We start from the raw sequence: 144,179 nt of genomic DNA, 5'->3' as shown, positions 1-144,179 counted from the left end.
GTCATTCTGAAGAGACTCGGCATCCCCCTCCGTATTTATAACTTTACACAAATTGGTATCGTCTGCAAAAATTGACACCATACTCCCTATATTTTCTGTTAGCTCGTTAATGAAAATGTTGAACAATAGTGGTCCTAGTACAGACCTTTGTGGCACACAACTTAGCACTTCAGTTCAATTTGAAAATGATCCATTAACCACAATGCACTGTTCCCTATTATCTAACCAATTTTTGACCCAAGGGCATATTGTGCTCCCTAGCCCTATTTCTTGTAGCTTATAGATAAGTTGCTTGTGTGGTACAGTGTCGAAAGCTTTGGCAAAGTCTAAGAAGATTACATCCACCTCCTTACCCTGATCAATACCATTGAAAAAAACTCATTTAGTTTGTCCGCTATGTCATTATCATTTTTGACTAAGACTCCCAACCTGTCTTTTAAAGGGCCTATACACTCCTTCTTTAATCTCTTGCTGTTGATGTGCAGATGTGTCCACATACATCTTTGCTATATCCCACCATGTATGGCACGGTTTTACATGCCAATGACTCAAATATTTAGCCATGCCTTGTGATTTTTCTTAATTTGCTTGTTTAATATGTTACTTTATACATATTCTGTTATGACATACAAAAATTTTAAAATCCATCCACATGCTACTCGTGAAAAACAGTTTAGCCGTGTTTTGTATGTTGTGCCAGATTGAGTAAAAAAGCAAAGATGTAGATGAATGAAATAATTTTTTGGGATTCGCTTTGCTTTCCTTTGTTACTAGTTTTTCTGTTTCTACTTTAGCCACTCTTATTTTTTTTGCATATTTTGTTACAGCCCTTATATTGCTGAAATGACTCCGCATTCCTGTCAGATTTATATTTTTTGCATGCTCACCTTTTCTTGCCCATAAATTCCTTAATCTTTTTGTTAAGCCACATTGGTTTGGGATTTTTATTACTTTTTTTGCTGCTCGTGGGAATAAATTGGAGAGTATTTTTAACTAGCAGTGATTTTAATGCATCCCATTTCTCCATAGTATTTTTGTCCTTGAAACAAAATTTCCCATTCAAAATCCCTTAAAGCTTCCCTCATCATGTCAAAGTTGGCTTTGCTAAAGTTTAGTGTCCTAGTTGAGCCATTATAGGACTGTTGATATTGAATGTGACCATATTGTGGTCGCTGTTTCCTATGGGCTCCCCTACTATAATATTTGATACCAATTCCCCATTGTTTGTTAATACCAGGTCTAAGATTGCATTGTACCTAGTAGGTTCCTCGATTAGTAGTTATCATTTAGTGTGTTTAAAAACATGTTACCCCTAGCAGTATCACATGAATCATTTTTCCAATTTTTCTCTGGGTAGTTAAAATCTCCCATTACTACTATGTCTCCTACTCCTGCTGCTCTTTCAATTTGCTTCAGTAATAATTCCTCATCAGACACATTAATACCAGGCGGCCTATAGCATAAACTCAATACTAACTTTTTTATTCCTTTACCCGCTTGCAATTTCTACCCATAATGTCTCAACAGTGTCTACAGTCCCCTCCTGAATATTTTCCCATATATCAGATTTTAAAAATGGCTTTACGTAAAGACATACCACTCCACCCCATTTATTTAATCTGTCTCTCCTGAACAGCATATAACCCTCTAGATTGACTGTCCAATCATGAGATTTATCCCACCAAGTTTCAGTAATGCCTATAATATACTGTTTGCTTGCTGCAAGTATTTAAAGTTCTCCCTTTTAACCTGTAAGGCTTCTAGCGTTTACATACATACAAATAAGATAAGTATTTCCCCTTGTGCTAGGGACATCATTATTTTTATGCAGCATCGATGACCTGTAATCGTTATTAGTTAGTGTTATGATAAAACCTTTTTTAGTACCCATGTTAATATACCCTTACTGGCTGCTCTTTCCCTCCACCCTATTCCTCCCCCATTTCGTTTACTATCGCCATCCTCTCTATTCTCACTGCATGACCCGTAGTTTCTAGCTAAACCCTCCCCCCAGGCTCCTAGTTTGCAAAGCTCATGCAAGCTGGTGCCACTGTAATCCTGCTTGCACTGAGAACTTTGTCGCAGGGCGATTGACAGGAGGTGGCCATTTGAAGGTGTTCACAACTAGTTTAAGGGAGTGTTTGGGAAAACACAGGCATGTCATGGCTATTTTAGGGGCATATATCTACAAGATGATCGTACGTGCAAATACATGGTGTCTCAATCGCTACTGCTGTGGCCAGTTTGCATAGCCATAGACAAACCCTTAGCTTTGATGTTCTCCCCTGCTAATGTGTAAGCAATTGTGAATGAGTTTGTGATGGCTCCAGTGGGCATTTCTTTTTATTTCTGGGTGGCAGCTTTACTTGCTAACATCAGCAGCTCCATAGCCTAGGGAATTGCAATTGCAACTGCATTTGGATACAAACATGAATTAGGCCCTGTATGCATGCTATCTGCTAGGTCTTGTCTGCAGAGTTAGGTCTCGTTGCCTTCCAATTCAGTGGAGTCATATGGGTGGTTTAGCTTACATTATTTACAGTTCTGTTATGCAACAATTATTAAATGTTTCATAGTGTACCTTTCCCACAGCTGGGTATTCTAGCTACCAACCGGGGCAGCTCTTACATGTCATGTCCAGGAATGATTTAAAACTTTGGTTTAATGCACTGATCTACCTTGTCAAAGCACACATATTTCTCAGTTTGTAAGGCAAATAGCCACTTATGCCAAATATTTTAACAGTCAGCTAGTGTTTCCAATATTCACACTTCAATTTATTAATTTCACATTTATTTTTCAAACACAATTGAGGATTTAAGTACTCTCCAGCTCACTTAACATAGATGTCTTTATACAAAGTAATGTTTGAAATATTCAACAAGCCTACTGTATATAATGAAAGCATATACAGTAAGAGTAAAGTCCTAAGCAGAACATTTTAACTAATAACATATATATATGTTTGCTCCCTTCTCATCGATAAAAGTATTAACTCCTTACTTCTTGCTGTCTTGAATTCAGGTGAAGGTTTTTTTGTAGCAGATAAAAAAGGTACTAAAGCATTATATGGCACAGTAGTTGTGTCTGTTGCTTAAACATCTGTTACCCATCTCCAACATCACTAAAATCAAAGTATGAAACAAAGGGAAATGTATAAATATAAAAATATTAAAACTAGTAACATAGTTGTTCAGGTTGTAAAAAGACCATTTTCCATTGAGTTTAACCTATAGTTCTATTCTACCGAGTTAAATGAGACAAGAAATTATAAGAAACAGGGGAAGAACAAGAATAATAATGAGAGCAGGAGGAGAGAGGGGGACAGAAGAGAGACAGAGTAAAGATGGAGTGAAAGAAAAGGAAAAGAAAAAGACCTGATCCACAGTGAAAGCCTATGGACAAATGTATAACAATAAGTATTATGCTCAGGCAGATGTATGTCTAAGAGGGTGTAGGATAGCTGGAGACGAGGGTGTCCCTGAAGGTTGGAGAGTCTTTAAAACTTAACCATCTAACCCATGTGTCTCTGAAGGATTTATAACCCCCATCATCAGATGTCATTATATCATCTAAACCCATGTAAAGACCCACTCTGTTCAACTAATCCCTGACTGTTGGAGGAAAGGAGGATTGCCAATGCACAGGAATCACTGATTTAGCAGCATTGTTTAGATGACATAATAAGGAATGTTTATAACTCAAGATGGATCTAGACTAGTAATGGATCAGCCAAAACAGGGGATCTGTAGGCATTCCTTCCCCATGATTTTTGGCAGAGAGAGAAAATACTTCCTTTCAGTATGGTTGAAGTATGGGACATAACCACCAAATGTAGAGTGGGTTCCCATGGCCGTTAGAGCAGCACCAACAGATATTAAGGACTCCAAGACCCATCTTAGAAAGGGTATCCGGACATCTATACCACTGAGAAACAAATTTGTATTGAGTCTCCACCACTAACACACTGGGAGAGCAGAGATGAGGTAATTTAATTATTTTCTCCCAAATGTTTTCGCTCAATTCTTCACCGAGCTCTCTATTCTATATTCTAGTGAATGGGGGGAGAGTGGGGCTGGAGTATGCTACTAAAAGATTGTAAATTGGGAAAAGGATGTGGGACGGAATAGACGGACTATCACAGAGATGTTCGAAACTCTCTGTATCCATTGTTTGGATGGATCAGCTCTGGACCACATCAGGATCCTATGTAAGAGACAGACCTGATGGTATCCTTGAAAATTAGGAAGGCTGCCTCTATCTTTCTGTCTAGCCATTATGCAGAATCTCAGCTGCCGTCTTTTCCCACACCAAACAAATTTTCAAAATAACGTTTGGAGTTCACTGAACCATTTAAGAAGGATTTTAATTGGTAAAGTCTGTAATAAATACAAGATTTACGGGAGAGAGTTCATTTTAAACATTCCTAGTCTGCCAAACCAAGAAAATGATCTAGAATTCAAGTATTGGAGATCAGCACACAACCTAGTTAATAGTGGGGTAAAATTAAGGTTGAAAAGAAGTGAAAGATATTTATAAGAGTGATCTCTAAATATTTAAATTGAGAGTTATGCCAGGCAAAGGGAAATGCAGCTTTAAGACCTGAAACTATAGTGGGTGGTGCCATAATATTTAGGTCTACTGATTTACAGTAATTTATTTTAAAATTGAAAAGGTCACCAAAGGTCTTAAACTCGCCAACTAAATTAGATAGGGAGACTATACGATTTGTGATTGTAGCCAGTAAATCATAGGCAAAAAGGGAAAGTTTATATTCATTATCCTATAATTTAATCCCAGAAATATTCGGGTTAAGCCTGATCACCCCAGAAAAAGCCTTCACACAAAGGATAAAGATTAAAGGGGATTAGGGAAACCCCTGCCTAGTTCCATTATTAATGTCAAACGAGGCTGACAGGGAACCGTTAATCAAACTTCTAGCTAAGGGAAAGCCGTAAAGGGCTAAAATGCATTGCAGGCAGGCCAGACCTAGTCCCATGTGTCTCAATATCCCAGTCATAAAACCCATGTCAATTCTGTTGAATGCTTTTTCCACATCAGAAGATAGAAGAATTTCTGGAGAGCCTGTTTAGGAAATGTATTTGATAAGAGCTATGGGGTATATTCAATTGAAGTCTGAACTTCCGTCATGTCGGAAAGATGTCAGTTTTCAACTGATTTAGGTTGGAAGGGGTTCCGGCCTATTCAATAGGGGCTGTTTTTTCGAACAAGTTGGGAATTCCCGACTTGTCGGAAAACACGTGGATCAGCGGAATAGCCGCAGATCCACGTCCTTTTGACAAAAATGCAGCCAAATCTGACAGGTTTTGGCCCCGTTTCTGACAATCTCAATCCAATTTAAAAAAGTCAGATTGAGGAGATGAGACGGGGGAGCGGGGCCTTTTTTTGAGGGGATGGGGGAGGATGTAAGAGACAGTGGGCTATAGGGGCAGCAGGGCACATGGCTGGTACCTCAGATGGGTGTCCCCCGGGTCAGGCTCCTCTCTCCCAGCAGTGATGTGTAGTGCTCCCCAACTGGCACTAGGCTGTGTGGCTGAGTGCGGGCATCTCAGACTCTCTCCAGCCCCTCCCTGTGATCTTACACATGGGGCTGGCTGAGGAGAGCTGAGAGGAGTAGTGGGTCAGCAGCAGCACAGATGGGACACTGGCAGCAGCAGCAGCATAGATGGGACGCACAGATGGGACCCCAGACAGCACGGGGTATGATCGGCGGGGCATGTGATAGTTGTCAGGAACGGCCAAATGCGACAGTCGAATTTGGCCATTCATTGAATAGTGCTTTGTCGGATTCTTTTCAACAATGCTTGTCAGAAAGGAACCGACTTGTATTGAATATACCCCATGATCTTAGAAGTATTGTCATTTGCCTCTCGGCCTGGGACAAACCCCACTTGGTCGTTAGAAGTGTGGGAAGGAGGTGTTTTAGCCTATTTGCAAGGAGATTTGCAAAGAGTTTGATGTTGACATTGAGAAGGGAAATAGGTCGATAGCTGGGACACAGGGAGGGGTCCTTACCACCTGGGATGATTGTGATATGGGCCTCGAGAGATTGCCTAGAAAAAGGGTTACCTGCATCCAGGAGAAGAGGAGTCAGTTTGTCTTTAAAAGCCTTATAGTAAGTGATCGTGAAACCATCAGGGCCAGGATTCTTTCTGGAGGGATTGGATTTTATGGCATCATCTAGCTCTAGGAGGGTAAAGGGCTTTTCTACTTTCTCACTGGCATCATCTGTGAGTTGAGGGAAGCCAATTTTCATGAGATAAGCTTTTATATCACAGAGCTTCTCACTAGTAATAGGATAGGATTCAGGTGAGGTCAGATTGTATAAAGAGGAATAATACGAACATAATGTCTGCTATTTTTTCTGCATTGTGGAAAATATGTCCTTGTTCATCCTTTATGTAGGGGATAAATGAGAATGCTCTTTGGGAACGTAGTGCCTTAGTAAGCATTTTGCCCGGTTTCTTTCCCCAGCGGTAGTATTTGTTGTGACACTTCCTAAAGGAAAATTTTGCTTTGTTCAAAAGTAATTTATTTAGTGATGAACGGGCTGCAACCAGCTCGACATAGGTGTCAGAAGAGAAAGAGGCCTTTTGGGTTTTTCCTAGCATTTGATTTAGTGTAAAAGTTCTTCAATTTTCCCCAGTCATTGTTTCTTTAGATAGGAGCTCAGTTAGATGCACTTTCCCCATATCAAACATTTATGAGCCTCCCAAATAGTCAGGTTAGAACCCTCAGGGTAGGCATTGCACTCTATGTACATATTCTATGGAATCCTCAAGCTGGGCTGTACAGTAAGGGACATTTTGTACTGATTCATTAAAATGCCTGGGATGATGCTGGGAGATGGGGGGCCCAAAAGACAGATCTAGTGAACTGGGGCATGGTCGGACCATGTCATTGGACCTTTGGATGCAGCCTGAACCAGAGGTAGGTGTCTATGGCCAAGCAAGATATAATCTAATCAAGAATAGGAATTGTGAGAGGTTGAATAATACGTAAAATATCAGTCTGATGGGTTGAGAATTCGCCAGACATCGGACAGCTGATGAGTATGGAGTAAGCATCTCACCTTCCTGGATAAACGATTAGGAAAAATCAGGGACCTAGAGGAAACGTATAGCTTGTGATCTAAAGTCCAGTTAAAATCACCTCCCACTATCAGAATCCCCTGCTTGAGTGAATCAATCTAGTCCAGAATATTCTTAAGAAATGCTGGTTGGATGTCTATTGGGGCATAGATATTAACAATTGTAAAAGTTGTATTAAAAATGGAGCATATAAGTAAAATGCACCTCCCATCTTCCAATCTATGTACCACAACATTGGTAATGTGTATGTGTTTAGCAAAAAGGATAGCCACCCCTTTAGATATCATTTGGGAATACTTACAATAATATGAAGTAGGAAAAAACTTATTCCTAATCTGAGGTCTGGAGGGGGAGTGTCAAAAGTTGGTTTCCTGAACTAGGACTATATAGTTTGGCAGATGCTCAATTAGCTTAGTGATATCATTCAGGTGCTTGAAAGGGAGGGGTATTTCTGAGCAAGATAAAAAAGGCAATTTGTTTCCCCCAGCACACTGAATGATAACAGTAACCAGATGTAAATCCCACATAATAATAGAATTCAGAGATCTTCGTTACATATATTTGCACAAATGTATGGTTAAGGTCCAAAGCCACATCAAGGTATCTCTGTATATTTGGGGTCCCTAGCACTATATCTAGGTGCAGGGTGTGGCACCCCAAAATACCAGCATAAGCCAGAAGGTCCAAGGCAGCACACCAGTGAAAAAAGTACAGTGATAATAAATTAATGTTAGGAAGCCGAAGCTATAAAGAGGGTGATACAAAAATTAGATGTAATTAAAATGGAGAAATAGTGTTAAAGTAATTAGTGTGTGAAAAGTGTTAATAGAATGTAAAGGTATGCCACACTTAAGCCATCCAGCTCAGCCAGTCCAGAGGCACCACACCTCACACTTCCATTACCCCAATGGTTACTGTTATCATTCAGTGTGCTGGGGGAAACAAAATGCCTTTTTTTCTTGCTCTGAACTAGGACTATGTCAGCCTTCTCTTCGTGAAATGAACAAAGTGCTCCTGGCCTTTTCTCAGGGACATTCAGTCCCCTGGCATTTATTGAGATAATCCTAAATGTAGAAGCCATTTGTTGAAGTAGTTAGAGAGCACCAGTAAATATATACCTTAGATCAGGTAGTAGGAGCAAAAAGAGAAAGACCGACACAGAAGAAAGGAAAGGGAAGAAAGAGATATACATGAAAGCATACATGTAACCAAGCAGCACAACAAATCAATTAGGAGAAAAGGAAACCGCATCAAGACAAGAAAGGGACCACAGGGATGCCTCTGTCTTGGGAAAAACATGGCGGTAGGGGGTACACTAGGGAGCCGCGGCCCCATCATCCTAAAAGGCAAAATTATTCTAAACACAATTTAATAAACTAAGACAATTGGTGTTGTTAGTATAGAACTGAAACAATAACAATATAAGGCTTTTCAGATCAAAAAATCAGAGGAAGAAAAGAAATTAGAGGCCTCAAGTACTTGAAATGATTAAGTAGTATGAATAAGTAGTAAGAAGGCTCTAGGTGTGAAGGCAAACTATTAGTAAGTGGTTGTACTAGAGCAGCAATACATGAGAATGAAGAAATGAAAATCATTCAATTGGTAATAAACACTACGTGAAGCTGAGTGAATTCTAACATTTAAATTAAGGGGTGTATTGCAATAATTACATGTGTAAACAATCGGGTAGACCACATGGTGGGTCAATCTGTCAACTTCAAAGGAAAAAAATTAAAAACAATACACTGACATGTAGATATAGAGAAACAGTGTGGAATTGACAAAATCTAACCCCAGACAAATATACTGCCCATATACCAATCAAGTGGTGTCTAATGTCTGAAGAGGATCTACTTGCTTGGACTTCTTATTAGGATTCTGAACCTGATGCAACCTTTCTCTTCTGGCTAGGTTATCTGGAGCCACATTAGGAAGAGTGAAAGCTTGCCAAACAGGGAGGGATATATCCGCTAGGCCAAAAGTAGAGAAGAATCCAGGCAGGTCAGTCAGGGTTTGGAGAGATAAAAGCTTCCTGGCATGTGAGACTTGTAAAGAAAACGGGAACCTCCATATGTACTTTAGATCTCGTTTGCGCATCACTTCTGTCAAAGGTTTCAGCAATCTCCTCTGTTGGAGTGTGCGCCATGAGAGATCCTGAAAGATTTGGACCTGGGCACCCTTGAAGTTGACACCTTCCAATTCACACAGAGAATCTCCTTTTTTGTGAGAAATAGTGGAGTCTACAAATAACGTCTCTCAGGCGATCAGAAGCCGGGACTTTCAGTCTAAGGGTTCTATGGGCCCGGTCGATTTCAAAAGAATTTTGGGATCCAGGCCCTAGAATCTCTTCGAATATTTTAAGAGTGTCAATGAGGCCAGATGGAGGAACCGCTTCTGGAATGCCTTGGATTATAATATTATTTTGACAGCCTCTGTTATTTAGGTCATCTAATTTATTCCGCATAATTCTCATATCCGAAGCCTGTTGAGAGACCATGTCACGGAGTAGTCGGTCTTCTACTGAATCTTTCTCTTCTTCCAGAGAGACAATTTTAGCTCCCAGATGCTTAATATCAGATTGTACAGATAAGATCTGGGTCTGAATAGAGTCTTGTAAGCAGCATTCAAGTGCTTGCATGTCTTGTTTAGAAGGGAAAGAACGGACATGTGTCAAAATTTCCCCAATCTCAAACCATAGCTGGACATTTTAGCTTGCAGATCTCCAGATGGGGAAGAATGGGCCATTTAGGGAGGACTAAATGTAGTCTCAGGTTCAGTAGGAGGAGAGTCCGCAACTTGCGGAGACTCGATTGGGAGATATTAACATGTGCTGACCAGGAGTTCTTACCCTGTAAATTTTTCTTGCCTCTGGTCATTAGAAGAGAATGGTGGAAAAGACCATTTTGAAAGACAACACCTTTGCTAAAAGGATGACAAAGGACACATTCCCCTGCTAGTGAATAGGCATAGCCAGCTGGGAGCACTCACATTATATCACCACAGGTGGGGGTTGGCCTCTCTAGCACCGTCCTTGACTGGTTTACCTCATACCTCACTAACCGCTCCTTCTCTGTGTCTGCCTCCAGAACCACCTCACACCCTTCCATCCTTCCTGTTGGTGTCCCTCAGGGTTCTGTCCTAGGCCCCCTTCTGTTCTCCCTCTACACCTCTTCCCTGGGTGCGCTCATTAACTCCTTTGGCCTTCAATACCACCTCTATGCTGATGACACACAACTCTACCTCTCCTCTCCTGATCTGTCCCCCTCTGTCCTCTCTCAGGTCTCCAGCTGCCTCTCTGCCATCTCCTCCTGGATGTCTGAGCGCTCTCTGAAGCTCAACATGGATAAAACTGAACTTATTATCTTTCCCCCAGCCAGAGCAATACCCCCTACAAATATCTCTATCACTGTTGACAACACTATCATCTCCCCCGTTCCCCAACTCCGCTGCCTGGGCGTCACTCTTGACTCCTCCCTCTCCTTTGCACCCTACATCCAAGCTCTGGTGCAATCTTGTCGGTTCCAGCTACGCAACATTGCTCGCATTAGGCCATTTCTCTCCCAGAGTGCAACTAAACTTATCATCCACTCACTGGTCATCTCACGACTCGACTACTGCAATGTGCTCCTCACTGGCCTCACTTGCTCCCACATCGCTCCCCTCCAATCTGTCCTCAACTCTGCAGCTAGGCTCATCTTCCTCTCCCGCCGCTCCACTTCTGCCACTCCCCTTCAACAAAATCTACACTGGCTCCCATTCCCCTACAGAATCCTCTTCAAACTCCTCACCCTCACATACAAGGCCATCTCTAATTCCACTGCTCCCTACATCTCCAACCTCCTCTCCCTTCATACTCCCTCCCGCCCACTACGGTCGGCTGATGACCATCGCCTCTCCTCTGCCTTGGTCACTGCTTCCCATGCACGAGTTCAGGATTTTGCCCGTGCTGCACCCCTTCAGTGGAATGCGCTCCCCCGCTCCATTAGACTCTCCCCGACCTTGCAAAGCTTCAAACGGGCATTGAAAACCCACCTATTTATCAAAGCGTACCCCTCCAATGTATAACCGAGTCCTTAGGCTGCTCCTCCATCCCCCTGCCCCATGCCTTGGACATCTCTGCTTTGCTCGCATACCACCATCAGGCTTCTACCTGCTTGCTTGCACCTCATGTCATCTGTCTGTTGCCCCTCCCCACTAGATTGTTAGCTCTTCAGAGCAGGGCCCTCTTTCCTCTTGTCTAAGCCCTCTTCTTGACACATTTCACTCAGCGACCATCTTTACCTGCTTTTTCTCCTGCTGGTAAAGGCTCATCTCTATCTATGGCCGCCAGCCCCAAGTAGTACAATAATTACTCCTTCGCTACTTACATCTAAGCTGTATTATGTTTTGAGAATTGTGTTGCTCTTTGTTACCTGCACTCCATTTTTGTTATTTATTTACTGTTATGCTAAGTTTTGTCTCCCTGTACTGTCCTTTGTACGGCGCTGCGAAACACTTGTGGTGCCCTATAAATAAAATGTAATAATAATAATAATAATAATAATAATATCTGAGCAAATGTAGGATAGTAAAATCTCAGACTGCAGGATTAGTAAACACTATTATAAAGATGGCCAGCTATTCAAAAAAAGGGTGTAACAAATATTAAGCCAGTCCTCAGAGGCTCATCACAGTGTGGAAGTGGGACATATCATGTAAGTGCATCTCGAGGTTCATATGGTGCTGGGCTGTGTGGAGCCTGCAGTACAGTAATATAGCTCAACTCCAGCTGTAACAAACCAGGGCTATGTACTCACAGGACAAAGTGGAAGTAGATCCTAGGAGTCTCCAGCAATCAGTGGCCGGGTGTGGGAATTAACCAACTCTGGTCTGGAAAAGCAGGGGCTGGCAGAAGGAGGATCCACAGACTTGTGGCAGATGAAAGACTCCCACTCACGCTGAAATCCACCATGGAGTGTGCCAGCTATTCACAGCTCCAGTGAGAAAACTGCCAGGGTGCTCACCCATGCCGCACTTAGTTATCCCCACCATCCAGGACAAGGCTGGCTGACTACACTGTCTCTGCAGTAACAGATATGGAGAGCAGCGGTGTGCAGAACTAGGTTTCTGGTGGGTGATTGGTCTCCAGGTAGGCAATAGAGCTCCGAATTCGCTGCTCCTCAAGCTCGGGACCTTGGGTAACTTGTGTCCCTGGCTCCACAGAGAGAGGTAGGCCGCAACCCACAAGGCCGCCTAGTAGCAACCCCCATGTCCGCAACCAATCCTCCCCCACCAAGGAGATACTACCCTGCTTCAGGAGTAAGTTTACCACCCCTGATGTCCCCTAAAAGCAGGGATTAACACTTTGGAAGCAGGAGCTCCGTTGAATGGCGTGCTCCCTGCTAGCCAGCTAAGCCACGCCCACGAACACCTTGTATTTTATTGTCATCTCCTGCTATTATATTATGTATATAATTAAAGTTATTAGCCAGTTATATCCTCAAAATATTTACAGTATAACCAATAAAATCGTACAAAGCTTTATCTCATAGCCAATCAAACCATGGTAATTTTTACAGTTGTGTGGAATATCTTTTCGACATTCAGAATGTTGACAACATACTGTAATGTCAACATATTCCTAATTTCAATATGTACAGAATGTCAACATTCACTATACTAATAATTACATAATTTTAACATTGCAAGAATGTCAACAGATTTGATATGTCGACCATAGGATTTCTTATCCACTTTTAGTCTGAGCATAAACGTAACCAAATGCAACACTAACTCTAAAACTGGCTGTTGACATTCTGGCTGTCGACATAATGTCAGTTTCACACTGTGAATGTTGACATGTTGAATGTCAACTAACTAAATAACTACAGTACTGTATATACTGTTTACAGCATGGCCAAACCATTTCTGGCATTGTTTACAGCATATTCAATCCATTCTCAACTCACCTACCATCTAATGATTTTCCATTCTGTGCAGTCTGTGCGTAGTCCAGGACTTACTCCTACAGCGGAATACAAACAGGCTAATCGGGGCCAGAGCTAATGTCACACACCCTCTGTGAAAACACCTGTGCATGCATACTTTTTTCCTGACACTCCCAGAAAACATCCAATTACCACCCCCAAACATCCGCTTCCTGTCAATCAACTTACGTATGCCTAGCGATTGAAATTTTAACATGATTTTCTTGCAGTTTGGCCTCATGCATGTGCATTGAGATCCATACACGTGCACAGTCATTCAATAATCGTCCGCTGTGCAATTTCGCACAACAGCGATCAGTTCTGTATTAGGCCTAAGAACACAGCTAATCAGAACAATTATAATTAATGGCAATTTAAAATGGAGTAAAACTGAGGTTCTTAGGTTCCCTACGGTTAAAGCCTAGGGACTTAACTGTTCTGATCAGCAGTGTTCTTAAGTAACCAGGGAAACATTGAATGGCAGTAATTACTTCCTAGGTATTGCACATATTATGTATCCATCTGACTAATTGGAACATTCTTTAAATTTGGTGAAACACCCTTCTAGAAGTCTGGTCCCCAAATTCAGGAGTGTCCCAAAATTTCTATGGGTGTAGACAAGTATGGTCTATCAGATAGTTTTCTTATAAAGACACTCTAAAAATACCAGTTAGCAGAAAATAGCTACCTTTTTTTTCTTGTTTTAAATTGTATAAATTGAGGAGCGTCTCTATGTTATAGGTTGTAATGATTTCACCTGTGCTGATTAATATTGGTAAATTCAAGTAATTTCTATCTGCAGACTGCAACACATGCAAGGTGAGATGTCATAAATGTATTCCTTTTTTTCTGTAGAGCAAAAAGAAGCAGTATATGTAATTCAAATTTCTACACAATCCCTGACCTTTGTAAAATATGAGTAATTCACTCTATCAAATAAAGAGGATTCTGTTTTATACCTATAGTGTTCAAGTATCTGATTCCGATTCTTACATATTGCCCATTCTCATCTCCAGGTAAAATGTTCCATTGATATATTAAGAACAATGGTGAGTACTGGATATAGATGTAAGAATCAATATAACAAATGTGCAATATGAGAGTGCTTGTTAATTCCCTTTTCAAATTCTGGAGGGTATAAGAATTAAATTGGAAAAATATCTTCACCCAGTTCTTTTATCCATCAGTACAATATACATATGGGTACAACTCTATTTTTAATATTATACAGCCATTTGTATGTATCTTTGTATTATTGAAATGTTCATCTAAAATAAAAAATAAATAAATATAGACTTAGCTATTCTGAGTATGTGCTTTATTGAAAATATTCCTCTCGCCTTTTTCTCACACAACTCTTCTTTTAATTTCACAGCACAAGCCTGGGGACTGCAAGGTAAAATTACAAAGGAACACACATTATATGGGGCAGGTGAGGAAAGCCAAATACTCAGGAGGGAAGTGAAAAACCATGTTGGGCATTTTTATTTAAAAAAAAAAGGTAAATCTAATTATTTTCATGAAGAACATACTGTAGACCAATTCTGATTGCAATATGCAGTAACACCATCTACTCTAGCTAACCCCTACATATGGTTAGTGCAGACACTGACCAACATTAAATGTAGACATTCAATCACTAACCAAGGACAAGGGTTAGACTGATAACTCATTTTTATTACAGTATCTAATAAACGGAACAATGAATAATGCCTAGGAAACACATTTTAAGGTAAAATGATGACATCACCACCCATCCCTCATCTCAGGAGAGGCTTTAAAATAAAATGACTTGAAAACCCTTTTAAAGCTTCACTCAGTAAGTAATTACAGTATACAGTTAGGTAGGTAACCCTCACCCCATCTAACTTTGGGGATATTTCAGACCTAATCACAGCAGCAAATTTGTTAGCAGTTTGGCAAAACCATGTGCACTGCAGGGGTGGGGGGCAGATATAACATTTTCAGAGAGATTTAGATTTGGGTGGGTTTTGTTTCTGTGCAGGGTAAATACTGGCACCCCACCCAAATCTAACTCTCTCTGCACATGTTATATCTGCCCCACCTGTAGTGCACATGGGGGCTGATTCAGACCTGATCAGTACTGTGCATGTTCACAGGGTAAAGACAGCTGGCACTGAGTGGGAGGGGGCAGGCCAGCGGCATTTGGCAAATGTTTAGGGGGTAAGGTCCGGGCTACGCAGGCGTGCCCGGACCATTGAGGGGGCGAGCCGCAGCGGCTGCGTGATGACACACACAGCCACTGCGACCCAAGCAGCGATGAGTAGCTCCCTGCCTGCACACAGGAGCTGCGCTGGTGAGAAGCTTTTCTTCCAGTACAAAAGCATCACCGCTGTGTGATGCTTTTATACTGGTGCGACGGGGTAGGGCCTGACATGCGCGGCGGACTAGCCCTGTGCTGGGCGTCCCCCCATATGTCAGGGAAGCTGATCGCAAATGTGCTAAATTTAGTACATCTACGATCAGGTCTGAATCACCTCCATGGTGTTGCTCAACTGCTAACAAATTTTCTGCAGCAATCAGATCTGAATTAGGCCCTTTATTAGTAGTTTAACAGGTTCCTATCACTGCAAATGTGGTGGGAGTGCAATAAGGTTTCCTCAGACCTCAATCCAGAGGCGTTATAAGAAAGGAGGGGGATCCGCGTGCAGCCTCCGTTGCGGACCCCCTCCTCTCTGGCAGCTAGTAGACTCTGGCATAATGCCAGATTCTACTGCGCATGTACAGGTGTCCGGGAACATTGTGCCGCGACAGAAATGAAAATAGATGCACATCGGAGCTATCACAACTCATTCGCAATTGCGTATACATTCACGGGCTACCGTAAAAATGAGGAACAGCAACTGCTTGAGTAGGTCTTTGGCTACACAGACTGGATGCGGCAGTAGTGACACAGGCACCATGTTTCGCGCAGCTGACAGCATATACACGCCCCGAAAATGTCCAATACATGTATGCGTTTTTTACCGCCACTTCCCGTTAACTCCCCTAAGCAGTCACTTCCTGTCAATCACTCTGCAATGATATCCTCACTGCAAGCGTACTCGCAAAGGCATGTTTACACATGCGCAATGCGATCGTGGCGCATACTCAGTTTGCCAATAGTCAGTCAATTGCAAAAACATTGGCTTTGCTTACAACTCTGAATTAGCATCATAGGGCCTTATTCAGAGATGAATGCAGATCGCTGCATATGCAGCCAGATCTGCCTCCATCTCCTCACATGCTAGGGGTTGCACAGCACAGGGCAAGGCTGTCCAGCATGTGTGAGGCCGCCTCCCAATGTGTCCTCAATTAGATTGTGGACACATCGGAACTAAGATTGACCCCCAGCTGCACTGTCATGCGGTCAGCCACCGCTTCTTTACTCGGCCACCTCCGTTCAGCCCACCCAGCCAATATCACTTCACTGACCTGTGAATGCCCACCTCGGTCAATCACATTGTGGTTGCATCCATCAAGGATGGGACCGCAATGTGTGTGGCCATGCAGTCTCGATGCTGCCACTGTGCATCCGAAGTGTAACTCAATTGGCAAACTGTGCTGCAGGCCGCATCAGCAGCGTGTCTGAATGTCCCATTTAATGTGCTTCTCGGTTGCTGGGACAACAGCCGAGCAGATGAATACCATTTGTTGCAATCACATGATTTCACTGGTATCTCTCAGTAAAGGAACTAGGACAATTACTGTATCCAATTAGTCTACTCCTTCTTCACCCACAAATACAGGTATTGGTAAATTAAGTATCAGAGCATTGTGATGCATTAGCAATTGAGAAACAGTTCTTCCTGGATTTGTCAGATGAATAAGCTAAGATACACTTTTTTGTTACATCCTATTCACTTCATTAGAAAGCAAACACCAAACACACTCCTGCATGTTTTATAGGTTCAAATGCTATTAGTGGAGATTAGTAATTGTCATTTCACCCTCCTGCACTTGCAAAGACAAGCACTGCTGTGATTGAAAAATACATTATTACTAATTGCCCCTTCCCAGTTTTACCCCCCTTTAATCTTTTTGCTTTGAATCCTTTCCAAGTCTGTGCTTCAGAATAACTAGTGAATCTTTTCTATCTGTCTGACTGCATCTTTTTGTTATCCAATAAGTGTCTTAGCCTAGGATCAATCATTGTTATTTTTATCTGGGCTTCCCTTCTCATCTTCATTTCAGTAGCTTTACAGTATGTGTCAAAATGTGATTTACAGTTTTAGTGTAAAAATCTGCCAGAAGCCTCGAGACAAAATAAAACAAAAACATAATGATAACAGCTTTAGTTATCTTCTACAGCAAACAATGTAGTCTTGTGTGATTGCACATATGAAAATCTAACTTGTCAAATTGGACCATTGTCTTTGCCAAATGTAAGAGCTATGGGGATGATTGGTGTCAGGTGTTTGGATTGGAACAGCACTGTGCAGTATAATGATAGGACTTAATTTCCCGACTCCATTCTTCGTTCGGCTATTTTTCTGCCTCTGTAGTCACAGATTATTTTATATTGCATGAGATGTTTGATTTATTGCATATTGTACTGTATAAAGATGTGTCCTGCTAGCAACTTGCTGTAGCGGAATCGAGATACAAATGCACCATGGCATGCCGCTAGCATACCCATCGCTGTCCAGCTCAATTACAGTCAATGGCCGGCGAGAGCTTGTGCACGCTGGCTCCCACTGAAGTCTATACATAGCAGGAGCGTACGCCCAGCTATGCTGCAACCAGGGTGTATCGCAGCAACACTGTACATGGACTCATCTGTAGTTCATTTGTAAATGTAAGTTACCTTCATTGACTTATCTATAATGGGAGTATGTGCGGAGCCCACTGGCCCCTTGGTCCGGGGGCCATACTGTTAAACCTGCACCAATGTTTATTATTTACCTCACTGGAATCCAGCATTGGCCCTGCAGCAGCAGCAGTAGAAATCACAGTGAAGTAGCGGTCATTTTTCCAGAGATTTGTGCATGTGTATTAGAGGCACCATGTTTCTGGAGACCTGTGAATGCACAGAAGACTGTGGCACAGTCTATTGCTGTGCAGAGAGGAGGTGGCTCATACAGAGAGTGTCTGCACATGGCCCCTTCTCGCTTAAACCTCCCCTGGTTACCTTATATTTATTTTGTGTATATAAAATGTATGAATGTATGTATGAATCTATAGTGACAAGATCACTGGAATAGTGGTGGAAGGCAGGTATATTTGACCCAGGTTTTTTATCTATGTGTTTTAAATCCCCAGGAATATTCTGTTGGTTCTGCTGAGAGCTTTTGGTAAGAACCGGATTAGGGTCCTGGGGGTGGATGTGAGAAGAGAATAGGGGTTCTTCATCCATTTAGGCCCAGTTTGGGTCTTTGGGCTTTCAGCTGTACGGGTGTGTTAGAAAGGCTGTCAGCATGATCATCGCTCTCTCACACTGCTTGGGGAAATGTAGAGATGATGGGGTCTCTGTGAGAGAAACTTGCTCTTGAAATCCAGTGAGCTGTGCCTGGTAAAAACGTCTTGTATTTTTTTTTTTTTTTTTTTTTTAGTGAGTTAGGATTATCCTGGGTATAGTTAGAGCCAGACAGCAAGGTATTTATTTTAATGTTTATTTCTATTTTTCTGCACAATAAAACTGGTTTAGGCCAGTTGCACCAAACCAACAAACTTGTGTGATCTCTCAGCTGCTGCATCCTGCCATCTACCCCAGGAGATGCTACATGTTCCCCTGACCCTGTTACAATGTGGTGAGGAATTAGCTTGCATGATCTGCACATAAGTGAAGGGAGCTGCAGCTTTGAGAGCCCTGCAGAAAGCAGGTCTTTGTCTGCCTGGACTGAAGCTAAAGATATGGCACAAAATAAAACTGCAGAGTTTTTTTCACAGTATGACATGCTGGGAGCTGTGGTGCCTCACACACAGAAGAAAGTCTGCTTTTGTGGAAACTTGTACTGTTTAAAGGCCAGACCCAGTCTTTTTGGAAACCAGTACTGATACATGTCCTACTATAGCTGAAACTGGCTACAAAATTTCTGGAAAAAACAGACAACATGGAGGACATAATTACAGTAATCTAATTTAATAAAGAGAAAAAAAGTGGTTGTGTCTGGTAGGCGCACAAAAAATGTGTTAGTTAAAACTTCACTTTTAATGGAGTATCCTCAAAACATTTTGTTCCATTATTGCTGGGTATACAGTAACAACAGTGATATATAGAGGTTAAAATCAATGAAACATACATGTATACATATAAGTCATGCTTAAAAAATAAAGACTGTGATGTAAAGACAAGGTGTCTGTCTAATGTGCCTTACTTTATTATATTAATCTTATATAGCCACATAGTGAGAATTTGTTCTCAATTCATCTCATTCATGTTTTAATCGTCAATAAGGCCAGGACGTGCAGTTCTACTGTCTTATGTAATGATGGATTAATTTGTAGGTATCTATGATATTTAAATCATGTATGAGGGTAGTAGGTTTGTGTGTTTTATAAATTTGCCCTAAAATGGCAAACAGATACATGTAAGACTCTTATAATAGCATGCTTTACATAAATAAATAGATAGGACTATCTTAATGTAATTTAAATTGGACCATATCAGCCCTAGTTGTTTTTTATTAACAATTGGTCCTGACAGAGTTGAGGTATATAACCACCTTTTAATTCATCATAGGATCAATTTATTCCGCGGCAACAGGAGTACCATAGATAGGGGGATTTAATAGGTGTGCATTCATAATGATATTGCATCTAAATTCCAAATAACTTGCTGTTCCCAATTTTCTTACTGCTTCAGTATTATTCCATCAGACTTGGAAGTGTAATTATATCTTATCATAGCCAAGGACCAGGTAAATATATGAACCCACCTTTTAATTTACCATTCCTGAACACAGAAAGGGGGTGCTTTTCCCCCCTCTACTAGAAAACTATTTGATAATAGAAATTCAGAGATATTTGTTGCATATATTTGCAAATACATGGTAAGCTGCCGAGCCCCTTTACGGCTTCTCTGATTATCGTCAATCCACACACTGCAAGATAACAGTGCCCACTTGCAGCCCTGTAATTGTATATTGTAAGGCCTCATGATAAAGGCCCATAAAGATATATATATATCCAAATTGAGGGCTAGCTTACCTAGGAGCCGCCCTGGGATCTCCAAGTAGTAACATGGCCCTAAGTAGGCACTGTTATCGATCCCACCTTTCCCTTCTCTGCTCCTAACTATACATGTTAACATCTTTTAGTTTTTCCAGGTAAGTTTTGTGATGTAGACCATGCACTACTTTAGTTGCCCTTCATTTTCTGCTCTCTAATGTATTTATATCCTTCTGGAGATATGGTTTCCAGAACTAGACACAGTATTCCAGATGAGGCTGTACCATTGACATGTACAATAGCATTATTACTGTTTTTTTCCTGCTATTGATTCTTCTCCTTATGCAACCAAGCTTCTGACTTGCCTTTCTACAGTAATTGCTTTGTTGCATTGCCTTTGCGTAACTTGAATTAGTGACTCCTAAATCCCTTTCCTCCTCAGTAGTTTCCATTCGAGTACCTTTTATACTATATAGATAGCCATAGGCTTTTTGAGACCCAAGTCCATGATTTTGCATTTTTTAGCATTAAACTGTAGTTGCCACATGCTTGACCATATCTCAAGTCTACCTACCATAGATCATTAATAATTTGTTTTACCCCTCCTGGTGTGTCTACCCTGTTGCATACCTTTGTGTCATCTGCAAAAAGGCATACTTTCCCTTCAGTACCATTTGGAATGTCACTAACAAAGATATTAAAGAGCACTGGCCAAGAACAGATGCCTGGGGTACTCCACTGGTAACATTTCCCTCCATAGAATGCACTGCCATTTACTACAACTGTCTGTTTCCTATCCTGCAACCAGGCTATTATCCATTGAACTGTTTTATAATCCAATCCCACACTATCAAGTTTACTTTGTAGTCTGCAATATGGGAAAGTGACAAATGACTTAAGAAAATCTGGATATACTACATTTATTCTCCACCCCCATCCCGCTTGATCTGTTTTCTTAGTTACAGATTCAAAAAAGTCAAAAAGATTTGCTTGGCATGGTCACCCCTCAGTAAATCAATTATGTTGGGATCCAGGAAGTTGTTTGATTTAAGTTATTCAAAGACCCTTTCTTGTTATAGTGTTTCCAATACTTACCCTACTACATATGTAGGCTTACTGGTCTGTAGTTACTTGCTTCTTCTTTTATTCCACTTTGTGCAGTGGAACTACATACGCTCTTTTCCAGTTCTCTGGAATTGCACCTGTAGCCAGTGATAGGTTGAATAATTCTGTTAATGGTGCTATCAGCACACCTTTTAGCTCTTTTAGTATCCTTTAATGCAGTGGTTCTCAAACTCGGTCCTCAGGACCCCACACAGTGCATGTTTTGCAGGTAACCCAGCAAGTGCACAGGTGTATTAATTACTCACTGACACATTTTAAAAGGTCCACAGGTGGAGCTAATTATGTCACTTGTGATTCTGTGAGGAGACCTGCAAAACATGCACCGTGTGGGGTCCTGAGGACAGAGTTTGAGAACCTGTGCTTTAATGTATCCGATTTGGCTCCATTGATTTATCCACTTTTAGTTTTGAGAGTTCTGTTAGGACCATCTCCTCTGTAAAAGTACTTTCATCTTAACTGTGTCACCTTCCCTTCTCCTTCTGTAGTGAATACTTTGCAAAAATAATTACAGTATATCTGCTATTGTCTTGTCTCCCTACACCAAATTCTCACTCTCTTTCTTAAGTCTTATTATTCCTCCATTTGTTTTTTTCCTTTTACATATATACTTAAATAAAAATTTGCCCCCTTTATCTACTGACTGTGCCATTTTCTCCTCAGCTTCTGCCTTTGCACGCCTGAACACCTTCTTAGCCTCCTTCCATCTGACAAGATACACCTCTTTATTGTTAATATTTTGAGACTGTTTATATTTCCTAAAGGCCAAAGTTTTTGCTTTCACACTAACTAAAACCTCTATTGTGAAACACACTGGCTTCCTTCTCCTGGTGCTTTTCCTAAAACTTTTGATACAAAGGTTTGTTGCCTTTAGTATGCACTTTTTAGTTTTTCCCACCTCTCCGGCATTCCTTTCAAGTTCCTCTAATCTGCCAATGATTCACTTAAACATCTCCCCAGCTTTCCTAAAATCCAACATCTTTGTTTTTGTGTGACGGAATTGGACCATGTCTTTATACTAAAACATACTGCTTAATGATCACTGGATCTGATGTTCTCACCCACATACAGATGGAGCCTCCCTTATCTTACCCCCCTAGTCACAGGCATGCACTCCCGGTGTGACTAGGCACACACCGGGACAGATACGCTCTCCATTAAAGTCAGACACTCACAGATGGAGACACTCAAGTAACAGACATGACTAGCATGGCTCCATCTGTATATGTCTGATATCCTGTCACCATTTGTGAGTATTAAATCTAATATTGAGTCTTTGCGAGAAGTCTCCCTCACCAATTTTCCTGTAAGGAGTTTAGAAATGTAACACTTATAGTTCAACTTGGAAAAGACCCCTCCCAATTAAAATCATGTAGATTAACGTCTCCCATTGGGATCAGTGTCATTTGCCAGCACACGAGATCCCGATGGTCATAATACCGATGCCGGGATCCCGCAGTTTGTGAAGCAGACATGGGTGAGTAAGGGGGTTTCTCCCCTTTACTCAACCCCCTAACCCTAACCCTCCCTACCCACAGACTAACCCTAACCTCCCCCTATGTTGCCTAACCCTAACCTCCCCCATAGGTGCCTAAACCTAACCCCCTATCCCCGCTGCCTAAATCTAATCCTCCTCCCACAGCCTAACCCTAACCCTTTGAAGGGGGCTGCATAACCCTAACCCCCCCTCCCCTTAGCCTCACCCAAACCCCCGGGGACACAGCCTAACCATAACTCTCCCCCCTGCAGCCTACACCTAACCCCCCCCCCCCCCCCCAGCAGATTACCTGTGGTGAGCTGAGGTCTGTCCTTGTTCGGGATACCATCTGTTAGTATTCCGGCGCCAGGTTAGTGCACCCATTCTGGATGCTGATGTCGGCAATCAGAAGAGTCGGCATTCTGACTGCCGGGATACCGATAGCCAGGATCCTGACTGCATCCCCTCCCAATCATTATGACATCTCCCTTTAAAGCCATTTTAGTTTTATCCAGCAATAGGTTCCTGACCAAATCCAGCCCCTGGCCTGGTGGTCTATAGATCACCCCAATCTTTTCACAGATTTTATGCATGAGATGTAGATTAGATTTTTTCAGCATGAGAAATTAATTACATACTTTTGTGCATGTATGTAGTCCATCTGTAGTTAGTGTTGCTGTGTAGTATGTTTCCCTTCAGTTTACCTCTGGTTTAATACCGGTATAATGCTAATATTATGATTACAATAACATTTTTATGTCAGCACTTTATTTAGTGAAATGTGCCATGTGAATGCACTGATTACAAACTCATCCCAATACATTACCATTTAAAAGCCCAGGCAATAAATTAGGTTACATAAACAAGCATTACATACCAACATGGCAGACAACTGAAGATTAACAAAGAATAAAAACAAACAAAAAACCTTTTCAATTTACCTATGCAACACTAAACTGCTATGTAATACAATCCTATTTTGTTTGCATCCGATGGGAGTTATTAGAGATGTTATTAGAGATGTTGACTTTTAGGGAAGTACCTCAGTCTTCTATGAGTTTCACTTCTTTTGATCTGTTGTATGGGAGACATCACACAGGGTTGCTAGATGTTGCTAAAGAGACATGGGAAGGGCAGCCCACGCCCTATAAAAGAGTAATTGAACATATATTGCAGATACAGGACAAGATTGTGGCCATGATGCCCATTGTCAAGGAACATATGGAACAGACACAACAAGCTCAACAGGGAGTATATAATCGGAATGCCTATGTATGTACATTTGCTTCTGGAAAAGAAGTTCTTGTTTTGATACCCACAGTGAAAAGCAAGTTTTGGGATAAATGGCAAGGTCCATTTGAGATCAGGGAGAAAGCTAAATGAGGTTAACTATAAAGTATACACAGCAGGCAAAAGGAAGCTTGAACAAATTTACCATGTTAGTCTATTTAAGCACTGGAAGGATAGGGTACCGCTTCAGCTGATCCTTATGCACCAGTAACTTCAATCCCCACTGTTCCCAAAGTACAGGTGTCAGAGACACTGTCGGCTACTCAAAAGAACAAAGCTAAATAATTCCTCGTGAGTAACAGGGATGCCTTTTCAGCACTGCCAAGCTGAATGGCAATAAAAAAGCATGATAGCATCACAGAACCAGGTGTCAAGGTCAACATACTGTAAAGCCATATTAAATTCCTGAAGAACAGCAAGAGGCTTTCTCTAAAGAGATTAAGAATATGCAAGAATTTGGTGACATCAAGGAGTCTAACAATGAATAGTCCAGCCCCATATTTCTAATTCTGAAAATAGATGGCATCCTATACTTCTGCAATGATTTTTGTAAGTTAAATGCAATGTCCAAGTTTGATGCGTACCCCATACCCCATCTGGATGAGTTGATAGAAAAGCTAGGAACAGATAGATATCTCACCATGCTGGACCTGACAAAGAATTACTGGCAGATCCCATTAACCGACAGGGAAAAAAAAAACAATAATAATAGCTTTCTCTGTTCTAGAAGGGCTGTTTCAGTATAGGGTGTTGCCTTTTGGGTTGTATGGGGCCCTAGCAACTTTCCAACAGGCAATGAATACAATATTGTATGTAGCTGCCTATCTGGATGATATGGTAATCCACAGTCGAGACTGGGAGACTCACGTATTGAGCATACAAGCAGTGTTGAACTCAATCAGAAAGGCAAGGCTAATAGCCAACCCAAAGAAATGCTGCTTAGCGATAGAAGAGTTAAATACTTGGAGTTTACTTTAGGTAGATATCTTATTATGCCCCATCTGAACAAAACTGTACCCCTCTGGTAAATAAAAAACAGGTGAGAGCCTTCTTGGAGATCACAGGGTATTTCTGACAATTTTTTTATTAATTTGGCCACTAATACTTGCTTCTATCAGACCTTATCAAAAGTAAACAATCAAATATGGTGAAATGGAACCTTGAGGCAGAAAAAAGCATTTCAGGCATTAAAAGTGGTATTATGTACACAACCGGTGTTGATAACACCCAACTTTTCTAATGATTTGTGGTTCAGACAAATACCTCAGAGGTAGGGGTAGGTGCAGTGTTTTCCCAAAACTGAGATGGGGAGGAGCACCCTACTACTTATTTAAGTAGAAAACTCATTGAACATGAGCAGAAGTATGCTGCATCTTTTTTACACAAATAAAACAGAGTTGCTACATTACTAGTTTGCACTGATCACTTTTATGTCCAACATTTGCATGTACTGTATGTGTGCAACTGAGTCTAAATCTGTGTAAGAAGGTCTCTGATGCAAGCAACTACATCTTTTTCTTATGCCAAATTCCAATGTGCTTCATCTGTGACTTTAAACGTGTTTAAAACAAATTCCTATAGTATGTGGTTAAAATCACAGCCCATAATCTATAGTATACTGTGGGTAGTGTTTCAGCTCATCTGCATTATGAATAAGATGCAGAATTAAAAGAAAAATATGGTATGCTACGCCTCTCAGAGCCATGCCCGTTGTCTTGTGCTGTATGGGGTATAGGCATTAGGTGTATGAGGACACATATTTAAGAAACAGTTTGTAGGCAGGATCTGCATGCCCTGTGGCAGGGAGCATGTAAAATAAGTAGAGATGTGTGGGTTCAGTTTTACTCGGATTTACTTGGGTCTCACAGATTTTTCTTTTTAGCTGTCCAAAACACGCGACATCCGTGAGCCAGTAAGATGCCGTTTTGAGACCCGAGTAAATCCGAGTAAAACCGAACCCGCTCATCTCTAAAAAGAAGTAGGATAGATATTTATGTCCTCCTGTCTATGTAGCAAGTGCACAGTAAGAGCTGCAGACAGACCACATCCTCCTTTCCCTTATAGCTTTCACTGGCTGCCTGAAAGCCTCTTTTCTTCCTCCAGCACTATGTGGATATACAGGACTGTCCCCTGTTTAACCAGTAGCCTATAACCAATGTACCCAAGCCCCCCTCCCCAACACCATGACCATTTCACAAGCAACTCAAACCGTAATCCCCAATATGGTAAGTGTGGACAGAAAGGACAGTGACAGAGAGAGGGATAGGAGTGGTGAAAGAGAAGAGAGAGAGAGTTGGAGGTAAGACAGAGCTGAGAAAGAGAGACCTATGGCTGGAGGATTGACAGCATTGGCAGATATCAGAGTGAGAAAGATGGGGGTTGGAGTGTTGTTGACACAATGAAAGAGTCAGAAGAGAACAAAGATCAGAAAGAGAGATGGGGTGGGAGAATGATGGTGACATTAATGAAAGAGAGAGAAGAAAAAAAAGGGAATGGCAGAAATAGTGGATAGAGATGAGAGGGCACAGTAATGGGAAGGTGGGGTAAGATTTGTAATAAAAATTCCTTTAAGAGAGAGGAGAGAGAAGAGATCTTTATGTGAAAGTGGCAGTGAGGTTAGTATAAAAATTGACTCTGTGTTGTACTTTATTATCACGTTTTTACTTAGGAGACACAATTTTTCATGAAGAATGTTGTGTGGCAGTCTGTTAAGAAATGTAGTCCTTTAAACTCCATAGGCACCATTAGGTATAAAAAAAATACTTACAGTATAGTCTCATTGTATCTAATATGATGACTGTGTTCCTGCTTTTAAGTGATTATCCCATTAAAGTTCTTATTATTTACTCTAAGTCAGCTGCTGCTGAGGAATCATTACAAATGGAGCTTTCAGCCACTACAGCATTGCATTAGATCCAATTATGAGATGCTGTGGAAATTATTATTTCAGGTTATAGCATATTTTTTTTCCAAAAAGGTTCAGTAAAACCTAAAGCTAGGATGGAATATTAGCTTTTAGTAGATCTCAACACATTACGATTTAAAGCATGGTAACCTATAAATATACTGTATGACGTTACTCTGAACAGTCCTGAACCCTAACAGCAGAAATTGCCATGTCTGCACATAATAACTCCTTAAACTAAAAGATGCAGTAATTAAAGTTGAAGATGAATGTAAAACTTGCAGTTTGGTTTGCTGAGAGTTATATTTTGGAGGTAAAAAAAAAAATTGCCAAAATTTTCTAAATGCTTTATTAAAATGATTTATAATTTCAGTTTTCTAAAATCAAGTGATGCATGTTTTCCAGATGACATAATGCCAGTTCACTTCCTGTGTAGACAGGAAACTGCAGACAAACACAGAGGTTTCTTTTTTTTTGTTTCTTTGTAACAATACATTTATGTTTATGGCTTTAATTGTATATTGCTTTGAAAACCATCACAACAAAACAGACATGGGTCAGATGTCAGTCTGATTCTGTACGTTGTAGGTCTGAGGCAGATTAGGAAGTAAAATTGTTATACTTTACTCAAAAGAAACATACAGTAAATGGATAAATAGCATGTTTTCACCCATATGCACAACTGTACATTCTCGAAAAGGAGCCCCATCTGTCAGGATAGCATATGTGCCTGGTTTACTAACAGTTATCAACATCAGTGTAGACTTGCACCTGCCCTGCACCACATGCAGAAGATGTTTCTCTTAATAGCCATATATGAGCATACAGCATACAGGTGGTGGTTTGGCAGAGTTAAATATATACTGTACACTGGCAAAAACTGATTGACCCAAGAACAAGTACAGTGTGCCTTAACCAGATAGTGTTGTTTATTGTGCAAGTATAGTTCAGCCATACTCATTGTTACACTAGTATAGGAGAAGCATGAAGTGGAGCTTGTAGCATTGTTGGGTCCAGACAGATCACCATTCAGTCTCTGGAAGCAGTATTGGTGCAGGTGCTGGAACAGCTAAGGAGGAGGCAACATTATCCCACTGTCACTCATACACAATAAAAAGATGGTTCACGCATGTGCATCTTGGTAAGTGAATTGAGCATTGGAGGAGCCATATTGGAGACTGCATATTAGGGCACTCCACTTCTAACACCCCCTCTCATTACAAGCTTTTCCATGTTACACAAACTCACAATTAAAGCTTCCACCTACAGTAGCAACCTGTAAGAAAGGTGAGGTTAGACACATAGAATACCATCAACATAACAGACAACTTTGGTTTGGCTTTCTTGACTGGATCCTTAGATAGACTTCTCTCACTGATAACATAGGCTTTAGCAACAGTCTCTTGACTCATAACTCTTGGACTGCTGTCACTGTAATGACTCTTGATGTCTTTTGTGTTTTGGACTAAATCTTTAAAAGACTCTTTTCCTATTTTAGATTTCCATTTACACCAATCAGTCTTTGACTTTTGAAACTCTTGAGGTACAAATGATCCAATTTTTGCAAATTTCTCATGATTTATTCTACAGTAGGTTGCTTGATGTTATTTGTTCTAGCAGATTACTTTTTCTGTGCTAGAACTTCCACACTGGTAGTGTCTGGATCAGATACTGTATATCTCCAGCTATTGGCATGTCCAGTGACACATATTTGCATAGTGTGCAGTACTCAAACGTGGATATATTCCTTTCTGCCTCAGCCAACCCGGTAACTAGGTGGCAGCACTCCTTGTGCAGCCACCGCCCTCCCCCCCTGAGTGCATACCAAGGGTGCCATGCCCAGGGCATCCTGCCCTGTATGATGGCACCAGCTGCACTGCCCTCCTGATGGCCCTGGCATTCAGCCCATATGCAATTATAACAAAAATGGAAAAGAGTAACAAAGTGCAACATTTTGGAATTTACATAGGTGACGGAGAGTAAGTTCATTGGTTAGCTTTGCTGCCTCACAACATAATGGTCATGGGTTTCGTCACAATATATATGTGTGTGGAGTTAGTTTGTTTGTTTCCCAATGTTTGCATGAGTTTTACATCCTGGTACTCTAATTTCCTCCCACATTAAAAAAAACATACTTGTAGTTTAATTGGTATAAGTCAAAATTACCCTTAGTTTGTATGTTGTACATGTGGTAGGAAACATTGGGATTTATTCAAGTGTGGTCTCTAAGGCTTACGCAGCTGTGATTTTGAAATCTATTAAACTACGACACAATGCAAGTGTAGCAGCCACCCAGAAAAGAACAGAAATGCCCACCAGAGACATCGCAACCACCATGCAATCTTGGCAACCGCCTTTCAGTGCATCGATGGTCTCACAGAATGACTGCTGGTAAAATATAACTTTTGTTTTAGTATTTCACTACGTTGCTAATTTGTGTTTGCAAATATTTCAATTGGAGGAAGACTGAGTTTTAAGACTGACTATACTAAAAGCGTTTACACCTCCCCACCTAAATAGGAAGGTGCACTCTATCTTATAGATAGAGTGCTTGATTATTTCTGTTTTTGCAATGCCTCTGGTGTCATGTTTTCTGTGTATGAGATTGCAGATGCACGCCGAGACATGCCCCAAAAATGGCCATAATACACTTGCGTTTATGCCGTCCCTCCCCATTACTTGTCCTTTCCTGTCAACTACTATTGATTAATTCCTCACTGCAAGCAGCATCACAAAAGTATCTTAGTAAGTGTGCAGTGCTATTTAGATGTGCAGTATTTTGATAATCACTCAGCTGCATACAATACAACATTGTCTGCTTGAGTCAGGTTTGTTAGCAAATCAAAAAAGCACACAACTGGGCAAAACCATGCTGCACTGCAGGTGGGGCAGATGTAACAGAGAGAGTTAGATTTGGGTGGGGTGTGTTCAAACTGAAATATAAATTGCAGTGTAAAAATAAAGCAGCCAGTATTTACTCTGCACAGAAACAATAAAACACCCAAATCTAAATCTCTCTGCACATGTTACATCTGCCCCACCTGCAGAGCAGCATGGTTTTGCCCAGTTGTGTGCTTTTCTGATTTGCTAACAAGCCTGAATCAGGCCCTCTGACCACATTTGCATCAGGCCCATTGACTGAATTACCGTGTAATATGTGTGCACTAAATAAATGACTGAAATAAATAAGTTCCCCCAATGCAAATGTATATTCCATACAGAAACACGTCACCGTCACCACGCTGCAGGGCAAATTTATTCCCCCTCAGGTGGTGGTGTGGACCATCACCCAAGTGGGGATTAGGGCCGGCAGTCAGGGTTACGGCCTCCAGAATATCACCGGGTGTCAGGATTCCGGCGTCGGTATCCTGACCGCCGGGATCCCGACAGACGGTAAACTGCCTCCTTCACTGTGTACTTACTAAAAACAGATTCTACAGTTTGATTAATGCTTATTAATATAAGATCAAACATTCAATTGGACACATTATACTATACGTCAACTTTTATTGTTTCAAAATTGTGTCTTTTTCTTTCTCTGATAGACAAGAGAATTCTTACTTTGTGTATGTTGCCTACATAGAGCTGTAAATACATGCAATATAAAAATCAAAACTTCTCCATGAGAGTAATCCTGGAAGTTTAACTCCTTATTGTACTACTTCTGACTGGTTCAGATTACTGGCTTGGCTGAACCATAGGAAGTGATTTCTTAAATGACAATAATTTTATTTGCCTAGGCTGCATCTGCTAATACATTTGTGCATATTTCCCTCACTTACAATTTGTACATATCTTGTGATTAAGGCTATTAATTTTGCACAATTTTGAATGCTATTCACAATATATAAAGATATGTAATACCATATATGCCGATGAACCCATATGGGGAATTTTCCCTGGTAATGATAAATTTCATAAGGGTCCTATTCAGAGCCGTCTTAACAGCAGTGTAGGCACCTGGGCACAGCAATGCACTGGGCCCCCTACCCATCCTCCGGCGGTAGGGGTGGGGGTGCTATCAGCGGCAGCTTTGATGTCCCGTGGGCGGTAGGGGGCGTTCTATCTTCCGCTCAGCATGTAGGACCTGGAGCAGTAATTTCTGCTAATTACTCCTTTACTGCACAGATGGAACTAAACTGTAGAAGGGGGCATTGGGCTGAATGAAGAAGCCCTTGTACATGACTTCCAGGGTGGTAGGGGGTGTTTAATACATAGGGGAGGGGTGGATAGTGGAGTGGGCTTAATATTTATCATTTTCCGGTGGGAGGGCAGCTTGCTTGACTGCAGATATCTCAAGCTCCTGAAAATATATTTCTTAGCTTTGAATGGGATAAAAAACTAGAGAGTCCCACCTTTCAGAAGGTTCTGGGGACTTTGGGATCAGAGTACAGGAGCCAGAGCAATTCACCAACGAAAATATAAAACTGCATACCAGGAGTGTGGAGCTGGAGCAGGGACCAGCTGCTTGAAGGCTGATATCTCTGGTTCTGGGCATAGTAGAGACAAGCTGCCAGTGTCCACCAAAAGGGGAGAGTTACAGCTTTTGGTTTATATCTTCAGAAATGTTCTAAGTCAGACAGAACCCGAGATATCTGGCTGGGAAGAGCAATTAACAGGCTTGGATGGGGACCACTGCTTTCAAGTCAGATATCTCCGGTTCCCCAGGGCCGATTTTCAAAAATCTGGTACCCCTGGAAAGAGGGGACCCTAAGCTATCAGCCTATGGCCCTTATACTCCTGGGGCCCTTGGGCAAGAGCCCATTGAGCCCATACGAAAAGACGGCCCTGGTCCTATTTTCTATAGCTTCACACAAAAAAACTCTGTGATTTAAAAGCTTTATTAGATGCCACACAAGGTCACATATGTCAAATATTTTCTTAAAAGGAGATGTCACAGACCAAAAGGAGATAAGGTGTCTCAAATTTTTTAATTCACTTAGACGGTAATTTACATATGCCATCAAACTTAATTTTTGTTTTTAAGCTATAACCAATTAAAATATAAGTTTTAAACAATAAATATAGTGTCGAAGAGTGCTTCTTGTCAAATACTCCCTGGTAATACTGTACAAACAAGCAAGGATCTCCATTGCTGTATTATACAAGAGAGAAGGAGAATACATTGGACAATGCTACCTTGAAGGACTGTAACTAGAGATATGCTAGTGGTGCCTCTCTTCATGCTGCATAGCCCTAGAGTTAGCATCATTGCTGCCCTGCAGCACCCAGCAGAGTTCTGTTTTGTCATGTTACCTGGAAGTATCCATTCCCTGATACTAGGGGTCACCAGGCCTTTTGTTATGTCAACTGCAGTACTGGCACTTACCAGAGTTTCTGCTCTTCTGACTCAGGGGGTAATTCTGAGTTGATCGCAGCAGGAACTTTGTTAGCAGTTGGGCAAAACCATGTGCACTGCAGGGGAGGCAGATATAACGTGCAGAGAGAGTTAGATTTGGGTGGGTTATTTTGTTTCTGTGCAGGGTAAATACTGGGTGCTTTATTTTTACACTGCAATTTAGATTGCAGATTGAACGCACCACACCCAAATCTAACTCTCTCTGCACATGTTATATCTGCCTCCCCTGCAGTGCACATGGTTTTGCCGAACTGCTAACAAAGTTCCTGCTGCGATCAACTCAGAATTACCCCCTCTGTTCTGCGCCCTGGTGTCAGGTTATTGATGACTCAATTACCAGCATGGATCACACCTGATACCTAGCTATTTAAGTCTGCGTGGTCCCAGCATTCATTTTTGGGTCTTTAATGTTTCTGTCATTCACCAATGTTATTGGAGTTGTTTCATGTTTCTTGAAGCTTACTCAGGCTGGCCATAGGATATGGACACTGGGGTCCAAGAAGTCTGTATCTGATGACGCAGACCCTGGACCCAACATTCCTTCAAAATGGGGGCAATGCACCCTAGTTTTGAAGAATGGTGCATGGTGCTGCCCCTGCTTCAACCCCAAATGCTACAGCATGTCAATCACGCTGTGGCTGACTGGGAGCTGCGAGCGACATCACAAGACCTGTTCTGCACATGCACAGAATGTGTCTTGCATCTGCACAGACCCCTAAAATTTTGTATGTGTATGCAAACCTTTCGGATTGCATACAAATATGAATCAGGTCCTCTGTTTGCTTCTGCCATTTTTATTGCAAGACTTCTGTGTAATCTGCATTCCTAGTATTCCTGCAGTTTCCAGTAACCTGCTTTCTAAGTGTAACTGCATTATCAAGCTTACCTGCTCTCCCGTGTCACTGTAGTTACCCTAAATAAAACATCATTCTGTTCTTTCTGTGACTTGTGGATCCACTGCACCCTGGAGGGTTCATAACAAGGAGCTTTCCTAGAGCTTGTCCTCTTGTATCTTTGAGGAGCTTCACCACTCAAAAGTATTGCAGAAAGATGTCCTTTGTTTCATCTATTACTAAAGAGAGATTACAATAAAATTCCAAAGATACCTGTATTATGATCTGGTGGTTAGCTACATTACTTCTGATAGGAAATTATAAGGTGACATGTAGAGATGGAGAGCACAGTGGCTTCGATATTTAAACCAGAAGTTTATCAAATCAGTTTTATTAATCATAAACACTAGCCCAGGGGGAGAATAACTCATGGTTGGCATGACATTGCCTACAGCAATCATTCAGCCTCTGTCATTTAATAGACTGTGGAAAATATACTACCAAGGTAGAAATGGCGCTGACAGGTGTTGTGTATCCTCGAGCTGCTGAATGGAAGGGCTAGTTAGACCCTTTAGTATAAACAGAAAAGGTGAAAACAATTCAGCGCTGATAACTAATTAGATATATAAAAGGTAATTTATTAAGAACATACGTCATAAATATCATTTATATTGACAAATAATTACTGTTACAACAGATATTAATAATAATAAAAATCAATATTGGTACCAAAATACAAAATTGAAGTTAAAAAATGGGGCCAAGATCAACACTGCTTAATTTTGAGAAAAATTCTTGAAATGCTGGGTATAATGCAGGAGGCCTAATCCTAGGGAAATTGATAGACGGTGTAACCAGTTCACTCCATTTTTTAACTTCAATTTTGTATTTTGGTACCAATATTGATTTTTATTATTATTAATATCTGTTGCAACAGTAATTATTTGTCAATATATATGATATTTATGACGTATGTTCTTAATTTAATAGACTGTGCTAGATAAATGATAGCAGATTTGTTGCTGTGGGCAACATCTCCACTTTAACTCTCGACGGGTTGAGACATCTCCCCTTATTTAGTACTTGATATGTTATGCAGGGTCTCACTGATGGTCGTATGAATGATGAACATGGCAAAAGTCTAGTAATATTCAATTGCTTATACCTAGGGTGCACGGAGAAACTTCCCAGCCACTTGCCTATAACTTGATTATTTACTTAGTGCCTATTTTGTTGGATCATTACCTTTCTTCTTTACCTCCCACAGCACACAGGGGCTGAATACACAAGTGTACATTCGGAGGACCCACCTATTGATTGGGAACCACCAGATCAGAAATAGAGGGTTATTCAGTACGGATTGCAGCAATCCTTTCTTTCACATTCTAGGGTGCCGCCCATCTCAGGGCAAGGCTGCCCAGCATGCAAAATGGCTTGCCAATCAGCTGTGACTGCAATTTTATTGCGGTCGCAGAAACTGTGGACGACCCGCTGCAGCCGCAGATAGGCTGCATATGCAGGTGGTCAGCAGACATTTTTTCTCAGTGGAGCAGCTGTGTGTGACATCATACAGCTGCCCAGAAAACGCTGCCGCAACACTGCGTCACCATCCCCCACCACCTAATGCCTCTGCCGGTCATTCAGGCAGAGAGTTCACACTCATTGCGTGACAAATGCATTTGGCAGCCGCACAAATGCAGGGCAGTGCTTGCACGTGCGCTGTGGCTCCCCGTACTGGGTTATTTTGGTCTCATTGCTAAGCAATGAATAACACCCATAACCATCCTACCATGTGGATGTGCTTAGCCCTTTAATAGGCTATTCTTTAACTTTGTGCTGCTTTCTCCCACCAGTCCTCGCAGATTTCAATATACAAGTTGAGTATACCTTATCCAAAATTCTAAATCCCACATGTTTGGGTCCCCTACTGAGATAATGACATATGTATTATATATTTTATCTTTAAATATATATATATATATTTAGAAATAATATATATCATATACACAGTGCCGTAACTAGACATTTTAGCGCTGTGTGCAAGAAACAGCATCGGCCCTCCCCTTATCTAAAAGAGAGCAAAGGTATAGGGGCGTGGCTTCACAGGAAAGGGGTGTGGCCACAAAATAATTCCAATTCATATTACGGTTCACTGTAGTCTCCAGTTTTCAAAGTACACCACACAGTAGCGCCACTCCACCAGGTAGAGACCCTTTTACACATTACGTCAGGTAGAGTCCCCTTTTTACACATTACAGCAGACAGGGTCCGTTTTTTTACACATTACGGCAGGTAGAGTTCTCCTTTTTACACATCATGGCAGGTAGAGTCCGCTTTTTACACATTACGGCAGGCAGGTAATGCATTCAATTATAATAATACTGCTAATAATAAAAAATGCTGCTTATAAGCAAACTTAACCAAATATGTCCAAGCAGGGACACTCTTGTCTGCTAATATTCAGATAGAGATTTTAGAAATAAAAGTACTTTAAAATGAAAAGGATCAGGACAAGAAAATAGACGTGTCATTGCATGACAGCAATGGAGTTACAAACTTTCTGCACTCTCCCTAACCACGTCCCCTGATCTATCCTCAGGCCTCATACAACGTGTGTGATGATAGTACTGTAGGGACACATTTCTGAGCCAGGACATGTTAGTTGCTGGCAGAGCAGGCTGAGAAACACAGTCCCACTGTATGTTCAAACACTGACCCCCGTTCCAGGCACAAAACAGAGTGTGTGTGTGTGTGTGTGTGTGTGTGTGTGTGTGTGTATGTGTGCGCATAGGCGTGCACAGCTTATTTTATTAGGCAGTGCACCACTGGAGGGGCATGTCTAGCACCGTCTTTTGGGTGTGTCGAGCACTATTTTACATTGTCTCTGTAAAATCTCATGGCTTAATTTAATTTCTCCCTAGTTCTTAATAATACAAGTAGATATAATACATCCCAGAGAATTAAAATGAAACATAGTGGTGCAATCACCGGCCGGTACTGACTGTCCACTACAGCATAACCCAGAATCCTAGCTGCCTCTGCACCCTATCATATCACTGCTTACACTTCCAAAACCTATCCCTGACCCAGTGGCGGAACTAGAGAGTGGTGGGCTTAGGTGCATATGCATTCCCCCCCACACACACACCCCACCACTTGCACCCCCCAGCATCTACACCCTGATTTTTAGTAGGCCACTCTGAAAAGTACGGGAAATTTACGGGGCCAAACATTTGAGTTTTAATATAACACAAGTAAAGTTTAAAATGTACACATGTGCCATCAGAGCCACATCTGCCTCTTTCTATGCCATCAGACTTTTCTGCAGGACAGCTGCATTTGTCACACATGTCCCCATGCTCACCAGCTACTGACAGTAGTGTCCCTTTTTACGCCACAGAGTATGAGCCGAAATTCACATTACCTCACACAGTATGAGCCGAAATTCACATTACCCCACACAGTATGAGCCAAAATTGTGAGAGGCTTGCATTATAAAGTGAGGCTTGGCTTATTAAGTGAGTTTGAAACAGCAGCAGGTGAGTATTCTCTGTCTATTCATATAGGGATTGTAATATTGTGGGAAAACGGAGTGAGAATTTGGCTGTGTTTGTCTCTGTGCTTTCACTTGTGCTTTCTTAGAGTGTGAAAAGAAACTAGGAGGAGGAGTGGCTGAATCTAGGTGTGAAGTGATTAGGAGGAGGGGCTGAATAGAACAGCTATCTGAGAAACTATATAAACAGTGACCAGACTCAGTGAGCATGCTCATTGTGAGAGGCTTGCATTATAAAGTGAGGCTTGGCTTATTAAGTGAGTTTGAAACAGCAGCAGGTGAGTATTCTCTTTCTATCCATATAGGTATTGTAATATTGTGGGAAAATGGAGTGAGAATTTGGCTGTGTTTGTCTCTGTGCTTTCACTTGTGCTTTATTAGAGTGTGAAAAGAAACTAGGAGGAGGAGTGGCTGAATCTAGGTGTGAAGTGATTAGGAGGAGGGGCTGAATAGAACAGCTATCTGAGAAACTATATAAACAGTGACCAGACTCAGAGAGCGTGCTCTTTGTGAGAGGCTTGCATTATAAAGTGAGGCTTGGCTTATTAAGTGAGTTTGAAACAGCAGCAGGTGAGTTAGAATACAGCAACAGGTGAGTTTTATAATACACCAAGTGACACAAAAATTTGCAATACCATTAACATCTGATACAATGTTTGGCCTTGTGCAGAGCAATGGATGTAAAGCATTTGTTTGGAAAGAGGCAGCGTGGAGACTCGGCTGCTGTCCAATCTGTGAGCAATTTTTTCTGCTGAAGGAGGAGATAGCAAAACTGCATGCTGAGATTTGTAGGATGTCTGTGTCTTTGAAGCCTCCACTGCCTCAGAGAGCCACCAGAAGACATTCTGCCTGGACTACTGTGGGCTCTCAAGGGCAGAGATTTCCAAGCGGTGACACTGCAAAACTCGTATGCCACTCTTGCAGGGCTGGAAGATACAACTAATAGAGGCACTACAGAACAGGAGGATATGGGGACTTCTACCAACTATAGGAACAGGAAATGGAACAGGAAAATTGCATCTCCAAAAAGGACTGCACTTCTCTTGGGAGATTCCATTATTAGAGGAATACATCTGGGAAATGAAAATGAAGTAGAGAAAGAAGTAAGGTGCTTACCTGGAGCCACAGCTCCAAGGGATAAAGAGCGCATGCTAAGAATTGTAAAGGCAGCAAGAAAAGATGGGGAGGTGGATGTCATTGTCCACCTAGAGACAAATGACCTGGCAAATGCTGAACTCATGGCCGTAAAAGATGAATTTAGGAAGTTAGGGACTGCTCTGAAGCAGGTGACAACCACTGTATCTTTTTCAGAAGTATTGCCAGTACACAGAGGGGAAGACAGAACTCATTGCATCAGAAACTTTAATGTTTGGCTAAGGGCATGGTGCATTGAGGAGAGATTTGGATTTATAGGCCACAGTCACACCATCTGGCAAGATAGTAGCTTATACAAAAGTGACGGCCTGCACCCATCTTCAAGGGGAACAAGAATACTAACTGAACAGTTTGGATGCTTCATCAAGAACTATTTAAACTAACAAAGGGGGGCAGTGAACCAAACAGGAATAAAGAAATCTGATGCCCCAACACAGAGGTATTGTTTCTGCAGACAAAGGGAATATGAAGCATTTCCACAGCAACAGAAGATAATTTAGATCAAAACCAAATAAAAATAGGCAGAGAGAAGAACATAGCTAGGAACAGAAAAAGCACAAACAAAACTCTAAAAGCTATGTGTGCAAATGCTAGGAGCTTAGGAAATAAAATCCCAGAACTAACTGCAATAATGACAAGGGATGATCTAGACATTGTGGCAATTACAGAGTCATGGTACAATGAAAATCATGACTGGGACATAGCTATACCGGGATATACTTTATTTAGGAAGGACAGAATTGGAAAAATCGGAGGAGGGGTAGCAATGTATGTAAAAAATACCATAAATACTACATTAATACAAAGTATTGAAGAAAAAACTGAGGCCCTTTGTGTGACCATAGAAACAGGGGAAAAGTTGATTATTCGTATTGGCGTGATATACAGGCCACCAGGTCAGGAAGAGGAACTCGACAAGAACCTATTGCAGGACATAACTAAAATGGCATGAAAAGGAGAGGTAATAATCATGGGAGACTTTAATCTTCCTGATGTAAACTGAGAGGTGTCTGTTGCTAGTTCCACTAGAAGTAGGAACATTTTAAATTCCCTTCAGGGTGCATCCCTCCACCAATTGGTGAGGGAGCCCACTCGAAAAGACGCAATATTAGACTTAATACTTACAAATGGAGACAGATTATCGGCCGTAAAAGTGGGTTAAAACCTGGGATCCAGTGATCATCAAGCAGTATGGTTCAGCATTAAGACAGAGACTGACTCGTCCCATACAAAAACAAAGGTGTTGGATTTTAGGAAGGCTGATTTTGTAGGGATGGGAAAATGTGTAAGCGATTCTTTGGCAGAGTGGAGGAACTTGGAAGCAGTGCAGGAGAGGTGGGAAACATTAAAATGTGCAATATCGAAGGCAACAGACCTTTGTATCAAAACTGTTAGGAAAAACACAAGGAAAAGGAAGCCAGTGTGGTTTGCAAAAGAAGTAGCAAATATTGTGAGAGCAAAAAAGATGGCTTTTAGGAAATATAAACAGACACAAAATAATGAAGACGAAGAAATATATCTTGTTAGACAGAAGGAGACTAAGAAGGTAATCAGATGTGCAAAGGCACAAGCTGAGGAGAAAATGTCCCAGTCAGTGGGTAAAGGAGGCAAAACTTTTTTTAGGTATATAAGCGAAAGGAGAAAAACAAAAGGCGGAATTATAAAACTAAAGACGGACACTGGGAGTTTTGTTGAAGGAGACAATTTAATAGCAGATCATCTTAATGATTATTTTTGCTCAGTATTTACTACTGAAAGAGAGGGGAAGGGGCCACAGTTAAGTTGCAGGGATATTCAGGAAAATGAAACAAGTACATTTACAGAGGAGAAGGTCCTAACAGGACTCTCAAAGCTGAAAGTGGACAAATCTATGGGGCCAGATGGGATACATCCAAGGATACTAAAAGAACTTAAAGAGGTGCTGGTAGCACCATTGACAGAATTATTCTACCAGTCATTAGCTACAGGAGTAATTCCAGAGGACTGGAAAAGAGCAAACGTAGTCCCACTGCACAAAAGTGGAAGCAAGGAAGAGGCAAACAACTACAGACCAGTGAGTCCTACATCAGTAGTAGGGAAATTGATGGAAACACTCTTAAAAGAAAGAGTTGTAGATTATCTCAAATCCGGCAATTTACAGGATCCCAAACAGCATGGATTCACTGGGGGGAGATCATGTCAAACAAATCTTATTGACTTTTTTGATTGTGTGACTAAAGTGATGGATAAAGGTGGAGCCATGGATATAGCTTATCTAGACTTTAGTAAGGCTTTTGACACTGTTCCACATCGCAGACTGCTAAATAAATTTGAAAGTTTGGGATTGGATATTAGGATTATTGAATGGATAAGATCTTGGTTGAAGGATAGAAAACAGAGAGTTGTGGTAATGGAGTGCATTCACAGGAGGGAAATGTTACCAGTGGAGTACCCCAGGGATCTGTACTTGGACCAGTGCTTTTTAATATCTTTATTGGTGACATTGCAAATGGCATTAAAGGGAAAGCATGCCTTTTTGCAGATGACACAAAGGTATGCAACAGGGTAGACACATCAGGTGGGGTAAAACAAATGATTGAGGATCTAGGTAGACTAGAGGAATGGTTAAGAGTCTGGCAATTACAGTTTAATGCCAAAAAATGCAAAATCATGCACTTGGGTCTCAAAAATCCTAAAGCTAAATATAGTATTAATGGCATTATACTGGAAACTACTGAGGAGGAAAGGGATCTAGGAGTCACTATTTCAGATGACTTAAAGGCAGGTAAGCAATGTAACAAGGCAATGAGGAAGGCTAGTCAGATGTTTGGCTGCATTGGGAGAGGAATCAGCAGCAGAAAGAAAGAAGTAATAATGCCACTGTATAGGTCATTGGTACGGCCTCATCTAGAATACTGTATTCAGTTCTGGAGGCCATATCTTCAAAAGGATATTAATACATTAGAAACTGTACAAAGGAGGGCAACTAAAATGGTGCATGGCCTACATCACAAAACATACCCAGAAAGACTAAGAAATCTCAATATGTATAGTTAGGAGCAGAGAAGGGAAAGGGGGGGCATGATAGAAACTTTCAAATATATCAAGGGTTTTAACAAAGTCCAGGAGGGAAACATTCTCCAAATGAAGAGAAGCAATAGGACACGAGGACATGCACTGAGGCAGGATGGGGGGGAGGTTCAGGGGAAATTTGCAGAAAAAATATTTCACAGAAAGGGTAGTGGACAAGTGGAATAGCCTCCCATCAGAGGTGGTAGAGGCTAAGACAGTAGAGCAATTTAAACATGCATGGGATAGACATAAGGATATCCTTACAAAGAAATAAGGATCAAATAAGGTTAGAGATAAAAATAATGTAAAAAAAAAAGGGGCAGACTAGATGTGCCAAGTGGTTCTTATCTGCCGACAAATTCTATGTTTCTATGTTTCTATGAAATTCGCAATACGCCACACATTATGAGCCAAAATTCACATTACGCCACACAGTATGAGCCAATTTCACATTACACCACACGGTATGAGCCACATACACATTACGCCACACAGTATGAGCCAAAATTCACATTACGCCACACAGTTTGAGCCAAATTCACATTACGCCACACAGTATGAGCCAAATTCACATTACACCACACAGTATGAGCCAAATTCACATTACGCCACACAGTATGAGCCGAAATTCACATTACGCCATACAGTATGAGCCAATTTCACATTACGCCACATAGTATGAGACGAAATTCACATTACACAACACGGTATGAGCCACATTCACATTACGCCACACAGTATGAGCCACATTCACATTACGCCACACGGTATGAGCCACTTTCACATTACGCCACATAGTATGAGCTGAAATTCACATTACACCACACAGTATGAGCCGAAATTCACATTACGCCACACAGTATGAGACAAAATTCACATTACGCCTCACAGTGTGAGCTGACCTGCCTGGATCCCGATCCCAACTCTATATAAATACACACTAAATGCTTTGAAGTACATTTTTTTTTTCAAGTACCCTTTATCTATCCTCCACATGCCTGGAGGTAATAAATGCAGCCATGAGAGCAGCAGAGAGGAGGGATGGAAAAAAGGAACCAGAGGCAGGGTGAATACTGGGAGGAGAAATGTGGGATAGAATAGGGAAGATAATGGGAGAGAAAATAGGAGGGGCCAGCTGGAGAGGAGCTCAGCTCTTTGGTAGCTGGTTCCAGAGGAGGGACCAGCCACTGTACAATATGTGACTCCATAATAAAACTAGAGGAACGTATACAGCAGTGTGAGGTGAGCATTGCTGAGCAGTGAGAGAGGGTACAGCATGTTGGAACCTGTGTCTTACCAGCTGCTGTCTCATCACAGCCCTTAGCACTGCAGCAAGTGCAGTATAAGAGACTTACTAGCAGTGACCGGTTGGCTCCGCCATTTCCTGAAGCTCCGCCTTCTGTGTACACACTGCTGTGTGGTGTGAGTGTGTCTTCCAGGCTGAAATCATGTACATACACATTGCGCCTTCAGACCCTGCCTTCAGCCCCTAACAGCTCTGTTTTATCAGCCTGGAGTGTATATATGCACAGCCGCCAGAGCGAGGAGAAGAGCACCTCCGTGGGCAGATGAGGAGGAGGGAGAGGGACATGGGAGCCACAGCAGCTGTCCCTCTCCTTCCACATTTGGCTGGCCACCACCACTGTGAATACTGGGATGCAGGAAGCATATCTCAGCATTTACAGCGGCAATGGTGGACAGCCAATGAGGAAGGAGAGGGACAGCTGCAGCGGCGCCGCCATCAATTACATTGCGCTGCTGCGGCTCACGCATCCCTCCGGCGGCAGTGCACAGTGCGCACAGGCAGCTTGTAATGAGACTGTCTGACTCATTACAGTGCCGCTGACTTTAGGGAATGCTGGTAGTTGCGCCTTCAGGGCAACTGCGCTGTGTTCCAGGCACCGCTGGCACACACGTAGTTACGGCCCTGCATATCTATTATATTTATGTCATTATCTCAGTAGGGGACCCAAAAATGTGGGATTTTGAATTTTGGATAAGGGATACTCAACCTGTAGTAACTGTCAACATTGTGTCGACATCAATGTCACTATTGTAAATGTCAAAATTTAACTACATCCTGCTTTCTTACTTGTCTGTTAGATAATTCACCTAACCTGTATCAAGTAAGTTTGGAAATACACTACTTTTTTGCTTTCAAAATACCCCTCCTTGATTTCTTTATAACCTGTGCAGGCAAGAACTTTTTTTTTAAAAGTTTTTTTTATTTTCTAGAATGTCCAAACTCTTTGCTAATGTATTCCATCATAAAACTCCTGTACTGCAAATGATCTTGTACTAGTTTGGACAAAAGAATAATTTAAAAATGTGTACAATAGCTTAAGCTAGTACCACTAAATACTATTAGTTTTTCTTACAATGATATGGCTTGCATGAAGTAGATAAAATGAATAAAGATTTACATGTTTATGCTTAAAACCCTTTATATAGATTTATTTTCACATTCAAATACCGTAAGCTCTTTAAAAATCATATGAAAATCCATAACACAGAAAGAAAAAATAGATGGATATATATGCACTAAAATAATTGCCATGTTTACTTAGAACAATTAGTAAGTTAATTATATAATAAGATATTGATAATACCTTGAAGTACTGTAATAAAACTCATCTAAATTACAAGAGATGACATCACTGCAGTCAGTCCCTAGAACCCTGTCTTATTAATTTAATAACATAATAATCAATGTCTATTCTTGCTCTCATTTTTTAATAAAAAGTCATTGAACTAAATTGAATTTTCAGAGAGGTTGGAGCTTTAAATTATTCTAATCCTGTATTATTCATGATGAATAGCAAATCAGAGTAATAACATTTACTAACACAGTAGCAGAATTGGGGGATGAAGATTAAACTTCCAGTTTTTTCACTTTTTAAATTGACTGATTTATATGCTAATATTTACCGTTATCAATGGAATATTAGCAGAAAGTCTATTGAGACAACAAGAGCATCTAACTTGTATGCGACAATTATTCTATAGGGCTGAGGCATAAATTTTAGTTAAGAGGTAATGTAATCTGGCACTCAGTTTTGATTGCCTCAGTTTTCACAAGTGTTCCCTGGCTTTAGAACATACAGTACTAATCAGGGGTTCACACTGTTCAGTGGCTCTATTACAGTATTACTAGATCTGTATCTGATTTATTATGTTTTCGAGTATAAACTCAAACTGTTACAGTGGATACTGTAAAGATAGGAACATGGAGCCTATCTAAGGAGAATCGCATTAGCAGGGATAATCATAATCCGTATTTATTAAAAACAACTTTATAGTCACAAATCCAGACTTCCAGTTCCACTGTGTATGTGTGTAGTGACAAAGCAGAGGCATCCTGGACTGACTGGCAAAGTGATAAGGGTACACTTACTGCTGCCAGACAGTATTTCCCACAAGTTGGCTCTTGATTATAAAGGACAAGCTGGCCATTGAGGTCCTCCTTCCCCCTTTCAAACATGTTTGAGGAATGTAAAAACGACTCCCTGATGCTACCAAACAACGATTTTCCAGTTGTTTGGCATTCCAATACAATCTGCACCCTACTCCAGATACTGCCCACTGAATTACTTATCTTTGAAATGCAACACTGTGATGAAAGCCTGCATTATTGTATGGTATGTATTGAGGAAAGAAGGGGTGGAGTGTTGGTGCACAAAAGAATGAGGTTCTCTCAGAGCACCTATAGTAGGGTGGAGTGGTGGTGCACAAAATAGTAAGGTGCTTCCAGAGGCACAGAAATTTCAGTGAAGAAAAAACACACAGAGAAGTAGACCGTAGGCTAATTGCCTTCAACCATGATTAAAACAAAAATGCCTCACTGTCAGAATGATCTGACAAAGGTAGCAGTTGTGATTGATGGTGAAATTAGTGAAAGAAAGTAAGAGGTCATAGTATACACAGTTTATATAACAGTTATAATTAGAGATGTATTATTCGGTGCAGCAGAAATCCAAATCCACTCAAATTTTGTGGATCTGAATTAACCCAAAACCTGGCCTGGATCTCCTAAGGAGATACAATCTAAATCTAATCCTGGTTCACATCTTCCCATGGTTCAGTTTTCAGATTTTAACTCTACATTTGGGGTTTTAGATTGGAAAAATGACACAATTTTAGCTGTTTTTATCAATTTGTATCAGTGATTATCAATTTTTTACTCGATTTTTAACCGAACCAAAAACTGAATCCGAACCAAAACACTTGAGGGTGGTTTTGCCAAAACACAATGATGACTTAGAACCAAAACCAAAACATGGGGTCCGGGCTCATCTCTAGTTATAATAATTATTAGCTATGTTGATTGAGCAAAGGTCAGAAAACCAGCCCTGGAAATTGTTGGATGCGGCCCTAATGGGGAAGTCTGTTGAGGGGTGGAGACTGTTGATCGGGGAAGGAAACTTGCTCCTCACAGGGCCTGATTCTGAGTTGGAGGCAGTTGCGGCATTCCTTGGGTCTTTTGTAGCAATTGTGTCTGCAACTTTACGTTAATGCAGCTACAAGGTCCTTCTTTGGTGCACATCAGTGCATCTGAATGTGCAAGGACAGAGACGCCCACTGTCAGTGTGCACAGACACTGCAATCATGCTTTGTACGTCATTAGACGCCACCATCGGTCGCAACACTGAAACGTTCATCAGCCCTATACAAAGTGCAGATCATCCATCTGATTATGGCCTCCAATGTGAGCACTATATGCAACCACTATCAGCAACACTACAATATAACACCTATACTACTTTACATCTGCATCTGATTAGCCAACTGTCAGGAACGTGCAACACATTTCTAATACATATCTATGCGTCTGACTCTGTGCTGCGGTTCTGTATGAATACCACCAGGACGCATGTGTGGTGCAGCTTATACACATACAAAGAGGAAAAACATTGCACAAGGAAAAAAAAAACACATTGGCCCCCAAATTGTTCTTCACATGAAAAAAAAACACAAATTGACCCTCACAGGAAAAATAATTCACATTGACACCAACAAGGAAAAGATACTAGTGAGCTGGAAGATTTAAAGACCTTTTTGCACTAACCTATGCACTTGACCATCCCCTAGCTATATAATCATAGGGTGTCAAGGGATAAATTACTTTTTAATTATATGTAATACTGTATTGAATATATATGTCTCCCTTAATCTCCCCACATGCACCATCTTACTCCCTCCATTCCCTATCTGCCCCTACCCATCCTCTCTCCCCGTCCTTCCCCCCCCCCCCCCCCCCCCACGCCCTCTACTTATGCAGCAGTATGAAATAAATTATTAGTATTACCATAAGCACTATAGCCAGCATGTCTGGCAGCAGCAAAAGGTTAGAAGGTGTACAATCTCCTTCAGCTTCACTTTCCCCTCTGACAGCGGCTCCATGCAGTCTGATCAGCAGCTTCATGCGTGAGGCTGTATTCCCTCCCTCCATATCTGCCCAGTGACTGCTACCAAGCCACATATATTAATCATTAATATTAATCAGCAATGGGGAGGTGGGCTGCTTTGGCCACTACGGAGAGTATCGGGCCTGGTCCAGTGGCAAACCATACCAGTGTCCCGGTGGGTCAATCCACCCAAGATATTCAGGTGAGATTGGACTCTGTTCAAAATTAGCTGAGGCTAGTAGATATTGCATGTTCATATAGATAAATATTTAAACACCACTCATCTCAAGTAATAGTGTATATCTGCAGAAGAATTCCTTGGATGAAAATAATATTCCAATAGAATATTGAAATATGTGTAGTATAGAATGATTATGCGTTCTGCTGTTACCCCTTATATCCTGGAATGGAATGAAAATAAGAGGGCAGACACAGGGGTGGGATGAAATATAACAGAGAAGTGTTAAGATTTTGAAGTCATTTCTTTACTCTATATTTGTTTGCTCATTGTCTTGTAAGTACATAAAGTTATTAATAAAATGTATACTAAATCTGTAATACACAATTTCATATTGTGTTGCCTACTGTGCTCCAACCTAGAAATGCTTGTATGTATGCAGAGGATGACGCTATACTGATTATAGAGTCCTCAGCCAGCATATTTTGTGTATGCCCTAATGACCTAGGAAAGGAGATGCAGCTTGCTGGAACAGGATTTTTTATTTTTTTATTTTTAACCCCTGGGATGCCTAGATGGACAGAAGAGGACCAATCTACAATGGGATTAGCTGAGTATTCTTTTTTTTACAAGTTACCTATGGATTAAAAAAATGAGATTATCCTCAATTATCCTTGTGTTTTACCCCACACCACTGGTTCCCACCATAGACTTCAATAGGGATTTTTCCCCATTGAAACATATTGTCTCCGTTTAGTGACAACTCAGCAGCGTTAAGACAGTCAGGAAAGCGCTAAACACATCTGCTGGATTAGGAATTTATTTATTCTTTTTTAACTCCTGGTATGCCCACATGAACAGATAACTCTACGGGGGATGGTAGGTAAGTATGTGTGAGTGTGTGTATGTACAAAAAATTATTCAGCTTTTACACATAGAGGCACTGCACGGATCTGACTGATCCATGCGGACTTCATGTTTGACAGTGTTTTGCTGCTGGCAAACCTGGCAGCAAAACACAAATGTGTGTACCATTGTAAAACATGAATTCAGCAAACACAAGAGTTTAGTAAAGTACCAGGAATTCTTTAAAAAATACACCAAAGTACATTCGTAACCTGCTAAGTTTAAACTCTGCCAAACATGAATGTTAGTTCTAACTAGCAGTTCTAAATGCCTTTTCACCTATGTCAGACACCAGGGTCTTGAACCTTGTCAATTACTGCTGTGCCACTCAGTCTGACTTTTGGTGTCCCGCAAGCAGTGTCCTGGCCAACATACTGTCTGCCTCCGTGTTAGTTGTGGCAACCCTAAATGCCACATGGACCTGCCGCAATCCTTCCCACCATCTCTCGGCGCTGGGTGCCGCCATGTTGCCACTGGTCAGCTGACTCCCACTCCACCAATTGCGGCCCTCAGTACGGTCAGTTGACTCTAGCGTCCAATGGCTGCACAGCAAGGGTGATAAATGGATTTCCAGCAGAACTTGCAAATTGCCCAGAACAACGTCACTTATCAGCTGCACCTAGGCTCCAGAAATCTGTGTGCAGTTCTCTGTTCCAGCAGCTGTTACCTTTCTCAGCGATTCACAGGTTCAACCTGTCCCTGCATCTTTCAACTGCACAGCATTATCCTGCTGCTTGTATTCAATCCAGCACTGCTGCAGTCAGTACTCATTGCTGGACTCCTATTCTTGTTTCTATCTGTTCCATTCCAGCCAGTGCAAACCAATATCCAGTCTCTGCAAGTCTGACTCCTGTTGCTGCTTCTATCAGTTCCAGTCTATCCAGTGCAAATACATAATCAAAGCTTGTGAATGAGTAGATCAGTGCGCTCGTCCAGTTTAAAAAAGTACCTTACTGTTTAGTGTGGTCACACAGCCACAGATAAAACAGTCAAATGACTAGTTCAATATATAAATTCTTCCAAATCTGGTGTTTTGGCTTAATTGCCAAATAGTCCACACTCTCCCCATTTTATCGGGTGGCTGCTCAGTTCTTCAAAAAGTACCACTAGGTATGTGTAGCCCAAAAAAAATCTGCAAGCAAAGGAAGAAACAAAAGAGCGCCTATGGTGTAGTATTTATCAAACAGTTCTGTCACACGCAAGAATAATGTTGCGTACCGGATTACGGCTTGACATAAGGCCTATCAGTCCCCCGTTCTTTAATCCAGGTCTCTGCTGGGCAGGGGTGTATTTAGGGGTCCGAGTGCCCCTGGCAAAGTAAAGGACTGGTGCCCCCCCCCGCCGCCCCATTTTGGAAATAGGAAAGGCACATGTGCCAAAAAAGGGGCGTGGCCACTCAATAGTACCCCAATTCAAATTACACCACAGTAGTGTACCCTACTCACACAGTAATGTACATTATTCACGTTATGCTACACAGTAGTACCCCTTAAACACATTATGCCACACAGTAGTGAACATATATATATATGTATATTTATATATATATATATATATGGGAAGGCGAGCACACTCCTGGGAAAGTGGGCGTGGCCTCACAATTTTATATAATTATATCAAACTATAAATATATAATCACACACCCTACACATGCGCACACACACAATTAGCAGCCTTACACACAATACCCACAGTAGTTCTCCTTACACATAATGTCCCCAGTATAGTGTCAGATGCACATAATGTCCGCCAGAATAGTGCCAGTTACACATAAGCTCCACAGTGCCAGATACACATATGCCCCCACCGAGCCAGACACTCGTATGCCCCTACAGTGCCACTCACTTGTATGCCCCCACAGTGCCACGCACTCGTATGCACCCACAATGCCAGACACTCAAATGCCCCCACAGTGCCAGATAAACGTATGCCCCCACAGTGTCAGATACACATATGCCCCCACAGTGCCAGACACACATATGCCCCATGTTGATTTTACTATTAAAGGCAGCACTTTTAGGTAGATTCACTTTTAGAGGCGACAGCTATCCCCCCACCCCCATGTAGTTCCTTAACAGCAGGGATGCCCGGTAATGATCAAAGAATGCAGCAACAGCCACTGTAATTGGCGCCGGGGTTCAGCACCGCACCACAATACAGGCAAGAAACTCTACATAAACTACACCCCCCAGCAGCCGCTGCTGCATGCTGTGATCATTACTGGGCATCCCTGCTGTTGAGGAACTACACGGGGGTGGGGGTATAGCTGCTGCCTCTAAAAGTGAATCTACCTACTGCCCGCGGGTGGCACCTCTGGATGGCGCCCCCCCCCTTGGCTGGCGCCCCTGGCGAGTGCCATCCTGGCCAATAGGAAGATACACCCCTGCTGCTGGGATCTAAATGTAATTAGGAGACACAAAAGATCGCTATGTAGCGTAGTCATTTTCCATATGTTGGGTTAAATTCAATTCTCACGCAAAATTGCATGCGTACCAGATAAATCAATATTTTTTGCGTATCAATATATGTACTGTATCCCGGTCTTTATCAGGGAATGGAGATCAAAACGGCCCTTGGGTCGTTCAATCAATCAATGCTCAATTCAATATCTTATACCTAATTTATTAAATACATAAGAAATTAATAATAAAAAAGCTTCGCTTCAATAACATGGAAAGTCAGCAATAGTGAGTCAGCAGGTCAGTTTCTCAACACGTTTCGCCCGTTTTTGGGCTTAATTTATGTCAAGCCGTAATCCGGTACGCAACATTATTCTTGCGTGTGACAGTACTGTTTGAGAAATACTACACCATAGGTGCTCTTTTGTTTCTTCCTTTGCTTGCACATACTCAAAGCTACCTCACTCCTGTTCTAGTTATCTCCAGTATCAGTCTGGTTTTGCAAGTCTACTCCAGATATCATACATCCTCTTCAGTTATGCTCTATTGGTCTCAGTTCCAGTCTGTTCCCTATGGAACTTCCAAGTGCATATTTACTGAGACTTCCCAGTATACTGTCTGAGGGGTATATTTACTAAAGCATGGGTTCATTGAAGAGGAGATGTTGCTCATAGCAACCAATCAGATTCTGCTTAGCATTTATCTACTACCTTCTAGAAAATATTAGCTAGAATCTGATTGGCTGCTATGGACAACATCTCCATTTCTATAAACCCACACATTATTAAATATACCCCTTAGTATTCTAGTGTATAACTCATTTTTTGTGTAGGAGTTATGTATGCCCAGCTTGCTTCCTGTATAAAGCACCCACTACTGAACTAGCACCAGTATCCAACTCAAGCCCACAAGAAACCACAGACCTGACACTCTATTGATATTGACCAAATGCAATGTAATTCAGTATGAGTTCAATCATTTACTTAATTCATAGTGGTACTATTGAAGTTTGGTATACAGTTTATTTCCAACATTCATAGGGGTCAATTTAATAAGGGGTGAGTTGCCGTTGTTAATGGTGAAGAAATGCTGGCAGTGGCAGCAGAATTCATCCATCTTATGACCCAGTCTAGCCCCGGAACATGGATTTTTTGTACACAGCCCTGTGGGGCTGTGAATAAAAATCCACTAGTCCGGTGGTACACTAATGGGGGAATTGAAATATTTGAAAAGTCGGTTGGGTGTCTGTTTTTTCCTGTCTATTAGATAGGAAAAAGCAGACACCTAACTGACTTTTCAAACATTTGAATATCCCTCAATGTGTGGCAAAAAGCTACACTTACTTGTTGACATTAGCTAAATTAATTAAATGGTTAAAAGCTACAAGCTGTCACTTAACTGAGAGTTATTTTGCATGACTCATCAGCCACAATAACATCACATGTTCACGTCACCAGACTTAAAGGTCAGGCTTATTAGACTGCATGTGCATGTTGTTTACTGTCTCTATAAAAGTGTCTGTGTATTCCCAGCATGTCACTGTGCTATTGGAGCATCACAGTGCTATACAGCTGTGCAGTACTTAGCCCAGGAGAGATTTATACCATATCATTTTGACTGCTGTTTATCTCCTATCACCTGTATCCTGATATTTTCAATGAAACCTACTCTGGTTTGGAGTCAACATGTGTACTAATGTATTTGCTCATATCTGCTATGCACCTATCAACTTGTAGGCATCTGCCAATATTACTCTCTAGAGCAATATAGTGGTACCTAATTGAATTGAGCCCACAGTGTCAACATTCTTTATGATGAGATGAGAATGTCGCCATGGTTGTAATGTCGACATTAAACATACTGTTTTTTGTCGTCCTCTCTATGATTCTAACCATCAAACTAAAAATAACCCTAAAGGTAACCTAACCTCTATCCATAATGATAACCCAAACACACCTGGAAATTAGGGGTGTATCTTCCTATTGGCCAGGATGGCACTCGCCAGGGGTGCCAGTCGAGGAGGAGCACCATCCAGAGGTGCCACCTGGGGGCAGCAGGCACTGTAGATTCACTTTTAGAGGCAGCAGCTATCCCCCCACCCCCGTGTAGTTCCTCACCAGCATGGATGCCTAGTAACGATCGTAGCATGCAGCAGCAGCTGCTGGGAGGTGTAGTTTACATTATGTAGAGTTTCTTGTATGTATTGTGGTGTGGTGCTGGACCCCGGCGCCAATTACAGTGGCTGTTGCTGCATTCTTTGAATATTAATGGGCATCCCTGCTGTTGAGGAACTACATGGGGGTGGGGGGATACAGTAGCTGCCACCTCTAAAAGTGAATCTGCCTAAAAGTACTGTCTGTATTAGTAAAATCAACATAGGGGAATACTGTATGTGTATCTGGCACTGTGGAGGCATAAAGTACATGTATCTGGCACTGTGGGGCCATACGTGTATCTGGTACTGTGGGGGCATACATGTATCTGGCACTGTGGGGGCATTTGAGTGTCCGGCACTGTGGGGGCATACGAGTGTCTGATACTGTGGGAGAATACTGTATGTGTATCTGGCACTGTGGGGGCATACAGTATGTGTATTTGGCACTATACTTGGAGGCATTACAGTATGTGTATCTGGCACTGCACTACTGGGGTCATTATGTGTAACTGGCACTATACTGGGGGACATTACTGTATGTGCATCTGACACTATACTCGGGACATTATGTGTAAGGATAACTACTGTGGGTATTGTGTGTAAGGCTGCTAATTGTGTGTGTGCATGTTTAAGGGGTGTGATCACTGATTATACAGTATACTGTATTTATAGTTTGATATCATAATATAAAATTCTGAGGCCATGCCCACTTTCCCAGGAGCGTGCATGCCTTCCCATATATATGGGCACTACTGTGTGGCATAATGTGTTTAAGGGGTAGTACTCAGTGGCGTATCTATAATGGGTGCAGTGTGTACACACACTGCACCCATTTCTCCTATACCTGTACTTACCTTTCCAGAGTCTATTGCTGACTGTGTGTGGGCCCCCTCCTCTCCTGTAGCCGTCACTGCCGCTGCTATTGAACTGAGCACTAGAGACTGTGGCACAGTGCCAGAGTCTACAGCGCATGCGTAAGACTTTGAAAAAATGGCACAGTGGCCATTTTTCTGAGTCCTGCGCATGCGCTGTAGACTGGCACTCAGAGCGCTAGCAGCAGCGGTGACGGCTAGGGGAGAGGAGGGGGCCCAAACATGGAGTCTGCACACGGGTCCCCTCCTCTCTAGAGATGCCCCTGGTACTACTGTGTAGCATAACGTGAATAATGCACTGTACATTACTGTGCTGTGTAATGTGAGTAAGGCACACTATTGTGGTGTACTGTAATTTGAATTGGGGTACTATTGAGTGGCCATGCCCCTTTTTTGGCACACGTGCCTTCCCTATTTCAAATATGGGGCGGAAGGGGGGGGGCACCAGTCCTTTACTTTGCCAGGGGCGCTCGGACCCCTAAATACACCCCTGCTGGAAATGTTGAGATTTTGACAATGTCGACAACTCTGACGTCAACATTCTGTCAAAGTCAACATTTTGAAGCTGTCAACATGACTGTTATTTAAAACTTGTCAACATAATAAATATTCTGATGCTGACATGTTATATGGCATCATAGTGACTGCATACTGTACTTTTGTATTTTAACTGTACTGTAGCTTTTCGTTTAGGCATGTTTCATTAACAAAATACAATCCAAAGAGACGCAAGCACACAATTACTAATTTCCTTCCAGTGAATATGCTTGCTGTATGTAAATGGCCAGATACAGTACAAAAAGCTTGCAATACCTGACACATTTTATATTTATGTTTTTCTTACATTCCTACTTGTTGCTTTGTATCTATCTTTTGTGACCCTTGTAACTTTGAATGCTGTAGCACAAACTGTATGTGTGCATGTCACTACTTGTAACTTTAATTTCATGAAGATTTTATCACAGGATAATTATTTTAGCATAAACAATATTACAACGCATTCTCCACTAGCCTGATATGGAGGACTTTAAAGGTTATTATTATTATTATTATTATTATTATTATTATTATCATATTACCATACAGTGCATTTAAAATGTAAAAATATCTATTAGTATAAACTTCCAATCTAAATTTTAGGAACTTTATTTTTAAATATGGAAAATGAGTGCCAGTAATGCAATACAAATAAGTTATTAACGAGAATCAAAGTGACATAAATTTTTGTGATATAGTTAAATAGCCACTGTTATTCTCTTATACTGTATATGTGTTATACACGCATGGCAATCATTATAGAGCTTATTTATCAGTACAATATTGACTTCTAATCTTATGTGTAAATGGGATTCTGTAGCACCTCCAAATTAGTTTTGCTGGAATTATGTTTCACACAAAGAATTTGAAAACTGGATATTACTTTTATTTTTGTGATCTGTATGACAATGGACCCTATGGTTTATTCAGTAAAACAGTGATTATACAAGATGTCTAGTCAGTTGGATATTGTATCTAAGTAAAATTTCTTTATTCGTTCAGTGGCTAACTAAAAGCGGATATTATTCCAGTTGGCATAGCGGATCTCCATGAACTCTCTCTGCACATGTTCATAATGTGAATGTCGTCCTGTGCGCATCTGACACTTAAGACTCCTTATGACCAAAGAAACAGGGATAGAAAGGTCAGTAAGGACACTAATATGCATCAGATGCACATCAACCCTTTTATAAATATGCACTAAGTTATATATTGTGCACTTGTTACATAGCATTATTATGCCACAGATAAGCTTCAGAGTTTTATTATGGTACGCAGTTTGGCACTTACTCAGCACTTGCAACTTTATAATGTAGACTACTCTCAAACCCCTCAAACCTTGAGCCAACTTGTACAGTTTTATTACACTACTGTGGTTCTCCACTTTCGTATTGGGTTACATTATACCTGAAAAAATAGGTTACATTATCCAAATGGTTCATTGACTAATAAAGAGAACATTGGAGAAGATTGTAAGCATGAAATAATGGGGCAACCAGGGAGTTCTACCAAATGTTTATGCAACTAGTAACAGAATGGAACTTGTGGATTTTTTTAATCATACAACTTAATTCATAACTACTAATGATCTTGGTTTCATAAGCCACAATAAAAAAAAAAATACAGTTGGGATTTAGTAATATCATAAGAAAGGTTGGGAACTTGAAATTTGAGAAAATGTATTTGACTGTTGAGGGATCTTATATATTTATTAAGATTTATAAATAATTCACAGTTACTGCTTGGCCTAGAACTTCAGACATACATTATACAGTATTTCTGTCTGCTGGACAGTAGGAAACTGAGGAAAGGTTGAAGATTTCTATAGTGTTTTTTTATTTTACTACTGGATGTCTCCTTTTTTTCAGGATTATTTTCACTTCCATCTCCTTACTCTATAATGTGGTACTCTCTGTTATTCCTATAGGCAAATGCAATCTTGAATGCAGAGTTTCTCTTGTTAAGGGTGTACATTGATGTTTGCATTTCTTCTCTAAAAAATGTATCCTACAGTACTGTAGGTCTACATTTAAGTGATAGTGATCTCAGAACATCTGAACGGATGTGTCCTGATACACTGTGGCTTCAGTAGTGCCAAACAGCCTCTCCCCTCCCCCACAGTGACAAAACTAGTTTGCTAGACTACACTGATCAATGTCATGTGCATAATTTGTGCATCTGTGTGTGAAAAAAAATCTGTATACAACCATGGCTTTTTCTCACGCCATCTTCTGCATAATTTGCAACTTTGAACATATTAAAACTAATTCCTGTACAGTTTATGTCACAGTCCAGCATCTCTAGTACACAATAACTGTGATTTTGCTGCATCTGTGGTGCAATTAAGACACATCATTTAAGGAAAAATTCTATGCTACATCTCTATGTGCAGCTCAGTTGCATCAGGCATCTTGCGCTATATGACAAATTGAAGCTAGGTGTAAGAGGACAGATCTGTACCTCTTTTAAAATAGGCATTTCAGAATCCAAATTGAATGAAAGTTCAGATCTAATTTTATTAGGACCTTGGGTATTCCTATAGAGATGCCTTCTTGTGGGCCATTCAGCATTGACCAATTGCTTAGTTAAATATCTTATTTCTAAATTTAGAATTATATATAGTTCTATAATGGATCTGTTTTCTATTTTGTAAAGGAGATTCTGAATGTTTGAATTATTATTATTTTTTTGTGTATGGAATTTGCTCCAAGTCTTCACTTTGTCTTGTTGCTAGACAAACCTTTCATGTTGGAACTTTGTTATTTCCTATTATTTCCTCCTCAAACTGGCCAAGTCTCATTTTCAAAACACATTGTGAATATACTATGTGCAAAATAGGTAATAAATAAGGTTCTTAATAAAAATAGTAATTTCATAGAATGAAAGCAGAACTGTTTTTAAAATATAACCTGGTCTCACTCTGTTTTAAGTTTAATATCTTCAATTATCACTGTGCAGTTCACCATCGAGAGTAATTGACTCAGTGAGACTTGAATATAGATAGACAATTTATGAAAACAACAATATAACATACAAAAACATAAGATTTAATAATTTATTTAATCACTGTATACCAAAAGCTGTTGGTTAGCAGACATAATTTAAAATATATGCAATAATTAATTTTAGCTCTCTCAGATGATAAAATAATACTCAGCAAAAACACTGGCGTCCCAGTGTGTAATGAAATAAATGTCCCACAATAGATGTCCACAATCACAATTGATGTATTAATAGTAAGACGGTGCAGTCTGTAATAGTTACCCATGTGCTGGTTCCTGTGGAGAATGCAAACAGGGTCCTTTCGGATGGTAAGTTTGCACGTGGAGTAAGTACTGTAGTATAACTGCTGCAATTCAATATCGGCCGCTCCGTTTAGGGGACACTGCACGTCTCCAATGAAGTGATAGGCCCTGGCCGCTGGTGTTAAGAAAACGTCTATATAGCCCTTTGAGATTGTCGGGTGATTGGACTTTGCTGGGGGGCTCTGGCATGAAGCACCCGGTAATGAACAAAGATGTCAAATGGCAAAGTGCTGGAATTTGTAGAGCTCCGTGAGTTATTTGGTCTTGCGGGTAACGGCACCTGGAGAGCTCAATAAGAGAGAGTGTGGGCCTCAACGCGTTTCGTCTCCTAGCAACCGGAGACTTCCTCAAGACGTGTCAAATTATGTCTGCTAACCAACAGCTTTTGGTATACAGTGATTAATTAAATTATTAAATCTTATGTTTTTTGTATGTTATATTGTATTTTTGATAAATTGTCTATCTATATTCAAGTCTCACTGAGTCAATTACTCTCGATGGTGAACTGTACAGTGATAATTTATAAGTTAACATTTAAAGTGATTTAAAGCGCAGAGTAATCCTTCCTTTCTATACTCTAAATCAGTTGCAGCTTAGCAAGCTGCTTTTTTCTCTCAGCTGTTATTAATCACTATTACACATTGGTATATTTATATTTATAAATTATAGCACCGGATTATAAATCGGTGATTAATATCCCGATTTATTTACCTCTATTTTAATATCTTCAACCCAATCCTGGATCCCTGGATCCCGGGATTGATCCTTTTTCAATCCTGATACCCAGGATTGAAATAAAGGCCCAGGATTGGCCTCCCTAGTCGACAGGCCATAGGTCGACACACTGAAAAGGTCGACATGGTCGACAGGTCGACATGGAAAAAGGTCAACATGAGTTGTTGTTTTTTGGTGTAATTTTACTCGTAGAGTGACTGGGAACCCCAGTTAGTGCACTGTGTCCCCACACATGGCTCACTTCGCTCACCATGCTTTGGGCAAGGAGCCTTGCTCCGCTACCGCTGCGCTCAGCACAGGTTACCATTCCTAATCCTAGTCCACGTGGATGTAAAGTATAAACAAATGTAAAAAATTATTTTAAAAAACTCATGTTGATCTTTTCGTGTGTCGACCTTTGCCATGTCAATGTAATGCCTATGTTGACCTTTTCCAGGTGTCGACCTAATGCATGTCGACCAATAGTGGTCCACCTAATGAGTGTTGACCTAAGTAAGGTTATCCTAAGGACCGCATCCCAATCATTTCATTGGGACACTGAATGACCAAATTTCACAGATCTCTAAAATGGCATAAATTAGCTTAGTATGTTTCTTCTATACATATACAGTATATCTTCCAATAAGGCAGTATATACAGTAATTGCACTTTGCAAAGTATTTAGTCAATTCCAAGTGTTCCTGTTCTTCTCCTAGCATCTGGTGTTCTGTTATTTTAGACTCTGCTCTGCTTTCTCCTTGCGCTACTGTCACTCTTAGGTAGCCTGCTTGGGTACATAGCCGTATTCTTGTCTCCATTGAGCATCTTGCTTCTGTAGGAGTTTTTTAGTGGTGTTAGCAGGAACTTCAAGCATACTTGGTAAACGGGCATGATTCAGGTTACGATGGATAAGCTGCCCATGCTGCAAAGTACTGATGTTTGGTACTTTGCGCAAGACCTGTACTGTGCATGTGCAGTATGGGTCTATGACAATGGATGCAGATTGGCAGCAGACTGTCAGTGATCAACAGTTTGCTGCCATTTGGGGATTTAGAGGGGCAGCAACTGCCTCTGTTTCCCAAAATTGAGGTATCTGTTTACCATTGTGGTGGAGTGACGCGAATAGGATCACCGTCAGATGATAGTGATTTCCTGGCCTCTTTGTTGAATCTGCAGCTGCCGGCTTGTGTGCAGCTGGACAAATGGTGTCACAAATGATCTGATGTGTCCTAGGACACTAGCCAGTGGTGTCACAGATGATTTGATTCTTCGTCCTAGGACAGCAAGCAGGAGGTATCTACTTATATCAGACACTTCCTGCTGATTTAAGATATTAGTGCTATCGCTGCTTCTATGTAAGCAGCAGCAATAGCACCTCCAACCACATTTGAATCAGGCCACTGGTCCACACACCCCAACCTAGTCCACACCCACAACCATAGTAGGGAGTCTGAGCAGGTACCAGTGATGATCAGTCCTCAATATAAATGCAGTGTGCAGCATATTTCTGCCATAAGTCCAGTGGTGGTGTCCTGTGAGCTTCCTCAGGGAAATCAGTTGAATATGCTGTACTGAACTGTTTGATGCACGTCTCTCCAGGTTCTTCCAGGAGTTGTTAGTTGTCTGTTAAGAGATCTGTTAATTACTGTCTGACATAATTTGGTTCCATTGTTGATTACCATCAAGGTAGTTTTTGTAAAGGCTTTTTATATTGTCAAATGTTAGCAACAAAATAGTTTCTATACAACAAAAATGCAATAAAGTTAATAAATACTGTAATAATTTTATTTATTATTATTTACATTCTAGAGTGGCTCCAATAACTATAAGACATATGAGAATAATAAATCCATTATGAAACATGTGATATTGCAGACCACTTTTTTGGGGGGACCAAGCTAACTTTGTGAAATGAGACCCACATACTGGTTAATCAGCAATTTCAGTGTTCTGCAACACTAAATATATTTTTATCACTGACTACTGAACATTCTGCTACATCTTCTATATTAAAACAGTTAAAAGGACACCACCTAATACCTGATACAGAGGGGACATAGTGCTGATGTCAGTGCAGTTGAGAGTCTTCATTGTTTATTGCAGACTTCCTGGACCCAGGGAGTCTCGATCCTACAGCCAACCTGCAAAAGCTTCAGCTTACACAGGCTGGCCGGTGCCTGTAACCATCATGAATCATGACTGATGGTCGCGATGGTCCTCAGAAGAAGCACTCAGATCCTTGCTAATGCTAACAGGAACTGTCTATCTCCTACAGGTGCCTCCTGCTGCAACAGAATTTTAATTAGATGCCTGCAGCTGTCCAATTCCAAACAAACATAAATCACGCCCTCTATATGCTGTTGCTTATGGGATTGTTGGTATTAGGAATGGGAAGACAAAATGGGCGTACCTGGGTGGTGATTGGGGGGTGGACTGAAGTGAATGCAAAAATAAAAATGTCATCTCATTTGTGTGTTATGGGAGTGTAGGGGTGAGTCATTGCAAGCAGCTGTGTTCTCAGATGCAGTACCACAGCCACAGAGGACATTTTTAGCTGGAGTTTAGTCAATAGGTCAACACCATATGGTTGACTCCATATGGTCAACATGCATTAGCTTGATATGTACAAAGGACCAATAGGTACAAAAGGTCAACATGTTAAAAAGATCAACATGATAATGGTTGACACACATATGATTGACACTTTTTTTTATTACATGTTTTCCCAACATTTGCTTCATTAACTATTGAACTATGATTGGGAATAGTAACCTGTGGCAAGCACAGCAATAGCACAGATAGCCGCCTTGCCCGAAGCGTGTTGGGAGAAATGAGCCCACAATGTTATAGATTTTTACTGATGGTGGTCACATATTTCCAAATATACAAGGTTTGGCCCAACAAACTGAACAAAAAGTGACAACCATTTGCGTGTCGACCATTATAATTAGAGATGTGCTTTGGGAACTTTTCGTGTTTTGTGTTTTGGTTTTGGTTCTGGTTCCAGTTCGTGTTTTGGATCTGGATTGGTTATGCTAAAACCACCCTTTTGTGTTTTGGTTTTGGATCTGGATGATTTTTGAAAAAAAAAACGCCACATAAAAACAGATAAAAATCACAGAATTTGGGGGTAATTTTGATCCTACGGTATTATTAACCTCAATAACATTTATTTTCACTCATTTCCAGTCTATTCTGAAAACCTTACACCTCACAATATTGTTTTTTTAGGCCAAAAGGTTGCATTGAGGTGGCTGGATGACTAAGCTAAGCAACACAATTGTGCGGCACAAACACCTGGCCCATCTAGGAGTGGCACTGCAGTGGCAGACAGGATGGCAGATTTAATAAATAGGCCCCAAACAGCACATGATGCAAAGAAGAAAAAGAGGTGCAATGAGGTAGCTGGATGGCTAAGCTAAGCAACAGAAGTATGTGATACAAACACCTGGCCCATCTAGGAGTGGCACTGCAATGGCAGAAGGATGGCACTTAGAAAAAATAGGCCCAAAACAGCACATCTTGCAAAGAAGAAAAAGAGGTGCAGTGAGGTAGCTGTATGATTAAGCTAAGCAACAAAAGTGTGCAGCACAAACAACATGAGATGTACTGGAATTTGCCATATGTAATACACACACAATCTTGGTAGCACAGGAGAGTGTACCCCTAAACCACACACACATGGCAAAGCCTATAAAATTAATTTGGATAATAATAAGCCTTTTATTTGGAGCTATTATAATAATATGCAGCACAGGTGAGCATATCCCTACACTACACAGGGCAAACCCTGTAAAAATTATTTGGATAATAATATAAGTAATGTATATAACCCTTTTATTTGGAGTTAATATTATACAGCACAAGACACCACCACTGGACTTATGGCAGCAGAAGAAACTACCACTGGACTGATGCAGCACAAGACAGCACCACTGGACTGGACTTATACGCCAGTATCCCTGGACTTATCTGGCAGTAGCCTTGGAGTTGTACGGCAGTGTCAGACAGGATGGCACTTTAAAAAACTAGTCCCCAAACAGAACATGATGCAAAGAAGAAAGAGAGGTGCAAGATGGAATTGTCCTTGGGCCTTCCCACCGACCATTTTGTTGCATAAACAGGACATGCACACTTTAACAAACCAATAATATTGGCGACAGAGTCTTCTACACAACTGTGGCTGAAATGACAGGTTTGTTTTTGCCCCCACCAAAAAAGAGGCAATCTCTCCTTGCACAAACTGTCTCTATAGAGGCAAGATGTCGACCTCATCCTCATCCTCCGATTTACACCCTTTCAGTGTGTACATCCTCCTCCTCACAGAGTATTAATTCGTCCACACTGGAATCCACCATCATAGGACCATGTGTACTTTCTGGAGGCAATTACTGATAAATATCTTCCTGGAGGAATTGATTATAATTAATTTTGATGAACATCATCTTCTCCACATTTTGTGGAAGTAACCTCCTACACCAATCGCTGACAAGGTTACCGCCTGCACTAAACACTCTTTCGGAGTACACACTGGAGGGGGGCAATTTAGGTAAAATAAAGCCAGTTTGTGCAAGGGCATCCAAATTGCCTCTTTTTCCTGCCAGTATACATACGGACTATCTGACATGCCTACTTGAATGCTGTCACTCATATAATCCTCCACCATTCTTTCAATGGTGACAGAATCATATGCAGTGACAGCTGACATGTCAGTAATCATTGGCAGGTCCTTCAGTCCGGACCAGATGTCAGCACTCGCTCCTGACTGCCCTGCATCACTGACAGCGGGTGGGCTAGGATATCTTATCCTTTGCCCTGCAGCCCCAGTTTCGGGAGAAAATGAAGGAGTAGCTGTTGACGGGTCACATTCTGCTTGAGTTGACAATTTTCTCACCAGCAGGTATTTGAACCTCTGCAGACTTGTGTCTGCTGGAATGAGATACAATGTATGCTTTAAACCTAGGATCGAGCATGGTGACCAAAATGTAGTGCTCTGATTTCAACAGATTGACCACTCTTGAATCCTCGCAAAGCAAATGAAGGACTCCATCCACAAGTCCCACATACTTAGCAGAATCTCTTCACGCTTCATATTAACTCCACCTTCAATTTCTCCAGCTACTTCTGCAAAAGCCTGATGAGGGGAATGACCTGACTCAAGCTGGCAGTGCCTGAACTGTCTTCACATGTGGAAAGTTCGAATGGTTGGAGAACCTTGCTCAAGACGGAAATCAATCTCCACTGCGCTTGAGTCAGGTGCATTCCCCCTCCTTTGCCTATATTGTAGGTGAATGTATAGGCTTTAATGGCCTTTTGCTGTTCCTCCATCCTCTGAAGCATACAGAGTGTTGAATTCCACTTCATCCGATATCACAAATCCCCAGGAGAGTCTAAGTGGGGTAAGTCATTGTGCGATGATGTTCCTCAGTTTCCATAAGAGGCTGTCAGCGGTGTGCCTCTTATGGGAAACAATGATACATAGCCTAGCCTGCCTAGGAATGAGTTGGTGTTTGCGAGATGCTGCTACTTGTGCCACTGCTGTTGTTGCTGTGGGAGACAATACATCTACCCAGTGGGCTGTCACAGTCATACAGTCCTTAGTCTGCCCTGTTCCACTTGTCCACATGTCCATGGTTAAGTAGACATTGGGTACAACTGCATTTTTTAGGACACTGAGGACACTTTTTCTAATGTTTCTGTACATTCTCGGTATCGCCTGCCTAATGAAGTGGAATCTAGATGGGATTTGGTACCGGGGACACACTAACTCCATTAATTCTCTAAGTCCCACTGAACTAATGGCGGATACCAGATGCACGTCTAACACCAACATAGCTGTCAAGGTCTCAGTTATCCACTTTGCAACAGGATGACTGCTGTCATGTTTTATCTTCCTCACAAAGGACTGTTGGACAGTCAATTGCTTAGTTGAAGTAGTACAAGTGGTCTTCCGACTTCCCCTCTGGGATGATGATCAACTCCCAGCAGCAAAACAGCAGCGGCAGCAACAGCAGCAGTAGGCGTACCACTCAAGGAACCTCCGGAGCAATCCCAGTTAGAGGAGGACTCCTCAGTCTTGCCAGTGACATTGCCTGCAGGACTACTGATGTTCCTGACTGAGGAAGAAGTTGACGTTGAGGAAGTTGGTGGGGTAGCTTCCAGGAGCTTGGGTACAGGAAGAAGAAGGGATTTAGGTGTCAGTGGACTGCTTACGCTCTTACCCAAAGTGTCTGAACTTGACAATGACTTCTGATGAATGCGCAGCAGGTGACATATAAGGGAGGATGTTCCTAGGTGGTTAATGTCCCTAACCCTTCTTATTATGGATTTACAGAGACAACACATGGCTTGACACCTGTTGTCCGGATTTGTGGAGAAATAATTCCACACGGAAGAGGTGGCTTTTTGGTATTTTGCCCAGGCATCACAATAGGCTTATTCATCCCATGGACAGCAACTGTCTCCCCCAGTGCTTGATTTAAACAAACCACATCACCATCAAAATCCACATCATCAACTTCCTCCTCAGCGCCAGCAACACCTGTATCCTCATCTTGGTGTACTTCAACAGTGACATCTTCAATTTGAATATCATAAACTAGACTGTGGGTGCTACTTCCAGCACTTGCAGAGGGCGTGCAAATGGTGAAAGGAGCCACCTCTTCCAGTCCAATGTTGGGAAGGTCAGGCATCGCAACCGCCGTCACACTTGGACTCTCCTTGTGGATTTGTGATACCATCTTAGAATGCACAGTCCTTTGTTATGCTTAACTCTTATTTTTCTAGCAGGAGGATGAGGGCTACCATTGTCATGTGAAGCTGAACCACTAGTTATGAACATAGGCCAGGGCTTTAGCCCCTCCTTGCCACTCCGTGTCGTAAATGACATATTGGCAAGTTTACCTTTCTCCTCAGACCATTTAAATTTATGTTTTTTGAGACTTTTTACTGAACTTTGGCTTTTTGAATTTTACATGCCCTCTACTATTACATTGGGCATCGGCCTTGGCAGACGACGTTGATGGCATTTCATCATCTATGTCATGACTAGTGTGGCAGCAGCTTCAGCACTAGGAGGAAGTGGTTCTTGATCTTTCACTATTTTATCCTCCAAATGTTTGTTCTCCATTATTTTTCTGGAGTTATGTAACATAATATGCAGCACAGGACAGTGTATCCCTACACCATACAGGGCAAACCCTGTAAAAAGTATTTGGATTAAATATTAATAACCTCTTTAAATAGAGTAAAAAATATACAGCACAGGACAGTACCACTGGAATTATATGGCAGTACCACTGGATTTATACAGCAGTACCACTAGATTGGATTTATATGGCAGTATCACTGGAATTATACGACAGTACCACTGGAATTATATGCAAGTACCACTGGAATTATACGGCAGTACCACTGGACTGGATTTATACAGCAGTATCACTGGACTTATACGTCAGTACCACTGGAATTATACAGCAGTATCCCTGGAATTATACGGCAGTACCACTGGACTTATACGGCAGTATCACTGGACTGGATTTATACGGCAGTATCATGACTTATACGCCAGTACCACTGGAATTACACGGCAATATCACTGGATTTATACGGCAGTAATGCTGGACATACAGTATATGGCAGTATCACTGGACTAGATTTATATGCCAGTTCCACTGGACATATACTCCAGTATCACTGGAATTATATGGCAGTACCACTGGACATATATGTCCTTACCCCTACTTATTACGGATTGACAGAGGCAACACACGGCTTGACACCTGTTGTCCGGATTTGTGAAGAAATAATTCCACACTAAAGAGGTGGCTTTTGGGGTATTTTGCCCAGGCATCACAATAGGCTTATTCATCCCACGGACAACAACTGTCTCCCCTGGTGCCTTATTTAAACAAACCACATCACCATCAGAATCCACATCATCAACTTCCTCCTCAGCGCCAGCAACTCCCATATCCACATCCTGGTGTACTTCAACAGTGACATCTTCAATTTGAATATCATAAAATAGACTGTGGGTGCTACTTCCACCACTTGCAGTACCACTGGATTTATACGACAGTACCACTGGACATATACGGCAGTATCACTGGATTTATACAGCAGTACCACTGGACATATATGGCTTTATCACTGGACTGGATTTATACACCAGTACCACTGGACATATACAACAGTTTCACTGGAATTATATGGCAGTACCACTGGACATATACGGCAGTATCACTGGTTTTATACTGCAGCATCGCTGGACACATACGGACATATACAACTGTATCACTGGAATTATATGGTAGTACCACTGGACATATACGGCAGTATCACTGGTTTTATACTGCAGCATCGCTGGACACATACGGACACATTATTTTGCCGAAAGGGTAGTGGACAAGTGGAATAGCCTCCCATCAGAGGTGGTAGAGGTTAAAACAGTAGAGCAATTTAAACATGCATGGGATAGACATAAGGATATCCTTACAAAGAAATAAGGATCAAATAAGGTTAGAGATAAAAATAATGTAAAAAAAAAAAGGGGCAGACTAGATGGGCCAAGTGGTTCTTATCTGCCGACAAATTCTATGTTTCTATTACTGGACTTACAGTATACAGCAGCACAGGGATACCACCACTGGACTGATGCAGGACAACACAGCACCACTGCAATGGACTGAACTTATACAGCAGCACTGGACATATGGCAGCAGAGGACACCACCACTGTGACTGGGCTGAAGACACCAGAAGACACCACCACTGTACTGATGCAGCACAACTCAGCACCACTGGACTGGACTTATCCAGCAGTACTGGACATATGACAGCAGAGGACACCACCACTCTGAATGGACTGATACAGCTCAAGACACTACCACTGTACTGATGCAGAACAACACAGCACCACTGCACTGGACTTATTCAGCTACACTGGATATATGGCAGCAGAGGACACCACCACTGTGACTAGACTGATGCAGCATAAGACACCACACTGGACGGAGCATCACAAGGCAGCACTGGAATCACCACACCACTTTCCCTCCCGCACAGACACTGAGGACAGAGACACATCCTCTTGTTACGCTCTCCGGGACTGGAGGGAAAATGGCGGCGATGCACAGCTCCTTATATGGAGTCCAAGACCCATGAGAATCCGACAACGGGATGATGACGTTTTGCCTCGTTCTGATTTCCGAATCAGGTGGGAAAACCCAAGCCGAGCTCAGGGAACCAAACCCGCTCATCTCTAATTATCATATAGATTTTTTTAACCTTTTGAACCTTTGCCCCAGCCATTAGCTGCTGACATTAGTCTGGCGTAGCTTATTGGGATGTCGAAATGAACCAGGAGCTTCTGTTCCTCAAAGTATACAGGAACACCCCAATGTCCCCAGTCTTGCAGAGTATGGGGGAGGTGGAACAGGTTAATATTTTGTGTGAATACTATCATTCTGTGATCCAGAGAAGAAACGTAAAATATAGTTAGGGCTCTGGTACAGAGTAATAAACTAACCAAGGTGTGACAAGATCATGACAAGTGGACACATTCTGCCATTCCAACCATTATAAATCTACCATGATTTTGAAGGCTTAAATGTGTAATTTTATACATTTTTTGTTTAGTGTAGGTGAGGATGGCATGTATTGAAAAGAAGCCACAAATCAGGGCCTAAATAGAAAGCCAATAATGTCTAAAAAGAATTAAACAATAAAGAGAGCGCATAAATAGTATATACCAATTTATTATTGTATAAAACACTTAAAATTTAATATGCAAATCATTTAAAACATGAATGAATGAAACCGCATAGAAGGAGACCACTGAACTGACAATTATATATACTTGTGTTCCCAAGTGATTGCGGGAAAGGAAACAAACGTTCTCAATGCAACTGAGAAAAGATAGTGTTCAATGTCCCACCAAGCAGGTGATAGCTATTGAGCAGAACAATAGAACCATAGCAGGTCCACTTGATCCTCTTGAAAGATATGTAATATTTGTAGAAATGCAATATGAATACAACCGATTCCTCCCACAGCAAGTAGGTAGGCTACAACCCCCCGCCGCAATCCGACAGTGTGGTATCTCACCGCTGCAGATGAAGAAAGTGGTCCGCTTCCAGAGCTCCTGGGCAATGCGGTAATCACGGGTGCGGTGGTCAGATGCAGACAACGTCCCAGCAAGGGAGAAGGGGGGGAACCCACACCACGGCTGGAGCTGGTAACTGGAGGTGATAGTTGAAATGCTGGATCAGCGCTGCGGCTGTAAGGTGCAGTAGTCAGGGCTCACAATGATGCGGTTAACGTCCCTTATCCTAAACGCGTTTCTCCGACGTAGGGCAAGTCGGTTTCATCAGAAGGTTATTTTTAGGCACAAGAGTTGCACTATTTAAGGTGATCGGTAGCCTATCAGCATTTTTCCTCACCATAATTACAATTAAGATAACAGGTGCATATCAGGTGTATCTAATCATTACGGTTTCCAGCAGTTTCAAGCATACTTATCTTTATACATACAGAAAAGGAAACAAAATAATATATTTAAAAGACCTTATAACAGACTAATTAAGTCTGATTAAACACACAAAACATATAACAATAATATTCTTTAAAATTATATGGCATCACGGAGAAATCTAAATTTATACAAGCCTAAATACATGTGAAATATATCATCCAGCACATTCACTACAACATTAATCCGTGTGGCTCACCACACTAATGCCTAATACGGAAAACAAAAGCGAACGACAGAGACCCAAGTTCGAATCCCCCTTCTCAATCAATTATTTTACCATGAATTAGTGATAAGAATAGATAGAATTCACAACATATATAATACGTACACAAACCCAATTTTTAAGAGCATAATTAACCATGAATGGTAACCATAATACATATAGTAGATAGTATAGATAGTACAGAACAGCATAGTAAAATAAATAAGTAGAGAAGAATAAATAAGCCCACCTAAATATTATTCATCTCTATACAGTCATTGAGACCCCTGGGGAATAAAGTGCCCAAGGTGTATATCCAGAAAGCCTCCTGTTTACATAATACATTAAATCTATCCCCTCCTCTGGTGGTGGATTTAATATGTTCAATCCCCTGCACTTTTATACATTTAATATCCCCATCATGTTCCTGTAACACATGCCTCACAAGACTGTGTTGACTAGTACCCCTGCGTATGTTGCCCCTGTGCTCTAAAAATCGTATGTGTAGCATACGTGTGGTGCGACCCACATATTGTACACCACACATACAACTAATGACATAGACAACATAGCTAGTGCGGCAATCAATAACACTACATAAATCAAAGTGGGTCCGGAATGTCGATGAATATACCTTAGTAGTTTTATCTATAATATATTCACATGTAGTACATTTGTATCTATTACATTTATAGCACCCCTTCGATTTTGCCATATTTCTTAACCCAGTAGTTCTATTTGATTCTATATTTAACTTCATTGGAGAAAAATGACTAGGAGCTAAAAAGGTTTGTAAATTTGACGCTTTTTTAAAAAAGATACATGGTTCATCATCTAGTACAGTAGACAAAATCCATTCCTTTTTTAGGATCGGATAGTTTTTTCGAATAATATTTTTAAGTTCTCTAGAACATGTATTGAATTTGGTCACGAACCTAGGTTGATGTATATTGAAGGAGGATTCCTTTATATCTCTCCGAACTAATAAGGAGTCCCTATCTTTTTGGCGTGCTTCCACTAATGCTTCCTCAATAATATTGACGGGATAACCTTGATCTTTGAACGATGTAGTTAATTCAGAAGCTTGAGTCTCAAATTGTTCAATATGCGAACAATTACGTCGGATTCTATAGTATTGGCTTTTCGGGATATTATTAAGCCATGGACGAAAGTGGCAACTTCCATAATTCAAAAAATTATTAGTGTCAACTTCTTTATGATATGTTGAAGTGACCATTTGCTGATTGCAGATGGAAATGTCAATATCTAAAAAATTAATACGTGATTTATGTGTAGTGCTCGTGAAGTGTAAACCAAATTCATTAGAATTAAGGTGCTCTAGAAATGATACAGTGGAAAGAAGATCCCCCTCCCAAATGAAGAACAGGTCGTCGATGTAGCGACCATAAAGGACCAGGTTTGCCCCGAATGGGCCCCCCCAAATGAGGGATTCCTCAAGGCGGCCCATATAGAGATTGGCAAAACTCGGGGCGAACCTGGCACCCATCGCCACACCGAGGACCTGTAAATAAAAGTGATCATCAAACGTAAAATAATTGTGGGATAAAATAAATTGAATCGCATCAATAATAAAAATGCGGAGTGAATCTTCCATAGACTCATCCTGTTCCAAATAAAATTTGGTAGCCAGTATCCCTTGCTCATGAGGTATATTACTATAGAGGGATTCCACATCACACGTCATGAGCCTATAGTCTTTTTTCCACTCCACATTTTTAATTAAGTTCAAAAAGTGAGTAGTGTCTCTGATATGTGATTTAAGTGCAGTGACATGTGGCTGTAGAAAAAAATCAACAAACGACGACAAATTAGAAGTGAGGGACCCTACACCAGAAATAACAGGACGACCAGGAGGTGCTTGGAGGGACTTGTGTATCTTAGGGAAGTGATAATACGTGGGGATAATGGGATATTTGTTAAATAAAAAAGCGTATTCAGTTTTAGACATTGTGCCAGCTTTAACAGCCATATCCAAAAGAGATTTGCCCTCCAACTGAAAAGCTTTTGTAGGATCAGTTTTTAACTGTATATAAAATAAAGTATTAGTTAATTGTCTATAAGCTTCCTTCAAATAATCAACCCGATCCTGTACTATAGTCCTACCCCCCTTATCCGCTGCCTTGATAATAATATTTTTATCTCTCATAAGACTATTAAGGGCAGCTCTCTCTCTAGGATGTAAATTATCCCTTTTATGGTTTTTGGATTTTGATACAGCACATAAGGCTTGGAAATCATTTAGTGTAAGGTTATAGAAAGCTTCAATATTACCACTCATGTGTTGTGTAGGATAAAATTCTGATCTATTTTTAAACAGAGTATCCTTCTTTTGAGATCTATTAATATCATACACCTTCGAGATTGATTGGTCTACATACCCACTTTCTTCCTCTAATTCCAAAAGTGTATTGAGACCCACTATATCCGTGGAGTCTAGGACAATAGGAACACCCGACTCATGTCGTTTCTTAAGATTTTTCTGAGTAAAGTAACGTTTTCTACAGAGATCCCTGGTAAACCTATTTAATTCAACAAAGAGCCCGAATAATTCAGGGCTCTGTGATGGAGCAAATTTAAGACCTTTCGCTATTATGGCCTTCTCACTCTCAGTAAGTATTCGAGATGACAAATTGAATAAACCTTTATGTCTTAAGCGTTTCTTGCATTCTTGGATACGTTTCCTTCGGCCTCCTCTATTTCCTCTAACTCTAACTCCTTTCTTTTTGGTGTATCCTGTTGTAGGACTCTGTACCTGTTCTTGTTCTTCCAAATGGGATAAAGATCCTGATCTAAAAAAGTATCAGTATTGGTCTGTTTGATATTTGGTTGTATCTTGGGCCTGGCACCTTGTTGATTAATGGGGGATGTACTTCTATCATGATTGGATGGGGCAAGACCACCCAATCCTTTCTTATTAGTCATATCTCTGACTGCCTGATAGAATTTGGGATGGTTTCTCTCATTCTTCCTATTCACTTCAGGGCCCCTAGGACTCCCAATGGAAGATGTAAGATTTCTAGGTTCCTGATATCTATTCCCCGACCTCGACCTATTGGAATACTCTCCAGATGTAAACCGATTCGTTCTCTGTAATCTATTATAAGTTCTAACCTGACCCCGTTTATAATCAAATTGGTCTCGCTGAAATTTTTTATTTTTAATTGCAATTAATGATTGTTCATATTCCTCAATCCTACAATTGACAGTATAGTCTAAATCTCTATAATCTGACCTCACATCGAATGGTTTAAGTAATTTCTGAATCTTACTCACTTCCACAGAAGTGGATACTATTTTATCCTCTCGATGTGAAATTAATAAATCTATTAGAGCAAAAGAGCAATCATCCAGCAAACCATTCCATTTATTGGTTAATTCCTCATCATCCTTAAAGGAACATGACTTGAACAGCCTGAGCCCTCCGGGTATCATCTTCTCATTTTTATACTTTAATAACAACATCTTATCCAACCAATGTCGTGTTTCCGTTTTCAATAACATTTCAAGTCTAGCAAACAATTGATGCATATCCAGTGGGCTTACCTGTTCCGCCTCAGACTCCTTATTTATAGTTTTGTTAAAAATCAAATTACGTCTCATATTCCTATCACTAATATCTCTCCTTGATGCCATAATAGAGCTACCTGAATATACACAGAAATAGATAACAATAAAAGGATCCTCACTAGAGAGGAATATATCAAGCGCTCACAATTAAGCAAAAATATTTAAACAATACAAATACACATACACCTGTAGATGCGCAGTAGCTGCTCTCAAGAGGTGCTCTGAACACCTAATACACAAAACCAATAATGTCTAAAAATAATTAAACAATAAAGAGAGCGCATAAATAGTATATACCAATTTATTATTGGATAAAACACTTAAAATGTAATATGCTAATCATTTAAAACATGAATGAATGAAACCGCATAGAAGGAGACCACTGAACTGACAATTATATATACTTGTGTTCCCAAGTGATTGCGGGAAAGGAAACAAACGTTCTCAATGCAACTGAGAAAAGATAGTGTTCAATGTCCCACCAAGCAGGTGATAGCTATTGAGCAGAACAATAGAACCATAGCAGATCCACTTGATCCTCTTGAAAGATATGTAATATTTGTAGAAATGCAATATGAATTGTGAGCGCTTGATATATTCCTCTCTAGTGAGGATCCTTTTATCCTAAATAGAAAGAACATTGCTTTTTAAAATATATTTTTGAACCTACCTGGCATTTAGCAGCAGGAAAAATATGACAGGTAAGCAACTCTATTCAATTCAATTAACGCAGGACTTTTTCCCCGCAGCTGCAGGTTTAAGCTATTCAGTTGCAGGAGAGAAAATGAGAATCAACATGTCTTTTTTCATGCACCTCCAGAGTAAGTCTGGTTTTTCACAAAATTTAATTTTAGGAAAAATCACTGGGACTCGCTATGGCACCCTTGTGACACCAAAGTATAAAAGGTAACAAAAATTTCTGGGCGCTTCAAATGGTGTAAGCTGCCTCTTTATACCAAGAGAGGGACCACCTGAGGACTAATTAAGCAATTGGAAGTTTCCAATTGGCTTAATTAGTCTGTAATTACCTTCCGAAGTGATGTCTTCTCCAGCATTGGGATCTGGACTCCTGCAGCAGCGGTGAGAGTAAAAGTGTGTGTGAGTGTGTGTGTGTGTGTGTGTGTGTGTGTGTGTGTGTGTGTGTGTGTGTGTGTGTGTGTGTGTGTGTGACCCACCCCGTGTGAGTGCCATCCTCCTCGCAGACAGCAGATGGGAAAACTACATCTCCAAGCAGTCCCTGAACCTCACAACAGGCCCCTCCCCTATGTTAAGATGGAGGGGAGACCACCGGGAGAACCATAGGGTTTTTTTTTTTAAATTGGATACTGTGGGTATCGGGAGTGCACATACATGTGGTAATCCAAAATTGGGCGAAAGTTTTTTTTTTCCGCACCCAACTGAATTCACCCATAGTAGCTGAAAAAATCCCTGGCTTGTATAAAATGGGAATCTATGGATAAGAAACCCTTGTTCAAACTTGAAATTTGCACACTAATAAAGGTGTTTTCGCAATGAGTTAAATAATGTTTTGAAATGACTTAAAAATACATACATTGTATTACAGTACAATTGTATTTATTTATATTCAGCAAGTACTAGTAACTTGAAAGTTTTTTATAACTTTAGAATGGGTGACAGAATGCCGGTACCAGTGATACAGCATACAAGAACGCAGTTGCTGGCTCCAACACACCTATAAATGGTCATAACAGACCTGCATTTTCTAACCACCCAATTACTACCCACAAATGGCCTCTAACTGTCAATCAATCTGCATCCAACATTGTAGAGACATCAGAGCGCCTGAATCGTGTGCATGCGCAGTAATAAAAACACAGTGTACATCTCTGAATCAGGCCCTGTGTCAACATTATAATGCTAACTCTGGAATAATAATCAGGGCAGGACACACATGTTTTATGTAAAATCTTAATGGTACATATATTTAATCTCTATAAAACCTCAAACAATAAAAAAAGATATATAGCTTTATTCAGAAGTAATGGTCACCAATGTCTTGGTCATCTATATGTCCAGCTGGATGAACATTCTGTAGTCAGCTGATAAAGGATCCAACAGATGCCTGCATTCACCAACAAAGTACAGTATACTGTATGTGAAGCCAATGCATATCCTTCTAGGGAACTTCATCAGGGGTTATTGTAGTTTGCTATTAAAGTGGATGATGCTTGGGGTCTTGGTGTGATGGTGAGTGTGGGCTATTTCTGTGGGTGTGGTATTTATTTATTTATTACCAATTATTTATATAGTACACAAATATTCGCAGCGCTTTACAGAGAATATTTGGCCATTCACATCCCTGCCACAATGGAGCTTTCAATCTATGTTCCCTACCATTGATGCACGCACACACATTAACACTGGGGTTAATTTTGTTGGGCGACAACTCAGATTTTGGGATTGCGGGAGGAAACCGGAGTATCTGTAGGAAACCCATGCAAGTACGGATAGAATCTAAAAACTCCACGCAGTTAGGCCCATGGTGGGAATCGAACCCATAACCTTAATGCTGTGAGTCAGTAATGCTAACCATTACACTGTCTGTGCTGCCTATGGTATAGAGTATAGTTTATACCTGTGGTATAGGGTAAGACAGCGTTGGTGAGTAAGTGGTATGTATGAGGGATAGTAACTGTGAGTAGTAGTACGTATGAAGTACTGAATAATGCAATAATGGAAGGATGAGAGCTATTTCAATGGGTAATGTATTTGGTGAGGGGAATGTGTGATGGTTGATGTAGTGCAATACTGGCAGCAATACTTACAGCTGACCCAGCACTGGCAGTTCACTCCTCCATGTATGCTCCATTTCACAGTGGACATGGGTGGGCAACATTGTTCTATCTCACCTGGTCACTAAAATATTTGGGCCCCATTTATCAAGCATTGGAGAGTTATAAATAGCACAGTGATAAAGTACCAACCAGGGCCGGCGCTTCCACTAGGCAGCTTTAGGCAGCTGCCTATGAGCGCAGGGAACTGAGGGGGCGGCACACTGAGGCTGTCAGGAGCCCTGGTCATTCTAGTGGTTAGACCGCCTCCCTGTATCCCCCATAAAATAGCAGGCCAGCAGCAGCAGCAGGGTACCAGGCGGCATGGACATTGGACACACTAGTAGCAGCGCTGCGGGGGTAGTCCTGCAACGCTACTAAACCAAGTGACAGCAACTGATGCTTTTTGGCCATTCCAGGCCACTATACCCTACTCAGTGTCCCGGGATCCACCACCGTTTTTCTTTAATTCACCACCTCTCTGTAGAGGATATGCAGTGGCAGCAGAGAGGTGGTTTCCCCCTCGGCCGTTCCCGTTCCCGTGTCCCCTCTCTGCCGGCTCCATAGACTGCTGCTTTGGATTTTTTTGATGCTTTTGTGTTTAAGGGGGCGTGGCCACATATCCGTGATTAGGCCACGCCCCCCGACTTTGCCAGTTCTCCCCGCGGTCTGTCTGTGGCCCTGCCTGGCCTGCCTGCTCTTTGGGAGACTGGCTCCTGTGATCAGAGCTGAGCCTGGAGGTAACTACTGTGGTAGTGACAGGTGTGTGCCTCCAATATTAGTGTGTGTGTCTCTGTCCCAGCATGAGTGTCAGGGTGTGTGTGTGTTTGTTTCAGTGTGTGCCTCTGCCTCAGTATGAGTGTCAGTGTGTGTGTTTCAGTACGAGTGTGTGTGCCTCTGCCTCAGTATGAGTGTCAGTGTGTATGTCTCCGTATCAGTGTGTGTGTTTCAATACGAGTGTGTGTGCCTCTGCCTCAGTATGAGTGTCAGTGTGTGTGTGTGTGTTTCAGTGTGTGCCTCTGCCTCAGTATGAGTGTCAGTGTGTGTGTCTCCGTATCAGTGTGTGTGTTTCAGTACGAGTGTGTGTGCCTCTGCCTCAGTATGAGTGTCAGTGTGTGTGTGTCCGTATCAGTGTGTGTGTTTCAATACGAGTGTGTGTGCCTCTGCCTCAGTATGAGTGTCAGTGTGTGTGTCTCAGTATCAGTGTGTGTGTTTCAATACGAGTGTGTGTGCCTCTGCCTCAGTATGAATGTCAGTGTGTGTGTGTGTGTGTGTGTCTCAGTATCAGTGTGTGTGTCTCAGTATGAGTGTCAGTGTGTGTGTGTGTGTGTGTGTGTGTGTGTGTGTGTGTGTGTCTCAGCATCAGTGTGTGTGTGTCTCTGCCTCAGTATGAGTGTCAGTGTGTGTGTCTCCGTATCAGTGTGTGTGTTTCAGTACGAGTGTGTGTGGCTCTGCCTCAGTATGAGTGTCAGTGTGTGTGTCTCCGTATCAGTTTGTGTGTTTCAGTACGAGTGTGTTTGGCTCTGCCTCAGTATGAGTGTCAGTGTGTGTGTCTCCGTATCAGTGTGTGTGTTTCAATACGAATGTGTGTGCCTCTGTCTCAGTATGAGTGTCCGTATCAGTGTGTGTGTTTCAGTACGAGTGTGTGTGGCTCTGCCTCAGTATGAATGTCAGTGTGTGTGTGTGTGTGTGTCTCAGTATCAGTGTGTGTGTCTCAGTATGAGTGTCAGTGTGTGTGTGTGTCTCAGCATCAGTGTGTGTGCCTCTGCCTCAGTATGAGTGTCAGTGTGTGTGTCTCCGTATCAGTGTGTGTGTTTCAATACGAGTGTGTGTGCCTCTGCCTCAGTATGAGTGTCAGTGTGTGTGTCTCCGTATCAGTGTGTGTGTTCCAGTACGAGTGTGTGTGGCTCTGCCTCAGTATGAGTGTCAGTGTGTGTGTCTCCGTATCAGTGTGTGTGTTTCAATACGAATGTGTGTGCCTCTGTCTCAGTATGAGTGTCCGTATCAGTGTGTGTGTTTCAGTACGAGTGTGTGTGGCTCTGCCTCAGTATGAATGTCAGTGTGTGTGTGTGTGTGTGTGTCTCAGTATCAGTGTGTGTGTCTCAGTATGAGTGTCAGTGTGTGTGTGTGTCTCAGCATCAGTGTGTGTGCCTCTGCCTCAGTATGAGTGTCAGTGTGTGTGTCTCCGTATCAGTGTGTGTGTTTCAATACGAGTGTGTGTGCCTCTGCCTCAGTATGAGTGTCAGTGTGTGTGTCTCCGTATCAGTGTGTGTGTTCCAGTACGAGTGTGTGTGGCTCTGCCTCAGTATGAGTGTCAGTGTGTGTGTCTCCGTATCAGTGTGTGTGTTTCAATACGAATGTGTGTGCCTCTGTCTCAGTATGAGTGTCCGTATCAGTGTGTGTGTTTCAGTACGAGTGTGTGTGGCTCTGCCTCAGTATGAGTGTCAGTGTGTGTGTCTCCGTATCAGTGTGTGTGTTTCAATACGAATGTGTGTGCCTCTGCCTCAGTATGAGTGTCCGTATCAGTGTGTGTGCCTCTGCCTCAGTATGAGTGTCAGTGTGTGTGTCTCCGTATCAGTGTGTGTGTTTCAGTGTGTGCCTCTGCCTCAGTATGAGTGTCAGTGTGTGTGTCTCCGTATCAGTGTGTGTGTTTCAGTACGAGTGTGTGTGCCTCTGCCTCAGTATGAGTGTCAGTGTGTGAGTCTCCGTATCAGTGTGTGTGTTTCATTACGAGTGTGTGTGCCTCTGCCTCAGTATGAATGTCAGTGTGTGTGTGTGTGTCTCAGTATCAGTGTGTGTGTCTCAGTATGAGTGTCAGTGTGTGTGTGTGTGTGTGTGTGTGTGTGTGTGTGTCTCAGCATCAGTGTGTGTGTGGCTCTGCCTCAGTATGATTGTCAGAGTGTGTGTCTACGTATCAGTGTGTGTGTTTCAGTACGAGTGTGTGTGGCTCTGCCTCAGTATGAGTGTCAGTGTGTGTGTCTCCGTATCAGTGTGTGTGTTTCAATACGAATGTGTGTGCCTCTGTCTCAGTATGAGTGTCCGTATCAGTGTGTGTGTTTCAGTACGAGTGTGTGTGGCTCTGCCTCAGTATGAATGTCAGTGTGTGTGTGTGTGTGTGTCTCAGTATCAGTGTGTGTGTCTCAGTATGAGTGTCAGTGTGTGTGTGTGTCTCAGCATCAGTGTGTGTGCCTCTGCCTCAGTATGAGTGTCAGTGTGTGTGTCTCCGTATCAGTGTGTGTGTTTCAATACGAGTGTGTGTGCCTCTGCCTCAGTATGAGTGTCAGTGTGTGTGTCTCCGTATCAGTGTGTGTGTTCCAGTACGAGTGTGTGTGGCTCTGCCTCAGTATGAGTGTCAGTGTGTGTGTCTCCGTATCAGTGTGTGTGTTTCAATACGAATGTGTGTGCCTCTGTCTCAGTATGAGTGTCCGTATCAGTGTGTGTGTTTCAGTACGAGTGTGTGTGGCTCTGCCTCAGTATGAGTGTCAGTGTGTGTGTCTCCGTATCAGTGTGTGTGTTTCAATACGAATGTGTGTGCCTCTGCCTCAGTATGAGTGTCCGTATCAGTGTGTGTGTTTCAGTACGAGTGTGTGTGGCTCTGCCTCAGTATGAGTGTCAGTGTGTGTGTTTCAATACGAATGTGTGTGCCTCTGCCTCAGTATGAGTGTCCGTATCAGTGTGTGTGTTTCAGTACGAGTGTGTGTGCCTCTGCCTCAGTATGAATGTCAGTGTGTGTGTGTGTGTGTGTGTGTCTCAGTATCAGTGTGTGTGTCTCAGTATGAGTGTCAGTGTGTGTGTGTGTCTCAGCATCAGTGTGTGTGTGTCTCTGCCTCAGTATGAGTGTGTGTGTGTGTGTGTGTGTGTGTGTGTGTGTGTGCCTCTGCCTCAGTATGAGTGTGTGTGTGCCTCTGCCTCAGTATGAGTGTGTGTGTGTGTGTGTGTGTGCCTCTGCCTCAGTATGAGTGTGTATGTGTGCCTCTGCCTCAGTATGAGTGTCATTGTGAGTGTGCGTCTGCCTCAATGTGTGTGTTTTTTACGCTGTGGAGCCCAAAGTGTTATTTTCTTTTTTTCCTGAAAGGGGCGAATGTGTTTGTTATTATATATTCCTGTGGTGGCCAATGGCGGGGTGTTTATTTATTTATTTATTTATTTTGGGGGGGGGGGGCGGTGGAGGATGAAGTTTTGCCTAGGGTGCCAAGAAACCTTGCACCGGCCCTGGTACCAACCAATCAGCTCCTAACTTCCATGTCAAAGGCTGTGTTTGAAAAATGACAGTTAGGAGCTTGTTGGCTGGTACTTTATCACTGTGCAATTTATCGCTCTCCAAGGCTTGATAAATCTGGGCCTTGATTATGTCTCTGACTACTGGTTTACATATTTGTAAAGGATTTACCCACAGGCAGCTTGAATGTGTGTAGACACACAAACTAACTTAATAGGCTTTTATGAAACAGTTAGTGCAAACCTAGATCAGGGCAAAGAGGTGGATGTAATCTTTTTAGACTTTGCTTATGCTTTCAATACAGTACCTCACATGAGACTTATCTACAAGTTAAGAGAACTTGGGCTAGGGAGCACATTATGCACTTGGATGAGTAATTGGTTGGATAAAAGGAAGCAGCGAGTGGTGGTAAATGGAAATTTTTCAAAATGGACTGAGTTACTCAGTGGTGTGCCACAGAGGTCTGCACTTGTACCACTATTGTTCAACATTTTCATACATGATCTAGAAGTACAGATGGAGTCTCCATTATCTTTGCCTGCCTAGTTACAGGCATGCACTCCCGGCGTGACTAGGCGATCCATCTGCCTAGTCATGCTGGGAGAGCACAGAGACACTGTCACTCATGGAGATGCTCTCCATTCAAATAAATGGAGCGCATCTCCATCCGGGCGCATGTGCCCTTCCAGACGGACATGCTCACAGTGACTAGGTGCGTCCAGGCAGGTGCAACTAGTCACAGAAGGAGCAAAGATAATGGAGGCTCAATCTGTAGCTCTAGAGAGCACAGTGTCAATCTTTGCAGATGATACCAAACTGTGTATGGTTATAAATTAGGGATGAGCGGGATTCGAACCCCCCTGAACCTCAGAATCTGAGTCCGTATCCGAGTCTGGCTTGGGACTTCCTGCCAGACTCAGATCCCAGAACTAGGCAAAACGTCATCATCCCAATTTCGCATTCTCGCGGGCTTTGGATTCCATATTAGGAGCCATATTGCCGCCATTTTAACTCCGGACTTGGAGAGTGAGGGAGACAGACCTCTGCATGTCTGTGGGTGGTGGCATACAGGGGTTCTGCTGTCTTGAGCTCTTCTGGGGTGGTGTCCTGTGCAGGTGTACCATGCTGTTAGGGGTGTTGCTGTTCTGTGCTCTTCTGGGGTGGTGTCCCGTGCTGGAGTACTGTGCTTTTATGGGTGCTGCTGTCCTGTGCTGTACAGAATTGCTGTTTTGTGGTGTCCTGTGCTGTTTGGGGTGCTGTACAGTGGTGCTGCAGTCCTGTGCTGTACAGGGGCACTGTACTGTGTGCTGTAAAAATAAGGGGCACTGTGGCCCTATTGGGTGCTGTAAAAAAAAGGAATGCTGTGGCCCTGTACTGTATGCTGTAAAAATACAGGGGTGCTGTGGCCCTGTTCTGTATGGTGTAAAAATACAGGGGTGCTGAAAAATTATAGGGGCGCTGTGGCCCTGTCCTGTATGCTATAAAATACAGGGGTGCTGTAAAAATACAAGGGTGTTGTGACCCTGTCCAGTATGCTGTAAAAATACAGGGGTGCTGTAAAAATAAAGGAATGCTGTGGCCCTGTCGGGTGCTGTAAAAATACAGGTGTGCTGTGGCCCTGTAATCTATGCTGTAAAAATACAGCAGGGGGGCTGTGGCCCAGTCCTGTATGCTGTAAAAATACAGAGGAGCTGTAAAAATACAGGTGTACTGTAAAAATACAGGGGTGCCGTAAATATAAAGGGGCACTGTTCTGTTTGCTGAAAAATAATGGTGCACTGTCCTGTGTGCTGTAATAATAAAGGGGCGCTGTACTGTGAAATGGAGAACAAAAATTTGGAGGAAAAATTAGTGAAAGATCAGAACCACTTCCAGTTCCTAGTACTAGTTCTGAAGCTGCTGCTGCCACCAGTCGATGCAATTGACAATGCAATTTCATCAACATCGTCTGCTAAGGCCAATGCCCAATGTCATAGTGGGCATGTAAAATCCAATAAGCAAAAAATAATACAAAAAAAAGAAATATTCATAAAATTGGCAATATGCCATTCATGACACGAAGTGTTATGGAAAGGCTAAGGCCTTAGTCTATGTTTATGACTGGTGGTTCAGCTTCTCCTGAAGATTGAAGCCCTCATACCTCTCAAAATTAAAAAAAAAATAAAGTTTGTTAAAGCACAGGAAAAAACAACTGTGCATTAAGACTTAGATATCACAAATCCCCAAGAAGAGTCCAAGCGTGTCCACAGTTGCAATGTCTAGGCCTGACCTTCCCAAGACTGTATGGGGAGAGGAGGCTCCTACCACCATTTGCACACCCTCTGCAAGTGCTGGAGTAGCACCGGCAGTCCAGTTGCTGATATTGAAATTGAGGATGTCAGTGTACACCAGGATGTGGAGGATATTGGTGTAGCTGGCACTGAGGAGGAAGTTGACGATGAGGATTCTTATGGTAATGTTTTTTTTTTTTTAAATAAGGCACCAGTGGAGACAGTTGTTGTCCTCGGGATGAAAAAATCCATTGTCATGCCTGGACAAAATACCAAAAAAGCCTCCTTTTCGGTGTGGAATTCTCTATGAGGATGAGGATGTAAACACTGAAGGGGGTGAGGAATCGGAGAATGAGGATGACATCTTTTCCTCTGTAGAGACAGTTTGTGCAAGGAGAGATTAATTGCTTCTTTTTTTGTGGGGGCCCAAACAAACCAATAATTTCAGCCACAGTCGTGAGGCAGACCCTGTCACTGAAATGATTGGTTTGGTAAAGTGTGCATGTCCTGTTTATACAGCATATGTGTGGGTGGGAGGGCCCAAGGACAATTCCATTTTGCATGTCTTTTCTTTGTCTGCCACATCATTTCAGGGCTGCTGCCCCACTGTTGTTTAAGTCCAGGAGTGCTGCTGCCTGTCTGCTGTGCAATTCTCCAGGGGTACTGCCTATATTGTATAAGTCCAGGGGTGTTGCTAATCTGCTGTATAAGTCCAGGGGTGCTGCCTATCTGCTGCATAAATCCAGAAGTGCTGCTGTATAATTCCAGGGGTGCTGCTGTACTTGATCCTAGGTTTAAAGTTTAAACTAAAACCTAGAGCAGAATATGAAACAAGCTTCAACATCACAACGAGATTTGTGAAAACATATAGTCACAAAGGTGGAAATAGAAATACCAAGTTTGACAAAGTGTTTTGCAATAAAGTGGAGAGAGACCACATTTGTGGCCAAAGTCAGTCAGACTCAGAAGAGACAGAATCAGCCAGCGGAACGTGACATGGCAAGATCTCCTAGTTCATTTTGTCTGGCAACTGCCGGAGAAAACTAGATTCTCTAAACACACCTATGTCCATATGTCTGCCATATAATTCCAGGGGTGCCCTGTCTGAATCCACTCATCTCTAGTAGATATATCTTCTAGTGTGCACTGTGTACCCGGCATTAGAGAGAGGTTCTTCTCAATTATTTCATGATAGGGACTCATATGAAAGATGCACATTTGTTGTACTGGGTTCTTTTCCTTTATTTGTAAATGTTTTCTCCAGTGGCATAACTATAAATATTTCTCCCTCAAGCCAAAACATTCTCTGGCGCCGCCCCATAATTTCCACTAGCAAAGTGATGAATCTGAAGGGGTGTGGCCTTGCTGAAATGGGCGTGGCTTTGCATAAAGGGGCATGGCATTGCACTGAAAAGACTACCTTATACCACAATTTTGCAACCTGCACGCCCAGACGTTGGTCACCACAGGAAAAAAAATCCTGATTCATGCCCCTTACATTATTTGTAATTTTTCCTCCTTATAGTAATGCCCAGTATACATTATGCCACATACTGCAATGGCCCTTAGACATTATGCCACACACCCTAATGCCCCAGACACATTATGCCACACACCATAATGCCCCAGACACATTATGCCACACACCATAATGCCCCAGACACATTATGACATGTATTGCAATGCCCGTTATACATTATGCTTCACACTGCAATGCCCCTGATACATTATAGCACATACAATGCCTGTGACACATTATGACATACACCGCAATGTCCGTGATACATTATGCCACACACTGCAATGTCCGTGATACGTTATGCCACACACCGCAATACCCATTACACATTAAGTCCTACATTAAGGCTTCTAATTACTTTTAAATTACCTGCTCGTTGCCAGGGTTTTCATGCTCTTGGTTCCATGCACGGTGCCAGGGGTTTTCATGCTCAGGGTGTCATGCTCGTTGCCAGGGGTTTTATGCGGTAGGTGTTATGCTTGTTGTCAAAGGTATCATGTGCTGGGTTTCAAGCTTGTTGCCAGGGGTTTCATGCACTGGGTGTCATGCTCATTGCTAGGGGGTAATGCTTGTTGCCAGGGCTGTGCTCCCAGTGCCACATATGCCCCCAGTGCCAGATATTCACCCACAGTGCCAGGTACACATATGCCCCCAGTGCCCCATATGCCCCCCCCCAGTGCCAGCTACACACATACCCCCAGTGCCAAATATGCCCCCCAAGTGCCTGGTACACATATACCCCCAGTGCCAAATATGCCCCCCCAGTGCCAAGTACACATAAACCCCCAGTGCCAAATAGGCCCCCCCAGTGCCAGGTACACATATATCCCCAGTACCAAATATGCCCTACCAGTGCCAGGTACACATATACACCCAGTGCCAAATATGCACCCCCCAATACCAGATACACATATACCCCCAGTGCCAAATATGCCCCCCAGTGCCAAATATGCTTCCCCAGTGCCAAATATGCCCTCCCAGTGCCAAATATGCTCTCCCAGTGCCAGGTATTCCCCCCCCCCCCCCGGGTTCCCCCACTGCTGTGCGTTTTGGGAAGAAAGACACAGAGGGCGCAGCGTGTGCCTCTCCTGTGTGTACCTCCTGCGTCTCCGGCGGCAGCTGTGTGTCTGTCAAATGAAGTGCCGGTTCGTGAGCCACTCAAAGCTCACAAATGGGCACTTCATTTAACAGACACGCCGTTGTCGCTGGAGATCCAGGAGGGACACACAGGAGAGGCGCACACTGTGCCCTCCGTGTACTCCTTCCCAAAACAACCTCAATCAGTGGCAGCGGCGGTTCCCATGCAACCCTGCATGCCTCCAAGCGACCGCAGTGGCTGCAGCCCCCTAGTTACACCACTGGTTTTCTCCTTAATAATTATACAATGTAAGGGCTGCATAGGGTTATCGCAAGACCTTGCAGTGTTAGAAGAACAGAGTTTCAGTGATCTTGCATTACATCAGCTTTCCATTGCTCTACAGCACTAGATTAGCCAGGAGCTCATGTGAGGCACAAACAGTTACTGAATAAGGGCCCATTATGGAGTCTCATGGTGGCTTACAGCCAGGAAGATGTCTGACTTACCAGGCTGAGGCATGCTGTTGGCACAGAGGTTAGCATTGCTTCCTCCCACAGTCCTATTTGAAATATAAAAATGAGTTTCGACTAGAGTGGTAAACTCCAATAGGGCAGGAGCTGAATAACAAAAAATTCACTGCACAGTCCTGATTAGTACTGTACCGAAACTACCTGCATTCAACTTGACCGATCCGGGGCTGCTGTGGGGACTCACGAGGGGCTGCTTAAACATCTAAGGGGCTGCTTTATTTAAAAATAAAATATGACTTGAAAAAACAGACACACAGGTATGCTCACATGCGTGTAACTGGGAAACACAAGTATGCTCACATGCGTGTAACTGGGAGCTGTGAAAAACAAAAATAAGGCATCTGCCACAAAATCAGTAAATAAAAATGAAATAAAAAAAAGAAAAAAAAGAAACCCACAAGATTTTCACAAAATAAGTCTTCAGACTCTGTGGAGGGGAAATATCCAATCTTGATCCTGTGGTATACACCAGTTTATTTGCATCCCAGCATTAAGCGAAATTATCGTAATCCCTGAAAATGGAGAAGGGGGAACAAATTCGGAGGCTTTGGTCCCTAGTTTTTCAGTTTGTCCGGTTATGTGGTAATTAATAATTATATATTTGTTTTGTTAAAGTCCTTTCTGTTCCCAATATAGGAGTGAAGGTGAAAGCCTGTGTGTTGTTCCTTATTGCGTGTGCCTCTCTAATTTTTAATCACCTTCTTGCCACTGTATTCTTCCTCTTGCCTCTTCTCATAATCTGAAAAGTCATCAAATATGGAGGTTGTATGTTTGTAGCTAGCTATGATTCGGAGAACTTGGCAAACTTTTCTAGGAGACCACCTGTCACTGAAATGATGGGTTTATTAAACTGTGCATGTCCTGTTTAAACAACATAAGGGTGGGTGGGAGGGCCCATGGACAATTCCTTCTTGCACCTCTTTTTTTCATTGCATTATGTGCTCTTTGGGGCCTAGTTTTTAAAACTGCCATCCTGTCTGCCACTGCAGTGCCACCAGTGGTGCAGAGAGAGGGGGGAGAGGGTACAAATTACACGGGCCCAGGTCTGATGGACGGGTCCAGTGAGGGTCCAGTAGGGGCCCAGGTCACCTCCCGCTTACCTAGCAGCAGCAGATGCAGCTCTTTTCCTCAGCCCATAACACGCCGCTGTGTACTGGGCTGCAGGGTGGCCATGGAGGTGCTTAAAATACTATTTTTTTCCAGTTTTTTTTTCTAAGGGTACATGACCACACCTCCTGTGATTAGGCCACGCCCCTTGAAAAGTACCTGGGACCATCCTTGCTCTTGAATGCCCTAAGTGCTACTCCTAGATGGGCCATGTGCTTGTGCCGCACACTTGTGTCGCTTTGGTTAGTTATCCATAGAGATGTGCACCGGAAATTTTTCGGGTTTTGTGTTTTGGTTTTGGATTCGGTTCCCCGGCCGTGTTTTGTATTCGGACGCGTTTTGGCAAAACCTCCCTGAAATTTTTTTGTCGGATTCGGGTGTGTTTTGGATTCAATGTTTTTTTACAAAAACCGCTCAAAAACAGCTTAAATCATAGAAATTGAGGCATACTTGCCTACCTGACCTTCTCCATGAGGGAGAAAATGCTCTGTTCCTGGACTTTCCTAGTAATGTATGATTGCCATCACCTGTGGTGAGCTAGTTCATTGATAAGAAAGGTGTTTCACCACAGGTGATGGCAATCATACATTATCAGGAAAGTCCAGGAACAGAGCATTTTCTCCCTCATGGAGAGGGTCAGGTAGGCAAGTATGATTTGGGGTCATTTTGATCCCATAGTATTATTAACCTCAATAACCACAATTTCCACTCATTTCCAGTCTATTCTGAACACCTCACAATATTATTTTTAGTCCTAAAATTTGCACCGAGGTCGCTGGATGGCTAAGCTAAGCGACACAAGTGGCCGACACAAACACCTGGCCCATCTAGGAGTGGCACTGCAGTGTCAGACAGGATGGCAGATTTAAAAAATAGTCCCCAAACAGCACATGATGCAAAGAAAAAAAGAGGTGCAATGAGGTAGCTGTGTGACTAAGCTAAGCGACCCAAGTGGCCGACACAAACACCTGGCTCATCTAGGAGTGGCACTGCAGTGTCAGACAGGATGGCAGATTTAGAAAATAGTCCCCAAACAGCACATGATGCAAAGATAAATTAAAGAAAAAAGAGGTGCAAGATGGAATTGTCCTTGGGCCCTCCCACCCACCCTTATGTTGTATAAACAGGACATGCACACTTTAACAAACCCATCATTTCAGCGACAGAGTCTGCCACACGACTGTGACTGAAATGACTGGTTGGTTTGGGCCCCCACCAAAAAAGAAGCAATCAATCTCTCCTTGCACAAACTGGCTCGACAGAGGCAAGATGTCCACCTCCTCCTCATCGTCCGATTCCTAACACCTTTCACTGTGTACATCCTCCTCCTCACAGATTATTAATTCGTCCCCTCTGGAATCCACCATCTCAGGTCCCTGTGTACTTTCTGGAGGCAATTGCTGCTGGTGAATGTCTCCACGGAGGAATTGATTATAATTCATTTTGATGAACATCATCTTCTCCACATTTTGTGGAAGTAACCTCGTACGCCGATTGCTGACAAGGTGACCGGCTGCACTAAACACTCTTTCGGAGTACACACTGGAGGGGGGGCAACTTAGGTAAAATAAAGCCAGTTTGTGCAAGGGCCTCCAAATTGCCTATTTTTCCTACCAGTATACATACGGACTGTCTGACGTGCCTACTTGGATGCGGTCACTAATAAAATCCTCCACCATTCTTTCAATGGTGACAGAATCATATGCAGTGACAGTAGATGACATGTCAGTAATCGTTGGCAGGTCCTTCAGTCCGGACCAGATGTCAGCACTCGCTCCAGACTGCCCTGCATCACCGCCAGTGGGTGGGCTCGGAATTCTTAGCCTTTTCCACGCAGCCACAGTTGTGGGAGAATGTGAAGGAGGAGCTGTTGACGGGTCATGTTCCGCTTGACTTGACAATTTTCTCACTAGCAGGTCTTTGAACTTCTGCAGACTTGTGTCTGCCGGAAAGAGAGATACAATGTAGGTTTTAAATGTAGGATCGAGCACGGTGGCCAAAATGTAGTGCTTTGATTTCAACAGATTGACCACCCGTGAATCCTGGTTAAGCGAATTAAGGGCTCCATCCACAAGTCCCACATGCCTAGCGGAATCGCTCCGTTTTAGCTCCTCCTTCAATCTCTCCAGCTTCTTCTGCAAAAGCCTGATGAGGGGAATGACCTGACTCAGGCTGGCAGTGTCTGAACTGACTTCACGTGTGGCAAGTTCAAAGGGATGCAGAACCTTGCACAACGTTGAAATCATTCTCCACTGCGCTTGAGTTAGGTGCATTCCCCCTCCTTTGCCTATATCGTAGGTAGCTGTATAGGCTTGAATGGCCTTTTGCTGCTCCTCCATCCTCTGAAGCATATAGAGGGTTGAATTCCACCTCATTACCACCTCTTGCTTCAGATGATGGCGGGGCAGGTTCAGGAGTGTTTGCTGGTGCTCCAGTCTTCGGCACGCGGTGGCTGAATGCCAAAAGTGGCCCGCAATTCTTCGGGCCACCAACAGCATCTCTTGCACGCCCCTGTCATTTTTTTATTAATTCTGCACCACCAAATTCCATGTATGTGCAAAACATGGGACGTGCTGGAATTTGCCCACATGTAATGCACGCACAATATTGGTGGCATTATTCCAATGTCACAAATCCCCAGGAGAGTCCAATTGGGGTAAGCCATTCAGCGATGATGTTCCTCAGTTTCCGTAAGAGGTTGTCAGCTGTGTGCCTCTTATGGAAAGCGGTGATACAAAGCGTAGCCTGCCTAGGAACGAGTTGGCGTTTGCGAGATGCTGCTACTGGTGCCGCCGCTGCTGTTCTTGCTGCGGGAGGCAATACATCTACCCAGTGGGCTGTCACAATCATATAGTCCTGAGTCTGCCCTGCTCCACTTTTCCACATGTCCGTGGTTAAGTAGACATTGGGTACAACTGCATTTTTTAGGACAATGGTGACTCTTTTTCTGACATGCGTGTACATTCTCGGTATCGCCTGCCTAGAGAAATGGAACCAAGATGGTATTTGGTGCCGGGGACACACTACCTCAAGCAATTCTCTAGTTCCCTGTGAATTTACGCTGGATACCGGACACACGTTTAACACCACCGAAGCTGCCAAGACCTGAGTTATCTGCTTTGCAGCAGGATGACTGCTGTGATATTTAATCTTCCTCGCAAAGGACTATTGGACAGTCAATTGCTTACTGGAAGTAGTACAAGTGGTCTTCCGACTTACCCTCTGGGATGACGATCGACTCCCAGCAGCAACAACAGCAGCGCCAGCAGCAGTAGGCGTTACACTCAAAGATACATCGGAGGAATCCCAGGCAGGAGAGGACTCATCAGACTTGACAGTGACATGGCCTGCAGGAATATTGGCTTTCCTGTCTAAGGAGGAAATTTACACTGAGGGAGTTGGTGGTGTGGTTTGCAGGAGCTTGGTTGCAAGAGGAAGGGATTTAGTTGTCAGTGGACTGCTTCCGCTGTCACCCAAAGTTTTTGAACTTGTCAATGACTTCTGATGAATGCGCTCCAGGTGGTGACGTATAAGGGAGGATGTTCCTAGGTGGTTAACGTCCTTACCCCTACTTATTACAGCTTGACAAAGGCAACACACGGCTTGACACCTGTTGTCCGCATTTCTGTTAAAATAATTCCACACCGAAGAGGTGATTTTTTTTGTAATTTGACCAGGCATGTCAATGGCCATATTCGATCCCAAGGACAACAGGTGTCTCCCTGGGCGCCTGACTTAAACAAACCACCTCACCATCAGAATCCTCCTTGTCAATTTCCTCCTCAGCGCCAGCAACACCCATATCCTCATCCTGGTGTACTTCAACACTGACATCTTCAATTTGACTATCAGGAACTGAACTGCGGGTGCTCCTTACAGCACTTGCAGGGGGCGTGCAACTGGTGGAAGGCACCACCTCTTCCCGTTCAGTGTTGGGAAGGTCAGGCATCGCAACCGACACAATTGGACTCTCCTTGGGGATTTGTGATTTAGAAGAACGCACAGTTCTTTGCTGTGCTTTTGCCAGCTTAAGTCTTTTCATTTTTCTAGCGAGAGGATGAGTGCTTCCATCCTCATGTGAAGCTGAACCACTAGCCATGAACATAGGACAGGGCCTCAGCCGTTCCTTGCCACTCCGTGTCGTAAATGGCATATTGGCAAGTTTACGCTTCTCATCATATGCTTTTAATTTTGATTTTTGGGTCATTTTACTGAACTTTTGTTTTTTGGATTTTACATGCTTTCTATTATGACATTGGGCATCGGCCTTGGCAGACGACGTTGATGGCATTTCATCATCTCGGCCATGACTAGTGGCAGCAGCTTCAGCACGAGGTGGAAGTGGATCTTGATCTTTCCCTATTTTACCCTCCACATTTTTGTTCTGCATTTTTTAATGTGTGGAATTATATGCCAGTAATATATCAATAGCAATGGCCTACTGTACCGTACTGCTATATATTATATACTGGTGGTCAGCAAAATTATGCACTGTACTCCTACTATATATACTGCACACAACTAAAATGCACCACAGGTATGGATGGATAGTATACTTGACGACACAGAGGTAGGTAGAGCAGTGGACTACTGTTCCGTACTGCTATATATTATATACTGGTGGTCAGCAAAATGATGCACTGTACTCCTACTATATATACTGAGCGCAACTAAAATGCACCACAGGTATGGATGGATAGAATACTTGACGACACAGAGGTAGGTAGAGCATTGGACTACTGTACCATACTGCTATATATTATATACTGGTGGTCAGCAAAATTATACACTGTACTCCTACTATATATACTGCGCACAACTAAAATGCACCACATGTATGGATGGATAGTATACTTGACGACACAGAGGTAGGTAGAGCAGTGGCCTACTGTACCATACTGCTATATATTATATACTGGTTGTCAGCAAAATTATGCACTGTCCTCCTACTATATATACTGCGCACAACTAAAATGCACCACAGGTATGAATGGATAGTATACTTGATGACACAGAGGTAGGTAAAGCAGTGGACTACTATGCCCTACTGATATAATACTGGTGGTCACTGGTCAGCAAAATTATGCACTGTCCTCCTACTATATACTACAATTCAGCACAGATATGGAGCGTTTTTCAAGCAGAGAACGTATAATACTGGTGGTCACTGGTCAGCAAAACTCTGCACTGTCCTCCTACTATATAATACTGGTGGTCCCCAGTCCCCACAATAAAGCACACTGAGCACAGATATTTGCAGCACACTGAGCACAGATATGGAGCATTTTTCAGGCAGAGAACGTAGATATTTTCAGCACACTGAGCACAGATAATTGCAGCACAAAAACTGAGAGAAAGCTGCATGTCCTCTCCCTATCATCTCCAATGCACGAGTGAAAATGGCGGCGACGCGCGGCTCCTTATATAGAATGCGAATCTCGTGAGAATATGACAGCGGGATGATGACGTTCGGGCGCGCTCGGGTTAACCGAGAAAGGCAGGAGGATCCGAGTCTGCCTCGGAACCGTGTAAAATGGGTGAAGTTTGGGGGGGTTCGGATCCCGAGGAACCGAACCCGCTCATCTCTAGTTATCCAGCTTCCTCAGTGCAATCTTTTGGCCTGAAAACAATATTGTGAGATGTGAGGTGTTCAGAATAGACTGGAAATGAGTGAAAATTAATGTTATTGAGGTTAATAATACTGTAGAAACAAAAAATACCCAAATTCTGTGACTTTAGCAGTTCTTATATTGTTTTTTTTTAATCCAGATCCAAACCCAAAACCTGAAAGGGTGGTTTTGGCAAAACCAGTCCAGATCCAAAACACTGATGGAGATCCAGATCCAAAACCAAAACACAAAACCCAAAAAGTGTCTGGTGCACATCTCTATATAAATTCATTGGAGGATTTTGAGTCTCTTCGAAACAACTTATTTAAACTGGAAGGATGGGCTTCAGTATAGACAAATGTAAGGTAATGCACTTTGGTAGCAATAACAAGAACATTACCTACATACTAAATGGGGAGAAACTAGGGGATTCTGTCCTGGAAAAAGATTTGTGTTCACATAAATAACAAACTTAACAGTAGTACAGAAAGTAGGAATGCAACAAAAAAGGCAAACAAGTTATTAGCATGCATTATGCGGGGAATTGATACAAGAGATGAGAGTGATACACTCCCATTAGGTAAATTACTAGTGAGGTCACATCTCGAATACTGTGCACAATTATGGGCACCATACTACAAAAAGAATCTCTTGGAACTAGAAAAGGTTCAGAGACGGGGGACCAAATTGATTAAGGGGATGGAGACACTAGACTACAAGGAAAGGCTTGCTATCCCTATAGATTGTAAGCTTGCAAGTAGTGTGAGGAGGCAAGGGAAAAAGGAAAGAGTTCTGTGTTCTTAAATTGAAGCCCTCAGTCTGATGAAGTCACGCACAGGAAGTCTGCCAGAAGCAGACAGCAAGGGAGTGTTCCTTCCCCTCTGGAAAGACTGACAACACGATCTACTGTACCAATCAGAAAGGAGGAGACAGAAAGAGCCAGCAAGCGGGAATTGTGGGAGTCAGGTAGTTTCTGGAGAAAGAGAAAGTGTGTGTGGAGGTGATGGGACACAGCTAGACTCACTGGAGGTTGGGGTGTCGTCCCCTCTCAGTGTCATCAGTGACCAGCCACTCTGTGTGCCCTGCTACAGCTGTCATTGCTGCTTAGAACTGGGAGAGATATAGAGCAGCTGGTAAGGACTTTGCTGAACTCTGAGTGGACTTTAGTAGTATAATCCTGCTTGCTGGTCACTGGATTTCTGGGTCTCTCTGAATAAAGATCACCTTGCTTTCATTGTAACCCACTCCGCTATGTGATCCCTAAACCCCAGGATACCTAGGTCACCCGGTATCCTCACAAGTAGGGACGTCCTACCTCTATGTCTGTCTGTTTTTACCCAGTTTTGTTCTATTACTGTTGTTCTAATTGTAAAGCGCTACGGAATATGCAGTGCTATATAAGAAACTGTTAGTAAATAAATAAAATAAATACTGTAGGCTAGGCATGTTTACGCTGGAAAAAAGGAGATTAAGAGGGGATAGGATTAACATTTACAAATATATAAGGGGTCAATACTCAAAGCTAGTGAAGTGCACGTGGACACCCACTAAGATTAGAGGAGAGGAGATTTCGCACACAGAGGCGGAAAGGTTTCTTCACAGTAAGGACAATATGTATTTGGAACTCCCTGCCTGAGAGAGTAGTAATTGCGGACTCTGGTGGTCATTCCGAGTTGTTCGCTCGCTGCTGTTTTTAGCAGAATTGCGATCAGGCTAAAAATTGGCAATTCTGCGCATGTGTATGGGCCGCAGGGCGCACGTGCAAAGTACTTTCACACAAAACTATGCAATTTTACACAGGGCTGTGCAACACTTTTCAGTCACTCTGCTGATCGGTGAGTGATTGACAGGAAGTTGGTGTTTCTGGGTGGTAACTGAGCATTTTCCGGGAGTGTGCTAAAAAAACGCAGGCGTGCCAGACGAAAACTCAGGAGTGACTGGAGAAACGGGAGAGTGGCTGGCCAAACGCAGGGCGTGTTTGTGACGTCAAACCAGGAACCAAACAGTCTGCAGTGATCGCAATCTAGGAGTAGGTCTGGAGCTACTCAGAAACTGCAGGGAAATAGTTAATAGCAGAACTGCTAACCTTTCGTTAGCAATTCTGCTAAGCTAAGATACACTGCTAGAGGGCGGTGGCCTAGCATTTGCAATGCTGCTAAAAGCAGCTAGCGAGTGATCAACTCGGAATGAGGGCCTCTGTCATTACTTTTAAGAATGGGCTAGAGAAATTCCTAATGGATAAGGATATACAGGGTTATGGTGGATAAATCATGTACTATAGTAATAAAAAAATAGTATTTTAGTTTACAGCTAAACATTCACCACAGTTAAAATTAGAATTAAATATATTTCAGTGTAGGAGATCAATAACAGGTTGAACTCGATGGACTAATTGTCTTTTTTCAACCTCAGAAACTATGTTACAACTAAAACATCTTGTTTTTTTAACTTTAATTAAACAGTTCCTGAATTGACAGAGGCGAAATCTAATCTTGCGAATAGTGATGTGCACCGGAAATTTTTCGGGCTTTGGTTTTGGGTTCGGTTCCGCGGCCGTGTTTTGGATTCGGACGCGTTTTGGCAAAACCTCACCGAAAAATTTTTGTCGGATTCGGGTGTGTTTTGGATTCGGGTGTTTTTTTCAAAAAAACCTAAAAAACAGCTTAAATCATAGAATTTGGGGGTCATTTTGATCCCATAGTATTATTAACCTCAATAACCATAATTTCCACTCATTTCCAGTCTATTCTGAACACCTCACACCTCACAATATTATTTTTAGTCCTAAAATTTGCACCGAGGTCGCTGGATGGCTAAGCTAAGCGACACAAGTGGCCGACACAAACACCTGGCCCATCTAGGAGTGGCACTGCAGTGTCAGGCAGGATGGCACTTCAAAAAAATAGTCCCCACACAGCACATGATGCAAAGAAAAAAAGAGGCGCAATGAGGTAGCTGTGTGACTAAGCTAAGCGACCCAAGTGGCCGACACAAACACCTGGCCCATCTAGGAGTGGCACTGCAGTGTCAGACAGGATGGCACTTGAAAAAAATACTCCCCAAACAGCACATGATGCAAAGAAAAAAAGAGGCGCTCCAAGGTCGCTGTGTGACTAAGCTAAGTGACACAAGTGGCCGACACAAACACCTGGCCCATCTAGGAGTGGCACTGCAGTGTCACGCAGGATGGCCCTTCAAAAAAATACTCCCCAAACAGCACATGATGCAAAGAAAAAAAGAGGCGCAATGAGGTAGCTGTGTGACTAAGCTAAGCGACCCTAGTGGCCGACACAAACACCTGGCCCATCTAGGAGTGGCACTGCAGTGTCACGCAGGATGGCCCTTCAAAAAAATACTCCCCAAACAGCACATGACGCAAAGAAAAAAAGAGGCGCAATGAGGTAGCTGTGTGACTAAGATAAGCGACCCAAGTGGCCGACACAAACACCTGGCCCATCTAGGAGTGGCACTGCAGTGTCAGACAGGATGGCACTTCAAAAAAATTGTCCCCAAACAGCACATGATGCAAAGAAAAATGAAAGAAAAAAGAGGTGCAAGATGGAATTGTCCTTGGGCCCTCCCACCCACCCTTATGTTGTATAAACAGGACATGCACACTTTAACAAACCCATCATTTCAGCGACAGGGTCTGCCACACGACTGTGACTGAAATGACTGGTTGGTTTGGGCCCCCACCAAAAAAGAAGCAATCAATCTCTCCTTGCACAAACTGGCTCTACAGAGGCAAGATGTCCACCTCATCATCATCGTCCGATTCATCACCCCTTTCACTGTGTACATCCCCCTCCTCACAGATTATTAATTCATCCCCACTGAAATCCACCATCTCAGGTACCCGTGCACTTTCTGGAGGCAATTGCTGCTGGTGAATGTCTCCACGGAGGAATTGATTATAATTCATTTTAATGAACATCATCCTCTCCACATTTTCTGGAAGTAACCTCGTACGCCGATTGCTGACAAGGTGAGCGGCGGCACTAAACACTCTTTCGGAGTACACACTGGAGGGAGGGCAACTTAGGTAGAATAAAGCCAGTTTCTGCAAGGGCCTCCAAATTGCCTCTTTTTCCTGCCAGTATACGTACGGACTGTCTGACGTGCCTACTTGGATGCGGTCACTCATATAATCCTCCACCATTCTTTCAATGGTGAGAGAATCATATGCAGTGACAGTAGACGACATGTCAGTAATCGTTGGCAGGTCCTTCAGTCCGGACCAGATGTCAGCACTCGCTCCAGACTGCCCTGCATCACCGCCAGTGGGTGGGCTCGGAATTCTTAGCCTTTTCCTTGCACCCCCAGTTGCGGGAGAATGTGAAGGAGGAGCTGTTGACGGGTCACGTTCCGCTTGACTTGACAATTTTCTCACCAGCAGGTCTTTGAACCCCTGCAGACTTGTGTCTGCCGGAAAGAGAGATACAACGTAGGTTTTAAATCTAGGATCGAGCACGGTGGCCAAAATGTAGTGCTTTGATTTCAACAGATTGACCACCCGTGAATCCTGGTTAAGCGAATGAAGGGCTCCATCCACAAGTCCCACATGCCTAGCGGAATCGCTCTGTTTTAGCTCCTCCTTCAATCTCTCCAGCTTCTTCTGCAAAAGCCTGATGAGGGGAATGACCTGACTCAGGCTGGCAGTGTCTGAACTGACTTCACGTGTGGCAAGTTCAAAGGGTTGCAGAACCTTGCACAACGTTGAAATCATTCTTCACTGCGCTTGAGACAGGTGCATTCCACCTCCTTTGCCTATATCGTGGCCAGATGTATAGGCTTGAATGGCCTTTTGCTGCTCCTCCATCCTCTGAAGCATATAGAGGGTTGAATTCCACCTCGTTACCACCTCCTGCTTCAGATGATGGCAGGGCAGGTTCAGGTGTGTTTGGTGGTGCTCCAGTCTTCTGTACGTGGTGCCTGAACGCCGAAAGTGGCCCGCAATTCTTCGGGCCACCGACAGCATCTCTTGCACGCCCCTGTCGTTTTTTAAATAATTCTGCACCACCAAATTCAAGGTATGTGCAAAACATGGGACGTGCTGGAATTTGCCCAGATGTAATGCACGCACAATATTGCTAGCGTTGTCCGATGTCACAAATCCCCAGGAGAGTCCAATTGGGGTAAGCCATTCTGCGATGATCTTCCTCAGTTGCCGTAAGAGGTTTTCAGCTGTGTGTGTATTCTGGAAAGCGGTGATACAAAGCGTAGCCTGCCTAGGAACGAGTTGGCGTTTGCGAGATGCTGCTACTGGTGCCGCCGCTGCTGTTCTTTCAGCGGGAGGCAATACATCTACCCAGTGGGCTGTCACAGTCATATAGTCCTGAGTCTGCCCTGCTACACTTGTCCACATGTCCGTGGTTAAGTGGACATTGGGTACAAGTGCATTTTTTAGGACACTGGTGACTCTTTTTCTGAGGTCTGTGTACATTTTCGGTATCGCCTGCCTAGAGAAATGGAACCTAGATGGTATTTGGTACCGGGGACACAGTACCTCAATCAAGTCTATAGTTGGCTCTGAAGTAACGATGGATACCGGAACCACGTTTCTCACCGCCCAGGCTGCCAAGGCCTCAGTTATCCGCTTTGCAGCAGGATGACTGCTGTGATATTTCATCTTCCTCGCAAAGGATTGTTGGACAGTCAATTGCTTACTGAAAGTAGTACAAGTGGTCTTCCGACTTCCCCTCTGGGATAACGATCGACTCCCAGCAGCAACAACAGCAGCACCAGCAGCAGTAGGCGTTACACACAAGGATGCATCGGAGGAATCCCAGGCAGGAGAGGACTCGTCAGACTTGACAGTGACATGGCCTGCAGGACTATTGGCTTTCCTGGGTAAGGAGGAAATTGACACTGAGAGAGTTGGTGGTGTGGTTTGCAGGAGCTTGGTTACAAGAGGAAGGGATTTAGTGGTCAGTGGACTGCTTCCGCTGTCGCCCAAAGTTTTTGAACTTGTCACTGACTTATGATGAATGCGCTGCAGGTGACGTATAAGTGAGGATGTTCCGAGGTGGTTAACGTCCTTACCCCTACTTATTACAGCTTGACAAAGGCAACACACGGCTTGACACCTGTTGACCGCATTTGTGTTGAAATAATTCCACACCGAAGAGCTGATTTTTTTTTGTATTTTGACCAGGTATGTCAATGGCCATATTCGTCCCACGGACAACAGGTGTCTCCCCGGGTGCCTGACTTAAACAAACCACCTCACCATCAGAATCCTCCTTGTCAGTTTCCTCCCCAGCGCCAGCAACACCCATATCCTCATCCTGGTGTACTTCAACACTGACATCTTCAATTTGACTATCAGGAACTTGACTGCGGTTGCTCCTTCCAGCACTTGCAGGGGGCGTGCAAATGGTGAAAGGCACAAGCTCTTCCCGTCCAGTGTTGGGAAGGTCAGGCATCTCAACCGACACAATTGGACTCTCCTTGGGGATTTGTGATTTCAAAGAACGCACAGTTCTTTGCTGTGCTTTTGCCAGCTTAAGTCTTTTCTTTTTTCTAGCGAGAGGATGAGTGCTTCCATCCTCATGTGAAGCTGAACCACTAGCCATGACCATAGGCCAGGGCCTCAGCCGTTCCTTGCCACTCTGTGTCGTAAATGGCATATTGGCAAGTTTACGCTTCTCCACAGACGCTTTTAATTTTGATTTTTGGGTCATTTTACTGATCTTTTGTGTTTTTGATTTTACATGCTCTGTACTATGACATTGGGCATCGGCCTTGGCAGACGACGTTGATGGCATTTCATCGTCTCGGCCATGACTAGTGGCAGCAGCTTCAGCACGAGGTGGATGTGGATCTTGATCTTTCCCTATTTTTTTAACCTCCACATTTTTGTTCTCCATATTTTAATGCGCACAAGTAAAAGGCACCACAGGTATACAATGTAGATGGACGGATAGTATACTTTATGGACGACGAGTGACGACACAGAGGTAGGTACAGCAGTGGCCTACCGTACTGCTATATACAGTATAATGGACCTGGTGGACACTGTCAGCAGACTGCATTTATAGTATAAAAAAAAAAGACACCACAGGTATACAATGTAGATGGATGGATAGTATACTTATGGACGACGAGTGACGACACAGAGGTAGGTACAGCAGTGGCCTACCGTACTGCTATATACAGTATAATGGACCTGGTGGACATTGTCAGCAGACTGCGTTTATAGTATTAAAAAAAAAAGACACCACAGGTATACAATGTAGATGGATGGATAGTATACTTATGGACGACGAGTGACGACACAGAGGTAGGTACAGCAGTGGCCTACCGTACTGCTATATACAGTATAATGGACCTGGTGGACACTGTCAGCAGAATGCGTTTATAGTATAAAGAAAAAAAGACACCACAGGTATACAATGTAGATGGATGGATAGTATACTTACGAACGACGAGTGACGACACAGAGGTAGGTACAGCAGTGGCCTACCGTACTGCTATATACAGTATAATGGACCTGGTGGACACTGTCAGCAGACTGCATTTATAGTATAAAAAAAAAGACACCACAGGTATACAATGTAGATGGATGGATAGTATACTTATGGACGATGAGTGATGACACAGAGGTAGGTACAGCAGTGGCCTACCGTACTGCTATATACAGTATAATGGACCTGGTGGACACTGTCAGCAGACTGCGTTTATAGTATAAAAAAAAGACACCACAGGTATACAATGTAGATAGATGGATAGTATACTTATGGACGACGAGTGACGACACAGAGGTAGGTACAGCAGTGGCCTACCGTACTGCTATATACAGTATAATGGACCTGGTGGACACTGTCAGCAGACTGCGTTTATAGTATAAAGAAAAAAATACACCACAGGTATACAATGTAGATGGATGGATAGTATACTTATGGACGACGAGTGACGACACAGAGGTAGGTACAGCAGTGGCCTACCGTACTGCTATATACAGTATAATGGACCTGGTGGACACTGTCAGCAGACTGCGTTTATAGTTTAAAAAAAAAACACCACAGGTATACAATGTAGATGGATGGATAGTATACTTATGGATGACGAGCGATGACACAGAGGTTGGTACAGCAGTGGCCTACCGTACTGCTATATACAGTATAATGGACCTGGTGGACACTGTCAGCAGACTGCGTTTATAGTATAAAGAAAAAAAGACAAAACAGGTATACAATGTAGATGGATGGATAGTATACTTATGGACGACGAGTGACGACACAGAGGTAGGTACAGCAGTGGCCTACCGTACTGCTATATACAGTATAATGGACCTGGTGGACACTGTCAGCAGACTGCGTTTATAGTATAAAAAAAAAGACACCACAGGTATACAATGTAGATGGATGGATAGTATACTTATGGACGACGAGTGACGACACAGAGGTAGGTACAGCAGTGTCCTACCGTACTGCTATATACAGTTTAATGGACCTGGTGGACACTGTCAGCAGACTGCGTTTATAGTATAAAGTAAAAAAGACACCACAGGTATACAATGTAGATGGATGGATAGTATACTTACGAACGACGAGTGACGACACAGAGGTAGGTACAGCAGTGGCCTACCGTACTGCTATATAAGGTATAATGGACCTGGTGGACACTGTCAGCAGACTGCGTTTATAGTATAAAAAAAAAGACACCACAGGTATACAATGTAGATGGATGGATAGTATACTTATGGACGACGAGTGACGACACAGAGGTAGGTACAGCAGTGGCCTACCGTACTGCTATATACAGTATAATGGACCTGGTGGACACTGTCAGCAGACTGCGTTTATAGTTTAAAGAAAAAAAGACACCACAGGTATACAATGTAGATGGATGGATAGTATACTTATGGACGACGAGTGACGACACAGAGGTAGGTACAGCAGTGGCCTACCGTACTGCTATATACAGTATAATGGACCTGGTGGACACTGTCAGCTGACTGCGTTTATAGTATAAAGAAAAAAAGACACCACAGGTATACAATGTAGATGGATGGATAGTATACTTATGGACGACGAGTGACGACACAGAGGTAGGTACAGCAGTGGCCTACCGTACTACTATATACAGTATAATGGACCTGGTGGACACTGTCAGCAGACTGCGTTTATAGTATAAAGAAAAAAAGACACCACAGGTATACAATGTAGATGGATGGATAGTATACTTATGGACGACGAGTGACGACACAGAGGTAGGTACAGCAGTGGCCTACCGTACTGCTATATACAGTATAATGGACCTGGTGGACACTGTCAGCAGACTGCGTTTATAGTATAAAAAAAAAAGACACCACAGGTATACAATGTAGATGGATGGATAGTATACTTATGGACGACGAGTGACGACACAGAGGTAGGTACAGCAGTGTCCTACCGTACTGCTATATACAGTTTAATGGACCTGGTGGACACTGTCAGCAGACTGCGTTTATAGTATAAAGAAAAAAAGACACCACAGGTATACAATGTAGATGGATGGATAGTATACTTACGACGACGAGTGACGACACAGAGGTAGGTACAGCAGTGGCCTACCGTACTGCTATATACAGTATAATGGACCTGGTGGACACTGTCAGCAGACTGCGTTTATAGTATAAAAAAAAGACACCACAGGTATACAATGTAGATGGATGGATAGTATACTTATGGACGACGAGTGACGACACAGAGGTAGGTACAGCAGTGGCCTACCGTACTGCTATATACAGTATAATGGACCTGGTGGACACTGTCAGCAGACTGCGTTTATAGTATAAAGAAAAAAAGACACCACAGGTATACAATGTAGATGGATGGATAGTATACTTATGGACGACGAGTGACGACACAGAGGTAGGTACAGCAGTGGCCTACCGTACTGCTATATACAGTATATTGGACCTGGTGGACACTGTCAGCTGACTGCGTTTATAGTATAAAGAAAAAAAGACACCACAGGTATACAATGTAGATGGATGGATAGTATACTTATGGACGACGAGTGACGACACAGAGGTAGGTACAGCAGTGGCCTACCGTACTGCTATATACAGTATAATGGACCTGGTGGACACTGTCAGCAGACTGCGTTTATAGTATAAAGAAAAAAAGACACCACAGGTATACAATGTAGATGGATGGATAGTATACTTATGGACGACGAGTGACGACACAGAGTTAGGTACAGCAGTGGCCTACCGTACTGCTATATACAGTATAATGGACCTGGTGGACACTGTCAGCAGAATGCGTTTATAGTATAAAGAAAAAAAGACACCACAGGTATACAATGTAGATGGATGGATAGTATACTTATGGACGACGAGTGACGACACAGAGGTAGGTACAGCAGTGGCCTACCGTACTGCTATATACAGTATAATGGACCTGGTGGACACTGTCAGCAGACTGCGTTTATAGTATAAAGAAAAAAAGACACCACAGGTATACAATGTAGATGGATGGATAGTATACTTATGGACGACGAGTGACGACACAGAGGTAGGTACAGCAGTGGCCTACCGTACTGCTATATACTGTATAATGGACCTGGTGGACACTGTCAGCAGACTGCATTTATAGTATAAAGAAAAAAAGACACCACAGGTATACAATGTAGATGGATGGATAGTATACTTATGGACGACGAGTGACGACACAGAGGTAGGTACAGCAGTGGCCTACCATACTGCTATATACAGTATAATGGACCTGGTGGACACTGTCAGCAGACTGCGTTTATAGTATAAAAAAAAAGACACCACAGGTATACAATGTAGATGGATGGATAGTATACTTATGGACGACGAGTGACGACACAGAGGTAGGTACAGCAGTGGCCTACCGTACTGCTATATACAGTATAATGGACCTGGTGGACACTGTCAGCAGACTGCGTTTATAGTATAAAGAAAAAAAGACACCACAGGTATACAATGTAGATGGATGGATAGTATACTTATGGACGACGAGTGACGACACAGAGGTAGGTACAGCAGTGGCCTACCGTACTGCTATATACAGTATAATGGACCTGGTGGACACTGTCAGCAGACTGCGTTTATAGTATAAAAAAAAAGACACCACAGGAGTGTTTTTCAGGCAGACAAACGTATACTGGTGGTCACTGTCAGCAAAACTGTGCACTGTACTCCTACTATAGCTGCTCCCCAGTCCCCACAATTAAGCAGTGTGAGCACTCAGCACAGATATATCATGCAGCACACTGAGCACAGATATGGTATGGAGCGTTTTTTTCAGGCAGAGAACGGATAAAAAACTGGTGGTCACTATTAGCAAAACTCTGCACTGTACTCCTCCTAACAGCTGCTCCCCAATCCTCCCCACAATAAGCTAAGCAATCAGATCAACTGTGTAGTATATAACTATATAAACGGAGAGGACGCCAGCCACGTCCTCTCCCTATCAATCTCAATGCACGTGTGAAAATGGCGGCGACGCGCGGCTGCTTATATAGAATCCGAATCTCGCGAGAATCCGACAGCGGGATGATGACGTTCGGGCGCGCTCGGGTTAACCGAGCCATACGGGAGAATCCGAGTATGGCTCGGACCCATCTAAAAAGGGTGAAGTTCGGGGGGGGTTCGGGTTCTCGGAAACCGAACCCGCTCATCACTACTTGCGAAGTGTATAAAACCTTAGGTACTATATTGTAAATTTCACACTAATTTGATGTCAGTGTCCAAATATTATTGTTTGGGGTCAACTTATGTTAATACTTATTATAAATGATGGGGTGTAGTTTATAGTTTAGCTCTTTAAGTCCACCAAGCTTGATGTACTTGACAACACAATCTACCGTATAAGGGTCCATGTACTAAGGGAAAAGAAAAGAGGTCAAATTTAAAAGTCAGAGATAACGCTTGTACATATTACTTCTCAATATATACAGTAGTAGAAGGCTTTCCCTGCCTTTACCCTGCTAGCGCTAACAGCAGGCTACAATAGCGTGCTGCCATAGCCACCTATGGCAGTGCTAAGTGTGCCAGATTTTCCTAACTTGCATGACCAACGGCCACCACACACAAATATAAATTAGGCCCAAAGATGCGGCATCCAACAGAAACCCAATAACTATCGGCCGTCTGAGCAATCTTGTAAATATGCAGAATGGGTGACCAAATGCCAGCACAAAATGGCAGCACTAAATGAGCCAGCTCTTACTAAAGTGAGAGGTCACGTACCATTGGGTGTCTTCTCCAGCACCGGCTCTGTCACCTGTAGCTGCCGTTATCTGCTTCTCTTCACTGGAGCAGCGGGAAGTGAGCTCTGTCACGTTGGGAAGCTGTCAATAAAGTTTGTTTAAAAAAAGTTATCTGCTGCAACAGCACTGTACGGGACTCATGAAAGAGGTGAGCCACACACATCATAGAGGCTAAATGTGTCTACGCAGTCTTCGCCGAGAGAATTACTTTTCCTTAACTCTTCTTGGTGGGGCTATTTTTAGTAACTATTGCTGTAGCTGCCCTCCTGCTTTGCACCAATAACAGACAAAGCAGGAGTGCAAAAACTCCATGCTAACTGGCAGCTTAGTACATAGACCTCTTGGTTTTGAAGAATGACCGCCAAACCTACAGTATTATTGCTAAAAGGTTAGTTGCTCAGTATGATCAGGTACCATTTTATATTGCCATTCCAGTAGATGGTACCAGCATGTCAGAGTCATAGAGTTTTGTGAATCCTAGATTGGGTTTTTGACTGGTGCGGATTCTGGATTATGCAAAGTGAAGGTAGCTGGTTTAATGTAGTTCTTGCTCATAGACTGCAGATACTAGTACTTAGTAGATGGCAGAAACCCAGAACAGGGGCGCAGAGTATAACACGTCAATAGTTTTCTCGGTTGGATATCAGCTGGAACTGATGGAACTGATATATCATTTGAAACTCATGGAGCTAAGATATCGCTTGGAACCAATGGAGCTGAGATATTCTCTGGAACTGATGGAGTTGTGATATCATCAGGAACTGATGGAGCAGGAATTTTGTCTGGAATCGATGAAGCAGAAATATCGTCTGGACCCGATAGAGTAGGAATATTGGCTGGAACCAATGGTAAAGCAATATAATCTGGAACAGATGGTGAAGCCAGTGGTGTAGCATGGCGGTAAATGCACTGACAGTTTCTGAATAAGGTATTTGCTGGAGCTCACTGGATAGCACACAGCAAGGCTATAAACAACATTGTACTGGCAGCTTGTGTCTCTAATTCAATCCTCTTTTTACCCTGATGAAGTCAGAGATTGGTTGCTGCAATCAGCTGCACAGCTGGCTGTCTCAGATTGGCTGAAAACTGGTCACATGAGTAGACAACATGGCGGTACCCATGCCTGAGTTTTGGAGGGAACTGGCATGGAAGAAGCAGACCTGAATGCAGGGAAAGGAGAATGAGCATAACACTGAGAAGAGCTGAAACGAGAGAAAGCATGTCATGCTGGATCACTGTGCAAGGTAAGAATAGGCAGACTTTCCTGCTGAGTACAAAACTCTGCAGATTACACACACAGGAGAGGTTACACAGGTGGTTAATCAGCAGCTAGCAACACAGACTGCAGCTTGTATGCTGAGCAAACCTCTCAGACAATGAACACAGCCAAACAGGACATATTAGAACTGGAAAGCTGGGCTAAACCCAGTAAGAAGGAAACACTGGACTTCAAGATGTTGGCAGAGGTATCTCAAGATAAGCTTCTAGGACAAGAGGGTCAAAGTCAGGATAATGACACAGCATTTGAAGGACATGCTAGCTCTTATAGTGCCATTTGGAGGATCTGGTGGTGACTCCATGTAAGTTGGATCTCAATTTAGATATATTTTATTAGAGATGAGCGGGTTTGGTTCCTCGGAAACCTTACCCCCCCGAACTTCACCCATTTTACACGGGTCCGAGGCATACTCGGATTCTCCCATATGGCTCGGTTAACCCGAGCGCGCCCGAACGTCATCATCCCGCAGTCGGATTCTCGCGAGAATCGGATTCTATATAAGGAGCAGCGCGTTGCCGCCATTTTTCACTCGTGCATTGGAAATGATAGTGAGAGGACGTGGCTGGCGTCCTCTCACTTTGTTTCAGGGGGCTGCATATCTTTATTCTGGGGACCAGCAGTATTATAGGAGGAGTACAGTGCAGAGTTTTGCTGACCAGTGACCACCAGTATTATACGTTGTCTGCCTGAAAAACGCTCCATATCTGTGCTCAGTGTGCTGCATATATCTGTGCTCACACTGCTTAACTGTGGGGACTGGGGACCAGCAGTATTATATAGGAGGAGTACAGTGCAGAGTTTTGCTGACCAGTGACCAACAGTATACGTTGTCTACCTGAAAAACGCTCCATATCTGTGCTCAGTGTGCTGCATATATTTGGGCTCACACTGCTTTATTGTGGGTACTGGGGACCACCAGTATATTATATAGGAGGAGTACAGTGCAGAGTTTTGCTGACCAGTGACCACCAGTATTATACGTTGTCTGCCTGAAAAACGCTCCATATCTGTGCTCAGTGTGCTGCATATATCTGTGCTCACACTGCTTTATTGTGGGTACTGGGGACCACCAGTATATTATATAGGAGGAGTACAGTGCAGAGTTTTGCTGACTAGTGACCACCAGTATACGTTGTCTGCCTGAAAAACGCTCCATATCTGTGCTCAGTGTGCTGCATATATCTGTGCTCACACTGCTTTATTGTGGGTACTGGGGACCACCAGTATATTATATAGGAGGAGTACAGTGCAGAGTTTTGCTGACCAGTGACCACCAGTATTATACGTTGTCTGCCTGAAAAACGCTCCATATCTGTGCTCAGTGTGCTGCATATATCTGTGCTCACACTGCTTTATTGTGGGTACTGGGGACCACCAGTATATTATATAGGAGGAGTACAGTGCAGAGTTTTGCTGACCAGTGACCACCAGTATTATACGTTGTCTGCCTGAAAAACGCTCCATATCTGTGCTCAGTGTGCTGCATATATCTGTGCTCACACTGCTTTATTGTGGGTACTGGGGACCACCAGTATATTATATAGGAGGAGTACAGTGCAGAGTTTTGCTGACCAGTGCCCACCAGTATTGTACGTTGTCTGCCTGAAAAACGCTCCATATCTGTGCTCAGTGTGCTGCATATATCTGTGCTCACAATGCTTTATTGTGGGTACTGGGGACCACCAGTATATTATATAGGAGGAGTACAGTGCAGAGTTTTGCTGACCAGTGACCACCAGTATTATACGTTGTCTGCCTGAATAATGCTCCATATCTGTGCTGCATTGTAGTATATAGTAGGAGTACAGTGCATAATTTTGCTGACCACCAGTATATAATATGTAGGAGTACGGTACAGAAGGCCACTGCTCTACCTACCTCTGTGTCCTCAAGTACACTATCCATCCATACCTGTGGTGCATTTCAGTTTTGCACAGTTTGCTGACCACCAGTATATAATATATAGCAGTACGGTACAGTAGGCCACTGCTCTACCTACCTCTGTGTCGTCAAGTATACTATCCATCCATACCTGTGGTGCATTTCAGTTGTGCGCAGTATATATAGTAGTAGGCCATTGCTATTGATACTGGCATATATTTCCACACATTAAAAAATGAAGAACAAAAATGTGGAGGGTAAAATAGGGAAAGATCAAGATCCACTTCCACCTCGTGCTGAAGCTGCTGCCACTAGTCATGGCCGAGACGATGAAATGCCATCAACGTCATCTGCCAAGGCCGATGCCCAATGTCATAGTAGAGAGCATGTAAAATCCAAAACACAAAAGTTCAGTAAAATGACCCAAAAATCAAAATTAAAAGCGTCTGAGGAGAAGCGTAAACTTGCCAATATGCCATTTACGACACGGAGTGGCAAGGAACGGCTGAGGCCCTGGCCTATGTTCATGGCTAGTGGTTCAGCTTCACATGAGGATGGAAGCACTCATCCTCTCGCTAGAAAACTGCAGTGCCGCTTAGCTTAGTCACATAGCTACCTCATTGCACCTCTTTTTTTTTTTCTTTGCATCATGTGCTGTTTGGGGACTATTTTTTTGAAGTGCCATCCTGCCTGACACTGCAGTGCCACTCCTAGATGGTCCAGGTGTTTGTGTCGGCCACTTGTGTCGCTTAGCTTAGCCATCCAGCGACCTTGGTACACCTCTTTTTTTCTTTGCATCATGTGCTGTTTGGGGACTATTTTTTTGAAGTGCCATCCTGTCTGACACTGCAGTGCCAGTCCTAGATGGGCCAGGTGTTTGTGTCGGCCACTTGGGTCGCTTAGCTTAGTCACACAGCTAATTCATTGCGCCTCTTTTTTTCTTTGCATCATGTGCTGTTTGAGGACTATTTTTTTTAAGTGCCATCCTGTCTGACACTGCAGTGCCAATCCTAGATGGGCCAGGTGTTTGTGTCGGCCACTTGGGTTGCTTAGCTTAGTCATCCAGCGACCTTGGTGCAAATTTTAGGACTAAAAATAATATTGTGAGGTGTGAGGTGTTCAGAATAGACTGAAAATGAGTGGAAATTATGGTTATTGAGGTTAATAATACTATGGGATCAAAATGACCCCCAAATTCTATGATTTAAGCTGTTTTTGAGGGGGTTTTGTAATAAAACACCCGAATCCAAAACACACCCGAATCCGACAAAAAAATTTCAGGGAGGTTTTGCCAAAACGCGTCCGAATCCAAAACATGGCCGCGGAACCGAATCCAAAACCAAAACACAAAACCCGAAAATTTTCCTGTGCACATCACTATATTTTATATATGCTATATACATGCTTTATCATGTATTATAACAATAAGAAATAATATAACCCAGAGTGGGGAGTTAGGGGCCACCAGTATTGACGCGGTCTGGTGGCTTAACCATATCTTTGCAAATATATGAAATTGAGATCTCTGTATTATCTGTTATCATTAGAGATAGCGGGTTCGGATTTACTCGGTTCTTAACGCCAGAATTATTGCAAGTTCATTTTTTCTGGATTTTTCTTATTGGCTAACCAAAACACGTGATGTCCGTGAGCCAATAAGGAGATTCGGGAAAATCCGAGTAAAACCAAACCTGCTCATCTCTAGTTTTCATGTATCTTTAATTCTTATTGCTGATCATTTTTGGTTTGCTTGGGAAAAAACACTTTTTTTCCCCCAAAACTATCATTGAGATACCGTATATAAACAAATTAGATGGTTGTTCATAAGGTCCAAATTTAAAAGCTTTATGGACAAATAACCTAATTACTTGAGCAGACATCTGATATATGCAAGGTAAAGCACTTATCAACTAATGTTAAACTTCCAGTTAGTGGATGCTGAGTTAGATAAGAATCTTTATTCTTGGTCTTCTGCAACCAATTACAGTTGTGTCCACTTGTGTCTTTGCTGGCAGCATGACAAACGTGCCTGCGCATGGAGGCAATACCAGTTGCCACAACCGGGGATGACTCAGTACACCACACTGTGGTACTCTTCACACCATGCAATCCTATGGGGTCACGGGTGCGAGCACAGTGAATGCACCCGCCGGTGGTGGGCACTCTCATGGCATGCAGGCAGTGGCGTGCTGCATTAAAGATGTAAGTGGACACATATGTATTCTATTAATAAGCAAAAAGAAAATGGTAGTAGTATAGTACACATCTAAATCCCCAAGTGTAATGGGCCACTGTCAGGGTGTAGTGGTATCGTAGTACAACCACCCACTGAACCCCAGACACTGCATACCTTTACAAATAAGTGCAATTTTCAAAATATTTTAACAATCTTTATTTCCTTAAGGTAAAGAACTTACAGTTATGCACTGTAAACGTAAATATGGAAAACTACAAAGACCAAAGAGCATGTAATTGAAAAATACAACTGTTCCTTGAAAATCATTGCTCGCCTTTTTATATCTCTTATATGGCTTTTCAAAGTCATGAAGACAGTTCTTAACCCAAAGGACAGAAATGATCAGCATAGATAAAATTATTTATTCCTCACCCTTAAGTTTGAAGTTAATTACATTTTCCATCAGACTTACACTTTTTTCTTTTTTTCCAAATGCAATTTTTAATTTCTATGTAAATTAACTTTTTGCAAAGTTCTAGAAGATCAGATCTACTGAACATTCTAACTTCTGCAAGAGGGAAAATATAATATTTGAGAGTACAAAGTCATCTACTTACTTCATTACATTTATATGTCATTGTATATGTATACTGTTTATTGACCATTGTTCAGTGTGGCATCTAATTCTGATACTCTCCTACTATTCTGTTAATTACAGGTAAATGATGAAATTAGCTGTACTTTATCTCATGTAGATTAAATGTTTGCATATTTATGTTAATATATGTGTTTAACTCCCTGAGCATTGTAAATGTGTTCTCTGAGACTGGCTACAGGGGCTACTCGGTTGCTTCAGAGGACCCCCAATAGGAGGAGCCAAGAGCTGATATGGGAGGTGGCAGGGTCAGGCTGCCCATCTGGCACATCTTAAAAATGCCAGAAGGGCCAATGGGCTGACAGGCCGGTCCTGTCCCACAGAGAGCTGGGAAGGTCCGGCTCTCTGGTCTGGCCGCTCCCCTGCCCATTTCCATGGAAATGGAGGCATGCCGCAAGTCCACGACCCCCTGACTCACAGCACGCCCCCATCAGTAGCGTCCGCATACCCGCTTCATGTGTGTGCAGACCGTTCCTGGGAGGTGGTATGATGAAACATGGACAATTAATGCACAGAAGTACATGGGACAGTTTCATTTCAATGTTAATGATTTACATACAAAACAGATAATATACATTACAAAGCAGACAAATAGTGTAGTCTAGACAGTTCGGAACATAGGCATACAGTTCCATCGTTAGAGTCAGAAACAAGGCTTGGTCAAGGACTAATCCAGGTGTCTGATACACAAAGTGGGCAATGAAGGGTTAGGCAAAACATGGTCACTAGCATTTCAGAAGTTTGGTACACAGGTTCTGATTCAGAGTTGTATACTATGCCGCTGTTTCGCAATTCAGCTATTATTGGAAGACTGCGCATGACTGTGCATGCACCACGATCACACTGCACATGTGCAATGGACTCTTCATGAGTCTACTTACACTGAGGATTTCATTGCAGACTGACAGGAAGTGACTGTTTAGGAGAGTTAACAGGGAGTGGTGGCAAAAATGCATGCGTGTCATCTCCATTTTTTGGGCATGTATATGCTGTCAACTGCAATCATGTCCGCAGAGAAATATGGCACCTGTGTCTCTGATCAGACCCACTGTGTGGAAACGTATTAACTAAGGATCAGGTAAGAGTATGGTCTAGAACTTAGCAAGAGCCTGGTTCACAGTGCAGGCAATCAGTATAACAAGCAGCCATAGAGAATAATTAGGAAACACAGTCAAATCGTTACACAGAGGATTATTTGCGTGGAGCAAGGACCAGCAGCTAGTCACAGGCATACTAAGGTCACATACTGTACCACATAGCCATGCATGCGCAGTTTGCTTCTGAGGATGCTATGCAGCACATGTACTGTAAGTCCATTTTGTCCACACTCTCCTCATTAGCCCTTACAGATATCTGACTCATGTGATTGGCCGGGGCTAGAGAGTAGACCTGTGTGCCTGACATGTTCATTGTGTTCCAGAGTCTATATATGAGATATGCAAACATTTGCAGATAAGCAGAGCAGTGTTGGGGCAATGCGGCTCCCATGGCAAAGGCTGAAAATTTAACTAGAAGTCTCTAGATATGGGGCTGCAGCACAGTCCAAAATTCAAATAGGGGAACCACACCAACTGCCCTTAAATTGCTTCAAGACAGCGCTCGCGGAACTCAATTGCAGTTGGTGTGGCTGCCCTATTTAAATTATTGACTGTGCTGCAGATCCACACCTGGAGCCACTACAGAACCACACCCCAACCAATCTTTTTCAAAGAAGTTATACTGTATGAAAATAGCAGACATGTTTATGGAAATAGAAATGAACACAGAACCACTTGGGTTCTCTTTTGCATCACTGACTCTTGCCCATGTTGACTGCCCGCAAACATGGCCGCAAAGGTCTAAGTTCGACTGCCACTAAAAACTAATTTTCTTCTGTTCTTTCATATAATGTTACAGCACATTTAGCTAAATATTACAACTTTTCAAACATGAACATTGTTTCCTTATACAGTTAATTACATGTAGTTTGGCGAAGGAAATAGATTTATTAGTTAATTGTTGCCTAATGCTCTGTGTTTCTGTCTCTGAAACTTTCCTTGCTTATTTTTCTCTGTGTGAATATTTAATGTGTTTTGCCATTTATATACAGTATCTGTTAATATTAGAATATTGATTAAATAATGTATCTATAATCAGAGATTTCAGCACCTTTAACACAAACTAATTATATTTCATATATTTAATACTCTTTCATTTGGAGCAAGTACCACCGCTGAGCCATGCACTAGCAGGTTGCCTTATAGGGGATACTGCCTTTCTTATCTTCCAGTGTTGGATCAAAGGTAGCTACTGTAGGATTCATGCTCATCTTTCACTGAGTCATGATGGAAGCTGCTCTCATGGGTACAGTTCCTCTGGCAAATTTCAGTAATTAACTATAGAAGAAAGGAACAGGTTTGAATAATATAGGACAGAAATTAAACTGAATATTAAATACACTCAAAATTGTTAATTGTTTAATATTTTACTTGCTGATAATAAATGCTTAAATGAAAAATTAAATTGAAAAGCTATTCATTGCCAGTTTTATGTTATATATAATTCAATGTTTTGCTAAATGTTCTAAAAGGTATATAACATACAGTGTATCATAATCAACCTTAATTTCACTTAGAGTAGTTTAAAGTAACTGCTGTCTCTAGATGTTTCTGAAATACAGATGTAGCCATGCTCATCTAGCCTGCAGCTTGCCATATTCGCAGCAATCCAAGTGCGGCAAGTGTGCCCATGACTAAGATGTGGGCATGCATCTAAGTACGCGCACCCATAGGAATACATGGGCGGCGTACTAAGCCACAGCTCTACAAACTAAGTTGTACCCATGCCTCAAACTGGGAGGTTTCTGAGATGGGAGGAGATTAGAGGGAGGTGTCCCAAATTAGGCCATTGCAGATATACTTTGCATCTATGGGCAGTGTGAGCATGGGGACTCAATAATGTTATTTCACTATAAGCCAATTTTCCAAGACATGGGATCATTCACTTCACTAGGGAAGAGGGTGGATCCAAGTGGTTATAGCATTGTTCTAATACAGAGTATTCTAGTGAATACTCCTAAGCATCCTAGTGACTGCAATACAATATAACGTATTCAAGTAGGCTATACACAGCAGAGGCTCATAGGGAGTGCCATACAATTCAGAGACATTGGGTTCTATTTACTAAAGGGGGGTACACACGGAGAGATCCATGCTTAAAATCTAAGCAATCTTGCTAGATTGCTTAGATTTTAAGCACGGATCTGCCGTGTGTATGCCCTCCAGCGATAGCGATGCGCGGCCCCGCGCATCGCTATCGCCGATGCTAGATTGAGCTGCATGCAGGCTCAATCTAGCGGGTCGCTCACTTCACCGTTGTGTGAAGTGAGCGGCCCCCCCGTCGGCTTTCCCCCTCGCTCAGCACATCGCGCTGTGCTGAGCGGGGTGAGAGATGTGTGCTGAGCGGTCTGTGTTAAGATCGCTCAGCACACATCTCTCCCATGAGTACCCCCCTTAAGACCTAGATGAAGATAAAGTTGATAGAGATAAGGTACCAGCCAATCAGCTCCTAACTGTCATATTTCAAACCCAGTTTGTGACATGGCAGTTAGACACTGAGAGGCTGGTAATTTATCTCCATCCACTTTTCTCCATCTAGGGCTTAGTAAATAGACCCCATTGTGTCCACAACTCTTTTTTATGTCAAACATTGTGTCTGTGTTTACCCCACTGTGCGGAGTTGACCCCACTGCTGGTCTTCTCAAGGAAACCCTGCAAGGGTATTTTGGTTTCGCTGCACCCGGCAGGCCAATTGCGGCCCCCTGACTGGGTCACCTGGGCTGGAAGTGAAGTGGAAATGCTGAAGATATGAATACAACACAGAACTGGAATGCTGACCAGGCTGGAACTGGGATGATGACACTTCTGAATGAGATCAAAACTGGAGTGCTAAATATACTGGAACCAGGATGATGACACTTCTGAATGAGCTGCAGACTAGTATGCAATGGGACCAGACTTCGGACCGGACTGGAATGTAATAGGACCGGACTTGAAACCAGACTGGACTGGAATGCAATGGAACTGAGATATGAGGTTCAGAGGCAATATGTATAAACTAGAGATGAGCGCCTGAAATTTTTCGGGTTTTGTGTTTTGGTTTTGGGTTCGGTTCCGCGGCCGTGTTTTGGGTTCGAACGCGTTTTGGCAAAACCTCACCGAATTTTTTTTGTCGGATTCGGGTGTGTTTTGGATTCGGGTGTTTTTTTCCAAAAACACTAAAAAACAGCTTAAATCATAGAATTTGGGGGTCATTTTGATCCCAAAGTATTATTAACCTCAAAAACCATAATTTACACTCATTTTCAGTCTATTCTGAATACCTCACACCTCACAATATTATTTTTAGTCCTAAAATTTGCACCGAGGTCGCTGTGTGAGTAAGATAAGCGACCCTAGTGGCCGACACAAACACCGGGCCCATCTAGGAGTGGCACTGCAGTGTCACGCAGGATGTCCCTTCCAAAAAACCCTCCCCAAACAGCACATGACGCAAAGAAAAAAAGAGGCGCAATGAGGTAGCTGTGTGAGTAAGATTAGCGACCCTAGTGGCCGACACAAACACCGGGCCCATCTAGGAGTGGCACTGCAGTGTCACGCAGGATGGCCCTTCCAAAAAACCCTCCCCAAACAGCACATGACGCAAAGAAAAAAAGAGGCGCAATGAGGTAGCTGTGTGAGTAAGATTAGCGACCCTAGTGGCCGACACAAACACCGGGCCCATCTAGGAGTGGCACTGCAGTGTCACGCAGGATGGCCCTTCCAAAAAACCCTCCCCAAACAGCACATGACGCAAAGAAAAAAAGAGGCGCAATGAGGTAGCTGACTGTGTGAGTAAGATTAGCGACCCTAGTGGCCGACACAAACACCGGGCCCATCTAGGAGTGGCACTGCAGTGTCACGCAGGATGTCCCTTCCAAAAAACCCTCCCCAAACAGCACATGACGCAAAGAAAAAAAGAGGCGCAATGAGGTAGCTGTGTGAGTAAGATTAGCGACCCTAGTGGCCGACACAAACACCGGGCCCATCTAGGAGTGGCACTGCAGTGTCACGCAGGATGTCCCTTCCAAAAAACCCTCCCCAAACAGCACATGACGCAAAGAAAAAAAGAGGCGCAATGAGGTAGCTGACTGTGTGAGTAAGATTAGCGACCCTAGTGGCCGACACAAACACCGGGCCCATCTAGGAGTGGCACTGCAGTGTCACGCAGGATGTCCCTTCCAAAAAACCCTCCCCAATTAGCACATGATGCAAAGAAAAAGAAAAGAAAAAAGAGGTGCAAGATGGAATTGTCCTTGGGCCCTCCCACCCACCCTTATGTTGTATAAACAAAACAGGACATGCACACTTTAACCAACCCATCATTTCAGTGACAGGGTCTGCCACACGACTGATATGACGGGTTGGTTTGGACCCCCCCCAAAAAAGAAGCAATTAATATCTCCTTGCACAAACTGGCTCTACAGAGGCAAGATGTCCACCTCATCTTCACCCTCCGATATATCACCGTGTACATCCCCCTCCTCACAGATTATCAATTCGTCCCCACTGGAATCCACCATCTCAGCTCCCTGTGTACTTTGTGGAGGCAATTGCTGCTGGTCAATGTCTCCGCGGAGGAATTGATTATAATTCATTTTAATGAACATCATCTTCTCCACATTTTCTGGATGTAACCTCGTACGCCGATTGCTGACAAGGTGAGCGGCGGCACTAAACACTCTTTCGGAGTACACACTTGTGGGAGGGCAACTTAGGTAGAATAAAGCCAGTTTGTGCAAGGGCCTCCAAATTGCCTCTTTTTCCTGCCAGTATAAGTACGGACTGTGTGACGTGCCTACTTGGATGCGGTCACTCATATAATCCTCCACCATTCTATCAATGTTGAGAGAATCATATGCAGTGACAGTAGACGACATGTCCGTAATCGTTGTCAGGTCCTTCAGTCCGGACCAGATGTCAGCATCAGCAGTCGCTCCAGACTGCCCTGCATCACCGCCAGCGGGTGGGCTCGGAATTCTGAGCCTTTTCCTCGCACCCCCAGTTGCGGGAGAATGTGAAGGAGGAGATGTTGACAGGTCGCGTTCCGCTTGACTTGACAATTTTGTCACCAGCAGGTCTTTCAACCCCAGCAGACCTGTGTCTGCCGGAAAGAGAGATCCAAGGTAGGCTTTAAATCTAGGATCGAGCACGGTGGCCAAAATGTAGTGCTCTGATTTCAACAGATTGACCACCCGTGAATCCTTGTTAAGCGAATTAAGGGCTGCATCCACAAGTCCCACATGCCTAGCGGAATCGCTCCGTGTTAGCTCCTCCTTCAATGCCTCCAGCTTCTTCTGCAAAAGCCTGATGAGGGGAATGACCTGACTCAGGCTGGCAGTGTCTGAACTGACTTCACGTGTGGCAAGTTCAAAGGGCATCAGAACCTTGCACAACGTTGAAATAATTCTCCACTGCACTTGAGACAGGTGCATTCCACCTACTATATCGTGCTCAATTGTATAGGCTTGAATGGCCTTTTGCTGCTCCTCCAACCTCTGAAGCATATAGAGGGTTGAATTCCACCTCATTACCACTTCTTGCTTCAGATGATGGCAGGGCAGGTTCAGTAGTTTTTGGTGGTGCTCCAGTTTTCTGTACGTGGTGCCTGTACGCCGAAAGTGTCCCGCAATTCTTCTGGCCACCGACAGCATCTCTTGCACGCCCCTGTCGTTTTTTAAAAAATTCTGCACCACCAAATTCAAGGTATGTGCAAAACATGGGACGTGCTGGAATTGGCCCAGATTTAATGCACACACAATATTGCTGGCGTTGTCCGATGCCACAAATCCACAGGAGAGTCCAATTGGGGTAAGCCATTCCGCGATGATCTTCCTCAGTTGCCGTAAGAGGTTTTCAGCTGTGTGCGTATTCTGGAAAGCGGTGATACAAAGCGTAGCCTGCCTAGGAAAGAGTTGGCGTTTGCGAGATGCTGCTACTGGTGCCGCCGCTGCTGTTCTTGCGGCGGGAGTCCATACATCTACCCAGTGGGCTGTCACAGTCATATAGTCCTGACCCTGCCCTGCTCCACTTGTCCACATGTCCGTGGTTAAGTGGACATTGGGTACAGCTGCATTTTTTAGGACACTGGTGACTCTTTTTCTGAGGTCTGTGTACATTTTCGGTATCGCCTGCCTAGAGAAATGGAACCTAGATGGTATTTGGTACCGGGGACACAGTACCTCCAACAAGTCTCTAGTTGGCTCTGCAGTAATGATGGATACCGGAACCACGTTTCTCACCACCCAGGATGCCAAGGCCTCAGTTATCCGCTTTGCAGTAGGATGACTGCTGTGATATTTCATCTTCCTCGCAAAGGACTGTTGAACAGTCAATTGCTTACTGGAAGTAGTACAAGTGGGCTTACGACTTCCCCTCTGGGATGACCATCGACTCCCAGCGGCAACAACAGCAGCGCCAGCACCAGTAGGCGTTACACGCAAGGATGCATCGGAGGAATCCCAGGCAGGAGAGGACTCGTCAGAATTGCCAGTGACATGGCCTGCAGGACTATTGGCATTCCTGGGGAAGGAGGAAATTGACACTGAGGGAGTTGGTGGGGTGGTTTGCGTGAGCTTGGTTACAAGAGGAAGGGATTTACTGGTCAGTGGACTGCTTCCGCTGTCACCCAAAGTTTTTGAACTTGTCACTGACTTATTATGAATGCGCTGCAGGTGACGTATAAGGGAGGATGTTCCGAGGTGGTTAACGTCCTTACCCCTACTTATTACAGCTTGACAAAGGGAACACACGGCTTGACACCTATTGTCCGCATTTCTGGTGAAATACCTCCACACCGAAGAGCTGATTTTTTTGGTATTTTCACCTGGCATGTCAACGGCCATATTCCTCCCACGGACAACAGGTGTCTCCCCGGGTGCCTGACTTAAACAAACCACCTCACCATCAGAATCCTCCTGGTCAATTTCCTCCCCAGCGCCAGCAACACCCATATCCTCCTCATCCTGGTGTACTTCAACACAGACATCTTCAATCTGACTATCAGGAACTGGACTGCGGGTGCTCCTTCCAGCACTTGCAGGGGGCGTGCAAATGGTGGAAGGCGCATGCTCTTCACGTCCAGTGTTGGGAAGGTCAGGCATCGCAACCGACACAATTGGACTCTCCTTGTGGATTTGGGATTTCAAAGAACGCACAGTTCTTTGCGGTGCTTTGCCTTTTGCCAGCTTGAGTCTTTTCAGTTTTCTAGCGAGAGGCTGAGTGCTTCCATCCTCATGTGAAGCTGAACCACTAGCCATGAACATAGGCCAGGGCCTCAGCCGTTCCTTGCCACTCCGTGTGGTAAATGGCATATTGGCAAGTTTACGCTTCTCCTCCGACAATTTTATTTTAGGTTTTGGAGTCCTTTTTTTACTGATATTTGGTGTTTTGGTTTTGACATGCTCTGTACTATGCCATTGGGCATCGGCCTTGGCAGACGACGTTGCTGGCATTTCATCGTCTCGGCCATGACTAGTGGCAGCAGCTTCAGCACGAGGTGGAAGTGGATCTTGATCTTTCCCTAATTTTGGAACCTCAACATTTTTGTTCTCCATATTTTAATAGGCACAACTAAAAGGCACCTCAGGTAAACAATGGAGATGGATGGATTGGATACTAGTATACAATTATGGACGGGCTGCCGAGTGCCGACACAGAGGTAGCCACAGCCGTGAACTACCGCACTGTACTGTGTCTGCTGCTAATATAGACTGGTTGATAAAGAGATAGTATACTCGTAACTAGTATGTATGTATAAAGAAAGAAAAAAAAACCACGGTTAGGTGGTATATACAATTATGGACGGGCTGCCGAGTGCCGACACAGAGGTAGCCACAGCCGTGAACTACCGCACTGTACTGTGTCTGCTGCTAATATATAGACTGGTTGATAAAGAGATAGTATACTCGTAACTAGTATGTATGTATAAAGAAAGAAAAAAAAACCACGGTTAGGTGGTATATACAATTATGGACGGGCTGCCGAGTGCCGACACAGAGGTAGCCACAGCCGTGAACTACCGCACTGTACTGTGTCTGCTGCTAATATATAGACTGGTTGATAAAGAGATAGTATACTCGTAACTAGTATGTATGTATAAAGAAAGAAAAAAAAACCACGGTTAGGTGGTATAAACAATTATGGACGGGCTGCCGAGTGCCGACACAGAGGTAGCCACAGCCGTGAACTACCGCACTGTACTGTGTCTGCTGCTAATATATAGACTGGTTGATAAAGAGATAGTATACTCGTAACTAGTATGTATGTATAAAGAAAGAAAAAAAAACCACGGTTAGGTGGTATATACAATTATGGACGGGCTGCCGAGTGCCGACACAGAGGTAGCCACAGCTGTGAACTACCGCACTGTACTGTGTCTGCTGCTAATATATAGACTGGTTGATAAAGAGATAGTATACTCGTAACTAGTATGTATGTATAAAGAAAGAAAAAAAACCCACGGTTAGGTGGTATATACAATTATGGACGGGCTGCCGAGTGCCGACACAGAGGTAGCCACAGCCGTGAACTACCGCACTGTACTGTGTCTGCTGCTAATATATAGACTGGTTGATAAAGAGATAGTATACTCGTAACTAGTATGTATGTATAAAGAAAGAAAAAAAAACCACGGTTAGGTGGTATATACAATTATGGACGGGCTGCCGAGTGCCGACACTGAGGTAGCCACAGCCGTGAACTACCGCACTGTACTGTGTCTGCTGCTAATATAGACTGGTTGATAAAGAGATAGTATACTCGTAACTAGTATGTATGTATAAAGAATGAAAAAAAAACCACGGTTAGGTGGTATATACAATTATGGACGGGCTGCCGAGTGCCGACACAGAGGTAGCCACAGCCGTGAACTACCGCACTGTACTGTGTCTGCTGCTAATATATAGACTGGTTGATAAAGAGATAGTATACTCGTAACTAGTATGTATGTATAAAGAAAGAAAAAAAAAACACGGTTAGGTGGTATATACAATTATGGACGGGCTGCCGAGTGCCGACACAGAGGTAGCCACAGCCGTGAACTACCGCACTGTACTGTGTCTGCTGCTAATATATAGACTGGTTGATAAAGAGATAGTATACTCGTAACTAGTATGTATGTATAAAGAAAGAAAAAAAAACCACGGTTAGGTGGTATATACAATTATGGACGGGCTGCCGAGTGCCGACACAGAGGTAGCCACAGCCGTGAACTACCGCACTGTACTGTGTCTGCTGCTAATATAGACTGGTTGATAAAGAGATAGTATACTACTAATATTATATACTGGTGGTCAGGTCACTGGTCACTAGTCACACTGGCAGTGGCACTCCTGCAGCAAAAGTGTGCACTGTTTAATTTTAATATAATATTATGTACTCCTGGCTCCTGCTATAACCTATAACTGGCACTGCAGTAGTGCTCCCCAGTCTCCCCCACAATTATAAGCTGTGTGAGCTGAGCAGTCAGACAGATATATAATATATATAGATGATGCAGCACACTGGCCTGAGCCTGAGCAGTGCACACAGATATGGTATGTGACTGACTGAGTCACTGTGTGTATCGCTTTTTTCAGGCAGAGAACGGATATATTAAATAAACTGCACTGTGTGTCTGGTGGTCACTCACTATATAATATATTATGTACTCCTGGCTCCTGCTATAACCTATAACTGGCACTGCAGTAGTGCTCCCCAGTCTCCCCCACAATTATAAGCTGTGTGAGCTGAGCAGTCAGACAGATATATATAATATTATATATAGATAATAGATGATGCAGCACACTGGCCTGAGCCTGAGCAGTGCACACAGATATGGTATGTGACTGAGTCACTGTGTGCTGTGTATCGCTTTTTTCAGGCAGAGAACGGATTATAAATAAAAGTGGTGGTCACTGGTCACTATCAGCAAAACTCTGCACTGTACACTACTGAGTACTCCTAATGCTCCCCAAAATTAGTAAATCAAGTGTCTCTCTAATCTATTCTAATTCTAAACGGAGAGGACGCCAGCCACGTCCTCTCCCTATCAATCTCAATGCACGTGTGAAAATGGCGGCGACGCGCGGCTCCTTATATAGAATCCGAGTCTCGCGATAGAATCCGAGCCTCGCGAGAATCCGACAGCGTCATGATGACGTTCGGGCGCGCTCGGGTTAACCGAGCAAGGCGGGAAGATCCGAGTCGCTCGGACCCGTGAAAAAAAACATGAAGTTCTGGCGGGTTCGGATTCAGAGAAACCGAACCCGCTCATCTCTAGTATAAACACTAAGAAATGCAGCTACAAGGCTCACACACTGAGCTATGTGACACATGGAACTGGAAACCTGAGACCTGCGCTTGGGCTGACTTGTATTGGTTGGAGGGATCAGCTTGGCCGGAATTGGACTGGACCTTGTCACCTGACCAGAGGCAATATTGCACTGCCCATACTGCTTGTCTGGTGGAAACAGCGCCATGAGGGCTGCCGCAGAGTCAGCCACACTCTGTGCACCATTTCTGTGGCCTCTATCGATCCTGTAAGCACCGCCGTGGCCGCATGGACCTGCACCAAGGGCCGAACGGGTAAGAACCAAGGATTACTCCATAAGACACCAGTGGACCTGACAGGTGTTTACTATTGTGATTATAAGTCCCTTTTTATTATTTATTTATTATTCACATTTACTAATATAACGTCAGTATATTCCGTTGTGCTTTACAATTCAGAACAAAACAGTAATTAAACAGTAATAAAACAAGACTGGGAAATAATAAATATACACCAAGAGGTAAGAGGGTGTTGCTCACATACTTACAATCTTCCAATTCTTTCCAGTCCAAGTATAGCGAGATCATCCATGTTAAGCATTATAGGGACACATTTCCTCACGGTAACTGTGATATACTTTAACAGTTTGTTAAAAAGACGTCAGAAAAAAATTTGTTTTAAACTGTTAAAGCAATAAGATATGAATATAATAGAGAGTTGTAAGGAAGAAGAGTTTTCAGAAAATCACAATCAATGCTCACTTTGCCCTACCCTTTGGACACCTTCAATCTAAGAACACAATTGATCTATGCGTTATTTCTAGCATTTTCCCCAGAACAGTACTGAAATAATGCAATCTGAATTTTAGAGAACTTAAATAAACTAATTTCAGAGCATGCCTCACTGAGAGCCACCACTTTTCCTGGGATTGCTGCAGGCCTGTTTTCGCAACTAATCTAACAGCAGTTGCTATCAACACAGTGTGGCAAGGCACTGTGCAATCTTGCTGGGAGATATTGCCTATGCATGTAGGACATTTTCATTATCGTTGCCACAAGGGGTAAGGGTATGACATGGTAGTTAACATAATTTAGCAGTGGTGTTGCTCTTTTCTGTCCAGACAAGTCCTTTAATAGACACAAAAAGATATTACAGTCTGAGTCATATTTCTTCATACTTTACCCCTGAACAGATTGCTAACTCAGGTCACCATAAACCTGTTTGACAATTCCAAATCCTCCCCGTCCATCTGCTCAAATGTCAGTGCAAGTGGCAAGCTAGAGAAGGTAAATATGAGCGGCAGATCTTACAGTCACAGTTGCAAACGTGAAACATAGTTCACATATGGTTGACTGAGCACAATGGAATATATACTTTAGCAAAGGAAGGGTTGCCTATTCCCAAGGCTGAATGCAGTTTAGGTACATTATGTTTTACTTTTATTTTTTTATTTAAAGCAAAGTTTAAAAAAAATACTGTAGTTTTTACAATATAAATTAAAGCTTTTATATTAAAGGAATAGCACCAGAGTGCTCAAATTAATAAGATAAAAACCATTATAATAACATCAAAATATTAATGCAGCAAAGTCATATCCCTATTTTCAAAAAAGTGTAATTTCCCTTAAGAAGGCAAGAGCAATGTAGCACCCTCTTATGACAGTAGGCAGAGTGATACAGTGCTCTGTGGGCCTCATTCAGATGTGGTTTGAGTTGCTGTCACTACTGCTTACATGGAAGCAGCAGCAATAGTAGTAATACTGTATATTAATTAGTGATGAGCAGGTTCGGTTCCTCGAGATCCGAACCCCCCCGAACTTCACCCATTTTACACGGTTCCGAGGCAGACTTGGATCTTCCCGCCTTGCTCGGTTAACCCGAGCGTGCCCGAACGTCATCATCCCGCTGTCGGATTCTCGTGAGATTCGTATTCTATATAAGGAGCCGCGCGTCGCCGCCATTTTCACTCGTGCATTGGAGATGATAGGGAGAGGACGTGCAGCGTTCTCTCAGTTTCTGTGTTCAGTGTGCTGCAAATATCTGTGCTCAGTGTGCTGCAAATATCTGTGCTCAGTGTGCTTGCAAATATCTGTGCTCAGTGTGCTTGCAAATATCTGAGCTCAGTGTGCTAAAAATATCTACGTTCTCTGCCTGAAAAATGCTCCATATCTGTGCTGCATTGCAGTATATAGTAGGAGGACAGTGCAGAATTTTGCTGACCACCAGTATATATATAGCAGTACGGTACAGTAGTCCACTGCTCTACATACCTCTGTGTCATCAAGTATACTATCCATCAATACCTGTACTGCATTTTAGTTGTGCACAGTATATATAGTAGGAGGACAGTGCAGAATTTTGCTGACCACCAGTATATATATAGCAGTATGGTACAGTAGTCCACTGCTCTACCTACCTCTGTGTCATCAAGTATACTATCCATCCATACCTGTGCTGCATTTTAGTTGTGCGCAGTATATATAGTAGGAGGCCAGTGCAGAATTTTGCTGACCACCAGTATATATATAGCAGTGCGGTACAGTAATCCACTGCTCTATCTACCTCTGTGTCATCAAGTATACTATCCATCCATACCTGTGCTGCATTTTAGTTGTGCGCAGTATATATAGTAGGAGGACAGTGCAGAATTTTTCTGACCACCAGTATATATATAGCAGTACGGTACAGTAGTCCACTGCTCTACCTACCTCTGTGTCGTCAAGTATACTATCCATCCATACTTGTGCTGCATTTTAGTTGTGCGGAGTATATATAGTAGGTGGACAATGCAGAATTTTGCTGACCACCAGTATATATATAGCAGTACGGTACAGTAGGCCATTGCTATTGATATATTACTGGCATATAATTCCACACATTAAAAAATGGAGAACAAAAATGTGGAGGGTAAAATAGGGAAAGATCAAGATCCACTTCCACCTTGTGCTGAAGCTGCTGCCACTAGTCATGGCCGAGATGATGAAATGCCCTCAACGTCATCTGCCAAGGCCGATGCCCAATGTCATAGTAGAGAGCAAGTAAAATAAAAAAAAACAGAAGTTCAGTAAAATGACCCAAAAATCAAAATTAAAAGCGTCTGATGAGAAGCGTAAACTTGCCAATATGCCATTTATGACACGGAGTGGCAAGGAATGGCTGAGGCCCTGGCCTATGTTCATGGCTAGTGGTTTAGCTTCACATGAGGATGGAAGCACTCATCCTCTTGCTAGAAAAATGAAAAGACTTTAGCTGGCAAAAACACAGCAAAGAACTGTGCGTTCTTCTAAATCACAAATCCCCAAGGAGAGTCCAATTGTGTCGGTTGCGATGCCTGACCTTCCTAACACTGGACGGGAAGAGGTGGCACCTTCCACCATTTGCACGCCCTCTGCAAGTGCTGGAAGGAGCACCCGCAGTCCAGTTCCTGATAGTCAAATTGAAGATGTCAGTGTTGAAGTACACCAGGATGAGGATATGGGTGTTGCTAGCGCTGAGGAGGAAATTGACAAGGAGGATTCTGATGGTGAGGTGGTTTGTTTAAGTCAGGCACCCGGGGAGACACCTGTTATCCGTGGGACAAATATGGCCATTGACATGCCTGGTCGAATTACAAAAAAAATCACCTCATCGGTGTGGAATTATTTTAACAGAAATGCGGACAACATTTGTCAAGCCGTGTGTTGCCTTTGTCAAGCTGTAATAAGTAGGAGTAAGGACGTTAACCACCTAGGAACATCCTCCCTTATACGTCACCTGGAGCGCATTCATCAGAAGTCATTGACAAGTTCAAAAACTTTGGGTGACAGCGGAAGCAGTCCACTCAGGGCCGGAGCTTCCATTAGGCAGCTTTAGGCAGCCACCTAGGGGTGCCGAATCCTGAGGGGGCGGCCGGCTACAGCTGCCTTAAAAAGGTAGCGTGGTCCTACCTCACAGTCATCGCAATCCCCCACTCCCCCGGCACTCATATCTTACAGTAGTCGTGACTGGCAAGCTCCCATATTGAAGCCTCCAGCTCCGCCTCCACCTGGCACAGGCAGTAACTTTGACAGCTTCTGGAGTCCTGGCTGGGGGTAACATGTGGCGCTGCTCTTCATTCCAGACTCTTTCGCAGATTACTCAGTCCCAACTCTGCATCACAGCCTGCAGGTAAGGTGGCTGCACAGTGCACTCTCTGCATTTGATAAGGAAAGAGGGGGAGAGCAGCAGTCTGGGGAGGGAGGGGCAGAGATTAGCAGCAGGCACGCACACTGTCTGGGGGGGAACGTGCAGCAGCACACACACAGATGGTGGGGGAGATGGAACAGGAGACATTTAACAGAGTGGAGGGGGGGGGGTGAGAGCAGCAGGCACCCACACATACTGGGCAGATGGGGAGAAGAGAGCAGCCATGCAACAGACTGGGGGTGGGGGAGAGCAGCAGCATGCCTTTTACCTGGAGGGCAGATAGGGGGAAGGGGCAGTAGGCAGAAGTTTTGCCTAGGGTGCCAATAAACCTTTCACCGGCCCTGAGTCCACTGACAACTAAATCCCTTCCTCTTGTAACCAAGCTCCTGCAAACCACACAACCAACTCCCTCAGTGTCAATTTACTCCTTAGACAGGAAAGCCAATAGACCTGCAGGCCATGTCACTGTCAAGTCTGACGAGTCCTCTACTGCCTGGGATTCCTCCGATGCATCCTTGAGTGTAACGCCTACTGCTGCTGGTGCTGCTGTTGTTGCTGCTGGGAGTCGATCGTCATCCCAGAGGGGAAGTCGGAAGACCACTTGTACTTCTTCCAGTAAGCAATTGACTGTCCAACAGTCCTTTGCGAGGAAGAATTGACTGTCCAACAGTCCTTTGCGAGGAAGATGAAATATCAGAGCAGTCATCCTGCTGCAAAGCAGATAACTCAGGCCTTGGCAGCTTCAGTGGTGTTAAACGTGTGTCCGGTATCCACCGTTGATTCACAGGGAATTAGAGAATTTATTGAGTTAGTGTGTCCCCGGTACCAAATACCATCTAGGTAACACTTCTCTAGGCAGGCGATACCGAGAATGTACACAGACCTCAGAAAAAGAGTCACCAGTGTCCTAAAAAATGCAGTTGTACCCAATGTCCACTTAACCACGGACATGTGGACAAGTGGTGCAGGGAAGACTCAGGACTATATGACTGTGACAGCCCACTGGGTAGATGTATTGCCTCCAGCAGCAAGAACAGCAGCGGCGGCACCAGTAGCAGCATCTCGCAAACGCCAACTCGTTCCTAGGCAGGCTATGCTTTGTATCACCGCTTTCCATAAGAGGCACACAGCTGACAACCTCTTACGGAAACTGAGGAACATCATCGCAGAATGGCTTACCCCAATTGGACTCTCCTGGGGATTTGTGACATCGGACAACGCCACCAATATTGTGCGTGCATTACATCTGGGCAAATTCCAGCACGTCCCATGTTTTGCACATACATTGAATTTGGTGGTGCAGAATTATTTAAAAAATGACAGGGTTGTGAAAGAGATGCTGTCGGTGGCCCGGAGAATTGCGGGCCACTTTCGGCATTCAGCCACCGCGTGCCGAAGACTGGAGCACCAGCAAACACTCCTGAACCTGCCCCGTCATTATCTGAAACAAGAGGTGGTAACGAGGTGGTTTTCAACCCTCTATATGCTTCAGAGGATGGAGGAGCAGCAAAAGGCCATTCAAGCGTATACCGCTACCTACGATATAGGCAAAGGAGGGGGAATGCACCTGACTCAAGCACAGTGGAGAATGATTTAAACGTTGTGCAAGGTTCTGCAACCCTTTAAACTTGCCACACGTGAAGTCAGTTCAACACTGCCAGCCTGAGTCAGGTCATTCCCCTCATCAGGCTTTTGCAGAAGAAGCTGGAGAAATTGAAGGAGGAGCTAAAACAGAGCGATTCCGCTAGGCATGTGGGACTTGTGGATGGACCCCTTAATTTGCTTAACTAGGATTCACGGGTGGTCAATCTGTTGAAATCAGAGCACTACATTTTGGCCACCATGCTCGATCCTAGATTTAAAACCTACATTGTATCTCTCTTTCCGGCAGACACAAGTCTGCAGAGGTTCAAAGACCTGCTGGTGAGACACTTGTCAAGTCAAGCGGAACGTAACCCGTCAACAGCTCCTCCTTCACATTCTCCCACAACTGGGGCTGCGAGGAAAAGGCTAAGAATTCCGAGCCCACCCGCTGGCGGTGATGCAGGGCAGTCTGGAGCGAGTGCTGACATCTGGTCCGGACTGAAGGACCTGCCAACGATTACTGACATGTCGTCTACTGTCACTGTATATGATTCTGTCACCATTGAAAGAATGGTGGAGGATTATATGAGTGACCGCATCCAAGTAGGCACGTCAGACAGTCCGTACGTATACAGGCAGAAAAAAGAGGCAATTTGGAGGCTCTTGCACAAACTGGCTTTATTTTACCTAAATTGCCCCCCCCCCTCCAGTGTGTACTCCGAAAGAGTGTTTAGTGCAGCCGCTCACCTTGTCAGCAATCGGCGTATGAGGTTACTTCCAGAAAATGTGGAGAAGATGATGTTTATCAAAATGAATTATAATCAATTCCTCCGTGGAGACATTCAACAGCAATTGCCTCCAGAAAGTACACAGGGACCTGAGATGGTGGATTCCAGTGGGGATGAATTAATAATCTGTGAGGAGGGGGATGTACACAGTGAAAGGGGTGATGAATTGGACGATGAGGAGGAGGTGGGCATCTTGCCTCTGTAGAGCCAGTTTGTGCAAGGAGAGATTGATTGCTTCTTTTTTGGTGGGGGCCCAAACCAACCAGTCATTTCAGTCACAGTTATGTGGCAGACCCTGTCGCTAAAATGATGGGTTTGTTAAAGTGTGCATGTCCTGTTTATACAACATAAGGGTGGGTGGGAGGGCCCAAGGACAATTCCATCTTGCACCTCTTTTTTCTTTCATTTTTCTTTGCATCATGTGCTGTTTGGGACTATTTTTTTAAGTGCCATCCTGTCTGACACTGCAGTGCCACTCCTAGATGGGCCAGGTGTTTGTGTCGGCCACTTGGGTCGCTTATCTTAGCCATGCAGCGACCTTGGTGCACCTCTTTTTTTCTTTGCATCATGTGCTGTTTGGGGACTATTTTTTGAAGTGCCATCCTGTCTGACACTGCAGTGCCACTCCTAGATGGGCCAGGTGTTTGTGTCGGCCACTTGGGTCGCTTAGCTTAGTCATCCAGCGACCTTGGTGCACCTCTTTTTTTCTTTGCATCATGTGCTGTTTGGGGACAATTTTTTGAAGTGCCATCCTGTCTGACACTGCAGTGCCACTCCTAGATGGGCCAGGTGTTTGTGTCGGCCACTTGGGTTACTTAGCTTAGCCATCCAGTGACCTTGGTGCACCTCTTATTTTTCTTTGCATCATGTGCTGTTTGGGGACTATTTTTTAAATCGGCCATCCTGTCTGACATTGCAGTTCCACTCCTAGATGGGCCAGGTGTTTGTGTTGGCCACTTGGGTCGCTTAGCTTACCCATCCAGCGACCTTGGTGCACCTCTTTTTTTCTTTGCATCATGTGCTGTTTGGGGACTATTTTTTAAATCGGCCATCCTGTCTGACACTGCAGTGCCACTCCTAGATGGGCCAGGTGTTTGTGCCGGCCACTTGGGTCGCTTAGCTTAGTCATCCAGCGACCTCTGTGCAAATTTTAGGACTAAAAATAATATTGTGAGGTGTGAGGTGTTCAGAATAGACTGGAAATGAGTGGAAATTATGGTTATTGAGGTTAATAATACTATGGGATCAAAATGACCCCCAAATTCTATGATTTAAGCTGTTTTGTGGGGTTTTTGTAAAAAAAAAACCAAATCCAAAACACACCCGAATCCGACAAAAAATTTTCAAGGAGGTTTTGCCAAAACGCGTCCGAATCCAAAACACGGCCGCGGAACCGAATCCAAAACCAAAACACAAAACCCGAAAAATTTCCGGTGCACATCACTAATATTAATGCAGCAGGAGACATCACTGCTTACATTAATGACCCAAGCTGTATCCTAGGCTAGGACGCAGCATCAGATCATCTGCAACACCACCGGCTGCCTGCATGGGGTCACTCAAGCTGTGTGCTACAGATCCAACAAAGAGGCCAGGAGATCTTCATCATCTGACGGAGATCCTGGCCTCATCACTCCCCCACAACAGCGGTGACATGCTTTTGCTTTGGTAATCAAAGTCCGTCACCATCCTTTCCCACTCGCAAATGGCAGCAGACTGTCAATCATTGACAGTCTGCTGCCGATCTGTGTCTGACGTCGCAGACACATACTGCACAAGCACAGTACAGGTCCAGGACATGAGCAAAGCACCGAACATCATTACTTTGCAGTATGCGCCGCTAATCTGTCGGGACCTGATTCAGGCTCTGTGCGTGATCTGTTGGTGAAGAGAGGCAGAGTGATACAACTCTGTGTGATTTGTCCTGTCAGAGAAAAAGAGGCAGACTGCCTAATTCAGGGGTTGACATAAACGCAGCTACAGCTTTTGGCAGTCACCCATCTGTGACTTTATATAAATTCTGCTACAAATCCCTTCCCTGGTGTAGAAGAATGTGCAAGGATTGTGACACCCGTTTTGAGTGTCTGTAGATGCTGTAATAACCAGATAGTGGTTGGACACCACTTTCAGTCACACCTTTGAAATTTGCTCCAGCCCTATGGTAGGTCTAGATTTTCATAGTGAGTATGGCCTCCATTGTGAATGATTGTGCCTCTGTGTACACAAACACTTCAGCGATATCGCTACAATACTCCTAATAAATGCCCATAAGAGGGATAATTTCTAAGTACATTTCTGTTACCATGCATTTTAATTGCAACAGCGCCTGTGTGATTGCACTCTGCATAATGAATGCTCCATAAGAGTGTTTAGGGATTTTTGTGCAGTAGCAAAACAAATCACTCAAATATGGGAACTATGGCCCTCATTCCGAGTTGATCGGTCGCAAGGCGAATTTAGCAGAGTTACACACGCTAAGCCGCCGCCTACTGGGAGTGAATCTTAGCTTCTTAAAATTGCGACCGATGTATTCGCAATATTGCGATTACTAACTACTTAGCAGTTTCAGAGTAGCTCCAGACTTACTCTGCCTGTGCGATCATTTCAGTGCTTGTCGTTCCTGGTTGACGTCACAAACACACCCAGCGTTCGCCCAGGCACTCCCACCGTTTCCCCGGCCACTCCTGCGTTTTTTCCGGAAACGGTAGCGTTTTCAGCCACACGCCCCTGAAACGCCGTGTTTCCGCCCAGTAACACCCATTTCCTGTCAATCACATTACGATCGCCGGAGCGAAGAAAAAGCCGTGAGTAAAAATACTATCTTCATAGTAAAGTTACTTGGCGCAGTCGCAGTGCGAACATTGCGCATGCGTACTAAGCGGATTTTCACTGCGATGCGATGAAAAATACCGAGCGAACAACTCGGAATGAGGGCCTATGTGTATCTCTGCAACTCCATCAAGCAGTGTGGTGACAATTCCATAATGGACACTTGGGTCAGATGATCTGTAATATAATTTTTTGAAAGTGCAAAGTGTGCATTCACGTGTCCAATCAAGATGATCTTGTTCAGTCCAAGCAAGTTTTTTCTTTTTTATCCAGCTTTACATATGGTTCTGTAACAGTCACTGGAACTTCCTCTATTTGCCAGGCAGGTAATTCAGATTCAGAAGCCTCAAAGCTAATCATTCCCACAAGTCATGTGCTCACAGCAGCTTGTTCTGGTGGAGTTATTATGTGCATGTAACCTTTTTCAGTATCAAGCAAGGTACAGTAGGTCACATTTTCAGGTGTTGGGTAACAACAGTTTTCTGCAACAATCCCTTCAACTTGTGCTTGCTGGAATATAGCATCAGCTTCATCATGGCACAGCAGTTCTCTTACCTAATGTCCTAGCACCATCATGCACACCATGGGGGTCATTCCGAGTTGATCGCACATAGCAACTTTTTGCTGCCCGTGCGATCAACTAGACACCGCCTATGGGGGAGGGCTTTTTTGCATAGCAAGGCTGCGGACGCTTGTGTGGCCATGCTATGCAAAAACATTTTGTGCAGTTTCTGAGTAGCTTTCAACTTACTCACTGGCTACGATGTCTTCAGCCTGTCCGGTCCCGGAATTGACGTCAGACACCCGCCCTGCAAACGCCTAGACATGCCTGTGTTGCCACCCCGGAATGCCTTCCTGCTGTTAATCTTCTTGCGATCGAGGCAACGATCGCTTTTTTCGTTCTTCTTGTTGTTGCCCAGTGACGGACATCGCTGGGCAATGATGCGCCTGCGCATTGCGGCCGCCGAGCATGTGCAGGACTAACCCGTTCGCACCGCTGCGAAAAACAGCAGCATGCAAACGGGTCGGAATGACCCCTAATGTTCTGTACTCAGTGCAGTTGCTATCTGTGTGTACATCAGAATGTCTCATGTCATTCCTCCAGTGTTGGCCAGCAGTCCATACAGGCTTCTTGTCAGTGTCTTCAGTCTTTGCAATGGTACCTGTCTGAAGTTTGACAAATATCTGCTTTGCTGCACCAAAAGTTCACAGAATTTGTTTGTCCATGAACCAATTTTGTGCTCAAAAGAAAGAAGGATAGTATACCTAATGGCACAATGCTGCTGTAGTGCTTAAAGGTTTAAAAATAAATGTCACCACATTTAGAACATACGATCAAAAACAGAAAATATAAACCTCTTTAGTACATTCAGCGCAAAAGCATATAACAAAGAAAAAGAAAAGAAATACGTCCCTGGTTTAAACTGTGGGGTCGAATGCTCCTTTCTTGGATTCCTCAAATAAGTGGTATTCGATTTGTATGTCCCAATATAAAATAGAGAAACAGAGAACACAAAAACCAATGTGTAGTAATTCACACAACACTTTTTAACAGTCTCAAGGTATCAAGATGGATATGTATCCAGATCCAGCGTACCCCACTCACTCGTTAATAGATAGATATAAACATATCAAGGTATCTTTTGTGTGGTGTCCTGACGCATTCACAAAACCCTCAAGGTGAACAGTATGGAATAAAGATGGATGGCTGTTCAAATGTGGAGCGTACCCCAAAACTCACAGAAGAGAACGGTGTACGAAACACATCAAGGTAACTTTACAGCATATAATTTCTCATATGCAGCGTACCCAGACTCACACTTGATGATGTAGGATAAATCCTATAAAGGTTTTTTTGTGCTCAGTCTTGGAAATTTTCCCCACCATTGATCTTTGCTCATTGAAAAATCCAAACGGTTCAATCCAAAAGGCATGTAGATGTGAAACATCAGGTTAAACATAGAGGTCTTTCGTGCATCTCTTTTGTTGTGCATAACATCTTCCATATATCACAAGCTTATTTGTTACTGCTCTGCTTTGGACAATCATCTTTCTTTGCTGTTGTTCATTCAACTGTCTTAGACTCCGATCCCAAACTTATTTAACATTCTGTGATATGGAACATTGTCAAAAGGGATGTGATACAGGATACCAGTGTTTGGGATTCAGGCGGTCATAAGACCAACACTGACATCCCAATGCTCAGCATCCCCAAAGGGGTCGGGTAAGTATATTTACCCTCCTCTTCCACCCCCTAACTTTAACCCTCCCTTCCCGCAGCCTAACCCTAACCTCCCCCCTCATAGCCTCACCCTATCCCTCCCAGGTGGTTCCTAAACCTAACACCCCCTCCCTACACCCTAACTCTCTCTTTCCTGCAGTCTAACCCTTACCCTCTCTGGGTGAGTTTAACTCTTATCCCTCCCCCTGCAACCTAAATTTACCCCCCCTGTGACCAAAACCTAGGATTCCCCAGCATACTTATGTTCACAATGTTTGTGTTCAGGATTCCAGCATGGGCATTCCAAGTGATGTCGGAGTTCAAGCACCAGCATTTTGGCCATATGTCCGGATTCCAGTGTCAGGATTTCAATTGCTGGCAACCACATCCCGTCAAAAGCCATACTAAAGTTTAGATATGCTACGGTATGTCTATGGCCCCCCATTAACTACTATTTTTGTCACAGAGTCAATAAAGACAATAAGGTTTGTTTGGCATGATCTTCCCTCAGTATATCCATGTTGTGTGGGATCATGGAAATTGCTGGATTTGAGATATTCAACAACTCTTTCTTTTAAGTTCATTTTCATGAATTTCCATACTACTGATATAAAGATCACTGGTCGGTAGTTACTTGCCTCTTTTTTGCTTCCACTTTTGTGCAGTGGAACTATATTCACTTTTTTCAAGTTCTCTGGTATTACTCCTTTAGCTAGTGACTGGTTGAATAATTATGTAAATTATGTTGCCAGCACCCCTTTAAGCTCTTTTAGTATCCTTGGATGTGTACCATCTGGCACCAATGATTTATCCACTTTCACTTATAACAGTTCTATTAGGACTTTCTCCTCTGTAATGTATCTACTGTACCTCAGTTTTATGAATATACTTGCAACTTAAATGTGGCCCCTTCCCCTCTCTTTCAGTAGTGAATGCTGAGCAAAAATAATTATTAAGATAATCTACTATTAACTTGTCTCCTTCAGCAAGACTCCCACTCTCCATCTTTAGTCTTATTAATCCTCCATGGTCTTTCTCCTTTGCATTATATGACTAATAATAGCTGTGCTCACTTTACCTACTGACTGGGCCGTTTTCTCCTCAGTCTGTACATTTGCACATCTAATTACCTTCTCAGCCTCCTTCTGTCTAACAAGATACAACTCTTTTGGGGAAATTTACTAAGATGGGAGTTCTATTTAAGATAGTATGTTGCCCATAGCAACCAATCAGATTCCAGGTATTATCTTTTTGAAGGGTCTAGATAAATAAGAAGTAGAATCTTGCTATCTGCAACATCCCATCTTAAATAGAACTCCCATCTTAGTAAATTTACCCGTTTCTCTTCATTATTCTGTGTTTGCTTGTATTTCCTAATGGCCATCTTTTTTGTTTTCACAGTACTTATCACTTCTTTCTTAAACCACACTGGCTTCATTTTCCATGTATTTTTCCTAACCCTTTTGATACAAAGGTATTTTGCCTTTAGTATTGTACTTTTTAATTGTTCCCACCTCTCCTACACTCCTTTCAGGTTCCTCCATTCTGCCAAAGAATCGCTTATGCATTTTACAATTGCTACAAAGGTAGCCTAATTTGTTTTTGTGTGAGATGAATGTATTTATTTTAAACCATACTGCATGATGGTCTCTGGATCCCAGGTTTTCATCCACATTTATGTCAGATATTCTATCACCATCTGTATTAATTCATCTTTTACAGCCATAACTTCAGTATTAGCCAGGTTTTTTGTCCCTAGGTGGACAATTACATCCATCTCCCCATCTTTTCTTGCTGCCTTCACAATTTTTAGCATGACTTATTATCACTTGGAACTGTGGCTCCAGGTGAGCATCTAACTTGTTTCTCCACTTCATTAGTATTTCCCAGATGTATATCTCTAATAATGGAATCTTCCAACAGAAATGCATTCCTTTTTGGAGATTTAATTTTCCTATCGCTATTGTTAGTAGAAGTGCCCATATCATCCTGTTCTGTATTACATATATTAGTTGTACATTCTAGCCCTAAAATAGCAGCATATGAGTTTTGAAGTGTGGGGTGTGGCTGAGAAGAATAGACATCCTACATATCTCAGTGAGTAGAAGGGGCATCTCTCTGAACAGGTCTAATGTATGTATGTATGTATGTATGTATCAAAAATTTATTACCACATAATAACCAATTCAGGAAAAATGAACCCTATTCTACAAGTGGTGGTGCTCCCACAGAGTAACAGGCACTTATAGAAGAAAAAGGGACCTATAACATGTATAGGTTAAGACTAAAGTGGTTGAGCACTCGTTTTGTAAAGTATTAAAAAATGATGTATGTGTAATTAAAACTTAACCTTTAATAGTTCTAATAAAATTGTGAGGTGAAATAAAAAAGTAAAAATACACAGACATACAAAGTGAAAACACAATTATAGTAAAAGATATCCAGGTTCTGTTATCATACCCATATGAGAAACAAGATGTTGCAATTTACTGAAACACTGTACAAAGTCTGCTGAAATAATTGTTGTGTCTGGTTCTTGCTGTACCTGGGCTGGCCCAGCCCAAGCTCAATATATATATCAGGAATCAGAAGTCATCTCGATCGATCATGAGAGAATAATCACAAGTGCAAAGGGAGTGGTTTCAGATGATTCTCTTTTGTACATCAGTTTCAGTTAGTTATATAGTCTTTGAGTTACATTGAATTACATTGGTTCCATTACATCCGCCAACAAGCCCACCCATTGGATATTCTGCAGAGCACTAAGATAAGAAACTGCATCTGCTAGCTGTTCCCTGTCTTGGCACAGATTGGTACAGAAATTAGAGATGAGCGGGTTCGGTTCCTCGGAATCCGAACCCGCCCGAACTTCAGGTTTTTTTACACGGGGCCGAGCGACTCGGGTCTTCCCGCCTTGCTCGGTTAACCCGAGCGCGCCCGAACGTCATCATCCTGCTGTCGGATTCTCGCGAGGCTCGGATTCTATCGCGAGACTCGGATTCTATATAAGGAGCCGCGCGTCGCCGCCATTTTCACACGTGCATTGAGATTGATAGGGAGAGGACGTGGCTGGTAAGTAGACACCTTCGGCCAGTATGTGGCCTGATGCTGCCTGTGATTTTGTTTTAAAATCTGTGTTTACACTTTATATATGTAGTATATTATTCGTTGGTATGTTTATTTTTTGTATTTTTATGTTTCTTTTGCTGCAGTTGTCCTTGGTTACCCGACACGTAGGGCTTCCTATAGCCGGACGCGTACACAATACCCTGCAGTTCCGGGCGGCGGGGCTGATGACACGCACGCTGTGCGTGACCATGGCAACGGTGACGTCAGCGGAAACAGGGGATTGGTGACGCAAGGACCGGAAGAGAGGACCCGGCGTGTGGCGGCGAGGACGGCGCGGCAATGTACAGGTATTTAAATGTTTGTAATTGTCTTTGTAAGTGATTGTATGTGGTACTGAGGACGGAGTATATACTCCGAAACGTCTACCTCGCAATACAGTATTTCTATCTGCTGAAAGTCTCCAGTGCCGTTACTCTTGGATGTTATGTCACTGCTCCCATCTGGCACGGAGAGAAGTTGTTTTATTTATTGCGGAGTGCCGGCTGTCTTGGATTGTTTGTATTAGTGTCGTTTGGACACCGTTTGCAGGGCACCCATATATATCATTTTTACAAGCTGTCTGATACCTGTTCTTTCATAGAAGCAGCACAGGTCTGGTGTGAGCGAGGGTTGCTGGGTGGTGAGCACTCATCATAACCCTGGGGGGACAGTGTGCTGTATTGTTGCAAGATAACATTAATAGACTGTACAGACCACCAGCAATAGTGGTGTACACGAGCTGGTGATCACTTTGGCTTATTGGACAATATGGAAAGCCAATCTACTGCGGCGCTGGATCCCACAGGATGCAACATTATGCAAGCAATGACCCCTGGTGAAACCTTTGGCTATACGCCAGCCCAAATTGAAAATATTTTATTTAAAGATACACCATCAACCATGGATCATATCATGAAAGCAGATGATTACTTCTTCCAGCTGATGAAGCTTAAACGCCGTGAGATTGATTTTTTTCTACATGGCACATCCCTGTCCGAATATTACAGGGAACACAAGATACCGCGGGGATTTAGGGTACGGAATGTCCCCACGATTGGGAGACATAATCCTGATTTTGTGAGAAAGTGGATTGGGATATTGAATCGGTGCGGATTTGACCTTATGATTCTGGTCATTGAAGAATCGCACCGAGAACTAGAGCTGACGCAGAATAAAATTGCAGTTCTGGAGAGAGAAAAATCTGTACTGGAAAAAGACACCTCCCAAGATTGGATACAAAAATTGGAGAGACAGTGTGATCAATATAGACGAGAATTGTTGAAATTCAAACGCAACAAAAAATCATTAGTAGACCAAGATTATGAAGAGAATAAAGTCTACCGTTGGCTTATGGGTACTGAACCCACTGGCAAAGCAAGACCCATGGGTAGACGAAGACCGTGGCAAAACCCTAGAAAGAAGGGTGACAAGGGTGGAGGCTCCAGCAGTGATAGTGAATTCATCTTCTCTGAATCAGAGGATAACACCAGTCAGAGAGCGGCCCCTTTAGACCAGAGTGGCCGAGATGGGGCCTTATGCACAACAAGCCTCCCACCCGCAGGGGTGGCCAGAACAAAAGGGGTAAGAGCTGTGACGCTCAAGAAGAACCCCTAGTATTCAATTTATCCAAAAGATCATTTTCGGCCCTTGAGATGCAGGTTCTCAATAAGGGCCTCAGCTTTGTTCCTACGAATACACATGATTCCTTCAATTGGTCTCGTGATCTACATAAGTTCACACGCAAACTACGTCTCAAAGAACATTTCCAAAATTCGGTTTCTACCAATTGTTCTTCGATTTTTGACCCATTTCTTGGTAAGGTCTCCAGGTCGAACTTCGATCCCAGCTCACAGATTAATGGATGACTCGGTCACGAGATTCCTGGCGGCGCCAGGTAAGATCAGGTTTAATCTCTCTCAAAGTGAAAGGGTGGCATTGGATCAACTTTCCTCATACCAGGACATAGTGATCAGGCCCGCCGATAAGGGCGGGGCCATAGTGATTCTTGATTTAGAATATTACAGAAATGAAATCAGATCTCAATTGTCCGAGGTTGGGGTGTATAAGAAACTCAAGATGAATCCCGTTCCTGAATATCAAAAAGAGTTGTTTGGGATTCTTAAACAAGCCTCTGATCAGAATCTATTACCTGAGAAAATAGTTAAGATTCTGTGCGTGAGTCATCCTAAAAACCCGATACTCTATACGCTCCCTAAGCTTCATAAACATGAAACGCTTCCGCCTGGGAGACCGATCATCTCCGCAAGAGACTCCCTATACCAACCAGTGGCCCAGCTCTTGGATAGTATATTACAGCCCTTGTTGGTTACTCAAAGGACCTTCCTCAAGGACACTACTTCCTTTCTTACGAAACTACAGGAATATGGAGAGATTCCAGACCACACCCTTCTCTGCTGTCTGGACGTGTGTAGTCTATACACGTCAATACCGCATGAGGAGGGGTTGCGGGCTATGAAGATCTTTCTTAACTCAAATTTGTCTTCACAACTATTTGATCACAAATTGTTTCTGACTTTACTTGAACTTACACTGTGTAGAAACTACTTCCTGTTCGATGGTGATTTTTTTCTTCAGCTACGAGAGTGCGCGATGGGATCATCAGTCGCACCCTCGTATGCAAATGTGTTCATGTTTGAACAAGAGGACAGGATGTTTTTTAGCAATCCATCAGTCAGTGCCAACATCTTAATGTATACGAGGTATATAGATGATGTGTTCCTGATGTGGGTTGGAGGACAGGAATCCTTTGAGTCTCTTATGGCAGAGATTAATGGCTCGGCGTCTCCTATTAAGTTCACGTATACCTGTAACAGGTGTGAAATCAATTATCTTGACGTCAAAATTAGATTAAATAATGGTAGGATTCAGACTGAGATTTACTCCAAACCCACAGACAGGAACACACTGCTTTTAGCCTCTAGCCACCATCCAGAGCCCTTGAAGAAGGGGCTACCAGCATCTCAAATGATGCGGGTGGCGCGTATAACCAGTGAGAGTACCGAGGTACCCGGATTACTTGATGATATGATTGCCAAATTTGTGTGCCGAGGCTACGATAGGAGCTTATTAGAAGAGCAGAAAAAGCGGATTTTACACATGCCCAGAGCAGATTTACTGCAATCTAGATCTAAAAGCAATAGGAACATATTGCCTTGGGCGTGTGATTACACTACAGCAAGTCCCATTGTCCGCAGAGCATCTAAAGCTCTGTGGCCCATTGTAGCCTCTGACCCAGATCTACCAGTGTTCAAGGATACCAGGCCCATAATAGCATTTAGGCGTGGTTGTAATCTTAGAGACCGTTTAGTGAAGTCGGATATTACTGGGATGGGTGGCAGCGCCATTCCAAATGTGTAGTATAAGGCGCCAGGGTGTTATAGATGCCCTAAATGTGCCACATGTCGATACATGGTGGTATGTAAAGAGTTTAAGCATCCACACATTGATAAAATGTACACCATTAGACATGTTATTACTTGCAGCACTTCTTTTGTTGTTTATGTTGTAGTCTGCCCGTGCGGTCTTTTTTACGTCGGTCAGACTATACGTAAGCTTAGTGAGAGAATGGAGGCGCATAGATCTGCCATTAAGCTAACTTTGGAGGGCAAGGCCATTGATCAACCAGTGGCTCGCCACTTTCAGTTGGCAGGGCATACCCTTGATGATCTGAGGTATTTCGGCATAGACCACATCCCTCTGTCACTTAGAGGAGGAGATAGGGCTGGGGCACTTTTGGAAAGGGAGTCCAGATGGATTATGCGACTCAACACTTTGGCCCCAGGGGGGCTTAATGATAAAATCAATTGGAATGCGCTATAGCCTTGGGACTTCAATAGGTACAATATATGTATTTATATTTAGCCATTTTTTGAAAGCAGTAGTGAGCCAGTTAGGGTGTATATATTAGAGCTTTGTGATGAGTTCCCTCTATTTAGACACCTTCGGCCAGTATGTGGCCTGATGCTGCCTGTGATTTTGTTTTAAAATCTGTGTTTACACTTTATATATGTAGTATATTATTCGTTGGTATGTTTATTTTTTGTATTTTTATGTTTCTTTTGCTGCAGTTGTCCTTGGTTACCCGACACGTAGGGCTTCCTATAGCCGGACGCGTACACAATACCCTGCAGTTCCAGGCGGCGGGGCTGATGACACGCACGCTGTGCGTGACCATGGCAACGGTGACGTCAGCGGAAACAGGGGATTGGTGACGCAAGGACCGGAAGAGAGGACCCGGCGTGTGGCGGCGAGGACGGCGCGGCAATGTACAGGTATTTAAATGTTTGTAATTGTCTTTGTAAGTGATTGTATGTGGTACTGAGGACGGAGTATATACTCCGAAACGTCTACCTCGCAATACAGTATTTCTATCTGCTGAAAGTCTCCAGTGCCGTTACTCTTGGATGTTATGTCACTGCTCCCATCTGGCACGGAGAGAAGTTGTTTTATTTATTGCGGAGTGCCGGCTGTCTTGGATTGTTTATATATAATTGTATATAATATATATATAATTGTATACCACCTACCCGTGTTTTTTTTTTCTTTCTTCTTGATACATACTACTATAGTAGCTTACTGTAGCAGTCTGCGGTGCTGCTGAGCTGACTGTGTCCAGCAGGTCCGTCATCAGTCATTACATAATAAATATATATACCTGTCCGGCTGCAGTACTAGTGATATTATATATATATATATATATATTAATTTCATCTCATTATCATCCAGTCTATATTAGCAGCAGACACAGTACGGTAGTCCACGGCTGTAGCTACCTCTGTGTCGGCAGTCGCTCGTCCATCCATAATTGTATACCACCTACCCGTGTTTTTTTTTTTTCTTTCTTCTTGATACATACTACTATAGTAGCTTACTGTAGCAGTCTGCGGTGCTGCTGAGCTGACAGTGTCCAGCAGGTCCGTCATCAGTCATTACATAATAAATATATATACCTGTCCGGCTGCAGTACTAGTGATATTATATATATATATATATATTAATTTCATCTCATTATCATCCAGTCTATATTAGCAGCAGACACAGTACGGTAGTCCACGGCTGTAGCTACCTCTGTGTCGGCAGTCGCTCGTCCATCCATAATTGTATACCACCTACCCGTGTTTGTTTTTTTTTTTTTTCTTCTTGATACATACTACTATAGTAGCTTACTGTAGCAGTCTGCGGTGCTGCTGAGCTGACAGTGTCCAGCAGGTCCGTCATCAGTCATTACATAATAAATATATATACCTGTCCGGCTGCAGTACTAGTGATATTATATATATATATATATATATATATTAATTTCATCTCATTATCATCCAGTCTATATTAGCAGCAGACACAGTACGGTAGTCCATGGCTGTAGCTACCTCTGTGTCGGCAGTCGCTCGTCCATCCATAATTGTATACCACCTACCCGTGATTTTTTTTTCTTTCTTTCTTCTTGATACATACTACTATAGTAGCTTACTGTAGCAGTCTGCGGTGCTGCTGAGCTGACAGTGTCCAGCAGGTCCGTCATCAGTCATTACATAATAAATATATATACCTGTCCGGCTGCAGTACTAGTGATATTATATATATATATATTAATTTCATCTCATTATCATCCAGTCTATATTAGCAGCAGACACAGTACGGTAGTCCACGGCTGTAGCGACCTCTGTGTCGGCAGTCGCTCGTCCATCCATAATTGTATACCACCTACCCGTGGTTTTTTTTTTCTTTCTTCTTGATACATACTACTATAGTAGCTTACTGTAGCAGTCTGCGGTGCTGCTGAGCTGACAGTGTCCAGCAGGTCCGTCATCAGTCATTACATAATAAATATATATACCTGTCCGGCTGCAGTACTAGTGATATTATATATATATATATATATATATATATATATTAATTTCATCTCATTATCATCCAGTCTATATTAGCAGCAGACACAGTACGGTAGTCCACGGCTGTAGCTACCTCTGTGTCAGCAGTCGCTCGTCCATCCATAATTGTATACCACCTACCCGTGTTTTTTTTTTTTTTTTCCTTCTTGATACATACTACTATAGTAGCTTACTGTAGCAGTCTGCGGTGCTGCTGAGCTGACAGTGTCCAGCAGGTCCGTCATCAGTCATTACATAATAAATATATATACCTGTCCGGCTGCAGTACTAGTGATATTATATATATATATATTAATTTCATCTCATTATCATCCAGTCTATTTTAGCAGCAGACACAGTACGGTAGTCCTCGGCTGTAGCTACCTCTGTGTCGGCAGTCGCTCGTCCATCCATAATTGTATACCACCTACCCGTGGTTTTTTTTTTTTCTTTCTTCTTGATACATACTACTATAGTAGCTTACTGTAGCAGTCTGCGGTGCTGCTGAGCTGACAGTGTCCAGCAGGTCCGTCATCAGTCATTACATAATAAATATATATACCTGTCCGGCTGCAGTACTAGTGATATTATATATATATATATTAATTTCATCTCATTATCATCCAGTCTTTATTAGCAGCAGACACAGTACGGTAGTCCACGGCTGTAGCTACCTCTGTGTCGGCAGTCGCTCGTCCATCCATAATTGTATACCACCTACCCGTGTTTTTTTTTTCTTTCTTCTTGATACATACTACTATAGTAGCTTACTGTAGCAGTCTGCGGTGCTGCTGAGCTGACAGTGTCCAGCAGGTCCGTCATCAGTCATTACATAATAAATATATATACCTGTCCGGCTGCAGTACTAGTGATATTATATATATATATATATTAATTTCATCTCATTATCATCCAGTCTATATTAGCAGCAGACCCAGTACGGTAGTCCACGGCTGTAGCTACCTCTGTGTCGGCAGTCGCTCGTCCATCCATAATTGTATACCACCTACCCGTGGTTTTTTTTTTTTTCTTTCTTCTTGATACATACTACTATAGTAGCTTACTGTAGCAGTCTGCGGTGCTGCTGAGCTGACAGTGTCCAGCAGGTCCGTCATCAGTCATTACATAATAAATATATATACCTGTCCGGCTGCAGTACTAGTGATATTATATATATATATATATATATATATATATATTAATTTCATCTCATTATCATCCAGTCTATATTAGCAGCAGAAACAGTACGGTAGTCCACGGCTGTAGCTACCTCTGTGTCGGCAGTCGCTCGTCCATCCATAAGTATACTAGTATCCATCCATCTCCATTGTTTACCTGAGGTGCCTTTTAGTTGTGCCTATTAAAATATGGAGAACAAAAATGTTGAGGTTCCAAAATTAGGGAAAGATCAAGATCCACTTCCACCTCGTGCTGAAGCTGCTGCCACTAGTCATGGCCGAGACGATGAAATGCCAGCAACGTCGTCTGCCAAGGCCGATGCCCAATGTCATAGTACAGAGCATGTAAAATCCAAAACACCAAATATCAGTAAAAAAAGGACTCCAAAATCTAAAATAAAATTGTCGGAGGAGAAGCGTAAACTTGCCAATATGCCATTTACCACACGGAGTGGCAAGGAATGGCTGAGGCCCTGGCCTATGTTCATGGCTAGTGGTTCAGCTTCACATGAGGATGGAAGCACTCAGCCTCTCGCTAGAAAAATGAAAAGACTCAAGCTGGCAAAAGCACCGCAAAGAACTGTGCGTTCTTCGAAATCCCAAAAACACAAGGAGAGTCCAATTGTGTCGGTTGCGATGCCTGACCTTCCCAACACTGGACGTGAAGAGCATGCGCCTTCCACCATTTGCACGCCCCCTGCAAGTGCTGGAAGGAGCACCCGCAGTCCAGTTCCTGATAGTCAGATTAAAGATGTCAGTGTTGAAGTACACCAGGATGAGGAGGATATGGGTGTTGCTGGCGCTGGGGAGGAAATTGACAAGGAGGATTCTGATGGTGAGGTGGTTTGTTTAAGTCAGGCACCCGGGGAGACACCTGTTGTCCGTGGGAGGAATATGGCCGTTGACATGCCTGGTGAAAATACCAAAAAAATCAGCTCTTCGGTGTGGAAGTATTTCAACAGAAATGCGGACAACATTTGTCAAGCCGTGTGTTGCCTTTGTCAAGCTGTAATAAGTAGGGGTAAGGACGTTAACCACCTCGGAACATCCTCCCTTATACGTCACGTGCAGCGCATTCATAATAAGTCAGTGACTAGTTCAAAAACTTTGGGCGACAGCGGAAGCAGTCCACTGACCAGTAAATCCCTTCCTCTTGTAACCAAGCTCACGCAAACCACCCCACCAACTCCCTCAGTGTCAATTTCCTCCTTCCCCAGGAATGCCAATAGTCCTGCAGGCCATGTCACTGGCAATTCTGACGATTCCTCTCCTGCCTGGGATTCCTCCGATGCATCCTTGCGTGTAACGCCTACTGCTGCTGGCGCTGCTGTTGTTGCTGCTGGGAGTCGATGGTCATCCCAGAGGGGAAATCGTAAGACCACTTTTACTACTTCCACCAAGCAATTGACTGTCCAACAGTCCTTTGCGAGGAAGATGAAATATCACAGCAGTCATCCTGCTGCAAAGCGGATAACTAAGGCCTTAACAACTATGTTGGTGTTAGACGTGCGTCCGGTATCCGCCGTTAGTTCACAGGGAACTAGACAATTTCTTGAGGTAGTGTGCCCCCGTTACCAAATACCATCTAGGTTCCACTTCTCTAGGCAGGCGATACCGAGAATGTACACAGACCTCAGAAAAAGACTCACCAGTGTCCTAAAAAATGCAGTTGTACCCAATGTCCACTTAACCACGGACATGTGGACAAGTGGAGCAGGGCAGGGTCAGGACTATATGACTGTGACAGCCCACTGGGTAGATGTATGGACTCCCGCCGCAAGAACAGCAGCGGCGGCACCAGTAGCAGCATCTCGCAAACGCCAACTCTTTCCTAGGCAGGCTACGCTTTGTATCACCGGTTTCCAGAATACGCACACAGCTGAAAACCTCTTACGGCAACTGAGGAAGATCATTGCGGAATGGCTTACCCCAATTGGACTCTCCTGTGGAGAGTGATGCAGGGCAGTCTGGAGCGACTGCTGATGCTGACATGTGGTCCGGACTGAAGGACCTGACAACGAT

Source organism: Pseudophryne corroboree, chromosome 10, assembly GCF_028390025.1.
Source record: "Pseudophryne corroboree isolate aPseCor3 chromosome 10, aPseCor3.hap2, whole genome shotgun sequence".
Taxonomy (NCBI): domain Eukaryota; kingdom Metazoa; phylum Chordata; class Amphibia; order Anura; family Myobatrachidae; genus Pseudophryne; species Pseudophryne corroboree.
The sequence above is the reverse complement of the archived record's forward strand: the minus strand, read 5'-3'. Positions refer to the sequence as shown.